This window comes from Zootoca vivipara, chromosome 16, assembly GCF_963506605.1.
Source record: "Zootoca vivipara chromosome 16, rZooViv1.1, whole genome shotgun sequence".
Classification (NCBI taxonomy): domain Eukaryota; kingdom Metazoa; phylum Chordata; class Lepidosauria; order Squamata; family Lacertidae; genus Zootoca; species Zootoca vivipara.
Genome location: NC_083291.1, coordinates 36,410,132 through 36,531,743, shown reverse-complemented (window position 1 = coordinate 36,531,743; position 121,612 = coordinate 36,410,132). Strand labels below are relative to the sequence as shown.

Sequence of the window (121,612 nt, the reverse complement as noted above, 5' to 3'; positions counted from 1 at the left end):
CCTTCGCTTAACGAAATTTCCGCTTAACGAAAGGTTTTTTCTAGCAGAGGTTGCCTCGCTAGACAAATTCGTTTTATGAAAAATTTGTCTAGCGAATCGCGGTTTCCCATAGGAATGCATTGAAATTCAATTAATGCGTTCCTATGGGCAAAAAAAAAAATTAAAAAAATTCAATGCATTCCTATGGGATTCGCTAGATGAATTTTTCATTATAAGAAAAGACCCATGGAACGAATTAAATTCGTCTAGCGAGGCACCACTGTATTTCTTTTATTTTTAAATATTTCTGCACTGCTTTTCTAGGCGAATGCCCATCCAAAGTGGTTTACCTCAGTCAAAACTGCAATTATGATGATGATGATGATGTGTGTACACCCACCATTACAGAACACGTATGGAATAAGACCTACCTAGCCTCTATTTAGCAAAAGGAACAAAAATGACTCAGGGGAAGGCCAACTGAAACAAGTCTTTTAACGCCTTCTGACCCTGAAGTGTAGCCCTCAGCCACAGTTCTACTGAGTTCCAAGTCTGTGGGGCCACCATGGAGAAGACCCCCCCCCCAATGGTCACCCAGCTCCTGGATCTAAGGGGATGGCCATTCCAAGAGGACAGCATGGTACAGGTGCAAATGCAGGTGGGCACATAAATAGCTCAAACGATTGAGGGCTTCAGAGGTTAAGACCAGCAATTTAAATAGAACGGTGCAGGGGTGGGGCATCTCAGGTGCTCAGGGATCAAAAGTGCCCCTTGAGACTCTTCCCAGGCCACATCCTTGATAAGCCTGGCTTCTTTTGATCCTTGAGTGTTTCTCCCTGGCTGCAGATGTGGTGTCATGATTCTCAGTTGCCTGGATGAAGGTAAGGTGTGAGTGCCTCTCTTCCTACTCCTAAAAGTTTGTCCGAATGGGTGTGTGTGCGCTGTAAATGAACACAGTCTGGGACACGGCCTTCATCTTTACCAGTTGTTGTTGTTGTTGTTATTATTATTATTACCTGGCCCATCTGGCTGAGTTTCCCCAGCCACTCTGGGCAGCTCCCAATCTAGTGTTAAAAACAATACAGCATTAAATATTTAAAACTTCCCTAAACAGGGCTGACTTCAGATGTCTTTTAAAAATAGGATAGCTGCTTATTTCCTTGACATCTGATGGGAGGGTGTTCCACAGGATGGGCTCCACTACCGAGAAGGCCCTCTGTCTGGTTCCCTGTAACCTCACTTCTCGCAATGAGGGAACCGCCAGAAGGTCCTCGGAGCTGGATCTCGGTGTCTGGGTTGAACAATAGGGGTGGAGACGCTCCTTCAGGTATACAGGACCGAGGCCGTTTAGGGGTTTAAAGGTCAGCACCAACACTTTGAATTATGCTTGGAAACGTATTGGGAGCCAATGCAGATCTCTCAGGACCGGTGTTACATGGTCCCGGCGGCCACTCCCAGTCACATTCCCAGCTGCCACATTCTGGATTAATTGCAGTTTCTGGGTCACCTTCGAAGGTAGCCCCACGTAGAGCACATTGCAGTAGTCCAAGCGGGAGATAACTAGAGCATGCACCACTTCTGGTGAGACAGTCTGCGGGCAGGTAGGGTCTCAGCCTGTGTACCAGATGGAGCTGGTGGACAGCTGCCCTGGACACAGAATTAACCAGTGCCTCCATGGACAGCTGTGAGTCCAAAATGACTCCCAGACTGCGTACCTGGTCCTTCAGAGGCACAGTTACCCCATTCAGGATCAGGGAGTCCCCCCACCCCTTGTCCCCCCAAAACAGTACTTCTGTCTTGTCAGGATTCAACCTCAATCTGTTAGCCGCCATCCATCCTCCAACCGCCTCCAGGCACTCACACACGACCTTCACTGCCTTCACTGGTTCTGATTTAAGAGGGGGTAGAGAGGTAGAGCTGGATATCGTCTGCATACTGATGAACACCCAGCCCAACCCACCTGATAATCTCTCCTAGCGGCTTCATATAGATATTAAAAAGCATGGGGGAGAGGACGGAACCCTGAGGCACCCCACATGTGAGAGCCCAGGGGTCCGAACACTATGGCCCAGGAGGAAGGAGTGGAACCACTATATAGCAGTGCCCCCAGCTCCTCTAGACGGTCCAGAAGGATGTCATGGTCAATGGTATCAAAGGCCACTGAGAGATCCAGCAGAACTAGGAAACAGCTTTCACCTTTGTCGCTAGCCCGCTGGAGATCATCGACCAGCGCGACCAAGGCAGTTTCAGTCCCATGATGAGGCCTGAATCTCAATTGGAAGGGATCCAAATGGTCTGCATCCTCTAGGCGTGCCTGGAGTTGTTCAGCAACCACCCGCTCAATCACCTTGCCCAAGAATGGAAGATTTCAGACTGGGCTTGGCTTCTTTATTTGTGCCTCAATCTTGTTGGGTATCTTTGGGCAGGCCCTCTCAAGAGGTTCAAGGAGACCCAGGCCACCTCCTGCTCTTGAGGGCCATAGCCATAGTGATAATAAAAAAGGAACAGGAAAACAAGGCACTGAAAGAGAAAAAGAAGGAAATCGTTTGATTTTTTTAAATTATCATTTAGTAAACTCTTCTCTAGTCTTTTGCTGGGCCAATGCACTAATGCGCAGCTCTTGGGCGAATTCGTTTTGTCACGTTTTGCTCCGATGCACGTATCTGGGCTTCCGGGGCCCTCCTCTGACTGGCCCTGCGGCTGGGCCTTGGCAGCCAGATGGGGAACCCAGCTAAGTGTGTGTGCATGCGTGTGACCCGGTGGTTTCTGAGCTTCCTGTTGAAAAGCCCTTGCAACACGGAAGTTTGCTCTGGGTGCGATCGGAGCGCACAGAGCCCCGAGGCATCTTGACAGGGCCAGGATGAGCCGGAGGTCCAAGCCAGCAGCCCGGACACAGCAGGAGAACATGTCCTCCTCCCTCCTTGAGGACCACGAGAACCAGCAGGTCTTTGAACTGTTGGGCAGAAAGTGCACGGTAATCCTGTTATCATTTCACAGGGGCGGGAAGGGCCTTGGAAGCCGAAGCCAGAACTTCCTGAGAGTCGAGGGGAGGGGGGAGCCTGCCACAAGGATGGCAGGTGGTTGTGAACGGGGATTTAACGGCCGCATTGGGGGGGGATTCAAGTGGTACAATGCAGAGGACCCCTGAGTTTGGTTCGGAGCAGGCGGCCTGGGGCCAGTCCCTCTCAACTTGACTTCCCTGTCTGCATTGGCTTGAGCATAAATGAGAAAACGCTAGAAAATTATGACAAACAGAGAGCAGATAAGAAGTGGAGTGGTGGGTGTTAGAGGAGGGGGTACGGTAGTACCTCTGGGGGGGAGACGCCATCATCCCACGAATGCCCACTTCACAGTTTCAGTCTGTGGAACCAGCTCTGTTCCAGGTGCCACGTAATACTAATTCCGTATTTGTAAGAAATCGGTATTTTCGTGTGGCAGCACCCACACTTCGGAACTCCCTGCCTATTGATGCACACTTAAATTGGTAAGTGACTAGCATTGTTTTGGAAATAAGAAGATGCCCCAGTCGGGGTGGTTTAAAACCAGCAGGTGGCAATGCTCTAGGGTTGGGTTGCTCAACGAAAGCCTGATTTCTCTTTCACCTTCCGTGTAGAAGAAACTGGAGGTATCGCTATGAAGCAATCACTTGATTTGTCAAGTGAGAATGCTGCAGGTCGTTGTTTGCAGGCTGCCTTGTCTGCAGGAAATGGGGGAAGAAAAGCACTTCCTCCAGAGGCCCAGTGTGGTGGTTTGGGGAGTGATGACATCCAGACAGTCCCAGCATACAGTCATAAGCACTTTCAGAATTGACCCTTTCACCTGGTTCAAAAATACTGGACCAAAATGTGAAAGGGAATATCCTTAGTCACAAACAGGTATGTGGCCTGTAGTGACAAGATACCATATCACTTAATTTGAGATATACAGCATACAACACACTCCTCCTAGCCACTCCAAGCCAGGGGGGGAGAGGCGTGATTTCTGCTGCTCCCTGGGCCAGCACCCTTGGCAGAGAACAACCTTCAAGGTACTGTATGTCCCTGGATGGTGTCTGTCCGTGATAAACGGTGGAGCTTGGAAAAAAATCCCAGTTTGGAAAAAGAATGCAAGGATTTATGGGGAAGCTGGACAGAAAAATCCTCACAGAAACACAGGCTTTGTGGCAAATCTCGCTTGAAAACTTTTCAGAGGCTGTTGGAAAAGATCTGGACTACGTTGGACTAAAAGGATTGGAACTTTGATTAGAATGGCAGCAATTATCGATATTCAGAACCCTCAGAATTTGAAGCATGAGGAAGCAAAAATTTTATAATTTGGCATAATATTTGGTTTCATAGATATATATTTGTATAATTTGGAATAATTGGTTTGATATGATTGATTTGTAAGTGAAAATCTAATCAAAATTGATTTAAAAAACAACAACAAGGTATGTCCCTGGATGAGGCTGATGGGAAGTGGAGTCCCAATGAAAGGTTCACGGGCGTGGGCAGGTGGGGGCAGCTGTCCCCCCCTGAATCCTAAAAAATCTTTGAAAATCATTAAAAATACTCAATTAACTGAGGTTCTGCCCCCCCCCAACGCCTGCCCCCTGTAACATCCTCTTTGGGGGGAGGGATTTCTACCCATAATCTCACCCCAAAAAAGCTCAGCAGTGTTTGCCGTCCCAAAAAAAATCCTGCCTCTGCCTCTGTTAACAGGCTCCCATTTCATGGCTCCTCCATGGTTTGAATCCCGTTGAGACCTGCCCTTATATTGAAACAGGGGTCCTGGCCTCCTTGATTCCAAAATATAATACTTCCACAAAACACAACTTGGATCCTGGGAGAAGTTAATTTTAATAAGTTACTGGAATGACAATTGGTTACCTCCTTCTCCCACTCCTTCTCAAAGACCTATAACTGCACCGTGCCCTAAATCTTCTCCTGATTCCCCCCCCCCCGGCCTATGCTTCTCCATCTTTGGGTAGGAAATTATAAGATAAGATAAGATATCTTTATTGTCATTGTCCCCTTGCGGGAACAACGAAATTACTCAAATTGCAGGAGGTGTGAGATTCTTACAGTGCCTGGGCATGGCATCCTTGGCACAGGTAGATCATTAACATGCATTTGTTTTTCCCCACTAGACCATGGTCACAACTGTGGCCCAACTCTTCCTGGCCTTGCCTCAAGGCAGCAGAAGCTGGTCCAAGCAAGGCTGTGGGGTCCTGTGCTTCGTGAAGGATAACCCCAGACGTTCCTACTTCATGCGCTTCTATGATTTGAAGGTACCAATTCCCTGGCTCCATTGTGACCTTGCCCTTCATCCGATCCCCCTTCCAGGTGTGGGCACCTGGACCTCATTCATGAGAATAAAATGATGTCAAGTCCGCAGAGCCTCTCCTCTTCCCGGAGGGAGAGGTGTTGTAAGCGGGAACCGCTGCCCGCGCTCGCAGGGGGCGTAACTGAGTCCTGTGCCCGCATCATGCCCACCAGTCAGCCGATATGGCTGGGTAGGGGCATGGTTTAGCCGTATGTGAATAACTGCGGGCACACAGACTCTCCCTTCTTGTTCCTGGCTTCCTCGGCTCACCTGCCCTCCCTCCTTTTAGGTTTTTGCTTCATTTCTTGACCTTGCTATGGACTTCGGTTGGTCACCTTGGTTGTCTAAGGGGCCTGGTAGGAATTTTTTTTCCACTTGGCAGATTAGCACCAGCCACTTGGTTTTTCGCCAACCTCGTAGCAAATCGTCACAACTTCGTAGGGTTTGGTGGTTAGGCGTTGGAAAATGCATTGTGTGTCAGAGGGGAGGTTGTGGCCATCACCTACCCCTCCCCTTGAAGGGTATTCTGTTAAAGGAATCCGTCAGTCGTGGTTCCTGTCTGGTGCCAAGCTTCCAGTTTTTATTATTATTAAAGGTTTTATTGGTTTACAAATATATGTGCAATGTCTCTCATAACATTTTTACAAATCAATTTCATTTGTTGAGACATTGGGAAGAAAAGGGGAAGAGAGGTAGATGGGGGGAGGGTGGGTGGGTGGGGTCGGGTGACGATGTTTCTATTTTGATTAATATGTGTGGGGTTTTTTTGTCAGCGTCGCTTGTGTAGGTTCTCTGCTTTTCTCTTGTGTTCCTTTGATGATGAGAGATGTTGGGGTTGGCCTAGGACAGGGGTGGCCAACTCCCAAGAGACTGCGATCTACTTGCAGAGTTAAAAACTGGCAGTGATCTACCCCCTTTTTGGTTAAAGTTGTTGAGGTTTTTCTGGGAAGGAAAACCCTGTTTTGGGGGGTTCCGGGTAAAAGTTATAGAGCTTTTTTGGGGGGAAACAAAACTTATAGAGCTTCTTTGGGGGAGCCAGTGATCTACCAGTGATCTACCACAGACATCCAGTGATCTACCAGTAGATCATGATCTACCTGTTGGACACGCCTGGCCTAGGATATGGTTGTTCCTTTGTGGTTGGCTGTGGTGGTCTTTGTTTTGTGTGTGAGGGGGATGGGTGAGTGTTTTGGATCAGGTTAGCCATACTGATTTGTATGCTGTTGGTGGATTTTTGTCATTGTCTTGTTGGGCTTTGTATGTGATAAAGGGGAACCATCTTCATCTATTTATCAGTTTCAACTTATTGGTTAATTTTTCTAGTAAGGCTGTTTCCAATACTGTTTGGTACCATTGGTCCATGTTTACTTCTGACAGGTCTTTCCACTGTCTGGTTATGGTGTTTCTGGTTATGAGTGGGTTATGAGTTCTTTGTGATGCAGGTGGGCATTATTGTCTTGGGAGATGTTTAGCAAGGCCAATTCTCCCATGTTTGCTGGGTTATTTTACATATTTCTCTTATGGTTGTTGATTTGCATCAACAAGCCACCTTCTCTTTGGTATTGTCAAGTTCTGTTTAAAAAGACTCCCCCTACAGGTTGTTAAGGAAGGGACCCAGGTGACACTGTGGGTTAAACCACTGAGCCTAGGGCTTGCTGATCAGAAGGTCGGCGGTTCGAATCCCTGCGACGGGGTGAGCTCCCGTTGCTCGGTCCCAGCTCCTGCCAACCTAGCAGTTCGAAAGCACACCAAAAAGTGCAAGTAGATAAATAGGAACCGCTACAGCGGGAAGGTAAACAGCGTTTTCGTGTGCTGCTCTGGTACGCCAGAAGCGGCTTAGTAATGCTGGCCACATGACCTGGAAGCTGTAGGCCGGCTCCCTCGGCCAATAATGCGAGATGAGCGCGCAACCCCAGAGTCGGTCACGACTAGACCTAATGGTCAGGGGTCCCTTTACCCGTTACCTTACAGGTTGTTAACCCTTGTGTGACTCCCTGCAGAGCAGGCAGGAGTCAAGTATAGTCTGTTCGATCCAATGCCTACCGTAAGCGAGGCATCCCCAAACTGCGGCCCTCCAGATGTTTTGGCCTACAACTCCCATGATCCCTAGCTAACAGGACCAGTGGTCAGGGATGATGGGAATTGTAGTCCAAAAAAATCTGGAGGGCCGACGTTTGGAGATGCCTGGCCTAAGCCAATACCACTCACATCCTGTAACCAATAAAGTTATGGCCTTTTTTTAAGCCCATTAACCTAAAATACTTGTGTCCATGTGTCTTATTTTATCTCCAAGTGGAGGCAGGGCCTTGACTCACAACAAATGCTACTGAGGAAAGGTTTAGCCACAAGCCCAGGTCTGAATGGTACAGGCACAGGAGTGAAAGAAGACTAGGGGAGACATTTGATTCAGTTTTTATTTAAAGGCCAACCTACTGTACCTAATTCACACCTTCTGGAACAAGACACCAAACAAACTATAGCTAGCCTTCCAAATTCACACCTTCAGGTGAAACTCGGAAAATTAGAATATTGTCCAAAAGTGCATTTATTTCAGTAATGCCACTTATTGTTTTTATTTTTATTTTTACAAATGCTTTCATTTGGAAATCCACAGTAATAAAACAAATAGTTACAATAATACAAAAATTAACAAAAATTAACATCACTATTACATTTCATTAATTACATTCCATTTATAATTGACCCGTCTAATGACAAATAATTACAATTACAAAAAATAAAGGCTTGACATATCTTGCTTTGCATGTCATGCATCTATCTCATATATTGGTTTCACCTTTTAAGTTGCGTTACTGAAATAAATGCACTTTTCGATGATATTCTAATTTTCCGAGTTTCACCTGTATTTGAATTTGTCAATGCAGTTCTCCAGCCCAGTAATGTATACAAAAATGCACATACTGGGGTAAAGGAGGCATAAAAATGTATATATTGGTGGAAATTATGTACAAAAATGCATCATATTAAGGGGAATTGCTTTCTCTGTCCCTTCTCTGCTCCTTTGTTACAGGATAGGAAGATGACCTGGGAGCAAGAATTGTGCAGCCAGCTGGTCTACTTGGCTCCCACCTCTTATTTCCACACCTTTTCAGGAGATGTGAGTATTGACTCATAGAATCATAGAATTGCAGAGTTGGAAGGGACCCTGAGGGTCATCCAGTCCAACCCCCTGGCAAGGCAGGACTCTCAACTAGATCATATATGACAGGTGGCCATCCAATCTCTGTTTAAAAGCCTCCAAGGAAGGAGAAGACCACCACCTTCTCATGGGAGTCTGTTCCACCATCCAACTGCTCTTACTGCCAGAAAGTTCCTCCTGATGTTTAGTCAGAATCTCCTTTCTTGTAATTTGAGGCCATTGGCTCAGGTCCTAACCTCTGGAGCAGGAGAAAGCAAGCTTGCTCCATGTGGCATCTCTTTAGATAATTGAAAATGTGGGTATGTGAAGATGTGCATATACAGTATGTGTAGGCAGTGTTTTTTTTCTTAAAAAAATGTTTAGGGGTACTCTCATTTTGACTCAAGAAAATAACCATTTTATAGTTCAAATCGGGGGAAATAAATACAGTAAATGGACAAAAGTACAAAGAGTCACAAAATGTTTAGGGGGATGTGTACCCCTGCGTACCCCCATAAAAAGCACTGTGTGTAGGATTCGTAAAATGTCCTGTGACTCTGCTGGAGGGAAAGGCCAGAGGCTGCAGAGAAGAAGCACAAGCACATCAGAAAAAATAAAGCAGTCATTTTTATTCACACATTCTACTGTGTTGTGTGCAAGAAAATCTAGCATGTGGAGATGAAAGCGTTTCCCGCTTTGTTGCTTTTCATTAAAGTCACAATACAATTTCAAATGTACATCTCTTGTTGTTGTTTTTTAACTAAGCCTTCGAAATATAAAAGTTATTCAATTATATTTTAACAGATAAATAAATGTAAACTTGGGGAAACTCCAGCTCCCTTTTTCGGATGTGTGACAGTTTTGTTGAAGGAGCTGGAGTCATATAGAGTTGTTCCCATGGGAATGGCCATGGTCCCATACCCCAGAGGTTTTGACTTGGGATTGCTTTCAGGAGTGCAACGTGGGGCTCAACTTTGCCGATGAGAATGAGGCATACAACTTTCAACAAATGGTGGAAGAGAAGATTCAGAAGAGGAACCAGAGAATGGGTAGGTGCCATGCCTCTTTCAAAATGGCGGCTGTAAGAAAATATTCCTGCAGGGTTTGCAACTCGGGGGCAAATCATACACTACAAACAAATGGAGAAAAAGTGGCTGCTTTTTCTGATGCAAAGCGGTTTGGGGAGGGGCGCTTCTTTGAGCAACAAGTGGTGGCTTAGCCCTTTCCCTGCCAGCCATTTTCCCATGCTAAATTGACACCTCACCCCCCATAAAATTACATGTAAAACAGCAATAAACATTCAGATAAATGTTTCTGAATATGTTAACAAAGTTGTGTCAGTGTGTATATACCAAGAGGGATGCCAACTTTTTATAGGATTTGGTAGCAGGAGCAGCAGGGACAAGGGTGAAGAAGAGAGAATGTAGGCTGGTGTACGACTGAGGTAAACAGGTGGGGGACGTGAATAAGAGACATGCTGGCATGCAGCGTTTAGGTGTTTCATCCCCTGAACTCTAGTCTAGACATGGCATGCAAACTTGTTGCCCCAACCATGAGGGCTAGGAATAGAAACTCAGTGAATTTCTCAATAATTCAACATTTTCACAAACTACCAAATTCCACCCACGTGGAGCTGAAGAGTGGGCATCCCTCTCTCTCTATATATATACACAGTGGTACCTCAGTTTACGAACTTAATCTGTTCCGGAAGTTCGTTCTTAAACTGAAACCGTTCTTAAACCGAGGCGCGCTTTCCCTAATGAGTCCTCCCGCCACCGGTGCCCTTCCACTGTTCGGATTCTGTTCGTAGACCGAGGTAAAGTTCTCAAACCGGGACACTATTTCCGGTTTTGCGGAGTTTGCAAACTGAATCGTTCTTAAACTGGACTGTTCTTAAACCGAGGTACCCCCCCTCTGCGCGCGCGCACACACACACACACACACACACATGAGTGAGAGGCTCCTTCAGCACAATGAACCCCTCTGCTGATTCCATCTAGGAGGGGCCAGATTCTTCCAGGTACCCCTGAAGCATGGCAGAACCCTTTGTCTCCTCTTTATAAACCTCTTCCTGTTTTATAGATAGACAGCCGCCGCCACCGCCACCTCCAGTCAATGAAGGTATGTATCTGCCCTGCCCACATAGGTAAAGGTAAAGGGACCCCTGACCATTAGGTCCAGTCGTGACCGACTCTGAGGTTGCGGCACTCATCTCGCATTATTGGCCGAGGGAGCCGGCATACAGCTTCCAGGTCATGTGGCCAGCATGACAAAGCCGCTTCTGGCGAACCAGAGCAGCACACGGAAACGCCGTTTACCTTCCCGCTGTAGCGGTTCCTATTTATCTACTTGCATTTTGACGTGCTTTCGAACTGCTAGGTTGGCAGGAGCTGGGACCGAGCAACGGGAGCTCACCCCGTCACAGGGATTCGAACCGCCGACCTTCTGATCAGCAAGCCCTAGGCTCAGTGGTTTAACCCACAGCGCCACCTGGGTCCCGCCCTGCCCACATATCCCTATAGAGTGGTACCTCTACTTACGAATTTAATGCGTTCCAAACGCACATTTGTAAGTAGAAAAAATTTGTAAGTCGAATCCCATAGTAATGCATTGGGAGAAAAAATTCGTAAGTAGAAAAAATCCTATCTAAAAATTCGTAAGTAGAAAAAATCCTATCTAAACCGCATCCAAGATGGCGGATGGAGCTCCATTTGTAAGTAGAAACATTCGTACGTAGAGTTATTCGTAAGTAGAGGTACCACTGTACTATTTTGTGTATGGTCGGAGCAGGGGCAATGGTGCTTTTTCTGTAAAGGACTACATTCCTTTCAGAATAATCTGTCAGTGGGTGCATGCCAGCTGTGGGTGGGGGTCCAAAACCAGAGCCAGAAGCAGACACATCCACCTCCTTTCTCATTCTCTATCTCTTTCTACCGCACACTTTTCTCCCTCTCTTTATCATACCTCCTTTTCTCTCCCCGCTATTTCCCCCCCCCTGCCCTGTAGGTTGCCAGAGGAGGGGGTAGATTTCTCTTACCAGAAGCCTCACTTATCACTTACAGGGAGCTTTTAAAATAAGACTGGGGGCCACAAGTTACTCGCACCTGAGGTGAACTATTAATGCAGGGGAAGAGCCCTTGATAATCATAATTTGTCAGTAAACTGTGCTGGTTGAGGGCTCCCCCTAGTTGCCAGAGAGGAGTGGGAAAGTATTGCTGTAAAGTAGTGGTGGCGAACCTATGACACGCATGCCAGACGTGACACGCAGAGCCCTCACTGCTGGCACGCGCCCCCATCGGCCCATTCGCGCTGTTGTTGTTGTTGTTGTTTGCCCCATTTGTTCTCCTCATGCTACAGCTTGTCCTGTCCCCATTGTGTCCACTGTTAAAACCCGGATCTTTTTTTTTTGTTTTTTGTTGCTGGTAGCCAGAGATTGGTTTTTAAACCCTTTCTGTGCTGTTTTTTTCTGGCACTTTGGCAGACAATGATTGGGTGTAACAACATTAATTTTTTAACCCGTTCTGTGCTGGGGTTTTTGGCACTTTGGCAGACTATGTCGGTGCTGCGTGTTAGTTCCAGCGAAGGTATTATTCGTCATTTATTTCTGTTCTCTTCCCCCCCCCCCAAAAAGCACAGCAGCTTTGGGGCACCCCCCCAAAAAAAAGCAAAGCAACTTTTGCACACACCCCAAAAAACCTCCAAAACTTTGGTCAGCAGCTCCCCCCCAAAAGCTCAACAACTCTGAGCACTTTGTGATAAATAAGGGGCTTTTGGTTTGGTTAAATAATTAGTTTTTGGTTTATTAAATACAGTTATATATTACAATTATACATTTTTGTTATTTAAACTATAAATATCGCAAAATTATGGGTTTTTTCTCGAAGTGACACGCCACCCGAGTAATGCTCGGTTTTTTGGCGAATTTTGACACACCAAGATCAAAAGGTTGCCCATCACTGCTGTAAATACAACTGAATCCTGAATTATTGCTTTAGAGTTGCGTTGCCATATTTCAAAAAGCGAAAATCTGGACAGAATAGCTTTGCATCTAGACATTTGCATTTTGGCTTGGACATTGTTACCGACTGCCGTATTCCAGCTATGGCATTCCGGACGTGTGGCAACCCTACTTTAGAGCCTGTGGAGAGCAGTGCTGTCTTCAAGAAGTTATCAGCAGCTCCTGCAGGGAATTCTCCTGGGGCTGTCGATGGTGAGCTATCAGATTGGAAACACAAGCGGGAGTGAAAAATTGCCAAAATCCACATGCTTGTCTGAGGTGAGGAAAGGAAATCTACAAATGCTGCCTAAATAATGACAGTATTTTTCTGCATTGTTTTGGTGTTTCCTTTTCATTGAAATAATCAGGTAATTCTATACAGTAATTCCATCAGTTTTGTCCATAGCCAAGAGCAAGACCAACAATGTAGGTTTTATCACAAGCTGAACTGCAGCAGAATAGAAACGGTGCTGATTGTGACAAACACAGGACAGGATGGAAATTGCAGCCTCTTTACATCCTGATCACTAATCTTTTTGCATCTGTTAGACAGAAGACCAACTCTCCCCCAGCCGCCATCTCCTGGGATTGACTCAAATGGTAAGCAGCTTGCAGAAACTCTGTTTGCGTGCTATTTGTTCATTTATTTAATGTGTACAGTGGTACCTCTACTTATGAATAACTCTACTTACTAATGTTTCTACTTACGAACAGAGCTCCGTCCGCCATCTTGGATGCGGTTTAGATAGGATTTTTTCTACTTGCGAATTTTTAGATAGGGTTGCTTCTACTTACGATTTTTTTCTCCCAATGCATTCCTATGGGATTCGACTTACAATTTTTTTTGACTTACAAATGTGTGTTCGGAACGCATTTAATTCGTAAGTAGAGGTACCACTGTACTCACATTACACATCCACTCACATCCACAACTTCAAGTTTGCAGGTCAGCTAACAAATGCAGCATGAAAACAGAGAATACAGAAATAAAATCTGAAACTTTCAGTAACAGAAACATCCCAAATGAACCATGGCAAAAGAGCTCTCAGTACAAGAGCCATAAAAAACAATTTACCGGAACTCCTTTTTTAAAAACTTCCAAAAGATATATAAGATGCTCTTTTATAATAGAGGCAACATCCTCTGCTGGGCCACTGTGAAGTTTCACTACTCTCTGCAACCATGAAATAAACAACTATTTGACTTTTAGAAGACATCTGAAGGCAGCCCTGTGTTGGGAAATTTTAAAATGTCTGAAGTTTTACCATTTTTTATATATGCTGTCAGCTGCCCAGAGTAGCTGGGGAAACCCAGCTGGATAAGCGGGGTATAAATAATAAAACTATTACAGGTATTATTATTACCCTGTTTCTCTTAAAATAAGACATACCCATAAAAGAAGCCGTAGCAGGATTTCTAAGCATTTGTGCAATATTAGCCACACCCCAAAAATAAGACATAGTGATAGGCGCAGTTCTGGAGGCCCCCAAGGAAGAGGCTAGGCTGGACATGTAATTAAAAAATAAGACATCCCCTGAAAATAAGCCACCGTGGTTGTTTTTTTTTTTGAGGAAAAATAAAAATAAGACGGTGTCTTATTTTTGGAGAGACACGGTATTATTATTAACCAGTTGTTGGTTTGCAGGTGGCAGTAGTGCATTGGATTTAAAACTAAAATGTCACCAATCATTGCTAAAGCAGTATTACTTCAATGGAAGTAATAGTACCACTGTATTCTGCTCTGGTCAGACCTCACCTGGAGTACTGTGTCCAGTTCTGGGCACCACAGTTCAAGAAGGATACTGACAAGCTGGAACGTGTCCAGAAGAGGGCAACCAAAATGGTCAAAGGCTTGGAAACAATGCCTTATGAGGAACGGCTTAGGGAGCTGGGTATGTTTAGCCTGGAGAAGAGAAGGTTAAGGGGTGATATGATGTTGTTGTTGTTTAGTCGTTTAGTCATGTCCGACTCTTCGCGACCCCATGGACCATAGCACGCCAGGCACTCCTGTCTTCCACTGCCTCCCGCAGTTTGGTCAAACTCATGTTCGTAGCTTCGAGAACACTGTCCAACCATCTCATCCTCTGTCGTCCCCTTCTCCTTGTGCCCTCAATCTTTCCCAACATCAGGGTCTTTTCCAGGGAGTCTTCTCTTCTCATGAGGTGGCCAAAGTATTGGAGCCTCAGCCTCACGATCTGTCCTTCCAGTGAGCACTCAGGGCTGATTTCCTTCAGAATGGAGAGGTTTGATCTTCTTGCAGTCCATGGGACTCTCAAGAGTCTTCTCCAGCACCATAATTCAAAAGCATCAATTCTTTGGCGATCAGCCTTCTTTATGATCCAGCTCTCACTTCCATACATCACTACTGGGAAAACCATAGCTTTAACTATACGGACCTTTGTTGGCAAGGTGATGTCTCTGCTTTTTAAGACGCTGTCTAGGTTTGTCATTGCTTTTCTCCCAAGAAGCAGGCGTCTTTTAATTTTGTGACTGCTGTCACCATCTGCAGTGATCAAGGAGCCCAAGAAAGTAAAATCTCTCACTGCCTCCATTTCTTCCCCTTCTATTTGGGACCAGTGGTCATGATCTTGGTTTTTTTGATGTTGAGCTTCAGACCATATTTTGCGCTCTCCTCTTTCACCCTCATTAAAAGGTTCTTTAATTCCTCCGCACTTTCTGCCATCAAGGTTGTGTCATCTGCATATCTGAGGTTGTTGATATTTCTTCGGCTTCGGATTCCTCTAATCCAGCCTTTCGCATGATGGATTCTGCATATAAGTTAAATAAGCAGGGAGACAATATACAACCTTGTTGTATTCCTTTCCCAATTTTGAACCAATCAGTTGTTCCATATCCAGTTCTAACTGTAGCTTTTTGTCCCACATAAATATTTCTCAGGAGACAGATGAGGTGATCAGGCACTCCCATTTCTTTAAGAACTTGCCATAGTTTACTGTGGTCAACACAGTCAAATGCTTTTGCGTAGTCAATGAAGCAGAAGTAGACGTTTTTCTGGAACTCTCTAGCTTTCTCCATAATCCAGCATATGTTTGCTATTTGGTCTCTGGTTCCTCTGCCCCTTCGAAATCCAGCTTGCACTTCCGGGAGTTCTCAGTCCACATACTGGTGATATGATAGCCATGTTCAAATATATAAAAGGATGTCATATATAAAAGGATGTCATATAGAGGAGGGTGAAAGGTTGTTTTCTGCTGCTCCAGAGAAGCGGACACGGAGCAATGGATTCAAACTACAAGAAAGAAGATTCCACCTAAACATTAGGAAGAACTTCCTGGCAGTAAGAGCTGTTCGACAGTGGAATTTCCTGCCAAGAAGTGTGGTGGAGTCTCCTTCTTTGGAGGTCTTTAAGTGGAGGCTTGACAGCCATCTGTCAGGAATGCTTTGATGGTGTTTCCTGCTTGGCAGGGGGTTGGACTGGATGGCCCTTGTGGTCTCTTCCAACTCTATGATTCTATGATCCTTACCGGACACCCCTGTCCATGGTGCTGTACCACTTGCTGAAGAGTAGTAGCTCTCCATCACATCCTTGGGCTTATGGGAGCCCACCCACTATGCTTTTTTAGGTGACCAAGATAAAATAAGGCAGAATTTTCTTCTTTAGCTGCTTGTTCCAATACCAGCAGCTCCATATACTGTCATTATGTTGGTCTAGGGAGGAGAGGATGGTCTTGGTCAGACCTTTTGTGTATGCCCCCCTTTTGATTGCAGAGAGCAGTCTTCAGCACTCACAGCAGGGCAATATTTATCCAGCTCATTAGCTGAAAATGTTCCCAGTGACTTAGGTAAAATAAGCACACACATACAGTCAAACAATGCTAGAGAATAAAGAGATGAAACATAGAAAGGAAAACTGTGTATGAGATGGCAGGCAACACAGGAAGTGTTCTAGAGGGAGGTCTGATTGACAGGTGTTTGCTTTCTCACCCCATCTTATGTTCCCCAAAGGACGTGGCATGCAGCCAAACTCTCCTCCAGCATCTCTGCCTCTGGCAACTGTTGACATCCAGAATCCAGACATCACATTTTCCCGCTACCGTGGACTTCCTGTTCCTACAGCAGTGGAGAAAAAGAAGGGGAAGAAGAAGATTTCTAAGGCTGACATAGGTGCTCCAAGCGGGTTCAAGTGAGTGCTTGCAGAAGTTATGCAGACCTCTCAAAGACTGGGATCTGGGGAGAGTAAGGACATCTTCAGATTTCAAACAGCATAACAGAAAGGATTCCTTGACTTCAGTTTCTTTTTCTGAAGTTTTTGTATCAGCCTTTCTTTGTTTTGCCCTTGGTGTAGCTTGAAACTCTTGTTTCTTTACTTGTATATGGGAATTTTCTGTGAAACACAGCTAGAGAACCACGTCCGTAGCATAGTGTGTGTAACCCTAACCCACAGCAGAGGACTGCCATGCTGTGCTTCTCAAATACGCAGGTGCTGCCTCATATGGAAACGTGGTGGAAACATAACTAGGATGCAAGCTAGTCACAATAGGCTGCCGATAGAAGGAGGAGACGGGGAGGCAGGTGAAGAGGTTCAGAAGCCTTCATGTGGACTCATTGCGATGCAAGGCCTTCTCTCATTGAATGTCTTCTGTGATTCCTTTCCAGGCATATCCAGCACATTGGATGGGATCCCAACAGTGGATTTGACGTACGTAGCCACGGTGATTCATCAATAAATAGACTTGAAAGAGAGAGTCTCAGTGGGGGGGGGGGAATTATCCTGAAGTCACACATGCATGTGAGATGAGACTTTTGAGTTACTGAAGTCCAGCAAACTCTGTGTTTATACATAGAATAATCGAATTGTAGAGTTGGAAGGGACCCTGCAATGCATGAACTGCTTGTTTACATCATACCTGACTGAAAACATGAGGCCCTTTCTCTCAAGGTTTGCTTGTATATTCTAGTTATAAGGTGTTGTCAGACCTAGTTGCTGTGCCAAAAAGTTTAGACGGAAGCCAAGAGGAAGCAATGATGTTATTTAGTTTAGGAAGAGCAGGAGATCTCCTAGTTACTCTTTCCATTGAACAGCTTTGTATGGCTAGTCTTCTTCCTACATTTGGCTGGAGTTGGGTGATAAGGCACAACCTAAATAGCTACAGGAAGGTTAGGGGACCCTCCAGTTGTTGCTGGAGTCTAACTCCCTTCAGCCCTAGCCAGCAGGGCCAGTGGTCAGAAGTACAGTGGTACCTTGAGTTACAAACGCCTCAGGTTACAAACGCTTCAGGTTACAAACCCTGCTAACCTGGAAGAGTTACCTCGAGTTGATAACTTTGCCCCAGGATGAGAATGGAAATCATGTGCCGGCGGCGCAGCAGCAGCAAGAGGCCCCATTAGCAAAAGCATGCCTCTAGTTAAGAACAAGGGGACCCAGGTGGCGCTGTGGTTAAACCACTTAGCCTAGGGCTTGCTGATCAGAAGGTCGGCGGTTTGAATCCCTGTGACGGGGTGAGCTCCCGTTGCTTGGTCCCAGCTCCTGCCAACCTAGCAGTTCGAAAGCACGTCAAAATGCAATTAGATAAATAGGAACCGCTACAGCGGGAAGGTAGACGGCGTTTCCATGTGCTGCTCTGGTTTGCCAGAAGCGGCTTTGTCATGCTGGCCACATGACTTGGAAGCTATACGCCGGCCAATAATGTGAGATGAGCGCGCAACCCCAGAGTCGGTCACGACTGGACCTAATGGTCAGGGGTCCTTTACCTAGTTAAGAACAGTTTAAGGTTAAGAACGGACCTCTGGAACGAATTAAGTTCGTAACTAGAGGTACCACTGTAATGCTTAAAGATAGTTGAAGTCTTAAGATTGATTTGACTATGAAGAAGGTTTAAGGTGATGGTAATCTGATCCCCCAGTGGAGGTTAGGACTGTATAATCGTTTTAACTGCACCAGTTACCTCATTCTATGCCAGAAGCCAGGTTGTAACCCGATGACCATCATGACATGAGCATGAGTTATCCCTGTTCATTTGCATTGGCTCAAGAAGATGGGCACTGAACAGACTTGGCAACACATCCCCCCCTCTCTCTCTTCTCTCTCTCTCTCACACACACGTTTGTCTGTGTTTTTATTTCAGGTGAATAATTTAGATCCCGATTTGAAGACATTCTTCTCCCAGGCGGGAATCAGTGAGGCTCAACTGACCGATGTTGAGACTTCAAAGATTATCTATGACTTCATTGAAGGCCAAGGGGGGCTGGAGGCTGTGAAGGAAGAGCTGAGACGACAGGGTGAGCTGCTGGAATGGGAGGGTCTCCAACCTCAGGTATCATTGGCCGCCTCTCTGAGACTGGACCAGTGAATGGCTCCAGATCCTGGTCTCTAACTTAATACTACACCGACTATTAGAAGGCCTATCCATGCTGAACGTTTGGTTTGAGCTTGGATGTACTGTACTGAGTAATAATTTCTGGAGCGGTAGCCATGTTAGTCTGTTGCAGTAAGAACAACAAAGATCCTTGTGTCACCTTGGGTTACCGATTTATGGTGGCATAAATGTTTGTGGAGTAGTAGAGTCCACTTATGAGATGTGTGAATTGCAGTCCACAATTGGCATTGGCATGCAGGGGTGTGTCTATGTGTATACATTTACCTTTCACCATTGAGTGGTGGAATTTTGGACTGTGTGTTCATCGGTATGCTGATGACCTTCTCCTCTATCTCTCCTTTTCATCTTCAGCAGGTGTGGGGGGTGCATGTTCTGAATCAGTGTCTGGGTGCAATTATGGACTGAATGAAGGCCAATAATGGGAAACTCAATCCAGACAAGACGGAGCTATTGTTAGTGGGTGGCTCTTCTGACTGGATGACTGCATGTTCTTGATGGGGCTGCAGTCTCTCTGAATGAAGACGTCTGTAGTTTTGTGATTAGTTTTGTGATTTGGATCTTTTTCTGCCATGTGAGGCACAGGGGGCCACAGTTGCCTGGAGTGCTTTCTACCAGTATACCACTATCTGCCAGGGGTAACCTAGCTTTCGTAAGCTATGCTCTAGAGCAGGCATGCCCAAACTTCGGCCCTCCAGATGTTTTGGACTACAATTCCCATCATCCCTGACCACTGGTCCTGTTAGCTAGGGATCATGGGAGTTGTAGGCCTAAACATCTGGAGGGCCGCAGGTTGGGCATGCCTGCTCTAGAGCTATGCTCTGGTAACCTCCCAGCAAATGGTATTCAGAGAGAGGCAATAATCTTTCTTGTTCTTACTGACCGAAATGTGATCTCCACAATAAGCCATCTATCAAAATATTTTGGCTAGTTCTAAAATGCATGGATAGTTCTCTACTAAAGCTGTCCAGTGGGATTTTAGGGTTGACATTTGTCTCATTTCAGGTCCAAGTCACCCTCCACCCCCACCCCCAAATCGTTCTGGCCCTGGACATAGCCGAAGTGGTCCTCTACCACCCATCCCTCCTGTACCAAACAGGGGAGCTGTCCCTTCACCTCCACAGCCCTCTCGAGGACAGCCCAGCCCTCAGTGGGGACCTCCTCCGCCAGTCTCTCGGCCTGGAGCAGCTCGTCCCCCACCACCCCCAGCTGGGTCAGCCCCACCGCCACCCCCGCCACCCCCGCCACCCCCGCCACCCCCTCCTTCATTCCAAAGTCCTTCCCCATGTCCCCCTCCCCCTCTTCCCTCTGGAGGGCTTAGCTCACCTGCTGTTGCTTCCCCGGGACGTGGTGCATTACTGGATCAGATACGCCAAGGAATACAACTCAATAAGGTAAGACACGGTGGAGAGCATCAGAGGATGGTTTGTGCTTAGTGTGTTAAGTAGGATTTCTCATATATGATTTCCTTGGTTGGCTTGGCTAGAGAATTACTAAAGAACCAGATGTGGCAGGAGGATAGCAAAGTTATGGCAATGTGTGATAATGGAGGAAAGAAATACGATATCAGACTTACTGTTCTCATTAGATTAAGGCCTAGTTCTCCAGTTCTCTACCACTTCAGACTGCAGGTGGGGAATCACATGATGGAATACTCTCCAATGGGGTGGGGGACACAACTTCTCCTATATATTGGAGAGGGTTCCAACTTGTTGGTACATATGTACACATGTGGTGGGAATGCCTCTGTGCATCAACATTCTGGGTGGGGTGATGTTTAAGGAAATTAACTCTATCATTGAACAATGGGCTCAACCTGCCTTGCAGTCATCACTGTTAAACCTATATATAGGTTTAGATTTAGAATTGAAACACAAAGGATTGTTGGGTCATTTACTGGAAGCAGCAAGGACCATCATAGCTTGCAACTAAGGATTTTCATGGAGTGATATTTGACAGGTGGTATTAGAGAGTATAGCAGACTGCTGCTTTAGAAAAATTTAGAAGTTTAGAGAAAGAAAACTTTAGAAAAGTTTAGGGTTGCCCCTGGCCAGAAATAGAAGGCCCCTTTTGAAACAATTAACTTTGCTAGTGCAGTAGAACACGGTTGCCAACTGCCATCAGCAAATGTTTCCTTTTGGACATTATATTTTTTGCTACGTTTTGATATTTTTATGCACCTAAAAGGAAGGAAAAGAGAAATGGACTAATATACATATTTTTAAGAAGTGCTGCTGTGCTAAATTCTGAGACAACGTGTTTTCATTTTGCTAGGCACCTATTTTTCACTTTTTTGCCTTAATTGTTTTTATGCTTATGTACACATATATGTACATAAGGGACACGGGTGGCGCTGTGGGTTAAACCACAGAGCCTAGGGCTTGTCGGCGGTTTGAATCCCCGCGACGGGGTGAGCTCCTGTTGCTCAGTCCCAGCTCCTGCCAACCTAGCAGTTTGAAAGCACATCAAAGTAGGTACCGCTACAGCGGGAAGGTAAATGGCGTTTCCGTGTGCTGCTCTGGTTTGCCAGAAGTGGCTTTGTCATGCTGGGCACATGACCTGGAAGCTGTACGCCGGCTCCCTCGGCCAATAATGCGAGATGAGCGCCGCCACCCCAGAGTTGGTCACGACTGGACCTAATGGTCAGGGGTCCCTTTACCCTTTACCTTACACATATATGTAATATTGTGATGGCATTATACTCTCTATCTCTTTGTTTTTGCTTTGTTTTACCCTTTTAAACATCTCAGTAGAAAATTTCAGGCAGATAAAACTAAAAATAAATATTTCCTACTAGCATGACAGGGAGAAAACTAGGCCAGAACCCTTCTCTCTATTACCTAGAATTTTATGTGGAAGGAAGCGTTCTCTCTGGAAGAACACTCAGTGATGTAAGCCCCCCTGTATTTAAAGTGGTATAGCCCAGACATGCTTGATTGCATTTGTGCGAACTAGTCTTAAATATTTGCCTGTTATCACTGTCCACTGCATTGTGACAGTTGTATCTGTTTTGAGGAGGAGCAGAGTGAACAAAGACAGCTTTGTGTGGTTGAAAGTTTCATGCGGGTTCTAAGGGCTGTCAACATTAGAAGGCCTAATGACACCACTTGCAATCCTTTTACCTTTTAGACACCTGATGTGCCGGAACCGCCATCACCCGCACAAAACTCTGAAGGCCTGGTAGGAGCTCTTATGCATGTGATGCAGAAGAGAAGTAAGGTCATTCATTCCTCAGGTGAATTTTGTTGCATCTGATACATCTCATCTTTGAACGGTGTCCTTACAAACAAAAACTTATCAAGCTGTCTCAAGTTTTGTGCTTTACTGGAAAGGACAAAGCTAAGATCGGAGACAGAGCCAGTGGCATTTTGCAAGGGGTGAAATCTTGATTCCTGCACTGGCATTGTATCTAGTGTTGAACAGGTAAATGCAAAGGGTTCTGTCCAATGCCACTGCTACTCAGAGGAGAACCATTGAAATCAATAGAGATTACTAACTTTAGTCCACTCATTTATTATTATTTTTTAAAATGGGTCTACTCTGAGTAGGACTAGCACTGAATACAACTCCAAGAGAGAAGGGTAGGCTCAAATAACTTGTAAGTATGGGGTGGTGGTTTGGGTGACATGGGATGACCATTCATTCCTGTATGGAAAAAGAGGTGTAGCTACACTTTAGAAGTGCCATTCGGGAATGCCTCCTCTCACATTGTTGCTTTGTTCTATTGTACCCACAGATGACGATGAAGACAATGGTGATGATGAAGACGATGATGAGTGGGATGACTGAGTCCAGAAGGATGCCTGGCACAAAGCCCGGTCCTTCTGACAATCTGTTGTGGTCTGAATTGCTGTGGGCGTTTAATCAGACTGCTACTCTGTTATGGTCCCCCTCACAATCTGTGCAGAAATCCAGCTCTGCTTTAGCCTCTGCGTGACAGGTCATTATTTTCCCATTCCTCCACTCCAGCATCACTTAGGCTAAAGAATAATTCCCACTTTCTTCCCTCACCTGTGCACCTGCATGCCTTTGACAGTCTTAGAAAGTTAGGCTGTAATCCTCCCTCTTTCAAACCTTCGGTCTTGACAATACCACTTCTAATCTCCTCTAGCTTTCTAAGAGCCATATTATCTTTCATCCAGCCCCTTCATCATCCTTTCTTTCTCCTAGATGTATAATCTAGTGTGTCTTTAAGAAGTGGTTCCCCCTTTGAGGCCAATGTGCAGGTATGAAGATTATAGGAATGTAAGCAAAACCTCTGTCTTATAAAATAACCAGTGCATTCTTAACATACATAAAAACCCTAGTTGTCTGAATTATTTGCATGCCTTTTGGAGGAATGTTTTCCCTTGCTTTAGCCTTACCTTTGGGTAGGGGTGGTCAGGATGCAGTCTCCAAACTTTAAGACAAGTATACTGTACCTATTTACTTTCAAATTTGGTTGTTTTGATCATAGCTGTCAAGTTCTCCCTTTTTAAAGGGAAATTCCCTTATGCTGAATAGGCTTCTTCGCGAGAAAAGGGAACACTTGACAGCTATGGTTTTGATTGCAGTGCGATAGAGGGGACACAAATCCAGATTTGACTTCAATGAATCCTTATTCTTTTATTTACAGTATTATAGATATATATACTGGAAACTAAAGTATTTTCAGTGGCTTAGATCCTAATTTGCTATTCTCTCCGCACAAGGGGGAGTGATTTCTGCCAAATGGTCTGCAATGCCCCACATCATATCTTATATCATTCTCAGTGCTCCCCCACTGGGATGGACACAGAAGGTTGTGAAAGAAAGGGGAGCTAGGACAGTCCAGTTCCATGAACTCCGTTCTATTATGGGGAAGGAAAATTGGCTTGGATCTTAATGTGCTTGTTGAACAGAACAAAACGAAAACAAAAAATGTCTGGAAGACCACAAATAAATAGCTTATGCCACTTACCTTTGAATGGAATTAATATTGTAGTAACTAGAGACTTTTCAAGTGAGTAGCTCTACACAGGAAATCCTAGCTTTACCTTTGGTATTTTGACATTGTGCAGAAGAAACTGGGCAGCTTGGAGAACAGACACAGGATCCTTTTCTTTGAGGGTGCCTTCCGGAGGCCACGGATTCAAGCACATACCAGAACTTTTAAGTTTGCATAATTAAAGTGGATTAAACAGCTCTGTCACCCTAGTCCAACAAATCCACTTGGGGGAAAAAATCAGTCTTTTTGTGGTTCAGAAAGTGATAGTGAAATGCATAGAAACGTGTGGGATGAACATATGACTAATGGACAGACGTAAAAACATTCTGTAAACAAATCCAGAGCACAATGTTTAATGGCAGAATGGTTCACTGCCAGGCATTTGCATGCAGGCCCTGGGCAATCATGAGACCAAGATGGGAGAAGTCAGATTTTTAGAAATGCCCGAAGAGATGGGAAAGAATTGGGAAATCAAACTGCAATGTTTCGCAAGCCTGTTGTGCTTGCAAGACAAGGCATAAACAGTCATTGAACACAGTGGCACTTAGATGTGAGGAAACCTGCATGGGATTGCATTGCAGATGGTTGAGCAACTGTGGCTTCTTCCCACACCCCAAATGGCCAAGGACTGGATTCTCTAGATTCTTAGGTGTGATGTACCTACTAGATCCTGCCAACATCTCCTGACCTGAAGCTGCCGAAGGGATCAATAACCATGGTTTCTATAAATCCTCTTTTTAGGTAGAATAGTGTTCTCTATAGGAAATGGCTTCATCCTTCATTTGTGACGAGGCAGTAGTATTCCAGCAGAAAGCCAGTGATGTGTATTAAGTAAGTAAATAGGAGCATTGCTGTATTACTTAGGAGCATGGCCATTGCCTGGACTCGGCACCCTATGACCCGGATTCATTTATATATATATAAATATATGTATTGGGAGTGTGGATTAAAATGCACAAGTTGCTAGGTGGCAAAAAATAAGTAATGCTGCCCTTTCCCACTTTCTGCCCCAACCAGAGAAAACCTTGTGTCTGGCTGATAGGCAAGGGCAGAAATGAGGCACATTTTACCCTCTGTATTTTACCTATGGTGAAGATGCAGGAATTCCATAGAAGTCAGTTTGATTGGGAAGTTGCAGAACCTTTTTTTTTAAAAAAATGTTTATATAAAATAAGCCCTTAGTTAGATGAGCAGGTGTGTGTGGTGTGTGTTGCTGTGCTCTGTTCAGGGAGGTAAGGAGGAAGAACATGGCACTAATTCCTAAGTGGTCATTCTGTCTTCTTCTTCCTCCTCTTTCGCGATCACTTATAGCAGAGTACAGTAAGATTGTCTTCCATAAACACGGTTTTAACAATGAGTCCATAAGTGACTGTGGAGGCCAGTTCTGGATCCACACGTCCTTCCACAGTGGGGACATACCGTAGGTTTCTGGGAGGGAGTTGATCACGGTGTGGATTTGCCAAACGTGCCTTCCTCTTAGCACGTTTCTCCCTTTCATCCTGAGTTCGAGTGTCTTCCAAGCCCATGACACCTTTGGCAAAGGCTGTTCTCCAACTGGAGCGCTCGCAGGCCAGTGTTTCCCAGCTGTCGGTGTTTATACTACTTTTTTTTTAGATGTGCCTTGAGACAGTCTTTAAACCTCTTTTGTTGACCACCAGCATTACGCTTTCCATTTTAAAGTTTGGAATAGAGTACTTGCTTTGGAAGACGATAATCAGGCACAACATGACCAGTCCAATGAAGTGGAAGTTGAACAATCATTGCTTCAACATTGGTGATCTTTGCTTCTTCCATTAGTTTGCCTGCATTGATGCAGTGTTAAGAAACACCTGTATTGATGAGTCTTCAGACCCCAATTGGGATCTGATCTTTGTCAGAAACTCAGGTGGTCTTCTTAACCAAGCCACTCTCTCACCTCTTCACTGCTCCTCTGGCTGGTTCTAAAGACACAACTGAGAACGCTTGTAGCACTGAGAGTGTGTGTTTCAAGCCATTTGGATGAAAGCAAGGCTGGAAAAGAAAGGAATGAAGGCTGTAAGATGCCCTCCACCCCCAAAACATCTGTGCACCTAGAAGATGCTGTTCCCTTTTCATACTTGTTTAGGACTGTACAGAATAGAGAAATGCCAGGGTCTCTGTCCAGTGGGCTCTTAGTAGGGATTGGCAACCTTTGGACTGGGGGCGACTCCTTGCATCAATGAGACCTGGCTCTCTTGTGCTTGCTAGCAGTCACTTAGGCATTGACCTGCCCTGTTCTTGGAGAACTGCCTGCCCTCTATGTGCAGGGGGGATTGCTTATTTCAAGGGAATGCCCCCCCCCCCTTTTTGGAAGGAGGTTGTATTTCCGTCCCCATTGACTGTCTTGATTAACTCGGAATAGAGGAGTTGCTTTGGAAGACGATCCGAACAACATGACCAGTCCAACAAAGTTGATGTTGCAGAATCATTGCTTCAACACTGGTGATCTTTGCTTCTTCCAGTACACGGGCATTAGTTCGCCTGTCTTCCCAAGTGACGGTACCTATTGACTGGCTCAAGGCGGCCAGTAACTCCGAGTCCGACCGAGGCTGCCGGGGAGGCGAGCGGCCATTCGTCGCGGGCGGCTGCTGGGCGGGACCTGCAGAGAGGAGCGGGACTCGCCATTGGGCCGCGCGTGGAAGGCTCCGAGGAGCCGTCAGCAACTCTCTGGCGCCGCCTCCGCCGCTCCGAAACCTCTCGCGCTCCCCGCGAGAGGCGAAAAAAAAAGTTTCCGGCGGCCTCAGTGGCTGGAGCGGAAAAAAGCGCAAGATGGCGGAAAATTTAAAAGGTGAGAGAGGGAAAACGGGCGAGAGAGAGATGAGGAGACGCGCCTCTTCGGGCTGGCCGCGTGAGGCGGCGTCGGCGATGGAGAGAACCGCGCGGGCAGAAGCGGCGCTTGGCAGCCGGGCGTTCGGTCGCGGAGGTGGGGGGCGAGGGGGCGTCGCGAGGACGGAAGCCCCTGGCACACACCCCCTCCCTCCCACCCACCCACCCCGCAGCGTTCCGAGGCGGCCGCGCCCGGGCGACCGTTACGGGGGAAGGGAGCGCGCGAGAGAGGCGGCGTAAGCGGCTCGGGGGCCGTAGGGCGGCTGCCTCGCGCTGAAGGCGGGAAAGAAGAAGGTGGCGGCCCGGCGCGTGTGAGGGGGGGGGGAGGGAGAGAGAGAAAGAACGGGAGCCGTGAGGGGAATGTGGGGGGTCTCGTTTGCTGAGAGGCAGAAGCGCCCCTCTTCCCGCCCCCCCCCCAGTACCAAAACGCCGGCCTGCCTTTCCGAGTTCTCTTTCGTGGGCAAAGGAGCTTTGCCCCCGTTGTGGTCCCGTCCCCCCCCCCCGTCACTTGTTTTTGCCAACCGTCCCCTCCCTGTGTGTCGGTGTGTGTGTGTGTGTCGGTGTCCCGCTCCCCGCCTTGTGTTTTCGCCATGTGCTTCCTTCTGCCGTCCCTGACATTTAGGCCTCTCGGTTTTGGGTTTGCTTTTTTGGTGGCGGGGGCAGTAAATGCCACAAGGTTGGGCTCCTGACAAAGGCTGCCTTGCTTTCGGACCCTTGGCCTGTCAGACTCCTGAGAGAGACAGCCAACTCAGCCCCTTATACGAACTTTGTGTGCGGAAGTAGAGAGGTTGGCAACAGGTGGAGACGGGGAAACAGTTGTGAAACCCCTGGGCTAAGAGGGACCGGCCCTGTTTCGGGGGAGATGGCCCTGGGCGCGCAGTTTTGAAGCCCCCCCCCCCAATCCCGATGCCTTCCTGTCATGGAGCAGGAGGAGGCAGTGGGCTTGATACCTGGTGGAGAAACTTCAGAGAGTTTACATGGGCCAGAAGCCAGGGAAAGGGCATTGGTTACTCTACTTTTCTTAAAAATTGCAGCAATGATTATATACTCCCACATGTTGGTGGAAAAGTAAAAACCCACTTAGATTAAAATGCTCACAAGAACTTTAGTTCTCTAAGTAGGTCTTCCTCATAAATTTAAGATGACCCTAAAATTCTGATTTGGCAATCCCTGCAATCTATTTCTGCAAAACTGTACAGTACATGTGTTCTTAGTATAGTGCACTCTTGCATATTTTTTTAAGTTGTTCAGAAAATATCTTCATATTGCTTCCACTTCAGTAAAGGGTAAAGGGACCCCTGACCATTAGGTCCAGTCATGACTGACTCTGGGGTTGTGGCGCTCATCTCACGTTATTGGCCGAGGGAGCTGGCGTACAGTTTCCAGGTCATGTGGCCAGCATGACAAAGCCGCTTTTGGCGAACCAGAGCAGCACATGGAAACGCCGTTTACCTTCCCGCTGTAGCAGTACCTATTTATCTACTTGCACTTTGACATGCTTTCGAACTGCTAGGTTGGCAGGAGCTGGGACCGAGCAACGGGAGCTCACCCCGTTGTGGGGATTCGAACCGCCGACCTGCTGATCGGCAAGCCCAGGGGTCAGCAAACTTTTTCAGCAGGGGGCCGGTCCCCTGTCCCTCAGACCTTGTGGGAGGTCGGACTATATTTTTTTAAAAAATGAACGAATTCCTATGCCCGACAAATAACCCAGAGATGCATTTTAAATAAAAGCACACATTCTAAAAACACCAGGCAGGCCCCAGAAATAACCCAGAGATGCATTTTAAATAAAAGGGCACATCCTACTCATGTAAAAACACGCTGACCATCCGTGGGCCACATTTAGAAGGCCCCCGGGCCTTAGTTTGGGGACCCCTAGGCTTTGTGGTTTAACCCACAGTGCCACCTGCGTATGTATGCTTATGTTACTTTTGCCTTCTGAGTAGAGTAGGGAAGCGGGGGTTATTGTTTTGCTGTTTTGTTTTAATTATTTACTTGTTTTTATCCTGTATTTTATCCTGTGAACCGCTCTAAAATTGTATGATGGGCGCTATATAAATCAAATAAATAAATGGATTTTACGACACAAGTTTATGATAACCTCCACCTACCAATTAACTCTTCAAAATGCAACTGTGATTGTCCTTGCAATCTATTTTTGTTACATCATATTTTATAGTTTGTCTGATGCCAAAGGTTTGAGGCTGATGACAGTGTGCTAATCACAAAACTCCGGATCTTTGACCCACTTGGTGTTCACCTTGCATCTAGTGCTGTCAGCTTTATAGGCTTGAAAAGAACAAGGATCCTGCAGGTGAAAGGCAAGCTGTTTGAACAAACTAGTTTCCTAGAGACTTTACAAAGTATCTTAATTTCTGTCCACATAGGATTTTGTTGCTCAAAGCCCCAGAATGGGGAAATTATACTCAAATGCCCCCAAGAAAATGCACTGAAATGATTGTGTGAACATACAAAGATGGCTTGTGAGTTCAACCACTGGTTACCCTAACTTAGTGTTATTGACAGTAGCTCTTCAGAGTCTCAGAGAGCTTGTTCAGCTGTACAGTGGTGCCTTGCTAGATGAATTTAATTCGTTCTGTGAGTCAATTCGTTTTGCGAAAAATTCGTCTAGCGAATCCCATAGGAATGCATTGATTATTTTTTTTGCCCATAGGAACACATTAATTGAATTTCAATGCATTCCTATGGGAAACCGCGATTCGCTAGACGAATTTTTCACAAAACGAATTCGCCTTGCGAGGCAACCTCCGCTCAAAAAATCTCTTCTTTAAGCAAAAAATTTGTCTTACAGGGCATTCGTCTAGTGAGGCACCACTGTACCTGGAAATGCCAGGCAAGGACTGAATATGGAATCTTCTGCATGTAAAGCTGGTGCTGTGCCATTGAGCTATGGTGCCTTCCAGGAGTTTGTTAACATATTTTGAACAGAAGGGAGAATTTGCTTATTTATGTTAAAGATAAAGGTAAAGGGACCCCTGACCATTAGGTCCAGTCGTGACCGACTCTGGGGTTGCGCGCTCATCTCGCATTATTGGCCGAGGGAGCCGGCGTACAGCTTCCAGATCATGTGGCCAGCATGACAAAGCCGCTTCTGGCAAACCAGAGCAGCACATGGAAACGCCGTTTACCTTCCCGCTGTAGCGGTTCCTATTTATCTACTTGCATTTTGATGTGCTTTCGAACTGCTAGGTTGGCAGGAGCTGGGACCAAGCGACGGGAGCTCACCCCGTCACAGGGATTCGAACCGCCGACCTTCTGATCAGCAAGCCCTAGGCTCAGTGGTTTAACCACAGCGCCACCTGGGTCCCATGTTAAAGATACCTTGGGTCTAATAAAAGGAGAGAAGCAATGAGGACTTGAGGGAAGGGCTGTAGTTTAATGGTAGAGCATCTATTCTGGATGGAAAAGGTTCTTCTTGAACTCTTCCATCAGCTAGACATGGGAAAGTGGGTTGAAAACACTCATTTCATAGAATCATAGAGTTGGAAGAGACCACAAGGGCCATCCAGTCCAACCCCCTGCCAAGCAGGAAACACCATCAAAGCATTCCTGACATTTGTTTTAGTTATTTACTTGTTTTACTTGTATGTACTAGTTATTTACTTACTTATCTACATTTGCATGTTTTAATACCTATTCACCTTTGCTGGATTCTCCTTTCAGAGTCAGTGTGGTGTAATGGCTAAAGTGTCGGACTAGGACTCTGGGAGACCAGGGTTTGAATCCTCACTCGGCCCTGAAGCTCACTGGGTGACCCTGGGCCAGTCACTCTCAGCTTAACCTAATTCACAGGGTTGTAGGGATTAAATGAGGAAGGGGAGGAGAATCATGTATGCCACTGTTCATTAGAAAAAAAATAATTCCCCCACCCCCAGTGTGTCAAGTCTATTTGTAGATTGTAAGTCTGAAGGCAATATAATAATAATAAATAAATTTTTATTTATACCCCGCCCTTCCCAGTTTAAAAACCGGGCTCAGGGCAGCTAACAGCAAATATAAAACATTGATTAAAGGGCTGTGTTATTTCTAATTTCTGTACAGCACCTAGCAATTTTGGTGCTTTATAAATTATAATAATAATGACAGCAAATGGACCATCAAAAAATAGAAGCTGGAGATCAGAAGAAGGTTTTTAACTCTTAGAACAGTGAAGTATTTTAGTAATTTCCCTAGAAAAGCTGTATGTTTAGTCCTCTGTGTAAAATGGGGAAGTAATCCTACTCTTTGGGACCTGAACTGGTTAGAAATGCTGCCAAACAGAAAATGTTTTGCTTGGGACATAACATTTGACATAGTTTTATGTAAGTATGTTTGCTTAGATATCTAAGGATAAGCAACTAGGACACAGGTCTGTTCAGGGGTTGTTATAAGATAGGGATGAGAGCAAGAATTATGACAGCTATCACAAAAATGTATGAGGGTTTGCATCACAAGTCCTGTGCTACATTGCCACGTTTTGCTGTGGGTTGGTATTCAGAGCATTTAGTTGAATTAATACATTGAGTAGTCATATGCTGTGATAACTTTGGACCTGTTTTAAGATTCACCACTATTGTTAGCATAAATCCTCTGCATGGCACAGATGCTGCATGTGGCTGAATGTTTACTTTATATGATTGCTGTAACTTTCCCACACAGGAGCTCAAGCTGTAACCTGATCTCCTGTCATGTGATGTTCTTTGTTCTGTTTCTACTTTCACTTTCTTCTGAACGGAGAGTGATGGCGAACACACTTAAACCACACTCTCTGAATAAACGTAGATTAGCACCTACGATTGTTTGCTGTCTTCTTTACCGAAGCCAGTGGCAATAGTAAGAATATTGGTGATTTACATCCCAATATTCTAACAGTGGTAGCAGAGTTCTGGCAGATAGTTCTGCAAATAGGTTTGCAAAAGAACAAGCAAACTTCAGATGTGAAAGTGAAACACAGGCAAGGAATTATGGTTGGGATGTATGTATGTTGAATTCTGGAATGGGAACAGAGGTGGGAAATTAAATCTGTTCCTTCCAGGATGCGTTGCACAAATTTTAGAGTTCTTGCTCTCTGTGGCAGCAAACATCAGAAATGTGTGTAAGACTTAACATTCTGAGATTTCCCTTTTCCTTATGATCCTAAAAACAATGATAGAGCTAGCCAGAAAAGTATATTACAACTTTTTGTTAAAGGAAAATATACAATTATTCTAACGTATATCTGCCTTAACTCCCATAGCCTGCACTGTTTGTTGCAAATCAACCTGGTCCCACCTCCAGGATCTCTGCCGTTTGCAGAAAGTTTGCTGCCCTGGCTTGGGTATTACCAGAAAAAACCTCTGTGATTTTGAAGTAGAGTATCTGTGTGACTACAAGAAAGCTCGGGTGAGTTACTTGGGCCCTCCTGCAACTTTACCAACACCTTTTATACAACCTTGCATCTGTTTTCCCTAGCTCTCAGTTAAGTGTTTGTACATTGTGATTTGGTGTTAGTTGGCACTCCTTCACCCCTCTTTCTGCTCTTCATACTTTTAGCCAGGCATTACTGATCCAGATAATCTCCCTTTCCTTTGATTGGTGGCCCATAGTTTACAGGACTGAAGCTGTTAAGAGAGAATGTTGCAGAGTTGCTTAATTTTGCATGAGATACCTGGGTTTTGTCCTTTACTTTGGGTTTTAGTAGGTTAGGAGAAGGGGTTATTGGGAGAGCTTATTTTCTGGGGTTTGTTTTCAATTCTGGGAAGAGAATGGTCATGTTTTAAGCTGACACTGTGCATGGTTACCTTTTACTCAGGATGAGGAATACTACCTGGTGAAGTGGCGGGGCTACCCTGAGTCGCAGAACACTTGGGAGCCCAGAAAGAACCTGCGCTGTATCAGTATACTCAAACAGTTCCACCGGGACCTAGAGCAGGCATTGATTCGACGAGGAAGCAAGTTAAGAAAGAATACACGCTTGCTTGACCAAGGCATCTCCAACTACCTAGTGCAGAAGGCCAAACAGCGGCGGGCTTTGCAGCATTGGGAATATGAACTCAATGCCAAGCGCAACCACAAGGGATGCATTGTGGTAGAGAATGAGGTGGACTTGGAAGGGCCTCCCCGGGACTTTGTCTACATTAATGAGTACAAGGTTGGGGAGGGCATCACTCTCAACCAGGTGGCTGTGGGTTGTGAGTGCTCAGACTGTCTGTCAGAAGCAGCAGGAGGTTGTTGTCCTGGTGCTTCACACCATAAATTTGCGTATAATGAGTTTGGCCAAGTGAAGATCAAGGCTGGCATGCCCATCTATGAGTGCAATTCTCGCTGCAGCTGTGGGATTGACTGCTCTAACCGTGTGGTGCAGAAAGGCATTCGTTACGATCTTTGCATTTTCCGGACAGATAATGGACGTGGCTGGGGTGTGCGCACACTGGAGAGGATCCGCAAGAACAGCTTTGTCATGGAATATGTAGGAGAGGTAGGATGAGCAGGCATGGACCAGAAGTTTAGTTGTGATCCAGGGTACAGGAGGAAAGAAAAATTGAAGCTGGGTTGGCCTGTTCCATTCTATAAGATGTGAAGCAGTAACGCCATGTTTGTACGTGACATGCTCCAGCAGTGAGCTTCAGGTAGAAATATTTACTTCAGACTCATCAAAGAGGCAGAGACATTTAGGTTTCAATCATATCCACTTACCTAGGAGTAAACCCCATTAAACTCAGTCGGATTTACTAGTGTATAATAATAATAATAATAATAATAATAATAATAATAATAATAATAATAAGAAGTTAATACATTAAAAGCAATACACATAAAACACAACAGTATATTGGGAATAAATAACAAATATTTCATTTTATCAACCTATAATCCATATCACTTGTTGCTAATACTAAACAAAAAACCCTGAAACTATAAAGAATGGAAATGTCTCTTATGTTCTCTCTCTTTCTCTTTCTGCTCTGGTGTCACTTATTTTAACTGCCTGTAATGTTTTCTGATTTCCTGAAATGCTCCAGTCAGTCAGAAGCAACTCCTCACCAAAATTCTAAAAGGGCTAGGTATTATGCATATTTACACATGACATAGATAGGAACTTGAAATATTCCAGTCAAACTGGGCATAATTAAATAGCCGGCTATACTGCATGGGCTCCAGTCTAAGATGGAGGGGTTATATTTGCACTTACTTTCCAAAGTTATGTAATTGATCTTTATATGGTCAGTTGACAAAATTTGCTTTGATCAGTGAACAGGGGGATATCAGTTACATTACGAGGATAAGCAGGCTCTTTGTGACTGATCCATCTGAGGCATGGGTAGGCAAACTAAGGCCCAGGGACTGGATCCGGCCCAATTGCCTTCTAAATCTGGCCCACGGACGGTCCAGGAATCAGCGTCTTGTTACATGAGTAGAATGTGCCCTTTTATTTAAAATGCATCTCTGGGTTGTTTGTGGGGCCTGCCTGGTGTTTTTGTGCTTTTATTTAAAATGCATCCCTGGGTTATTTGTGGGACATAGGAATTCGTTCATCCCCCCCCCCCCAAAAAAATATAGTCTGGCCCACCACAAAGTCTGAGGGACAGTGGTCTGGCCCCCTGCTGACAAAGATTGCTGACCCCTGAATTCTGAGGGGTTCTGAAACATGAAAGTTGTGGAGTTTAAATGCAGTAGGCCCAAAACTTACACAGGAGTTACATTGCAGAGGTCCACTCACAAAGGCAACATTGCACGAAATCAGGAAAATCCCTGGAACAACCCCCCTCCCCCATATGACCATCCCTATCTTACTGGGCTCTGGGAAAGTTGTGCAATGTCCATCCCTACATTACTGGCCTCTGGAAGGCTGTGGGTGGCTTCTGTGGGTCTTGCTAATTCAAGTGGGACGAGTAGATGGACAAATTCAGGAAGAAAGGAACATTTACTGTATAGATATTGTGGTTACTGGTAGTTTTGGGGAATGGTGCCAAAAGCTAAGAACATCAAAATTATTTTGCTCAGTAAATCATCCTACGGTATGACATATTTACACCACAGATTTAGTGATTCATCAACCAGGGGACTACAGGCTGCTAGATTGGGTTTGTGAATATGTATGTCTGTATATCATTGCAATTGCATATAAGTCCCCTTAAGGTTTATTTGATCAAATTGGGAAATAGAAATTTTATAAATAAACACTGGGCAGAATCTAATATTGTGTGACCAGACTTCCATGGTCTTCTCTGCCCTGCATGCCCCCAAATCTGCTCCAGAGGATTGAGGAACTCTCAGGAGCAGATTTTGAGGGCCATGAGGCCAGTGGAAGTCCTGTTGCATGAGTGGAAGTCTATTCTACTTGCACACAAACAGCACTGAATGCAACTGATTAGCAAGAAGGCCATAATTGTATGATTCCTACCTGATACTCTTAAACACGTGGGTAGTAGAACCTGCTCTGTACAATGAGAGTTTTGCTGCAGAAATGAAGCATTTTGGAGCCACCTATTGGATACCTGTGTCACAGAGAGGCTTAGATGGGTGAAGATACCATAAAACCAAAAGTGAGTCTAAGCATGTGTAGAAAGGTTACTCAGCAGAGAGATAGCAGAAATTGTGGAACAAATGAGATCTGGATGAACATTTTCAATAGATTACTAAGAAAGATGCAATAGCCCCATTTTTGCAGTGCTTACTGTTTTTTTGCATCTCTCCCAGATAATCACATCAGAGGAGGCTGAACGACGGGGTCAGATCTATGATCGACAGGGTGCCACCTACCTCTTTGACCTTGATTACGTAGAAGATGTATACACAGTGGATGCCGCATACTACGGCAACATTTCACATTTTGTCAACCACAGTGTGAGTGGGGTAGATCACAGTGGGGAGGGAGCCATATCTTCAACATAACTTTTAATGTAGAGCTTGTCTTACTTCCCTCTTACTCCCGTTTTCTGCTTCCAGTGTAACCCTAACCTACAGGTTTACAATGTCTTCATTGAAAATTTGGATGAGCGGCTGCCACGCATTGCCTTCTTTGCTACTCGACCTATCCGTGCTGGTGAGGAACTCACCTTTGACTACAACATGCAAGGTAAGAAGGGGAGTGCTTGAGAAATTTAGGTGGGCGTTGAGACCTGTTCATTTTGGGAGGTAGGGATTAAGAATGAAGATCATGTTTTGAACCATTAAAAAATTATGGTTAGATTTCCTCCTTGAATTGCAAATAAAGCACAGCAACAGTATTCTAAGATAATTCTGATATCTTTTCTTTTTAAGAGTGTGATAGGTAGGAGCTTAAAGGAACAGGGAACTTTTATGAGTTTAGCTTTTTGGCCAGTATGTAGCCTTGTTGTGGATAGGGTGCATTTGCTAGATAAAATTCAGTGACAGGTCTGCTATGATGGAAGATATTCTGGTTCCAGTGCTGATTTCCCACCTTCCCTATCTCTCCCACAGTGGACCCAGTAAATGCAGAAAGCACAAGGATGGACTCTAATTTTGGCCTAGTTGGAGGCCTGGCTGGCTCTCCAAAGAAGCGGATGCGCATTGAGTGTAAATGTGGCACAGAGTCTTGCCGGAAATACCTCTTCTAGTTCCTTGCCAGTTTTGCTTTAAAGTTGTCTGGTTAGACTTGGACTGGAATTCAGTACAGAAGTGGCAGTTGCTGAAAGTTTGAAGGCAGAGGGTAAGAGTCAGGAACTTACCTGCTTAAAACAAAAAACACCTAGTACTTTGAATTGCAAAGAGAGCAATGACTGACATTTCTTATGCTACCCAGCCTTGACTGGCTGCTTCTTACTGCCAGACTGAAATATTCTTGCAGCAGCTGAGAGATTCTTCAGCTGGCAGGAGATTGGTTCGACTTGTCAAACTTGCTGTTGATGTCCTGGTTGGAAAAACACAGCATAGTATCTCATAAGTCTATGGATGTCTTATTAGAACCTCAATTACAGCTTTTTACTATTTTTGAAGGCTTGATTGTGAGTGCAGTGTGGCAGAGAACACTGACTAGTTTCTTATATTCAGTGTGGTTTTCTAAGGGATACAAGTCTTGGTTTTACAGCAGAACTGCTTTCTAGCCTCATTTATGAGTAAGTGGTAAAACACAAGCCATTTAAAAAATGGATTTATCTGCACAAAGACTCTCTGTATTACCTCAGTGTGCCGTATGACTGTTCCCCACCTTTTACACATCCATAGAACTTGTTTTCATTGAGGATGGGAGAGGCCCATGTAATTTGTACTTGAAGTTGCACTTAATACCCATCGTAAAGCCCTGTGCAAAGTGAAAAGCCACAATGTTGCCTCTTGTAACTAATGAATTTGTTTTGAAAAGAATATGTTTTTAAATATACAGTATATATATTGGAAATGGGTTGGGGCAAAGAATCTAGCTTCTGGAAACCACTGTATTTTGGAAGCTGTGATGAAGCTTGTTAATTATGACTGATGAAATTAGATGGCTGGGTTCCTTATTTTGCTTGTGACATATCTTGTATTTCATTCTTTGAAGCAAAAACTCAGATAACTTCAGTGTGTGCGGCGAGTGGGAACTAGAAACCAGTGTTAGCCTAACATATTCCAGAAAGTCATTCCAGTTCTTCAGATCATTCACTTGTTTTGTGCTACCTTCATCAGCCCTAAGAACTACAAAAAGGGGTATACACTAAGGTTTGGAATACAGAAGTGAGGCTTTACTAATTTCAGGTAATTTTATTTAGCATCCATTTTCCATGTACCCATCATTCACACAAGTAATCAGCTGTATAAATCTGTGGTAGGGAACCTCGAGTCTAGGGGCCAGGCCTCTCTATCCTACTTCTGTAGATAATTAAATGGGGCATATCTAGGTGCAGCCCCTCTAAACTGAGAGTTCATGAAGAATAAGGATATTAGGTTTGGATGCCATGTTGAATGAAAAAGAAACTAGCATGTCATGTGTGGAGAGGAAGTTAAGTGTTTCTGCATTTTCATTCAATGTAATCCTGCTTTGCTCTGTCCATTTCAGGATATAGTCCCTGGCCCTACATCCTTGTAAATCTCTGTAAGAAATATCAGAAGTCTATTCACACACACTTGTTCATCATTGCTTAAAACTGAAAAAAGCTTTTAGCGCCATCAATCCTGCTTTCATTTTAGTGAAATGCAACGTATTTGACTTTCACAGTGTGGAAACTCAAGAAGCTGCTTAGTATGATGCCTGGTAATGAGGCTGTGCTTTTTTGCTGACTGAGGTTATCTGTTTTTAATAGTTGCATGCCAGGCAAATATGTAATAGGTGATCTTTTCCCCATCGTTTTCATTTCCATGAGCTGAATTTCTGCATGTCATGCAACTATTACAGTGTGGTGTGGAAAAGCAGTCCTCTTCCACCTCTTTCAAAAAGGAGAATGCCGGCAGCATCCAAGCTCAGGTGCCATGCAATTCTTGCCAGAAGGGCACTCCATCATTGGCCCATGGCAAAGGAAACAGGCCTGTGCACATATTTAAGATGAATAGTCTTCTTCATTTATTCCTAATGTACCGTGAGCTGTAACTGACGTTTGTTATTGGTTTTCCACTGGTAGTTTCTTTGGCGAAGACAAATGGTGAGCTCTGGATAGTCTGAAAACAGCAAGGCCAGGGGAGGAGCAAAGCTTGCTCCTTCTCACTAAAGCATAGTGAGACCAAACTGGGCCATTGTTTAGTTTATTGCATTGTTGTCCAGGTTGCCAGTGTGTTATATTTTTTGTATTGCCATTCATGTGCCCAAGAGATTCCAATGCCTTTATAAACATGTAGTGTAGTGACTACACTTGGGAGTACTGTGTACAGTGCTGGTTGCCACATCTCAGAAAGGTTATATAGTTCGAGAGGATGCAGAAAGGCTGAACTAAATAAACTGAGGTTTAGAATACTTCTTATAATAAGGAAAAGACTGCGGTGCTTGGGGCTTTTAAGTTAGGGTGTGAAAGCAAGTATGAGTGTGTGACAGAAACTTATAAAATTGTATAGTGTGGAAAAAGTGGGTAGAAATACAATTTTTCATCCTCATTACACTGGAACCCAGAGTCATTCAATAAAGTTGTTTCGCAGGATATTTTGGAATGACAAAAGTAGGTTCTTCAAACAGCACATTTTCTTTAAAAGTTTGCTACCACAAGATGTAATGATGGTCACAAGCTTAAATGTATTTGAAAGGGGGTTTGCCAGATTCATAGAGGACAAGGCTATAGGGCTACTAGTTTTGAAGGGTCTATTTCCTCAAGATTGGATGAAGTATTCCTCTGAATCTACTATTGAGCTTTAGCAACAAGGCTATTATTCTCATATCTTGCTTGTGGGTTTTCCAAAGGCGTTTGGCAGGTCAAAAATTGAATGCTATTCTAGGCTGCATCAACAGAAGTATAGTGTTCAGATCAAGGGAAGTTACACTACTGCTCTATACTGTCTTAGTCAAATCACACCTGGAATGCTGTGTCCAGTTCTGAGTGTCATGATTCTCTCAACCCTGCAATAGGCTGTGCAATCTGTTTGATGCAAAGATGTGGCTGACTTGCCACCCCATGTATAGGGTCCCCTTAGCTCAATTCATGTTCTTCATAAGGTGACCAATGTGGCACCTATGAGGAAATTTGAAGCACCATCCCATCAGCTCTTACCTTCCACGTACCTGCCTGAAAATCCTACCACTTTTTTTTTCAAGTAAAAGTGAATTTAGAAATATTTTCTCCTAGTCCACAGAAAGAACAAATCTGAGGAAAAAGCAACTATCACAGCCACAATACAGAAGAGTTTCAATACAACTAACCCCCTTCCCTGTTACAATGCCACACATGCTGTGGAAGATAAGTGGCAAAAAGCAACAGCATTAAGTAGCTGCAAAGTTCAATTTAGCAGACTCTACTCCACCACTTGCTTTTGAATACAGTTGTCAGGAATGTTCCAGATTGAGTTTCTTGATATTCCAAACACATTCCTAGTAATATTTCAAGCAAGCTGTGTTGGTGTGCAAGCAAATCTATTCAGCACCTGCAGTTTCCTCTCCCTGTAATAGGAAGACATTTCATCACTGGTAGCTGCTTCTGAAAAACATGCCAGAATTAAGAGCCCAATGTAGACATGAGCTGCAAGATTTTTCATGTTGGAGGGGAATCTGTCCACAAAGTTGTAGCTGCAGAAGTTCACATGTCCAACAGGCACACTAATAAAGCAGGCTGATCCTTCCAAGTTGATGGCTCAGTCTGGCACTTGAAGGAGGCAAAGAGAAGATGTCGCTTTCTGGAGTTTGATGTCCTTGGTATTTCCAGGAAGGAATGGACCATTGCAACAGCAAAGTACAGTAGTTATGCAGCAGCAAGGAGCAAGCTACTACTAAATGGGAGCTAGGGCCACTAAATTCCATGCTCATGAGGCAAATAACCCATGTAGTCCCAAATCCTATGCTGCCAGTTGGCAGAGAGGCTCTGCAGCATTGTTTACCACCTTCACTTTTGGCATACATTGTGTCCTGTTGATTACAGCTGACAGCAACTTGGACATCTAACACATAAACCACAATAGAAGTAAGCCAAACGTCTCACAGGATAACCTGCATCCTTTGTCTGGTATACAAAATCCCACTAATTGAAAACCTGGGAATAAATGGATGCTGGTTCACTGTAAATATGTTCTCAGTATGTTCATAGCTGTAGAAGATATAAATAAAACGACCAGCAAGAGGAGGACAAAGGGTCTTTAGGGTTCCTGACTTTCACCCAAGCTGTCTCCTTCAGCAATGTTGACTAACTGTACTTCTTTCCACTCATCAGGGGAGAAATGCTACTTCTGTTCTCTTTTCCAGACAATAACCATGCCTTTGGCATCACTGGATGCCAAGAGGCTTTCGTCACAGTTAAAGCTGACATCCAACACAGCAGCACTATGACCTTGTAGTTTGTTGACTATAGCCTTGGTAGCTCGCTCCACGTCAAAGAAGTAGACACACATATCCTCACTGCCGGTCACTGAAATGCACAAAGAGAAGTTATTAGAGGGGGAAAAGCTTCCCTGTGTTTTTTGGGGGCGGGGGGGGGGGGAATAAGCTCTGCAGTAATTATGTGTCATACAGATTAGCTGCATGCAGTAGCAGAGTTGCGAGCAAGGAAGTGGCAACCTGCAAGAAATTCCAAGTGAGAATGTCTTGTCCTGCATCCCCTTTACAATGAGAATGAACTCTCATGGGCATCATACCAATGCATGCTCCCTGGCGGAAGGACATGAGGGGACAGAAGATGCTGCGGACAGGATGTGAGCTCTGCTGTATCTGGAAACTTCTCTTAAGCTGGAGTGTCCCTTCGTTGTCCACTACCCTGTCAGGAAAAAGTAGCCAAGAACAGACAATGGATAAATAGCTTAATCATCGCAAACTGCTTCTCGGTGCCTGCATTACACTAACGTATCACATATTCTGTCCTCTAATATGGGGCTCATTGGCACTCTGAACATATGAGTAGAGCAAGTTTCTGTCTTCTAGCATGGCAATGCCATGGGAAGCCCCTCACCTATATAGCAGCAGCTTGTTAATACATGCATTGATGAGGAGGGAGGGGTCCCGTGCTTCTCTGCTGATCCAAGAGCGGGCCGAGATACTGGTGATAGAACTGCCCTCGTTAACTATCAGCCGTTTTGCCTTGGTCAGTTTTCCTGTAGGGGGGAAGAAGGAAGCAGAGGGCTTGAAGCCAAGCCGCACCTGTGCTAATCCTTGTCCTTACTATGCTCCCCATCCCACTCCACTCACCTGTTGCCATGTCAAAGAGGAAAGAAAATATGCTGCCTTTGTCATCTCCTGCCCAGAGGATACGGCCAGGGGAATCAAAGGAGAGAGACAGCACTCGGCCAGTTAGCTTGCTCGAGCCACCCTTCACTTTTTTCCCTGTTGAGATGTTCACCACATGGAGGTTGTGCTTTCCATTCCCCACCTTATGGACAAATAAAGATGTCAGTTTCAAACTATTCTACAGAGCAGAAGAATGAACAACAGGCACACACTCTTCCTCTCCTCTTACCCCCCAAGAGAATCTCCCCTCACCACCATCTTGGTTAATTAGGGACCTGAAACACCTAGAGGAGAAAGTTTTTGTTTTTATCTATGCCAAGCCCCTTTGACTTGTGACCAGACTGCCTTTGCTTCACTCCCAGCAGTACTGATTCCAGTTCCCATTTCTTTTGATTCAGCCCACTTATTCCGTACCTACATCATTTGGGGGGTGGGGAGAAAGGAGGAAACCTCAACTGTATGCAAGCACATGTCCCTTGGAGGGGAAAGGCCCAGTGCTTTGTTTATTAGCTCAGGCGGCAGTGGGCAGGGGCACTATACCCTAGGCCAGTGATGGCAAACCTATGACACGCGTGTCAGACGTGACACGCAGAGCCCTCACTGCTGGCACACGCCCCATCGGCCCATTCACGTTGTTGTTGCCCCCCCCCATTTGTTCTCCCGCTCCTCCTCAAACTACAGCTTGTCTCCGGTCCTTTGTTGTTGTTGTTGTTGCTGCTGGTAGCCAGAGATTGTTTTTTAACCCTTTCTGTGCTGTTTTTTCTGACGCTTTGGCAGACGATGATTGGGTGTAACAGTGTTCATTTTTTAACCCGTTCTGTGCTGGTTTTTTTGGCGCTTTGGCAGACTATGTCGGTGCTGCGTGTTAGTTCCAGCAAATGTATTATTCGTCATTTATTTCTGTTCTCTCCCCCCCCCAAAAAGTGCAGCAGCTTTGGGGCAGCCTCCCCAAAAAAGCAAAGCAACTTTTGCACCCCCTAAAAAAAACCTCCAAAACTTTGGTCAGCAGCCCCCCCCCCCAAAAAAAAGCCCAACAACTCTGGGCACTTTGTGATAAATAAGGGGTTTTTGGTTTGGTTTGGTTAAATAATTAGTTTTTGGGTTATTAAATACAGTTATATATTACAATTATACATTTTTGTTATTTAAACTATAAATATCATGAAATTATGGTTTTTTTTCTTGAAGTGACACACCACCCGAGTTATGCTCGGTTTTTTTTTTTGGCAAATTTTGACACACCAAGCTCAAAAGGTAGCCCATCACTGCCCTAGGCCTTCACTCACCACCGTGAGATTATTGTTCATGGGCTGGAAAGTGCAGCAGAGCAGCTCAGAAGCATCTGGATCTGGAATTTCCCGGATGCACTTGCCATCCTCTGTAGCCCATATGCGCATAGTGGCGTCAAGTGAAGTGGAAACAATGACGTCATTGGAGAGGGACCAGGCAAAGTCCGACACGCCACGGCTATGTCCCTTCAGCACCCGCAGCACCACAGGGGGAGTTGGCACTAGCTGGCACACAGAAATGGTACCATCCAGAGAACAGCAGGCTAATAGGTGTTTGTCATCATTGGCAAACTGAACCTTGGGCACTGGGAAAGAAAAGGGGAAATGCTGTTAGCCAGATGTTGACAGCAAAGGCAAGAGCAGCACCAGCACCCACCCTCTAAGAGGCTAACAGTTTTAAGGGATTCTTAATTCTTTCCATGCACTTCAGCTACAAATATATCTCTGCCAGATACCACTCAGAACATTTTTGCATCAATACAATTACAGAGCTCTCTAAGGAGCATTTGAGGAAGGCTGTGGGGGAAGGGAGGCTTTGTGTTAGGCTACTTAATAGTTAACAGCTGCACTTAAGCATGCTTATCAGCAAAAGATGCAACACCAGCCTGTAAAGGCTTTTCCAACCCTCCACTTTCCCTTGCTCGCTTCCACCTCAAGAAGGCAGGAATAATAACCTCAGTACTTGTCTTGGAGTCGTCTGTTTTGTTTTTTGCAGGGGTGGGGGTGGGGTGTCACTTCTTCTACATAGTTCTCTCCAAAACGCAATCTTCATTGTCACCTTGGTTCATATGACCAATGTGACATCAAAAGACAATTAGTAGCTATCCCATGACACCTTAGCTACTGCTCTACTCACCAGCCTCATCCACGTGCTGGTCAAATATATGGTACATGCCAGCAAAAGCGTAGTTCTCACTTAGGGTGGTATCCCCAGCCATTGCACGGCTGGCCTCTGCCACCGAAGTGGGGACAACACTGCCAGGGGGTCTAAAGGAAGACACAAGACATTGTTATGAAATAAGCACACACCTCGAACTTTGTTTCCAATGGAATGGGTGTTGGAGGGCGGGGAAACCAGTATGGGAGCAGAGAGCTTTTGTCCTGGCTGCTTTACTTGTACTGGAGTCAGAACAGTATCCAGGGTTCTGACAAAAACTTGGAAGTCAAAGAATTGGCATGCACCAAATGAGCAGATGAATGCCATGCCCACTTTTAGCCCCAGATTAGATCTGTCGGCCTTGTACCTCTCATCGTAGACAGCTCGGTTCATTTGCGCCTGCAACTGGTAGGACCCTCGGCTGACAGAGCGGCGGTGGCCTCGGGCACCCAGTGCCCTTGGGTCGTCATCAAAATCCTATGGCACAATGCATAAAATAGCTACATTGGAAGATAGCAAGGAGCTAGATGACATACTATGCTGGGTGCTATGCTGAAGGAAGCAGAGACATATACCTGCAAAGTCAGGGATTACAGAGAGGAAGCAATGAGAAGATGAGGAAACGGCAGCCAACACTTAAGTTGCAGAGTGCCTTTATAAAAGACTCAGATTTCTAACCTGTGCTTCTGTTCTCTCTGTTTTGTTTGTCTATTTTCTAATCCTGATGACTAAAAATGTGTCGGGAGGCTCTTAATGAAGGCTCTGGAACCTTTGCGGGGGGAGGAATACCTCTTTAACTGTGCCCTTACCTTGTTCTGCTCTCTACATTCCCATTTTTCTTGTCTGTTTTCCCAAATTGCCAAATTTTCCAATTTTCTGAAAATCTGAATATTGGGATTGGAATTATGTGAGCGGCTCTATGCAAATAAACTTACTCTGCGTATGTCTATTGCTCATGCCATGGGCGTAGCCAAGATTTTTGTTAGCGGGAGCAGAACCGATGTGGTTGGTCAGTTAGTTAAGTATTTCTATTGTTTTACTTGATCTGGAGGAGGGAGCTGCCCCTCCCTGCCCCCCTGGCTATGCCCATGACACATGCATAGTTTAGCTTTGGCTTCCCTGGGGTTACACACAGCCCTGATCCTACTGGACAAGAATACTGTGCTGCATGGAGTGGGAGCTCAAATGCTCCTGTGTTGCAAGGAATCATTCTCTCCTCTGAGCAAGTGCTGACCTCGGCAAAACACCTACGGCCCTCTTCCCACCAATGGAATAAGCTTCATTTAAATACATGATGTCCCGGGCCAAATGCACAGGGCTGGTGTTACTCTCATCCCCGTCCCCCCCCCTGGTTGCCCTTGGTTACCTCCATGCGGTCAAGTGTGGTACGACTGCTTCGGACAATGCTGTTGCTGTAGGCACGGAAGCTGCTCTGCTCTGAGAGGGGGCCGTAGCGCTGGGCCAGGAGCTGGCCGCGCAGCCGCAGGTACTGCTTACGGAGCGAGGGGTCGTAGCCGGCTTTAGCGTTGTCCCGCAGCAGCTGGCTGCGCCGGCGGATGTACTGTGTGCGGAATTGCGGGAAGGTTGGGGTGCGGTATGCGTTGTACCTGCAATAGGGGTTGGTGCATCAGCTGCTGGAAGCCTGAGCCTACTGCATTCTCATTAAGCTCACCCTGCTCTCTTTTGCTCTTCAGCATCGTGCTGGGGTTAGCACCAACTGAACATAGAGAATCTCCTTCAAGATTCCCCTGCAGCACAGTATCTTGCATTGCCATGCTGTGGTCAGTACTCCAGCTGACGACACTATAATGGTGTGACACAATATATTTGAGGCCACCAAATGAAAAACACTCAACAATTGGAAACAAAATCCCTCTGGTACAAAGTAAGATTTGAGGAACCCACCCACCATCTACCTCTAAAACGTTGATATTTTGCTTCTAAAACTTAGTTGTCCAAAGACACAAGACACTGACCCTTTCTCAGGACATGTTTTTAGTGGAGGTTTGACCATGTTGGTCTGGATACAAGGCTCCCTCAATGTAGGAAGCACCCCTAAAATAAGATTTTTTTAAATCACATCTTTTCTACCTATAAGAGCATGGTTTATACAGGCCTGGTTTGGGGAAGAGCGGAATGCAGCCTATATTCAGACCAATATGGTAATTCCTGCACTAATTGAAAGTACGGCATCAAAAAATGATTGACTCATCTGGAGAAACCACCAAGGGTAATTGTGAAGGCATATTCATAACTATGTGTCTCTATTGTTGATGTTCCCACCAAACATGGGTCTAGAATTCTCACACAAGACACCCATCTCCTTGAACAATTAGACAAGAGTGATTTGCCTTCTTCCCATAATAACATGGGGAGCCCTGCGGGATCAGACCAAAGGCCCATCTAGTCCAACATCCTTTTCTTACAACAGCCAACCAGATGCTTGTGGGAAGCCCACTAGCAGGACCTGAGAGCAACAGTACTCTCCTCATTTGTGATTCCCAGCAATTGATCTGCAGAAGCATACTACTTCCACCAGCACAGGTAGACCCCAGCAGCACAAAACACCGCCCAAGTCCCCTGTGGGCCCTGCTCCTTTACACTTACCGTGCATCTACAGCCAACACTTGCTGCCAAACTGCTGCCATGCCCCACACTGCCACTGGCCGCTCAGGGGAGCCTGTAAGTGGGCGTCTGCAATTGAGAGGTTGCAAAGAAATCAGCTTCAGAGATGGATGCTGAGAGGGATTAAAGGCTTGCGCAACATGATGGCCCATCCATTAGCATGAAACTTCCAGGCCAAGAGGGGCACAGATGGCTAGACAAAAGAAGCCTTAGCTGTGAAACTGGCCATAGGCAACGGACAGGGAAAGCACACTCCCCTTCCCACAGGAAAAAAACAAAGCTCCGTGACAGTGCTTCAGACAAGCTAAGGAAGAACCAATTGAAGCAGATGATGGGACTCGGACAGCAATGGGTGTGGTGGTAGTATTTTGTTTCCTGCAGCATAAGGGAGAGCATGAATTCTGCGTCCCTCATACTGGAGCCACTGTGTAGTCTGCTGACTTGTTTTACTGGGAGGGAAGAAAGGTTTGGACTTGACACTGATGTTCCCTCCACATAACAGACAGCACTAATACAGGGAATGGATATGGGCCACAGGATCGTAAAAGGTACTAGAGCAGGGATTGCAAACCGTCCAGTCAGGAGACCTACAGCATGACTTATCTGCCCCCTCCGCACATTATTACCTTAGTAATTCTTGGCAGTTCTTCCCAGGAAGGAGTGCCCTTCCCCTACAGTGGCTTTGCAAAAGGGGCCCAGTCCCCATAGCTTAAGAAATTGGTCATGCCTGCATTAGAGCATCCATAGGAGATAGATAAGAGTGAACCCTAAGCCAAATCCAGCCATCTGGTCTCTAATATCCTACTACACGCTCCCCTGAAAAGAGGAAGATCAGAGGGGGATCTGCACCAGCAGCATCTGCGACAACTGGACTTTGCAGTGGGCAATTTTTGCTGGGTCTTTCCTTAAAAGGGACCTAATTTCTGATTTGGGGGAGGGGGTGTTGAGAAAAAGGAGCTCAGGATGTGGTATGGTATTACTGGGATGATAAGCAATGACAGCCCCATTTGCTGGAGGAGCGGAATAATCCCGTAAGCATTTTTGATGGGAGGAGAATTAATTTCCTATTACATGGGGGGTGGGGAGAGACGCGAAGGGAGGTGCGACGTTTCGGAGGTGATGGCACGGGCTCGTTACCATGGCGATGAGAAGAGAGGGGCGGGGATGAAGGAAGGCAAGGGAGAGAGGGATGTGGATGCGCTGAGAAAGGGCCTGTGTCCGCGGGATGTCCCGAAGGCAGGGAGGAGACCGCGGGGTCTCCATGGCGACCACCTCGCCGGGAAAGGCAGCTGAGGCCAACCTTGCAAAGGGGGGCGGGGGCGGCGGGGCGGGCTCGTTTCCACGGCAACCGGACCCGGGGAAGGGGGGGGCGCCTCATCCTCCGAGGGCAGCCGGCCGGAGGGTCGGGGTCCCGCGGGTGGGTAGAAGGGGCGCTGTGGACGCGGGCGGTACCTGCAGCAGCGGCTCCCGGGTCCTCAGCCGCGGCGATGGCCGGCAGCGGCAGCAGCAAGAGCAGCGGAAGAAAAAGGCGGAGACGACGAGGAAGGCGGGAGGAGGAGCCCCGGCGGCTCCAGCCCACAAGGAAGGCGCATGCGGGCCCGGCGGCGCCCAGCCCTTCCGAGGCGGAGGTGGCGACGCGAGTGGCAGGCCGCTGTCAGCCGCCCAGAGGTTGCTCGCCGCCGCTGGCCTCGCTGCTCAGCTGCTGCGGTGCGCGTGCTCCAGAGCACGTGCAGAGTGCAATCTCCCCATGGGGGATGAGGAGCGGCGGGGGCGGGTAGCGGCCAACTGGTGAGGTTTTCAAAGCGGACGTGAACCCCAGAATCTTTGTCCGCGTTTGTAAAACAATTATCACAGAACTCCTTCTCTCCTCTCCCCCGCCCCGCGCCGCTTCTTCTTTCTGCACTGTTCCCCTCGCCTTTGCTCCTTGCGGGCGGTTCACCAAAAGGGGCTCGACGTCGAAGCCACACTTACTGTTCCGCAGTCATAGGAGCCAACTCCTAGGGACCGAGGTCCCTCCCCCCACTTCTATTAAAATATTTGAGACAGACGCCCCCCAAGTTGATGGGGATTGCCATTCAGATAGTGTGCGTGTGATCGATTTTGTGGGGCGGGGCTCACCTGCCCCATCCCCAATATTTTATTCAAGCTCGCACCCCTGCCCATAGTAATCACAAAAGTCCCAATGTGTGTTTTGAGGGGAGGTGCATTTTGTTGTTTTGCATATACTTGGGGAAGTTTTTGCTGAAACCGCGTTGCACAAAAGTGACTCCTAGAACTGAACGGAGGAGGGGTAGCTGGAGGTCTGAGACCTCGCTTTATTAACCCTTAAACTCCAGGCTCCAATATAGTTAATAATAATAATAGCAACAGTAACAGTAATAGTAATAATATACCCCGCCCACCTGGGCAGCTTACAGCACGTATAAAAACATAGTACAATAAGTTGCATAATAATATTAACTATATAGCACTGCTAAGCTGCAGAGTACCCTTGTATTTCACCCTAAGAGGTTCGTGCCTAGAAGGGCTTGCAGTCTTCATCCTGACACCTAGGGAGTGGGGAGGAAGAGACCAGAAGGTTGCAAAGGCAACCGAGAAATACCAGTCTCCATTTCTAGAGAACAGGATGGAAGGAATTTGGGCGATGCCAAACCCTTGTATAGCAAGTTGCGCCTGTTAACCCTGCCTGCCTCTGTGCTCGTCATTTTACAAACTACTTTTGTGCCATTCTACTGAAGAGCTCTGCGCCCTTGCAGAGTCTCTTGTTTAAGGTACCAAAGCGATCCAGAGCAAGGAGAGCAAAAAAACGATGGACCAGAAACCAGGATCGTTTTGTAGTTAAAGAGCAAGGAAAGAAGCTGGGGGGGTTCAAGCAGGGAGACAACATGCCAGCAAGCATTTCCTGTATAATGTCTGTTCAAAGTTTTGCAAGCCACCCACCCAGCCAGAGGCCACACCAGGAAGCTCAAGGAAAAAGAAAGCAAGGAAACTTACTGGAATCTCATCCAGATCGAGTTGCCCCAGCTGCTGCTACTCACGGAGCTTCTTTTCTTCCTCTCCGGATTCCACTCCATGGTTTTCCCGGGGAAGCCAGATGCACCTGCTAGGCTGCAATCTGGGCCTTTGTAGAGAGGGTGGGGCTGCTTGGGAAAGGAACTGGTGATAAGGAAGGCCAGTTCTATCCGTGTGTGTGTGTGTGTGTAAAAGTAAGTTCAAATTCCTGGAGAGCCTGGTATAAACCTAGGTGCCTCAGAGAGGCATCTATAGGCCACCTAGAGTGGACTATGAGATGAGCTTTATGTTCATTTCCTCACAAGTACAGCCCTGTTGCTTCCAGTGAGATCCTCCACTATGCGCTTACAAGAACTGCAGCTTTCATACAAAGCTACAGCTAAGTTTACAATGTATTTATAGCCCAAAACATAATTTATTTACTAGAGAAGTAAGGCAAGAACAGAAGGTGTTTTAACTCTAGCCCGACTCACAGAAGTAAGGCAAGATGATTTTCCTAACATGGAGAAAAGTGGGAATAAGAAGCTTAACTATGGGAAAAGTTAGAAGAAAAAGTGGCAGTCTTAAAAGGCAGGCCCCCCCCCCACGCAATCTTACATGGAAGTAGCACTCCCTAAGCTCTGTGGTACTTCTTTCTGACTAAACATCCATGGGAGCTGTAAGTTGAATATAAACCAGAAGTTCGCAGGACCAGAATAAAATGCAGGAAAGAACTAGGCTCATTCATAAAGAAGCTGAAAGAAAAACATCCCACAATTTTGCATATGCACAAATGAACCACAATCCTGGATTTTATCCTAAGCTCTTAATGAGGAATACTAGGTGAGAGGCACAGAAGGAAAAATCTGCCAAATTTTTCAGTTTCTTGCTACAGCTTCATTGTGACTATACCAGCGGTAGGCAACCTAAGGCTCGGGGGCCAGATGCGGCCCAATCGCCTTCTTAATCCGGCCTGCGGATGACCCGGCAATCAGCATATTTTTACATGAGTAGGATGTGCCCTTTTATTTAAAATGCATCTCTGGGTTATTTCTGGGGCCTGCCTGGTGTTTTTTAGAATGTGTGCTTTTATTTAAAATGCATCTCTGGGTTATTTGTGGGGCATAAGAATTCGTTCATTCCCCCCCCCCAAAAAAATAGTCCGGCCCACCCACATGGTCTGAGGGACGGTGGAACGGCCCGTGGCTGAAAAAGGTTGCTGACCCCTGGACTATACCATCCAGAGTAACTTAAAAATATACATAATGCGACAATCTGATGCACATTCACCTGGGAACAGGCCTTTTGTCAACTCTGTGAAACTTACTTTTGAATAAACATGCCTAGGCTCATGCTGTACAAATGCCTGTCAGTATTGCTGTTAATTTCTTTCCAATTATTGACACCAAAACATCTCCCAAAGTTACTTTAAGTTAAAACAAACAAACAAACAAACACTTCACTAAAGCTGGTGTGCTTAGATGTTCCTTGATGATGGCCTGCGCCAGGAGGACCCTCTGGGAGAAGTGGTATTCCATATCACACCATCATCTCTTGTGAACTGCCCTGAGACCTCCAGGTATAGGGCAGTGTATAAGTTGGAAGGAGGAGGAGGAGGAGGAGGAGGAGAGGGAGGAGGAGGAGGAGGTGCATGATTTGTGGTGGCCCAAAGCATACTTTTGGAAGCCTTATAATAAGCTGTTGCAGGGGCAATGGAGTAGTGGGCATATTGGGCATATTCCCTATGGGTGGTATCCTGCTGTCATTGACATCCAGGGAAGGGACTGTGAGCAACACCAGGGAAAGTAGGGTGTTTCTAGGACTAAGGTGAAACTGTGAAGCTCTCTTGTGATTTTTGTTGTTGGGCGCTGCAGTTGTTTAAGACAGTAATCTTGTTATAATACTGAAATGTCATTTTTTGGTACGTTATTATATTTCATATTGTTTTGATATGTTATCATGAAATTGTTTAAAATGCATTATTGTTTCCTTTGTTGTAAGCTGCTTTGAACATGATTTTTTGGGGGGTGGGAAAACGGCATGCAAATAAAAGGAATGGATGGAGGGATGGAGTAGACCAGGGGTCAGCAAACTTTTTCAGACCTTGTGGGGGGCCGGAATATATTTTGGAAAAAAAATATGAACAAATTCCTAAGGCCCACAAATAACCCAGAGATGCATTTTAAATAAAAGGACACATTCTACTCATGTAAAAACACCAGGCAGGCCTCACAAATAACCCAGAGATGCATTTTAAATAAAAGGACACATTCTACTCATGTAAAAACATGCTGATTCCCGGACCGTCCGCGGGCCGGATTTAGAAGGTGATTGGGCAGCATCCGGCCCCTGGGCCTTAGTTTGGAGACCCCTGGAGTAGACACACACATTACCTATTTTTTTGTATGTACCTATTTTTTGTGCCATGCAGCCAAAGGAAGCTCTGGACCAGTCAGAATGCATCGACATCTTGTGAAGTGCACTGCCCATTTGCTTGAGTGTCGGCCCGAAGCACATCTTGGCGGGGGGGACGGACCCCAATTAATTATTTCTAAATATTTTGGCTATTTTTGGTGTTCATGGATGTCCTTGACCATTCCATACACCCGTGGGAAGCTGAGGGCCAGGCAGGATACACCACAGGTTGCAGAGGATCCCCTCCCCATTACCCATTTATTATGTTTATGGGGCCCATCATGCATTTAGGAACATTTTACAAGCATTCTACTTTGGACTGAATAACCTTATTGCTGTGCTTGAGGAGGGGAGTCCCATGACCACGAGAATTCATAGCATGAGTTAACCCAAGCTTTATTTCTGGGGCTCAGGGCCATATAAACTTTGCTTTTCATGTTGAGGGACCAGTGTACTTTCGAAATCTCGAACAAATAAGCAACTGGGAACCAACTTCAGCAACGTGTTCAAACGCAGAAGAGGAAGTGGGGCTGGGTGTGTGTGAAACCTGCCCATATTCTATTTAATCTCATTCTTTTGAGATGGGCCCCTCCCCCAGCCTCGGAAACGGCCAATATGCCTCTTTTAGGCACTGAGCCTCTGTTGTTTTTGTTATTGTGGTTGTTGTGGCGCCCCGGCGCCCTCCAGCCCCTCAGCTCCGCTTTCCTCCTTCCCACAATCCCCAGTCCGGGGACGCCTTTCTCAAAATGGAGGCGAAGGTTCATTTCGGTCGCCGCCCATCTTCCCGCCTCCGCGCTGCTTCCGTCCAATGGCGCTGCGGGATCCTGCGGTCCATTGCTTGGTCTCCGAGCAGCGCTTGGTGCGCTTGGCGGGCGGAAGTGGGGCGATGTGGACTGAAATGAAAAGGCGCGAGGAGCGCAGCGACATTGAGCGGCTATGGCGGCCTCGGAGGCGGCGAAGTGAGTGCTGTTTATTTGCCACTTATTCCCAAGAAATAGGGATAATTTTTTTTTAAAAAAAAATAGTAATATATACATGCTTTGGTTTCTCTTCAGCTGGTATAAATCTTAGGGTATTTTTAATCTTGTTTTACTGTATTGCACGCGTAACGCACTAAATTTTAAAAGTCCATATAATCTCGAGAAGGTTAACAGCTAGGGACCGGTTTACCTACGAGGTCGCCTAAAACCACCATTTATACATCAAAGCAGACTCGTTTAGGAGAGCGGCGGTGTCCCCCCCCCCTTTGCACATAACTGTTTCGTTGGGCATTGAAGGAAGAATGGTTTTCATTTGTATACAGTACTATATATATATATATATATATATATATATATATATATATATATATGTGGCACATGTACGTATCTTTGGACCAGCTTGCTTGCGAGGTCGGCAGGCCCTCCCTGTGCCCACTCAACCGCTCTGAATTGGGGCTACTGGCACTACAGCAGGTGCCACATAATACTCATTTTATGCACTTGAACTCGATCCTTTAGTTTGGCAGTGCCTACACTTCGAAACTCCCTGCCTATTGAGATCAAGCAGGTGCCTTCACTGTTTACTTTTCAGTACCTGCTAAAAACATTATTCTGTATTTCCGTAGTTTCTACTGCTGCATTTGCTTGAAAACATTCTAATTGCAGGGGGTTAGACTAGGTCAGGCACCCCCAAACTTGCGGCCCTCCAGATGTTTTGGACTACAATTTCCATCATCCCCGACCACTGGTCCTGTTCGCTAGGGATCATGGGAGTTGTAGGCCAAAACATCTGGAGGGCCGCAGTTTGGGGATGCCTGGACTAGGTGATCTGCAGGTCCTTTCCAACTCTGCAATTCTATGAATTTTCCACAGGCACTTGGGTGTTCCTTGAAAGTTCAGGGGATTGTTTGCTTATAAAAGTACATGCCTCCATCTCATAAAACAGCTCAACAATACGTATAACAAGTGAAATGTAAAACGCCATTTAAAAACCAGTACAAAATAATCATTAATCAAGAACATCTTAAACAGCAGCATAGGCTTGACAGGTTCCTCAGTGAGGCAGTGAAACAGCAGGCGAGTTTCCCTGTATAGAACAACTTTCTCGTCACTTCTGACCACCTGAACAGCTGTACTTATTTATTTTATTGCATTTATATCCCGCATTTTTTCTGCAAGGACCTTGGTGTATATGGTTCTCCATCCCATTTAATCCCCATAGCAACCCTTTGAGGTGGGTCGGGTTTCATGATTGTGGGGATTTGAACCCTTGTCTCCCAGATCCTACCCAGTCCAACACTTTAACTATTATACCACACTGGTGTTAGGTGTGTTCAAGGTGTTGTTCCCTGTTTGCATAGAGCAACTCTGAACGCTGGTTAGCCTGGCAAATATCCCAGCTGAGCTGGATGTATGCCCTTGGCGTGGGCATCTTGTGACCTCCAGCTGTTGAACTACAACTCCCATTAGCCTCAGTCAGTGTAGCCAGTGGTCAGGAATGATGGGAGTTTGTCATCCAACAACATCTGCAGGGCCCACATTTGCCCACCCTGGACTAGGTAAGAATATGACCTTCCTTGAGTCTTTCACCAGTATGGAGGGTCGTCACGCAGCTGAAATGCTTCCTGGGACATAATAAAGTTTTGAAAGGTGCTCTTTTAGTTTCTTGATATTATGGTTTCTTCATGTCCTCCTTAGGCTTCTTGCTTGGGTGAAGGACGCAATCGCCTTTGAGAGCCAAGCCCAATATGGGTTGGAGGATGACCTACCACCTCAGGTTTTGCTTGAGCATGCTGTGGTGAGTAGTAGTCCTTTTTTCCTTTTGAGGGGATGCTGGCTTTAGTCCTGGCTGGCTCAACGGGCGGAGAGCTCCCAGGGTGCTGACTTGAACCCTGCTTTTGGTGCGTGTTTTCCAGAGCACCAGGCACGCCCATAAGTTTATGGTGATGCAGCTGCAAGTGTTGAAGTTCTTTCTGGATTTCCTTGATTCTGGGCTTTGCGTTGAGAACGCCTCCGAATCTTCTGTTCGTGAGTATGCATTCTGCACAAGTCACAGTTTTCTATGTGTCCAAACTAATGAGGGTGTAGCGTGAATCAAAGTATCTCTAGTTTGCCCATACCTAATAGGTATGGTCAAACAAGAAGTGAAAAAAAAGGATTAGAAGATATTTTTGTATTCAGTAGCGGCAGCAAGAATTTTAATCGCTAAATTATGGAAAACCCAGGAAGTCCCTACGATTAGAGATTGGCAAGAGAAATTAATTACTTATATTGATCTGGCCAAATTGACAAATTCGATAAGGGGTGGTTCAAATAAAAAGTTTAATAACAATTGGGAAAAATTCGGAATATATCTGAAAGAACTTGGGTTTAAAATGAATATTTTGTAGAATTCCCAGAAGGAAAGTAAATGGATGCAGTGGGAAAGTTAAAAACTTTGAAGCCAGGGAGGAAGAGAAGGGGAAGTCAATCGGGATAAGATGATATGAATTTGGATATTGAAATGAAGATATAGAAGCTAGACCGATAAATATGGTAGAAGATAGGAAAGTTTTATTTGAATGTTTATGATTGTTTATTTGTATATTTTTTGGCTGTTGTGTATTTTCTGTTGGAATTTTAGTTGACTGTTTTGTTTTATAATTATTTTAAATTCAATAAAGGTCATTTTAAATAATAATAATAATAATAATAATAATAATAATAATAAAAAACAAAGTATCTCTAGTTTGCATATTAATTTTAAAAAATAGCCTTGCATTGTGGATTGCTTAGTGTAGTTAAACCTGTTTTTGTATTGACTCCCATGGAATTGTGCCATAGCGTTGCACCACTGCTTTTTCTCCTTGCCATATACAACCTTAAACTGTTTCCAGGGCCAAAATAGGGGGGCAACTTACCTGTGACCCTCCAGATGTTGCTGGACTACAACTCCCATCATCATCCATGCTGGCAGGTGCTGATGGGAGTTGTAGTCCAAAGCATCCAGAGCGTGCCACGTTGGCCACCCCTGGATTAGGAAATGGGGTTTTTATTTTTTCATTTATTAATTTAAATTTTTAAATTTAATTTTTAAAAATCTTTATATTTTTATAAACTGTCTTGCATTTAATTTTCCACAAAATAAAATAAAAATAAATGCAAAGGAGGAAATGGCTTTTATAAACTCCCCAGAAAACATTCTGTGCTTTCAGTCCAAGAGTCCAAGCTGAGCAGTGCTGAAGTGTGCTCTGTGGAGCTACATTTCTTCAGCTGGTGTCTGGTGGGTGTATTGGGCAAGCTGGTTTAATGAACATCAGCCCTTGTTCCCTGGAGAGTTTATTTTTTTTTATTGTGGCTGGTCATAGTGTGGGTTGGAAACTTCTACTTCTGGTATTTTGAGAAACTCGGTGAAACGACTGGGGCACATGTACCACCTCTACTGTCTCCGAGGCTGATCTTGGGCTCCCCACCTCCCCGGCCCCTTCTCTTGCAGGAGAGGAGGTGGCCGAAGCGAAGCAGGAGTGGAAGAAGCTCAAAGCTGAGTACCAACAACAAGTGGAGAGCATCAAGAAGGATGTGCCACAATTGCTGCTCAAGCTGGAGCAGGCGCGGAACCGAGCTCAGCTCTTGGAAGAAGCTCTGCAGCGCTACCAAGACAAGGTGCTTTGCTGATTTGCGGGTGGTGATGGGGAGCCTGGGATGGAGTTGTCCCCCTGTTTTCTGATTATAGCAAGAGTGGCGAGCCTGTGGCTCTTGAGATGTTTCCAGACGTCAGCTCCCATGGCTCAGGAATGGTGGGAGCTCTAACACAACCAGACCTAGAGGCCCAGAGATTTCCTGGCCTTGGATTAAAGCAAGCTGCCCGTAGACAAGATGCTAAAGCCAGGGTGGCCTAGACATCTCACCCTCCAGAATTTTGGAGGTCGAAGGAGGGGAGGGCAAAAACCCTTACAAAGATTCAGGCAGCACATTTGGTGGAGGGAAGCTTAAAAAGTAATTATTAGCATTAGTATTATTAAATTTGTATACACCCTTCGTAGATCTCAGGGTGGTTCACAACATAAAATTACAATATAACGCCCCCAAAAGTGCATAACATAAATGAGAACAAAAATAAACCAATAATCCCCGCTTCCACGTTTGGAAAATGCCCTGGGGTGCCCCTGCAGCCCCCGAACTCCGAGCATCCTCTGGTATGCGCACCTCTGGAAAAGGCATTTCCCTTCTCCAGTGCGCTTCAGCGACATATATCAAATGATATATGCACACTAATCTTCTAGCATAACACAGCAAGAAGACATTGTAGAGCTAATCTACATATTTATTTACACACTATGTACAGACAAAGGATTCATGGCGTCCTCTCCCTGCAGCTCCGAGAGACGAACAGGTCACAAGTAAAAGCAAAGTACAGTACAAATAGTACACACAACGGAAGAGATAAGACTGTCTTCCGTTCCCACACTCTTCTCAGACAGGCATGTGATTGACAGCAATCTCATCTGCAATATCGGAGGCGTGAAATACTAACACCCACATAGGATTCTTATCTCATTATGCATGATCAAGCTTTCTTTAGCGCCTCAGGCCTTGCTTCCCCCCCCCCCCCCCCGCAGGACCAATTGCAGTCATCAGCAGTCGTTAACAGCCATCAACAGGTTTACCACTCCCATCAGCCCATCACCCATTCCCACCCACCCCTACCACCCTCTGTATATACATAAGGGTCGGACTCTTCTGTTTCAAGTGTATCTGAAGAAGTGTGCATGCACACGAAAGCTCATACCAAAATAAAAACTTAGTTGGTCTTTAAGGTGCTACTGAAGGAATTTTTTTTATTTTGCTTCGACTCAGACCAACACGGCTACCTACCTGTAACACCCACAACACATTTAAAAGGGCATCAGATTTATCTCTTACAAGGTGGCGAGGTTAGTGGAGAAAACATAGAAGCAAAGGGGGCACCTGACAGAGATCTTAGCAGTTCTGCTGCTGCCTGCTTTTGAAATGTGTGCCCAGAATGTTTCTGGAACCGATGCTGTGTTTTGGAATGGTTGGCTTTACTTTGCTTTGAACTTTCACACTAAATAATGGAAAATAAAAGAAATCACTCCCCCCGCCCTGCATTATCAGCCAAAAGACAAAGGCTTTCACATTTCCACATCTTTGCTAAGGAATAAGGCTGTGTAAACACCTTACGTTTAAAAGACATTACTCCTCTCAAAAAACTAGGAGCTGTAGTTTGCTGATGGTGCTAGAAATTGTAGCCCTGCGAGGAATCAACTACAGTTCCCAGGATTTTTGGGGGGAAGTCACATGCTTTGTGTGGTGTGTCCACAGTCTAAATGACCTTTGCAGGACCTATTAGCTGAAAGATACTGGTCATGGCAACATTGAACTGTGATTATGCTTAAATGTTTTAAGGTGCTTTAAAATGTTTTGAAAAGCTTTTAGATTTTTTTTTTAATGTTCCAAAATATTATATACACAATTGTTTCAATTTTTTGATATTTTGTGCCTTTGGGGAGGAGGAGGGGCAAGATAGAAATTTTATAAAGTAACATTAAATCATAGAATTGAAGAGTTGGACGGGACCCCATGGGTCCTCTAGTCTAGGGGTTGGCAAGGTTTACCTTGCCTGGGCTGGCTCACTCCAGCAGAGATCCCTTCGTGGGCCGCATTGTGTGCGCGCCCACGATTGATTTCCGGCGCTGCAGAAGGGAGTGGTTTAGCGCAGCGCTGGGACTCGCCGAGCGGGTGGCTCGGTTCGGGGGCGGCTCGGGGGCTGTGGCCCATGGGCCTTAGGTTGCCTACCCCTGCTCTAGTCCAACCACCTGCAATGCAGGAATCTCAATGATAGATGGCCATCCAGTCTCTCCTTAAAAGCCTCCAAGGAAGGAGAGTCCACAACCTCCCGAGGTTCCGCTGTCGAACAGCTCTTACTGTCAGAAAGTTCTTCCTTATGTTTAGTTGGGATTTCCTTTCTTGCAACCTGAAAAATTAAATAACATGGTCTTCATGGCCATTCCCCATTGATAGCCTTTATCCTCCATGAGTTTGTCTGGTCCTCCTTTAAAGCCATCCACGTTGACAACACCTGGTAGCAAATTCTGTAGTTTAACCATATGCTGTGTTCATTGGGTTAAAATTCAAGGAGCCCCTTAGTAGCCAAAGTATCATAATGGGGAGTGGGATGGAGTACACCTTCCCTTTGTTTATATGTCCCACCAGGGGTAATGCGTGTCTGTAAGCCCAACCAACAGTGTACATTGATAAGGTGTAGGTTGTGACCCAGCCATTTGGGATTCCTGCACTTACTTCCATTTTGTGTTTCCCTTGTAGAAACTGGAGATGGAGGAGAAGGCGAGGAGCGCTCAGATCAGGCGGCAGAAGGAGCAGGTGGGGCTGACGGGGCAAGTGAACTAGATCTGAACTGGTCCAGAGTGGGGATAGGAGCCGGTTGAGTCCCTTGGCTTGATCCTGGTTGCTTCTCCCCCGGCAGGACGCCTTGTGTGAGCAGCAGCAGCGGCTGGACGAGCGCATGGTGGAGCTGCGAGGCAGTCTGCAGGTGCAGTGCGAGGAGCTGCAGCACCTGCGGAGGGAGCTAGAGGAAGAAGAGCGCCAGGCCTGCGCTTGGCAGGAGGAGGTCCAGAGGTGAGAGCGCTGGTTCCGACTGCGGGGAACGGAATCTGAAATGTGCCCAAGATTGCACTTGTGACTTGGAATAACGGCCACCCCCTGATTCCATATCTGCAGTTGGGGCAGGATATGCACAGCTACCCCACCACTGAAACTTAACGTTCTGCTTATGCGGGGAAAGATGCATGCTTGCAAGTGTGTGGGCCTTGCCCCTTTTCAGCTGGGCAGCCAGAGGGGTGGCTGAGAAATTCTGGGGTGTCCTTTGTAGGTGTGTGCAGCTCCCTGTAACTAATGGTGGTTGATTCAAACTATACACAATAAGGGAATCGTGCTAATTTCTATAATCCACAAGAGACTGCAGGTTACCTGGTGCAGAGTTCAGATTTTGTCTGTCTGGAGTACTCATTGCCTTATTTTATAAAGGTAAAGGGACCCCTGACCATTAGGTCCAGTCGTGACCGACTCTGGGGTTGTGCGCTAATCTCGCATTATTGGCTGAGGGAGCCGGCGTATAGCTTCCAGGTCATGTGGCCAGCATGACAAAGCCGCTTCTGGAAAACCAGAGCAGCACATGGAAACGCCGTTTACCTTCCCGCTGTAGCGGTTCCTATTTATCTACTTGCATTTTGACGTGCTTTTGAACTGCTAGGTTGGCAGGAGCTGGGACCAAGCAATGGGAGCTCACCCCGTCACAGGGATTCGAACCGCCGACCTTCTGATCAGCAAGCCCTAGGCTCTGGTTTAACCACAGCACCACCTGGGTCTGCCTTATTTTATAGTATGGGTTAAAATCTTCAGTCTTAAGGCTGCCTTTAAAGGGTTGGGGTGGGAGGAAGGAGAGGAATCCAGCCCTTCACTACTCCAGCCACCACCCAGACTGCTCCACCATGAGTGTTGTTGGAGATGTGCCTTCAGGTTTCCTCCTTTTCGTTGCCCTGCCCTGGGCTTGTTCATTGTCTGCAGGATCTCTGACTTCCGGTCCCTTTTGGAGACTTTGCAAGGGGTCAGATTGCTTTCTGAATCAAAAAGTGACCTGGAGTTTGAGCTGATCTGCCCGGCCCAGCCGGGGGCTGCCACTCCCCACGCCCTGAAGCTGCGCTTGCACTGGAGGGATAATGGCAGTGTCACGCTGCAGGTGAGTCAGAGCAAGAATCGAGTTCTGGTCTGGATCGGAGTGCTCAGACCGCTGATCGGATCTCCTTTACCCGTGCAGAGCCACAGCCCTTTCTTCTCTCCCTCTTTGGTGCTTCCCGAAGGCACTTGTGGCAACATCAAAGCCATCATCCTGGAGTTGCAGAATGGTTACTTCCAGCAAGCACAACTTCTGGCTGAGATCGAGTTGCTGCACAGCAGGTGAGCTTCCTTGCTTTTGTATAGCTTTTGTAGAGCCGTTTGGGGCCTCGAGTTCAGAGTTGAGTTGAAGTTTTTCTGTCTTTACACAGAGAGGAAGTTGCAGGGGCAGGTGTAGCTCAGCACCAGAGACCTTGCTTTGATTTATTTCCTGGCTTCTCCAGTTTGGAGCATGCAGGGGGGCGGTGCAGAGACCCATTGCCAAATGAAGTGGGGTTGGATTGGCCAGTGTTCGTGAGATGCATTGCCTTCACAGGGGCTCCGAAACTGCCTTGGCAAGCCTGCTAATTTATCTGTTCAAATTGATTTCATTTATTTATTTATAAATTTATGCCCTCATATTTTGTCAAGAATAAACGCAAAGCAGTTTATAAAAAATATAGATAATACATATCAAACACAAGAAAAGCAGCTCACGTCACTAAAATCAATTTTGCGTGTTGAATTCAAAAGCATAACCAAATACGGTAGCTTTCAATACTAGGACTGAGTTTCCGAATGTATGAGGAAGAACTATTAAGATGATAACTAGGAATAGTGATGTTTATCTTTCTGTGTCTTTATCGAGGATTTTATAATGTGGAGTGAGGAACTGATTGTTTTGCAATCAGAGATGTATGCTTTATTGTTGGCAGTACATCTTTGGGTGTACTGAACTGTGTAAAATTTATATATGATAATAATACTGGCTTGTGTCCAATATTGGTTTCTACTCAGAGTTGGTCCATTGAAAGGAATGGACATGGCTAATTTCAGCAGCTCTGCTCTGAGTAGAAATTTAGTTGGGTGCAACTGAGCTGTATTAATTTGTGAAATTGCTTTGAGATACTCATACTTCAGTGGAAGCAGTTCATAAATAAGTAAAACTGACATACTCAAAATAGCAGGATAATATAATTCAATATAAAAGCAGGGGGTGTAACTTTTCACCCACACTGCAAGGTTTTAATAGCCTGCCTGAAGCTTGAGAGAGAGGGGCTGGTTTAACCTTTTCCAGGAGGGGAGCTAACAGCATGAGTGCTGCAGAGAGAAAGGTTGGCGTTGTTAAGGCTAAAGTGCACATTGCTCTGTTTCTTGGCCAGCTTCTTGTGAATACGTCCCTTCACAGTGATGTGAAATCAACACTCCTCTGATCATTTGATTGCTTCTTCTTTCTTCGGCGATCACTCGTAGCCGAGTAAAATTGTCTTCCATGAACACGGTTTTAACAACGAGTCTGTAAGTGACTGTGGAGGCCAATTCTGGATCCACACGTCCTTCCACAGTGGGGAAATACCATAGGTTTCTGGGAGGGAGTTGATCATGGTGTGGATTTGCCAAACGTGCCTTCCTCATAGCACGTTTCTCCCTTTCATCCTGAGTTCGAGCGTCTTCCAAGCCCATGACGCCTTTGGTCTCCAGTTGGAGAGCTCGCAGGCCAGTGTTTCCCAGCTGTCGGTGTTTATTTTTAAAGATTTGCCCTGAGAGAGTCTTTAAACCTCTTTTGTTGACCACCAGCATTACGCTTTCCATTTTAAAGTTTGGAATAGAGTAGTTGCTTTGGAAGACGATAATCAGGCATCCGCACAACATGTCCAGTCCAATGAAGTGGATGTTGAACAATCATTGCTTCAACACTGGTGATCTTTGCTTCTTCCATTAGTATGTCTGCATTGATGTGGCTGTTAAGAAACACCTGTATTGATGAGTCTTCAGACCCCAATTGGGATCTTATCTTTGTCAGAAACTCAGGTGGTCTTCTTAACCAAGCCACTCTCTCACCTCTTCACTGCTCCTCTGGCTGGTTCTAAAGACAACTGAGAACGCTTGGAGCACTGAGAGTGTGTGTTTGGATGAAAGCAAAGCTGGAAAAGAAAGGAACGAAAGCTGTAAGATGCCCTCCACCCCCAAAACATCTGAGCACCTAGAAGATGCTGTTCCCTTTAATCCCTTTTCATACTTGTTTAGGACTATACAGAATAGAGACATGCCAGGGTCTCTGTCCAGTGGGCTCTTAGTAGGGATTGGCAACCTTGGGACTTGGGGTGACCCCTTGCATCAATGAGACCTGGCTCTCTTGTGCTTGCTAGCAGTCACTTAGGCATTGACCTGCCCTGTTCTTGGAGAACTGCCTGGCCTCTATGTGCAGGGGGGATTGCTGCTTTCAGGGGAATGCTCCCCCCCCCCATTTTGGAAGGAGGTTGTATTTCCGTCTCCCTGCCAGCCATTGCTGATGCCTTAACCTCTGCTCCTCCCTCTGCAGTTTTGCTGTTGATTGGCAGCAAGAGAAAAGGATTCTGAGTTACCTGAAGCCCAGCTCCACTTGTAACCTCTATGTGGAGCCAGGATACCCAGCCAGCGGTGGCATCTCCCTCTGCTCAGTGAAGGGTCAACATGGCACAGTTGACGCAACTTCCTATAAGGTTAGTGCTGGGTGGGTGGTGATCTAGAATGGGGGTAAATGAAACAGCAAGAATTAAGACTGAGGAGAGGCGGCTGTTAAACTCTTCGATCCTCTCGTGCCCAGCTGTCCCACTTTTTTCTGTTCTACTGCCTTCTGGCTAGAGATCTATTTGGGGTAGCAAAGTGGGCACCAAACATTGGGGATGTGCATGGAGGTGCACCTGTAAAGAGAAACTGTGGGTCAGTGCTTCTGCCCATGCTCATTCTTGACCCTTTGCTTCCAGCCCTATTAAGCATAGATGCACTTGCTCCCTAGGTTGTTAGGCATTCAAATAGAAATGAGGGTGGGATTTGTAAAATGGCTGCTGATGTCCCAAAGGAATGGAGTGCTCCTAGGCAGGCCCGTCTTAACCACATCGAGCGCCGTGGCGCAAAGGTCCCTCCGCCGCCCCCCAATTCACCGCGGACGCAGAGGAGGGACATGGCATGGGCTGAGGGTGGGCCGGGCTCAGGGGCGCCGCAGCGGGTGGGCCGGGCTGCTTGGTTGTCCTCCGGGGCGCCGGCGCCGCCCCTCCTCCTGCGCGGAGGCCTCTGCTGGGGTGTGTGTGCCGCGCAGCACCCGGCCTCTTGTTCTCCCCATGCCCCCGACCCGACCCGCCAGGCTGAGGCTGGGACTCGAACCCATGGCGGATGGGCGGGCGGGAGGCAAGGAGCAGGGTGAGCGGGAGGGTGGCCAGGTTGTCTGGCGGGCGCAGCGTGGTGCCCCCTGGTGGCCTGGCGCATTGCGCCACCCAGCCTTGCCTTAGGGCCGGACCTGCTCCTAGGCAATTCCTAGGGGGAGCAAGTGTTTTGGGGGAGAGGGGCCTCTTTCTGGGTGAAAGGCTAAAGGTCCCTCATCTATAGGCTTTTGCTTTCTTCCTTCCTTCTCTGTTTTCTGGCTGTAACCCTCCATCTCATGTTAAAAGTGACTCAAAAGGACACTGCAGTGGGGTCTCAGAGGCATGAGATGCTTTTATGCAATTGGCAGTGCCCTTATCTTTGATTTAAGTTGTGGCATAAAATTCTCAGTAGCCTGCCCTGCACCAGTTGGACAAGATGCTCAGATTCCTGGGCATCCATTTCCTAGGAGCTCCTTGTGGTTTCCTGAGCCCTGGCCACGATGCACTAAACTTCTTTCTTTCTGGCAGCCCCCTCAGGAGAGACCTTCGCTGCGGGACTGGCTGGAATATCTCAGTGCCGTGGACTTCAACGCTCCTTTCCTTGCCTGAGCATCTGCTGGTCCCTCTGCCTATGCAGGGTGAAGAATGGTTTGGGACTAGAACCTTGCTCAGGAGCTGTTCTCCTTGCCTATATCCCGGGGAAGGAGAAGAGACTTAACCAGGGACAGCTGCATTCTCCTTTCTTGTGCTGGCCCGTTTCAGTCTCTCCCTCCTCAACCCCTGGTCAGTTTTGATTTCTTTGTCTTGAGTGGATCTTCCTCTTCTACATTTCAAGCCCCCTCTCATCCTTACATGTGTTTGTGTCTGACTTTACTTCTAAACATTCTGAAACTTTGCTATTTTCTGTTCAATAAAACCCTGCATCAAATTAAAAATTGAGGAATCCTATATACATAATAATGCATCACAGTACTCAGAAGCCTTATTACGAGACACTTTGAAGGCTGACATACAAGATTCAGTGCAAATACCGTATGTTCCGGCATATAAGACAACTGGGCGTATAAGACGACCCCCAGCTTTTCCAGTTAAAATATAGAGTTTCGTATATACTCGCTGTATAAGACTACCCCTCTTCCTACGATTGTCCGTGGGCCGGTCATGCCCGCGCTGCCCATATCCAAAAAATCCGCAGCCCCAGAAATTGCTTCTGCACATATCCGGAAGCTGAAAATCACGACTGGACATGCGCAGAAGCGATTTCTGGCGCCACGCTGCCCATTTCCAAAATGTCCACAGTGCCAGAAATTGCTTCTGCACATGTCCGGAAGCTGAAAATCATGTCTGGACATGCACAGAAGCGATTTTCGGCGCCGCGCTACCCATTTCTAAAATGCCCGCAGCGCCAGAAATTGCTTCTGCAATTGTGTATAAGACGACCTGGCATATGACGATCCCTGAATCTTGAGAAGATATTCCCGGGTTAAAAAGTCGTCTTATACGCCGGAAAATACGGTAATCATTTTTAAAAGGAAAGAAGTGGAATGAAGGATTCACCATTGGAGATATAACTAAATTAGAACAAGAACACAAACGGACTGCAGGTAATAAGAGCTAAAGTAAATGGAAACAGGAAAAAAAGCAGAACTTGAACATTAGAGGTGTGTGTGGGGGAAATATGTAGCCATGCATTACGTGAACCAAAAATACTATTAATTTGGTGATAAGAACTCAATGTGTGCAGATGAGCTGTAGCTCCGTGGCAGAGCAGCTGCTTTGCATCCAGCCCTGGGCATCTCTAGGTCGGGCTGGAAGAGAATCGTGTCTGGAATCCCGGAGAGCTGCCACCAGTCAGTGTGGACAGTACTAAGCCAGGTGGACCGATGCTGTGACCCAGCAACTTCCTATGTGCTTAAAGCAGGCACCTGTCGGTCGGAGGAGTTCTGCATCTTGCCACTTGGTGCCGCTGTTTCACCACGCTTCTTGCGAAGAGAGATGCAACTCTAGAGGGCGATCTTTTGGACCCTCCTTCACCCGGATTACTTCCCCCCCTGCTTGTTTTTGATTCTAGGCCAGTGTATACACTCCAGGTTTTCCCCCCTCTCATAGAAATTGTATCTGAGTCACACACAAGGTTTCTACCCTTCCACCATGAATGCTGAATTTGAAGTGGAGCATTGGGTACCAGCCTAATGGCCACCACTTCCTTTTTGGAGCTCTGCAAGCAAGGGTAGAACTCTTAGACCAATCCCCTCCCTCCCTATATGTGCACACAGGTGTGCTCTTTTACATTTGCTGAGGGTGAAACCGTGTATGATGCCAAGAATTGAGGCATCTGCCTTTGCTTGCTGCCTCCTTTTGTGTTGCAGCTCTTAAATGCTCCTCCTTCCCTCCTTTGCCTCCCTAAAATATTGGGGGTGGGGGAGATGTTGCTGCAGATCAGCTTGGCTTAGGTTAAGAGGGTCTGGGTTTCCAAGGAGGCCAGAGTCGCAGGGAGGGGGCTGAGGGTTTTGCTTGCCGCATAAGGGATAAATGTAGCTGCCTGGCGCTTTCTGAGAGGATCAAGGCATAATGCATGACGTAAATAGAGGGAGCCATGAGGGGCTGTCTCTGTCTGGTTTCAGGCCCCTGATCCTGGAGGCGGAAAGCCAAACTGCCAGGAGGTAATGGGAGCCAGTGCAATGTTCTTGGCTGGCTGATTTAGGGACAGCAATGTGATTTATTTAGGGACAAAACAGGGGGGGGGCAGCTTTTGGGCCTGACCATATTTTAAAGCCCTGATCTTTAAATTCTCTGTGTATCCCCTTCCACTTCCTGCCTGTCATCTTGCTTGTTTACAGTGCAATTCCATCCGTATCTCTGTTAGGTTTTTCTTTAAGATTGACATGGTCAATGGTGCTACTCGGAGATGTGTGTTTGTAGCCCTGATCTGAATGATAGCACACCTGTGAGCTTTTGATAATTTGAGTAATTGGAGGCGGAGTTTCCTTGCCCTGAATGTGGCAAAGTGATTGGGTAATTGATTATTTTGAAAATTGTATTTTAAGTTACCCAAATGTTTCATGAGTTTGTGTAGTGTGAGGTATAGAGGAATGGTGCTAAGAGGGGTGTATTGTATTGTATTGTATTGTATTGTATTGTATTGTATTATGTATATATTCACAAATAAAAAGAGAGCAAAGATATTGTGGACAAGTTTGTTCTTTCGTCGACCCTGCTGCTGCTGCCACTCAGTTGGTGCGAATGCCCAACAATCTCCTCAGAAGTAAGTTCCACTGAGTTCGATGGGACTTCTTCCTAGGTAAAGGTAAAGGGACCCCTGACCATTAGGTCCAGTCGTGACCGACTCTGGGGTTGCACGCTCATCTCGCATTATTGGCCGAGGGAGTTGGCGTATAGCTTCCAGGTCATGTGGCCAGCATGACAAAGCCGCTTCTGGCAAACCAGAGCAGCACATGGAAACACCGTTTACCTTCCCGCTGTAGCGGTCCCTATTTATCTACTTGCATTTTTATGTGCTTTCGAACTGCTAGGTTGGCAGGAGCTGGGACCAAGCAACGGGAGCTCACCCCGTCATAGGGATTCGAACCGCCTACCTGATCAGCAAGCCCTAGGCTCAGTGGTTTAACCACAGCGCCACCTGGGTCCCTAGGTAAGTGCATAAAATTGCAGCCCCAGTGTGTGAGATTGTTTTAATCCTTTTTTGTCAGCCTGCTGCTACTTACCGAAGTTCATGGGATAAGATGCATTAGGACTTGGTTTAGGGAGCTTTTCTACTAGTCAGAGGTGGGAATGGAAAAGTGTGTCTTGAGAAACAGGAGCCCCTTTTAGTGGTCTACCTTCCCCACCATTTATTTTCTTTTTTCATTATTATTAAGAGTGGAGAATTGAAACCTGCAGCTCTTCCGCATGCTTTGGCAGGCCCTGGGTCATCAACCTGTTGCTCAAGATGGAAGCTGCCCCTGTATCTGGCCTGCCCACCAACCTCGACTTTCTGCCCTTGGATGCAAAGCAGGCCGGGGTTGGTGAGGCTGCTACCCATGAAATATTTACCCATCTGAAGTGGGAGTCGGGAAAAGCCTTAAGTGAGCGTTTTCTGCTTGGTCTTGCACAATGAAATATTTAAACAGTGTGAGAACTGGGCAGTGTTCGTTCCGGAAAAGTGGCGCTTGGATAAGGTTGACTGGGTAGAGGTTGGCAGCGTCGGGGCCATGGGGCAGAATGGGGCGCGCAATGTCTGCTTTTTTCTTGGGAAAAAGCCATGTGCAACAGCCTAGATGGGAGAGAGAGATACCCATGAACACCAGGGAGCAGAGGACACCTGTTCTCATGCTGTGTTTTGATCTCCCTCCACCCTCCTTTCCAAACTTTCTTTGTTTGAGTGGCGGCCCTAACCCTGAGCCCTCTGCCTGGGCTGTGCATGGTTGCTGGCTTCTGCTGGGGAAGTGCCAGTGAGGCCAGGCTGGGGAAGTGCCAGTGAGGCCAGGCTGGGGTCTGGGGCCCAGACACCCCCAGCGCCAGCCAGGCAGAAAAGGACAGGAAAACACCAAGATGGGCCGCGGTGGCAAGCCCCTGATGGACTACTCTGCCGCCTTGGCCAAGGCGGAGCAGGGATCCCTGTGGAAGCCAGTGTCTGCATGGTTGTGCCCCCTCAGAATTTTGATCCCCCCGCCGTCTCATGCCATGCCACTGTTTGGAGGAGCAGAGTGAATCAAAAGCGGGATGGGGAAGGCAACAAAAAAATGGGTCAAGGCGAAGGAAATAAAACATTGTGTGAGTAGAGAGTTCAGGCAGAGGTGGGAAGGGAGGGGTGTTCTGGAGAAAAGGATGCTCAGAAGGGGAACTTGGCTGAAGCGAAGTGGTCCGAGTCTGGTCCATTTCTGGATGGGAGGCCACTGGCGAACTTTCCTGTATGTCACTTGGAGTTCCATGATGGAAGAAAGGCGGGATATGAAAGTGCTTAATATACAGGGTGAACCTGCATGATTTGCGTGAATGAATTCTGAAACATGCCCCCGCCCCATTCTTGATGCAGAATGGCCATTTTTATGATCTTTCATTTAAGCGAGGGTATGGTATACGCAAAGGGACCCAGGTGGCGCTGTGGTTAAACCACTGAGCCTAGGGCTTGCTGATCAGAAGGTCAGCGGTTCGAATCCCTGTGACGGGGTGAGCTCCCGTTGCTTGGTCCCAGCTCCTGCCAACCTAGCAGTTCGAAAGCACGTCAAAGTGCAAGTAGATAAATAGGAACCGCTACAGCGGGAAGGTAAACGGCGTTTCCATGTGCTGCTCTGGTTTGGCAGAAGTGGCTTTGTCATGCTGGCCACATGACCTGGAAGCTATACGCCGGCTCCCTCGGCCAATAATGCGAGATGAGCGCGCAACCCCAGAGTCGGTCACGACTGGACCTAATGGTCAGGGGTCCCTTTACCTTTACCTATGGTATACGCAAGGCCTGGTTCTCAAGCAGGTGAGAAATCTCATGGACTTTAAATAACCAGCTGAACCTGTTGACTGTAAGGTCACTCATCAAATCCATTCCTTGATAAAGGAATTGCCAACCCAGCGCCCACAGGAACCATGGCACCTGCAAAAGCCTCCACTGGTGCCCCTGGGCCAAGTGCCTTAGAAAAACTCTGAGCTTTCATATTTAAAAAAAGACCTCTGGTGCTCCTAGAAAGTAAAGGGCTCTTAACCGATTTCTCTGAAATACAATTGTTATCAATACCTTTTATATTTTCCCCGGTACTGAGGAATGCTGTTTATATGTGTGTGTGTGAGAGAGATTTCTAAAACAGAACCAGCAAACCATAGCTTACTTCATACAGTAAAAATAAATTGGTGGGGGTGGTTGTCCCTCTAATTTTGTGTTGGGCCACGCTCCCCATGGCAGCCATTTTGCATTATGCCATGCCCCAACCATGGCAGCCATTTTGTGACTGTCGCCCCCAGCGCTCTCAAAATTTGAAATGTGCCCACAAGCTTGGTGACACCTGCTGCAAGAATTCCTGTCTGGACAGAGGCAGTTCACTTTTTGCCAGAGTAACTCTGATATTTTTTTTTAACACTTTCCTCAGCGCAGAAGGGGCTTAAATGCAGCCTCTGTATACTAACTCTTTCTTTAAGACTCTGTTAACTGCCTTCTGGAACATGCTCAGGACATCAATTTTTGAGCCTTTTCTCTAGGCTTACATGCCATGTCCTTGGGGTTTCTACATCCTATTCTTTAAACCATTCTTCTGTACTTGTTCAACAAGGCAATGCGCTCTGTTGGAACATCCTAGTCCATTTGAGAGCTAATTTTAGCACATTTTAAAGGGGGGCGGGTGGGTGGTGTATACAATACCTTTTGTAACAGTCAACATAGATTACATTTCTGCTCTGTTGCATGTTCTGAATATGAACTGTTTAAAAAATAAAAATATTCAGCTGAAGGAGTTGTATATCATATCCCTAAACACGGAAAGCCTGTATTGCTGGGCGTTTTTTATTTAATGGCAGTATTAAAAGCTAACCTCCATGGATGGGGGCAGTATACCTTGAATACCAGCTGGGGGGAAAGCACCAAGGCAAGACCACCAGCTTCATGACAGGCTTGTCAAGTACCCAGAGCAGCGGTAGTCAACACTGGTGGGAGTCGGCATGGATTAGCCCAGGCATGTCAAACCTGCGGCCCTCCAGATGTTTTGGACTACAATTCCCATCTTCCCCAACCACTGGTCCTGCTAGCTAGGGATCATGGGAGTTGTAGGCCAAAACATCTGGAGGGCCTCAGGTTTGACATGCCTGGATTAGCCTATAGATAGGGTATTTGTGGCACCCCGATATGCCATTAGACTTCAGCTCCCATCAGTGCCAAGCAGCAGTGCCATTGGTCAGGGATGTTGGGAGTTGGAGTACCCCAACATCTGGAAGAAACCCAACTTCCCTATCTGATGTAAGGAGTGGAACCTGGATTGACCCAAAAGCATGGCAAGTTTTCCACAGGAGGTGGCAAGACGTACTGCCAAAACACACCACACTCCTCCTTCCCCCCATAGAAGGCAATGGTTCCTATTGACTTCTGAAGGACATGCCAGCTGCTTCAGGTAGAGTCTAAATGGTTATAGGAAGCTGCCTTATTCAGAGTGTTTTGTGTCGTCCACCTACGCTGAGTGGAAGTGGCTCTCCAGGGCTTTGAGAGCCAGTGTGGTGTAGTAGTTAAGAGCGGTAGACTCATAATCTGGGGAACTGGGTTTGCGTCTCCACTCCTCCACATGCAGCTGCTGGGTGACCTTGGGCTTGTCACACTTCTCTGAAGTCTCTCAGCCCCACCTACCTCACAGAGTGTCTGTTGTGGGGGAGGAAGGGAAAGGGGATTGTTAGCCGCTTTGAGACTCCTTCGGGTAGTGATAAAGCGGGATATCAAATCCAAACTCTTCTTCTTCTTCCTGGACAGGACAGTCCCAGCACTAAGTGGAGACGTCAGGACTAGAACCTGGGACCTTCTGCATGCAAAGCAGATGCTCTGCCCCACAGCCCCACCCTGCCCTCTGCTCTTGTTCTCTGCTGCTGGAGCGGACAGTACCACTCCATTGGAGCTCTACACTTCTTCTGTGTGCCCTTTTACTCCTCCCTTTCCCACCCACCCCAAGGCAACAGGGAGAAAACACCAAGCAGGCAGTTGCAGGCTCGCCAGCTTCTCAAACAGCTGTACTGTAGTTGTGCAGTGTGATCTGCAAGACATTGGGACGTGATCTGCAATTTACTTCTGCTGGTGGGGGCAGAAGAGAGGAGACCAGCTATTGGCTTCTGCTGCTAAAGTTGTTGCTAAAAAGCACAAAACAGGCTAGTCTTTTTCTGGTCATCTGGCAACCCAAAGAAGTTGGCTAGTCAGCGGTGGGCAGGAGGGAGAATCCAGCTTCCAGTTCAGAGATGAGGAAGAGCCTGGGACCCTCCATTACCCGTGTTTGCATTCATGGGATTGTTGTCTATCACATGACTGTGTATGTTTTGACTCCACACAGTGGGAAGTGACGAAGACAGGATGTTTGGGTTACTGTGTTTCCTGAAGTGGGACTATTGTCCTTTGTTCTTTCTCTTTGCTGCCTGATGCTAGAGAGAGAGGGAGCCATGTTGCAGTACTCCGTGTGTGTTTATATGTAAATAAATGAAGATTAGCCAAATGCTGAGTTGCTGAGATCTGTTACGCAATTGCACAAACTGTGGATCCGTAAGTTGGCATCAGTCGCTGTGATGTTTGGGATGAAGAATGCTTTTGAAGCTCCCAAACGTTCGACCAGGAGGGAGGGAACATGCCAGCCGGGCATGTGTCTCTGCCAGGGTCCTACTTGTGAGTAAGAGATCCTAACAGGATAGGCAACCTAAGGCCCGGGGGCCGGATGCGGCCCAATCGCCTTCTAAATCCAGCCCACGGACGGTCCGGGATTCAGCGTGCTTTTACATGAGTAGAATGTGTGCTTTTATTTAAAATGCATCTCTGGGCTATTTGTGGGGCATTGGAATTAGTTCATTTTTTTCTTCTAAATATAGTCTGGCCCATGACATGGTCTGAGGGATGGTTGCCTGACCCACGGCTGAAAAAGATTCTAAGGTTCTTTGACAAGATGGTGCTCCACCCCAATTTCATGTACAGTGGTACCTCTACTTACGAATAACTCTACTTACGAATGTTTCTACTTACGAATGGAGCTCCGTCCGCCATCTTGGATGCGGTTTAGATAGGATTTTTTCTACGTACAAATTTTTATATAGGGTTGCTTCTACTTACGAATTTTTTGTCCCAATGCATTCCTATGGGATTCGACTTACAATTTTTTTCGACTTACAAATGTGCATTCGGAACGCATTAAATTCGTAAGTAGAGGTACCACTGTAAAAGCAACCAGACTTCATTTCAGCACTGGGACAGCACCCTCCACCACAGTCGAAGACAGCAAGCATTCAGGTCTCTCCTAATACTTTGCCAGTGCCCCCCCCCCATCTGCCATGATATGCTGCCTGAGGGCAGGGCTGTCTCTGTGTATAACCACCCATGCTGTAGCACTGAGCAGCAGCCTCTCCAATGAACAACCACATCCCATCGTTTCCCTCCACAAACACACTTCTTTGGCTCCTCCCTTTTGGCTCCGCACTTGCTTTTGATACAGGGCAGACATCCAGTTTGGCTGCCCACACTGCTTCCTTTGGCACCATCCCCTGGGAGGGGAAGCAAGCGCAGAAGCTGCTTTGGCAACAGCCCTATCCCATAGGCTTCCAAGCGCCGCCATGGCAGAGCTGCCAAGAGCGGAGGCACATCCGCTGCCTGGAGCTTCGTTTCCCCCCCACCCACCCATCCTGACTACTTTGACAGCCACCTCTCTGCCTAAGCTGTTGGCCAGCAAGAACAGGAAGCATGAACTGGAAGCACGCTTGGTCACCCAAAGCCCAGCACCATCTCTCCTCTCATGTTAAATCTCTCTCTCACACCACCACACAAAAAAACCCCACAGGGAACTGACAAAACTGGGCAGGGATCAAGAACAGATGGCTCTGAATTGGGGCACAATTGGGGCGCCTGAATGGAAGAAGAAGAGGGGTGGGAGGCAGAGGTGCATAACCCTCTTTATTTTGTTGGATTCCCATCAACCAGTGTGGCCAACGGTCAAGGGCAGGGGTCAGCAACCTTTTTCAGCCGTGGGTTGGTCCACCATCCTTAGGTTGCCTACCTCTGCCTTAGAGGGATCATAAGCGTTGCCTAGTCCAACCCTCTGCAGTGCAGGAATCTCAACTAGATCATACAGGACAGGTTGTCACCCAACCCCTGCTTAAAAACCTCCAAGGAAGGAGAGTCCGTTCCACTGCTGAACAGCTCTTACTGCCAGAAAGTTCTTCCAGATGTTTAGTCAGAATCTCCTTTCTTGCAAATTGAATTCATTGGTTCAGCTCCAGAGCAGGAGAAAAGCTTGCTCCATCCTCCACGTCATAGCCCTGTAGATATCCTCCTTAAAGGTAAAGGGACCCCTGACCATTGGGTCCAGTCATGACCGACTCTGGGGTTGCGGCACTCATCTTGTGTTATTGGCCGAGGGAGCCGGCGTACAGCTTCCAGGTCATGTGGCCAGCATGACTAAGACGCTTCTAGCAAACCAGAGCAGCACATGGAAATGCCGTTTACCTTCCCACCTATTTATCTACTTGCACTTTGACGTGCTTTCGAACTGCTAGGTTGGCAGGAGCTGGGCCCGAGCAACCGGAGCTCACCCCGTTGCAGGGATTCGAACCGCTGACCTTCTGATCGGCAAGCCCTAGGCTCTTTGGTTTAACCCACAGCGCCACCCGCATCCAGGGGCGTAGGAAGGGAGGGGCGATGGGGGTACTCCGCCCCGGGCAGTGCGATCCCAAGGGCGCCATGGCGGCTCCCCGCCCCGCTCCCAGAACGCGCACCAGTCCCGCCCTCGGTGCCGGAGCATGAAGCTCCACCAGTGCCCGCGTCAATGGGCAGGGCTGATGGGAGTTGTGTCCCAGTAAACATCTGTAATGCCACAGGTTCTCTACCCCTGTTGCGCTCGTGCCTCGGTTTGGGCCCTCTCTCTGAATGCCCTTAGGTTGCAGCTAGGGGAAAAAAGCAAAGCGGTGTTGTAAAAATACAGGTTTATTCCCCAACACATGCCCACCCCAGCCCCTTCTGTTGAGCTTCACCCCGCAAAAAAACCCTCCCCCCTCCCATTCCCCGCAATGGTTGTGCCCATCCTTTTCTTCGGTCATGTGGGCCCCATGGTCAGTTCTGTGTAGCTGATGTACATCACCTTAGGGAGACCTGCAAAGGACACAAAATAGGGAGTTGTTAGAGAGGGGTGAGTGTGGGGAGGGATGGGTCACGCTGGGACCCTGAATGGGAAAACCTGCCTACAAGGGGGGGCTGTTCAGTTTCTGGAGGAAGGACTTTAGGACAAGAACCTGGTTCATAACCTGGGGGCTTTCACAGGCGAACGTGAAAAGCTCTCAACAGACTTGCAGCCCAGCTGTTTATATCAGAAATGGAAACACTTCAGTCTCCCAAGTGTTGGATTTCCTCTGTCATCATCCCTGACCATTGGCTGTGCTTCCTGGGGCCGATGGGAAGTGGAGTCCCAACAAGATCTGAAGGGCCAATAGTTTCTCCTACCTACGCCAACCCTGGCTCTAGACGAATGGGTCCTTGCCCATATACACTCTGCTGCCACCATGCTTTCTGTGGGATTTGATCCATGAGAGGCAGTCAAGTAGAACATTCCTAGTAATGCTAGAGAAGACATGCGAGGGAATGTTTGGCCCAGCCAGTCCAAACTTCCTGTTCCTCCTGGTTGGAGCATCCTTCCTTTTGCATGTGATAGAAGGTGGGTGTGACGTAACCTGTCCAGGTAACAAAAAGACGAGTCACGCAGCACACCTTCCTCTTTTTGACTTCCTTTTTCGTTTGGCCTGCTTCTAGCTAGGACTGCTCTGCTAGCTCTCAGCTAGCAGAAGCACTGGGATTATTCCCCCATATGGAATAGATCCACATGTACAGTACATATTTGTAATTAAGTCTGCCTTCATGAATCCAACTGTGAACTGATGTGAGTAAACTTATTTTATTGAATAAGATTTTTGTGTCTTTATTCTTTTAAGAGGGATTCAAGGGAACTTACCAGGAATCTGAGAGAGATAGAATTGTATAATAGTGAGAGGCTCACACGAGCCTGCAACCAGCTATCTGCTTTGCATATAAAAGGGGGAATGTAAGTCTGCTACCGGTACATAAAGGAACTTGCTAGCACAAGTTAGGAAGGATATCAACAAACAATGTTCCCACTCCTGCCACCTTGAACATTCCCACACTTTCAACCTGCTGTGATAACTCAAAATAAGTTGTGGGGACCCTTTGGCTCACCAGATGTTGCTGAACTACAACTCCCACAATCCCTGGCATTTGGCCATGCTTGCTAGGGCAGATGGGAGTTGTGGTTTAGCCACATCTTGATGTTGGGGGGGCAGAACTTCCCCACTCCTGATCTAAAACACAGCAGAAGAGGTGAGATTCTTGGGCAGTGGAATGGGTGAAAGCTCGGCTTGCTTTTCAAAAAAAGCCATTAGGTAAGCCATTACTACACATTTCTCAAGCTCACAACTAAACAGACCCTCCATGTTCAAATGCCGTACTGTAGCATACCCCTGAATGGCAGGCAGTGGGAACTAACTCCGGGGGAAAGGGGGGTCCTGTATGTCTTGCTCTGCTCATGGGCAGCTAAGCACTTGGGGCTGGCTGCATTTGGAAGCAGAGTCTGGATTAAATTTCCCTTGGTCTAAATCAGCAAGGGAATCCCCATGTTCTTACAGTTGGGCCAGGTATATATATATATCAATGAATATTAAATTGGGATGGCAGAAAGTTGGATTCCTGCCCCTCTTTCAATGCATGCAGTGGGGATTTGAATCCCCACTGGCTTGAGCAGAGGCAAAATTGGGGACGGCTTTTCTTTCATGTTCATTAAGCTATTGTTTCGTTGATTTGTTGTTGCTTTAAGTAAAGGATGTGATCTTGAGAATGTGGGCGAAGTGGCATCTCCGGGGACAGAGCGAGAGGGCAGAGGCAGCATGAACAGGCAAGGTTCCTGTGTCTCGCCTTGTTTCTGTGCATTGCTTGGTCAGGCGTGCGCTCTTGGCTGTGAGCGCTTGCCATCTGCTCTGGGACATCCTCACCCAGAGGGTGGCTATTAATATTCCAGAGCCACCCCCGCCCAGTTTTCCCCTCGAAGGCCAGTGTGCAAAGGGGCTCCAGGCCTGCTTGCAGCTATAGGAAAACGCAACAGGAGTGAATCTGCTGTCTTCTCTGCTCGCGCTCGGGAACGCCACACAGGAGCCCTTGGGGAAGCTTCCAGGCCTCCGTGAGGTCCTGTTCATCTTCGGTGCCTGAACTTCTGAACACAGGGGTGGGAAGCCTTGAGCCCATGGGCCAAATGGGGACCTCAAAGGCTTTCTGTTGGGCTCCGGGGTCCTGGCCCTAGCCCACACACCCACTATTCCTGCTTCACACTCTTCTTTGGAGTTTTTGCCTGGCTGGAATTTGCCCTTGAACTCTGATCGTGCCTCTTGCTTGTCTGGATGGGCGACCCAGAGGGGTGCATGTATGCTGGGATGTATGTGTGGGCAGGCTGAAGCCCTGCCCATCTCCTATTAAAGTGGGGGTGGGTAACGTTTCCAGCCCAATGGCCAGTTTTCCCTTCTGGGGAAACATATGTCAGTGGTGGGCTAAGCCAAAGGCAGACGTGGGCAGAGCAGCAAATAAAGATGACTAGTTTCCACCTGTCGTGCTGTTCCAGATGCCTGCTCAAGATAAATTCCATTGCAGCAGGCCTGCCCTGGCACGTAAAGAAATTGTGTGTACAGCAGGACCTCGGTTTAAGAACAGTCCTGTTTACGAACGATCCGGTTTACAAACTCTGCAAAACCGGAAGTCGTGTCCTGGTTTGTGAACCTTATCTAAGAACGGAATCCGAACAGTGGAAGGGCACTGGCGGCAGGAGGCCTCATTAGGGAAAGTGTGCCTCGGTTTAAGAACGGTTTCAGTTTAAGAATGGACGTCCGGAACAGATTAAGTTTGTAAACCAAGGCACCCCTGTACTCGTATTTAATTTATGCTGATTTTTACTTGTATGTTGATAATTGTTTTAAGTTCTACTTGCTTTGCATTTTACGTGTACTGCATAGGGTTCACATTTGATTAAGCAGTGAATAAATGATTCTAAATAAAAGGGATTCCAACTCCTGTCAGTTTATCAGCCAACACAGCCAAAGGCCAGGGGTAGTGGGAAAATTTGAAGGAACGCAACTTCCTTGTTTTCCCTGGTCTTTGAAAAGGACAAGGGGGCATGTCTATTCCAGGCTTGCAAGGAATGATGGCAATAACTCCAGGGTGGGGGGTAGCACTACCAACTCAAGCACGTTGAAGTCACATTATGTTTGGGCTTCAACAGGCTTACTGTAAACGTCTTGAGGAAGTTTGAGATCCCCACAAACTATCAGGAAGACAGTGAGGTTCAGCTTGCTTGAGAGAGCGAGCATGGGACTCTCAAAGCCCGCCCCCGTCCTTCCTTGTCCCCTATTTCTACTGCAAATTCCCAAACTAGCAAGTAGCCCTGACTACCTATCAACTAACTATTGTACCATGCCTTTCCAACAGGAGAAACCAAGGGCGATTAGATGAAGGCCCTGAAACTCTCCTCAGCTCTTCAGGATTTCCTGTTAGGTCTAAAAACCTAAACTGATGGATCAATCAAGGAAAATGTCAGTTGATTAATTGGTAAGGCCCATTTTTACTGATGGAAATTTTTTAACCAGTGGGGCTGAAGTTTAAGAGCACACTTCCTTTCACGTCAAGGCTATTTTGGTTATTTTAGTGTTAACTGCAATGAGGGACGAGAGAAAGAAAAAGATCAACATTGGCCTTTCTTCCAAACAACCGGGGGGGGGGCAGAAAGACCCCGTTTCTGTCAGGCCCAAAGGCACAGCAGTGGTGGTAATGGGAGGAGTGGGAACACCTTGGGGGTGGCAGAAGGGAGGCGGGTGGTACTTACAGGGCAGGCGGAGGTCAGTTGAGGGACACCAGGAAAGGGCCACCGAAAGAGAAAATAAGACAGCGATACCTACTTTCTGGCTACTTACTGTCCGGCTTCTCGTCTTTGCTCTCGCCGTTCTGTGCCCCTTTCTGCGAGAGCCTCGTGGAGGCGTTGACGGCCGTGGCCGCTGCCTTGAAGCTGCGCTTCCGCTTCTGCACGTTCTGCTCCGGGTGGAAGATGATCACGTAGACTTTGGGCACGTAGAGCATGCCCAGCGATACGTAGGCGCTCAGGCTCATCGAGATGGTCAGCGTCGTCGTCTGAATGTAGATCTGGCAGGGAGAAGAACAGGAGGCTGGCCAAGAAAGAAGGAGGGCTATCTTCTCCCTCTACCGGATCGGGGCCGCTTTGTTCAGCCTGGACACTGAGGTCCAGCTCCGAGGGCCGTCTGGCAGTTCCCTCACTGTGAGAGGTGAGGTAACAGGGAACCAGCCAGAGGGCCTTCTTGGTAGTGGTGGAATGCCCTCCCATCAGATGTCAAGGAAAGAAACACCTATCTGACTTTTAGAAGACATCTGAAGGCAGCCCTGTTTAGGGAAGTTTAAAATGTTTGATGTTTTGTTGTGTTTTTAATATTATGTTGGAAGCCGCCCAGAGTGGCTGGGGAGGTCCGGCCAGATGGGTGGGGTATTGTTATTGTTATCATCATACAATTGTGGGGGGGGGGCAAACCTCATCCCAGCCTGAATCATTTCAGGTTTTGAGTGCTTCCTGGAGTTTCCAAAAGCTCTGCCTGCAGAAAACTAGCACAGCAAGGTTCAACCCAGCCTTCTCTCCTGATCTGTTATTTGTTGAGAACCAGGGAGGTTTTTCAAACCTGCAGCCCAGAATGATGCAGCCCAAGGAGAGCTTCACTCCCTGATTCTGTCGATTGTCCAACTGGAGCACAGACAACCTGCGACAGAGAGGTGGACCGTGATGGGTTTTTAACATGCCCTGCATGCATTTAATTGATGTTTGCATGCCTAAGACTGTTGATGTCAGCGGACTTAAGGCCCTTCCAGAATGGTGCTTTATTGTGGGCCCATTCTGCAACACCTTCTTGATGCAATAATAGTGTATTAGTGGCAGACCAGGGACCCAGGTGGCGCTGTGGTTAAACCATTGAGCCTAGGGCTTGCTGATCAGAAGGTCGGCGGTTCGAATCCCTGTGACGGGGTGAGCTCCCGTTGCTCAGTCCCAGCTCCTGCCAACCTAGCAGTTCAAAAGCACGTCAAAATGCAAGTAGATAAATAGGAACCGCTACAGCGGGAAGGTAAACGGCGTTTCCATGTGCTGCTCTGGTTTGCCAGAAGCGGTTTTGTCATGCTGGCCACATGACCTGGAAGCTGTACACCGGCTCCCTCGGCCAATAATGCAAGATGAGCGTGCAACCCCAGAGTCGGTCACGACTGGACCTAATGGTCAGGGGTCCCTTTACCTAGTGGCAGATTTAATCCGCTTAACTAGCTGTTCTGTGATGCTTTCTCAATGCTAACACATTATTGCTATCCGGAGGGGCTCTAGCAGGAGCTCCCCCCAACCCCCGGCCTCAAACATTCATGGTTTGAAAAGTTGCAGGATTTTAGCAGGAAGTGACCGGATATGCACAAATAGGAAATGAAGCCGTGTAACAACCCCAAAACTTTTGCAGGCAGGCATGGCATTTAAAGCAGGATTGTGTCTGACTGCTCAAATCATCCCTGATATGGAAGTGGAGAGGCCAGCTTCTCCAAATGATTGAGGGGGCCTGACATAATGTCCTGACACTGTGCACGGAGCTCTCTGAATATGGAGGGGGGCAGCCTCCTAAAAAAAGATTGGGGGCCCATAGTGCCTTAGCCCCCAGAAGCTGGCACCCTTGCCTGGAAGGGGCCCTAAGAGACAACCAGCTCAGCACTGGATCAGGCTGTCTTGGGTGTGCCATGTCAGCTCATAGGAGTCTGCCTGAACTACTGAAGTCCCTCGCACCCCAACCTTTCGAGAGCTAAACCTTGTCCCCCCACCTCTGCCCTGGATTGAAATCAGAGGCATGCCTCACCTTTATACCAGAGAAGGTTCACTTCGGAAGTGGGGCAGAGTCAGGATTGACCCACCTGGAGAGAAGTCTGCCTCGCTCACTACATGAGTTGCCGAACTGGGTGGGAGGCAGAAAGGCTAGAGGACCGGCTGGTGCAGAGATGCGCCAGGCAGGCGCATTGCGCTCCTAGGCAACCATTAATTACTGAATGAATGTAATTTATCATGGCACCCCTCGCAGCTCTCTCGCTGCACACCCTCTGAGAGTGACAGACTCGAAAGTTCAGGAAATGTTGTGACATTTAAATCCCAGGAGCACAGAACCGGAGGAAGGCTTGTGGGTGGGCCATCGGTCTACGTTCCCGCCCTGCTTGCTTTATCGCATTGGTATTCCTCCCTCCAGACAGATCAGGGCAGCAGATGTGGAGTTATCCCACCTCTTTCCTCACAACAACCCTGTAAGGTTGGCTAGGCTAAGAAATAGTGACCAGTTCAGGGTTAACTCAACAAGGGACAAACCAGTAGGTATTACATATGCAAATGTGGGTAATAAAGTCTTGACTAGAAATTGGTCACTCTGTCAATTTTGGTTTCTCTTCGTTTTAAGTCCTCGTGAAAATTCACCAGCACGTTAAGTGTGCATTTATCCTAATATGAACAGTTTTGTATGCAATTTTCTCTAATATACAGATTTTTTACAAAGCAATTTTGCCTAATAGAATGCATTTCTGTGAGTTGTCTCCACTAACGCGCACTTTTATGTGCACTTTCCCCTAATTATATGCATTTTGGTAACCATTATTCGGCTAGATAACTGCATTGCAAAATTCGGAGAAATGCAAATTTTGAAAGGTTCTTTGTGTTTCAGTTCTCATATTGTTTCAGAAAGTGCCCACCCCACTACCCACCTGCAGTCTGAATTGGTACAGCCCAACAAGAAACGTTTCATAGAGAGCCTCTGCCTGCCTGTTTGAGCTCCTCGGGCCAAACCATACAATATATAGCAGATGCATGAACAGTCTCCCGAAATTGGGCGTTCTGGGTTTGTTGTTTAACTGAAAAGACAGAGGGTTCCTGCATCCTTTCCCTGAGGAGGGAAAGGCAGCCTGGAGAGGGAAATTTTTGACTGGACAAAAGGCAGAAGGGGAAAGCATCCCTTCCCTTTCTGCTGCTGTTTTCAATAACTTCTCACATGTTATCCTCTAGCCAGTGTGGTGTCATGGTTAGAGTGTTGGACTATGATGTTGGGAGAGCAGGGTTCAAATCCCCACTCAGCCATGAAGCTCACTGGGTGACCATGGGCCAGTCACCATCTCCTAGCTAACCTACCTCACGGGGTTGTTGTGAGAATCAAATGGGGAGGAGAACGATGTACCATACCTGCCAAGTTCCTGTGGGAGAAATAAGGGACCTGACCGGAAGTAGAAGACCGGAAGTAGCGCTGCCGCCATTTTGGAACTGGGCGGAGCATGCTCAGAAGCGGCTTTTGATGCTGCTTTGCCCAGTTCCAAAATGGCCGCCTCGCCAGAAGTCGCACTGCAGCCATTTTGGAACTGGGCAGAGCTGCATCAAAAGTCGCTTCTGAGCATGCTCCGCCCAGTTCCAAAATGGCCACCGCGCCAGAATAAACCGGGGAAAAACAAAAAAATCCGTTTTTTCAGCTGGGGACAGCTAGAAAAATGGGGGTTTCCCGGGGAATACGGGAGACTTGGCAGCTATGACTATGTACACCACCTTGAGATCGTTGGAAGACAAAGGTGGCCTCTAGATGTAATAAATAAGTAAATAAATAGCTTGGTCCTTGTGCACTGCTTAACCCGACCCCTGCCACCCCTGATCAGGTTCCCTTTCCTCTACATCCCACTTCTTGGCGTGGCTGTTCCCACCTTCTCTGCTGACTGTGCTGTGCCAAAGAAGATGGGCACAAAGGCTAGCCAGACGATGCAGGTCGTGTACATGGTGAAGCCAATGGGCTTGGCCTCATTGAAGTTCTCTGGCACACCGCGGGCCTTGATGGCATAGACTGTGCAGGTGACCATCAAGATGATACTGTAGCTGAGGCAGGAGATGATGGACAAGTCTGACATGTCACATTTGAGCACCCCCTGGGCAAACTCTGGGTTGGGTGTGCGCTGCTCTTCAAAGTCAATGATGCTGTGGGGAGGGGCGACCCCCAGCCAGATGACCACAGCCACGACCTGGATTGAAATGAGGCTGAAGGTGATGACCAGCTGGGAGGTGGGACTGATGAATTTGGGTGGCGTCACTGACTTCTTGCCTTGCTCAAAGATGCGGTAGATGCGGTTGGTTTTGGTCAACAGAGCAGAGTAGCTAATGGACATGCCCAAGCCCAGGAAGAGGCGCCGTAAGGCACAGACGCCAATGCCAGGCTCCGCAATCATCAGGAAAGTGATGGTGTAGATGAGAAAGATCCCCGTGAGCAGCACGTAGCTCAGCTCGCGGCCAGAGGCTCGGACGATGGGCGTGTCGTTGAAGCGGATGAAGGTGATGATGATGAAGAGGGTGCCAAGGATGCCCAGCATGGCCAAGAAGATGGGCAGGACGGCCCAGGGGGAGCTCCACTCCAGCTTGACGATGGGGGTCGGGCGGCAGGCTGTGCGGTTCAGGTTGGGCCTCATGTCGAAGGGGCACATCTCGCAGTTGAACTCGTCCAGCTGGTACTGGTAGCCATCGCAGAGTTCGCAGTGCCAGCAGCAGGGCACGCCCTTCACCATCTTCTTCCTCTCGCCGGGATTGCAGGGAAGGCTGCACACGGAGGACGGGATCTCCTTCTGGCCGCCTGACCACTGCATGTCATCAATCTATAGAGGGAGGTACATAAACAAGATGGGAGCCACAGAGGAGTGGTTTCCAAACTGTCCCAAGGAACCCGAGCATTTCCAGGAAGCGTATCAGGGATTAATCTCTCCAGATGTTGGCTCTCCAGATGTTGGACTCCAGCTCCCATCAACCCCAGCCAGCTCAGCCAGTGACTAGGGATTATGGAAAGTCCAGCAACTTCTCTGGGCGGTCAAAGGTTCCCCGTCCCTGGATGAACCAGTGAGAGGACCAGTATTTGGGGACAAGCTTCCCTGACAGAGTTTACTGGGCATCTTCTGCAACGTCATCCAGGCCAAAGAGGCCCAACCTGTGGAGGCCTTCCTGTGAACCGAGTGTATCGCAGAGCATGCCCCAGAATGCTTTGTAACAAACAGGGGGGTCCATAGTAGACTCTCAGGGCTTCCTGAGCACCTAAAGGTCATCGTGGAAAGTATTTCTTAAAAGCAGAACACTTTTAAAACACCTCTGCAGAGAAGGGGATTTCAGAATCCTGAAAACCGTGCAGTTCTATTGATAACAGCTTGATTTTATTTATCACATTTGAATCTCCCTATTCCTACTGTGAGTTCAGGGATGTGTTCTTTGGTACAACTCCATTACATTTTGTTCTAACCTGCCTTGGGACCTCAGGGTGAAGAATGAGTACCCGTATATTCCGGCGTATAAGACGACCCCCAACTTTTCCAGTTAAAATATAGTGTTTGGGATATACTTGCTGTAAGAGAGAGGGCTTGCAGAGAGCAGCCTACTCTGCTTACTTCTATCAGCTGGGAGAGCAGTGGCGAGAGCAGCAAGTCTGGGAGGGAAAACCAGGAACAGGAAGTGGTAAAGAAGGGTCCAGGGCTCTGTAGAATCCTGGAGGCTCAGCTCCAGGCTGGGAGCAGGGAAGCAGGGGCTGGAAAGGAGGGGGTAGGTAGAACAGCACCTCAGGAGCCTGGTTTGGGACCACGGAGGACCCGTAGAGCAAGGAGGAGGGGCGTTTGGATGCCCAGTCTTAAAAGGGGGGTCAGAGCCCACGAGACGCCATTGTGGGCTTCTGCCCCATGTAGAGCAGACATGATTTGAGACATCTCACCACTGTATATAGCATGCACAATAAAACTCTGGAATCCAGAGGATCTGTGGAGTGTTTACTCGGGAGTAGCCAACACCCGTCTATGACACTCGCCATATAAGAAATACGACCCGGCGTATAAGACGACCCCCGACTTTTGAGAAGATTTTCCTGGGTTAAAAAGTAGTCTTATATGCAGGAGTATACAGTAATTTATTGCATAGTCAATGAAGCAGAAGTAGACGTTTTTCTGGAACTCTCTAGCTTTCTCCATAATCCAGCACATGTTTGCTATTTGGTCTCTGGTTCCTCTGCCCTTTCGAAATCCAGCTTGCACTTCTGGGAGTTCTCGGTCCACACAGTAATTTAATAATAATATATTAATAATTATTCATGTGGCTGTGAGTCCTGGGAAACCTGCTGGCTTGTTCCCACCTGGCCTGAGAGGGCAGGGCCCTCACTGGCTCCAGCTACAAAAGCTGAGGGTGCTGAACAGCATAGGGGGTATTGCTTGGGGGGGGGGTTGTTGGCTGGGGGTTGTTGCTGTATTTTTTATTTGTATCTTTATTATGTTTTATGTGGAAACACCTCTTCTACTAAAATGTTTATTCAATGACCATGAGACACAGGTGCACCACCTGCAAAGAATGCCAGCCTGACAGAGGAAATTGCCATGAACACGCTGCCCAAATGTACAACAAATTGGAAACATGCTTATGGGCTTTCCAGGTATATGGCTCTTCGCAAACCGTGGCTGTCATGGACCGCATATAACAGTGCTGAACCAATGTGGTGCAATAATAATAATAATAATAATAATAATAATAATAATAATAATAATAAGTGGCTATAGGACTGCCAGTTCGGGTGGATTCAGTTCGGGTGAATTCAGTTCGGGTGACTATCATATCTACTACTGTGGGCAAGAATCCCGTAGTAGAAATGGAGTGGCCCTCATAGTCAACAAAAGAGTGGCAAAAGCTGTAATGGGATGCAATCTCAAAAATGACAGAATGATCTCGATACGAATCCAAGGCAGACCTTTTAACATCACAGTAATCCAAGTTTATGCACCAACTACCGGAGCTGAAGAAAGTGAAATTGACCAATTCTATGAAGACCTACAACACCTTCTAGAAATGACACCAAAGAAGGATGTTCTTCTCATTACAGGGGATTGGAATGCTAAAGTAGGGAATCAAGAGATAAAAGGAACAACTGGCAAGTTTGGCCTTGGAGTTCAAAATGAAGCAGGGCAAAGGCTAATAGAGTTCTGTCAAGAGAACAAGCTGGTCATCACAAACACTCTCTTCCAACAACACAAGAGACGACTCTACACATGGATATCACCAAATGGGCAGCATCGAAATCAGATTGATTATATTCTCTGCAGCCAAAGATGGAGAAGCTCTATACAATCAGCAAAAACAAGACCTGGAGCTGACTGTAACTCAGATCATCAGCTTCTTATAGCAAAATTCCAGCTTAAACTGAAGAAAGTAGGAAAAACCACTGGGCCAGTAAGATACAATCTGAATCAAATCCCTTATGAATACACAGTGGAAGTGAGGAACAGGTTTAAGGATTTAGATTTGGTGGACAGAGTGCCTGAAGAACTATGGATGGAGGCTCGTAACATTATACAGGAGGCAGCAACGAAAACCATCCCAAGGAAAAGGAAATGCAAGAAAGCAAAATGGCTGTCCAACGAGGCCTTACAAATAGCGGAGGAGAGGAGGCAAGCAAAATGCAACGGAGATAGGGAAAGATACAGGAAACTGAATGCAGATTTCCAAAAAACAGCAAGGAGAGACAAGAGGGTCTTCTTAAATGAGCAATGCAAAGAAATAGAGGAAAACAATAGAATGGGGAAAACCAGAGATCTGTTCAAGAAAATTGGAGATATGAAAGGAACATTTCGTACAAAGATTACCATAATCAAGGACAAAAGTGGTAAGGACCTAACAGAAGCAGAAGACATCAAGAAGAGGTGGCAAGAATACACAGAGGAATTATACCAGAAAGACATGGAGGTTTCGTACACCTCAGGTAGTGTGGTTGCTGACCTTGAGCCAGACATCTTGGAGAGTGAAGTCAAATGGGCCTTAGAAAGCACTGCTAATAACAAGGCCAGTGGAAGTGATGATATTCCAGCTGAACTATTTAAAATTTTAAAAGATGATGCTGTTAAGGTGCTACACCCAATATGCCAGCAAGTTTGGAAAACTCAGCAATGGCCAAAGGATTGGAGAAGATCAGTCTACATCCCAATTCCAAAGAAGGGCAGTGCCAAAGAATGCTCCAACTACCGCACAATTGCGCTCATTTCACACGCCAGCAAGGTTATGCTTAAAATTCTACAAGGCAGGCTTAGGCAGTATGTGGACCGAGAACTCCCAGAAGTGCAAGCTGGATTTCGAAAGGGCAGAGGAACCAGAGACCAAATAGCAAACATGCGCTGGATTATGGAGAAAGCTAGAGAGTTCCAGAAAAACGTCTACTTCTGCTTCATTGACTATGCAAAAGCCTTTGACTGTGTCGACCACAGCAAACTTTGGCAAGTTCTTAAAGAAATGGGAGTGCCTGATCACCTCATCTGTCTCCTGAGAAATCTCTATGTGGGACAAGAAGCTACAGTTAGAACTGGATATGGAACAACTGATTGGTTCAAAATTGGGAAAGGAGTACGACAAGGTTGTATATTGTCTCCCTGCTTATTTAACTTATATGCAGAATTCATCATGCGAAAGGCTGGACTAGATGAATCCCAAGCCGGAATTAAGATTGCCGGAAGAAATATCAACAACCTCAGATATGCAGATGACACAACCTTGATGGCAGAAAGCGAGGAGGAATTAAAGAACCTTTTAATGAGGGTGAAAGAGGAGAGCGCAAAATATGGTCTGAAGCTCAACATCAAAAAAACCAAGATCATGGCCACTGGTCCCATCACCTCCTGGCAAATAGAAGGGGAAGAAATGGAGGCAGTGAGAGATTTTACCTTCTTGGGCTCCTTGATCACTGCAGATGGTGACAGCAGTCACGAAATTAAAAGACGCCTGCTTCTTGGGAGAAAAGCAATGACAAACCTAGACAGCATCTTAAAAAGCAGAGACATCACCTTGCCGACAAAGGTCCGTATAGTTAAAGCTATGGTTTTCCCAGTAGTGATGTATGGAAGTGAGAGCTGGACCATAAAGAAGGCTGATCGCCGAAGAATTGATGCTTTTGAATTATGGTGCTGGAGGAGACTCTTGAGAGTCCCATGGACTGCAAGAAGATCAAACCTATCCATTCTGAAGGAAATCAGCCCTGAGTGCTCCCTGGAAGGACAGATCGTGAAGCTGAGGCTCCAATACTTTGGCCACCTCATGAGAAGAGAAGAATCCTTGGAAAAGACCCTGATGTTGGGAAAGATTGAGGGCACTAGGAGAAGGGGACGTCAGAGGACAAGGTGGTTGGACAGTGTTCTCGAAGCTACGAACATGAGTTTGACCAAACTGCGGGAGGCAGTGCAAGACAGGAGTGCCTGGCGTGCTATGGTCCATGGGGTCACGAAGAGTCGGACACGACTAAACGACTAAACAACAACAAAAATAGGACTGCCAACCTAGCAGTTCGAAAGCACGTCAAAATGCAAGTAGATAAATAGGAACCGCTACAGCGGGAAGGTAAACGGCGTTTCCATGTGCTGCTCTGGTTTGCCAGAAGCGGCGTTGTCATGCTGGCCACATGACCTGGAAGCTATACGCCGGCTCCCTCGGCCTGGTAATGCGAGATGAGCGCGCAACCCCAGAGTCGGTCACGACTGGACCTAATGGTCAGGGGTCCCTTTACCTTTACCTTTATAGGACTTGTGCAGCCTTCAAGCACAAGCTTGAAGGACACTTCCATGGAGAACAACGTGATGGGTTCTGGGCTGGAAGGTGAGTTGTGGGCCTGGGCTTTGAATGGGAACTTAGCAGAAAAGAGTATGGGTCCTTCTCATTCATAAAAGAGGAGTGGGGATGGGCAGGTGAGAAGGCAGAGTCAGGCCACCGACTGAATGACCTGTGAGGCAACCAATGATAGGCAAATAGATCTAGGCACCATAGAGATATAGAGGGCAGAGTGGTTTGTCCTAGAGACCATGCTGTGTTCCCAGGGCCATCTTAAACATTTCGGGCGCCTGGGCGCCGTGGTGCGGAGATCGCTCCGGCGCTCCCACCCCGCCCCGTTTCTTGCCGCGGCTGGTAGGCAGCCGCATGGTGCCCCCCTGCTGGCCCGGTACCCCGCGCCACCCAGCCTACTCCTAGAGCCGGCCTTGTGTGTTCCTGTCCTGCATATGCAGGGCTGTGTTGCACTCTAGCCTTTTTCTGCACCTCAAATATCCTGGTCTGATGGTGTCAGGATGCAACATGATGTGGCTGCCAACGAGAACACAGATTCTTGGTCAAATCCCCACTGTGTTCCAGGCCCCACAGCAACCTCTAGTGCTGTGCTTGGGTCACTCACGTTCAGACGTAGGTATTCTGTCCACTGCCCAATCGCCCTGTACCCGGGGGCCGAGGTGTTTGTCAGCTGGTACTGGAAGATGTCATAGCGGCCGGGCGCATCTCCGTTCTCGTTGAACATCACAGGTGTCCCAGCGCTGCCTGTAGGAAGGGGAGGGTTACTGCAAGCGGGATGCTCACTGCCTCTCTTGAATGAGATGGCTCTCAAAGGGGGTTAGACAAATTCAAGGAGGACGGGGCTATCAACACGATGGCTTATGATACCTTCAAGGGCAACACGGCAACACAGTTCTAAATTACCAGTTGCTGGGGAAGAGCACTGAGAGACTTCATTGTGGTGCCTGACTGTCCACTATGAGTTACTGGGTCCTGAGTTAGGTGGGATGGATGCCAACAAGGCTCTTCAGACTGTTATGGTATTGGGGATTGGAATGGATGAGGCCTGCAGGTCCCAACTAAGCCTGTATCTAGTATCTGTAAGATGGGGGTTTGCCGTAGAAGAGATCTACTGAATTGGCCCAACCAGCCTCTGTTGTTAGCTCAATGCTAGGGTCTCCAGACCACTAGATCTGACCTGAAGGCTTCAGGTTTCCTTGCCCATCACCCTGTTTGCAGATGGTGGCCTTGAGTCTCCAGGTGGGTGAGAATGTCTTTGACTTGGGCTGCTCCTGTGACATCACTGGGGGCTGTCCCCAGATCTCAAGCTTTGGCCCTGAAATCTTAGGGTCCGGGATGCTCCTAACCTGGTACACCTGCCTCACTTAGGTTCCTCCATTTCATTTTTTTTAAAAGTAAAATAACCTTTATTGAATTTAAAATAATTATAAAACAAAACAGTCAACTAAAATTCCAACAAAAAATACACAACAACAAAAAATATGCAAATAAACAATCATAAACATTGAAATAAAACTTATCCTATCTTCTGCCATATTTATTGGTCTAGCTTCTACATCTTCATTTCAATATCCATATTCATATCATCTTATCCCGACTTACTTTCCCTTCTCTTCCTCCCAAAACTTCAAAGTTTTCAAAGGTTCCTCCATTTCAGTTGACCTACTCTTGAGTTGGCCTAGCACTGGAGACAACCCTCAGTCTTAAATGCATGCAAATCTTTAAAAGGGCCCTTTGTGTTCGAGGCCAGGCAAAGCAACCTGACACTACCGCGGTCAAAGGGACCCTGCCCATCTCACCATTGAAGTTGACGGCGAGGATGTAGCGCAGCAGAGTCTGGCCCTGGATGGGGTCCATCTTTTCACACACCCCAATGTGGCCTGGGCAGAGGTCCAGGTGCATGTTGTGCAAGGCGTGAGCCATGGCATAGACGGCATCAATGACAAACTGCACCTTCCCCTCCTGTTCGTACGTTGCGTCTCTTCCAATCCGCTCGTCGCCTGTGGCAGGGAAGGGTAAAATGTGGGTCAGAACGAAGCACAGAGGGGTGAGAGTCAATGATGAGTCTACTTAAGAGGATGACAATGCTGGGTGTCATCCAGAGGGGAAGGGAAGCTGTGGCTCTGGACTCCCAGCTCCCATCAGCAACAGCCGAGGAAGAGGGTGGGAGCTGGAGTGCAACTGCAAATACGGTAGGTGTGTGTTACTCTGAAACTTTTGCTATGATCTGAAACTATTGCCATGATCCTGTAGAGGAGAGCGCAAAATATGGTCTGAAGCTCAACATCAAAAAAACACACCAAGATCATGGCCACTGGTCCCATCACCTCCTGGCAAATAGAAGGGGAAGAAATGGAGGCAGTGAGAGATTTTACTTTCTTGGGCTCCTTGATCACTGCAGATGGTGACAGCGGTCACGAAATTAAAAGACGCCTGCTTCTTGGGAGAAAAGCAATGACAAATCTAGACAACATCTTAAAAAGCAGAGACATCACCTTGCCAACAAAGGTCCGTATAGTTAAAGCTATGGTTTTCCCAGTAGTGATGTATGGAAGTGAGAGCTGGACCATAAAGAAGGCTGATCGCCGAAGAATGGATGCTTTTGAATTGGTGCTGGAGGAGACTCTTGAGAGTCCCATGGACTGCAAGAAGATCAAACCTATCAATTCTGAAGGAAATCAGCCCTGAGTGCTCACTGGAAGGACAGATCGTGAAGCTGAGGCTCCAATACTTTGGCCACCTCATGAGAAGAGAAGACTCCCTGGAAAAGACCCTGATGTTGGGAAAGATTGAGGGCACAAGGAGAAGGGGACGACAGAGGAGGAGATGGTTGGACAGTGTTCTCGAAGCTACGAACATGAGTTTGACCAAACTGCAGGAGGCAGTGCAAGACAGGAGTGCCTGGCGTGCTATGGTCCATGGGGTCATGAAGAGTCGGACACGACTAAACAACAACAACAAAGATCATGGCATGGGGAAATGCTGGCATAACTTAATATGACAGAGATCTCCGTTATGATCTTTCTTGACCTTGGAACCAGTCTGTATCCTGGAAGTTATCCTGAGCTCCTAATATTTTGTGTAAAGATCAGCACATGTAATCTGGTTACTACCGTGTTTCTCCTAAAATAAGACGTGCCTCTAAAATAAGCCATGGCACGATCTTTTAAAGGCAAAAAAAAAAAGACATCCCCCCAAAATAAGACGTGTTGGGGGTACCAGTACCTACCCGACCCAGCGGGAGCCGGCAAACACAGCAGCGTGCGCCGAGCCCCAGCCCAGCGGGAGCCCCAGCCCAGCGACGCGCGGAGCTCCGACTGAACGGGCCCCAGGACCCGGCAGCGGGTGGCGCGCAAAGCCGCAGGACCCGGCAGGAGCCGGCAGCAGCTGCACCGCACCGCACTGCGTGAAGCCCAGGGACCCAGCAGCGGGTCCTGCGGCTTCGCGCGCCGCCCGCTGAGCCCACTGGGTCCTGGGGCTTCGTGCGGCGCGGCTGAGGCTGCTGCTGCTGCTGCTGGCTCCTGCCGGGTCCTGCGGCTTCGCGCGCGAACCGCTGCTGGGTCCCTGGGCTTCATGCGGCGCGGCGCGGTGCGCAAAGCCGCAGGACCCAGCAGGAGCCGGCAGCAGCCCCAGCCGCGCCGCACCGCACTGCACCGCGTGAAGCCCAGGGACCCGGTAGGAGCAGCCTCAGTTGCGCGAAGCCCCAGGACCCGGCAGCGGGCTCAGCGGGCGGCGCGCGAAGCCGCAGGAGCCGGCAGCAGCCTCAGCCGCGCCGCGCTGCGTGAAGCCCCAGGACCCAGCAGCGGGCGGCGCGCGAAGCTGCAGGACCCGGCAGGAGCCGGCAGCAGCCTCAGCCATGCCGCGTGAAGCCCTGGGACCCAGCAGCAGGCTCAGCGGGCGGCGCAAGAAAGCCCCGTACCATACTTAACAATGCTGTACCATGCTTAATAAAAAAATAAGACATCCCCCGAAAATAAGCCGCGATGTATTTTTTTAGAGGAAAAATAAATATAAGACGTGTCTTATTTTAGGAGAAACACGTAGTAAAATCTAACCAACACCTCCTGTGTAACAAATAGTAAGATTAACTTTAAGGCAGGAAACAAACCAGGATAACCACTTTAGTCATTGCTCCCTAGGATTATTTTAATTAAGCTGAATAAGCAAGATGGGGAAAAGGCAGGAGACTCTTGTTTGCCTCTTGTGGATATGAATTGCCTCCAGGTGGGCAAAGAAGGAAGCTTTAGAAAGAGTTCCTCATTTTAGGCCACAGGTAGCCAACTTACGTATATTGTGGGCAAGTGGGCCAGTCATAATTTTTTGTTGGCTGCAGACTTTTGCCGGATTTATTTCCAAGGCCTGTCATAATGCAGACATCTCATTATTTTACGATGCACATCCTTGGATCAAAGAATTCAGCACCATACTGATAATTTCAGCTACAGCTGGATGTCAGTTTTGTCAGGCAACATGTAGCGATTTAGGTCCAGGCAGAAGCTCAGGAGAGAATGTGAGAAGAATTGGGAACCTTTGTGATAATGGCAAGAACAGAACCCTCAGGGGGGAAAAAACCAGATTCAACCCAGGGAGGCTGGATTTGGGGGCTCCAGGCAGGGAAAAGCAGTACTTTGAGAAGGCGGCAACTCATTCTGTGGAGGGGATGGGGTTGGAATGACACCACTTGGAAATCTAATCCCCTCCATTCCCTGCAGAGCGGTGAAATAAACCCAGGCCCTGCAGCTCCCCGATAATATTCCCTTTCTAACACTGCTGCCTCTCAAAAATTAGGGATTAGTGCACAGCCAGGCTGGGAGGAAATAATTGTGAACCAGGTGAGTGAGGAGCACTTGGGAACAGCTGTTCTACCTTATGTATCTTCTAAGGAACTGGTGGATGGATCTCAGTTTCTCCTTTTTCTAACCCTTTTTTCTAACCCTTTTTCTAAGTTCTTCTCCCAATAAGCACAATTTTGCCTACCATGCACATTTTGCAAAGCAAATTTTCCTAATATAATGCATGTTTGTATGTTGTTTTCACAACTACATACATTTTTAAGCACACTGTTGCCTAGCATATGCATTTTGTACATATTACTTGACTGAATAGCTGCACTGCAAACTTTGAAGGATGCCTGTGTTTTGGTTCACGTACGGTTTCTGAAAGTGCAAAATTGGAAACCAAACCACATGAGGAATGGTTGAAGGAGCTGGGCATGTTTAGCCTGAAAAGGCGGTGACTGAGAAGAGATGTGATAGCCATCATCAACTATCTCAAGGACTGTCACATGGAATAATAGAATCATAGAATCATAGAGTTGGAAGAGACCACAAGGGCCATCCAGTCCAACCCCCTGCCAAGCAGGAAACACCATCAAAGCATTCTTGACATATGGCTGTCAAGCCTCTGCTTAAAGACCTCCAAAGAAGGAGACTCCACCCCACTTCTTGGCAGCAAATTCCACTGCCGAACAGCTCTTACTGTCAGGAAGTTCTTCCTAATGTTTAGGTGGAATCTTCTTTCTTGTAGTTTGAATCCATTGCTCCGTGTCCGCTTCTCTGGCGCAGCAGAAAACAACCTTTCACCCTCCTCTATATGACATCCTTTTATATATTTGAACATGGCTATCAGAAGGAACAAGTTTGTTTTTTACTGCTCTGGAGGGTAGGATTCAAACCAGTGACATCAAGTTACAAGAAAGGTGATTCCAACTAAACATCAGGAAGAACTTTGTGACAGGAAGAGCTGTTTGAGGGTGGAATGGACTCTCCTTCATTGGAGATTTTTAAGCAGAGGCTGGATGGCCATCTGTTGTGGATGCTTTAGCTGGGATTCCTTCATTGCAGGGGGTTGGACTAGATGACCCTTGGGATCCCTTCCAACTCTACAATTCTGTGATTCGATGGTAGGTTCATCTTCAAATGAGAACTTACTTGAATTCCTCCCCATCCCTGGTACCACCCCACCTTGTTTTAAGCTCTCTCCCAAAGCCTCCGTACCAGTACATTTCCGTGCCCCTTCATCAGGCTGCAACCCTGGACGAGTCAGTTTGCATCGGAAATCTTCCTCCCAGTACTCAGCAAACCAGATGTTGCGCCGATTGTTCTCTAAGGAGCGTGTGGTGAAGTACTGGTCAAAACCTTGGGAGAGACAACAGGGAGGTCATGGCCTTTGTAGGTATCCTTCTGCTGCATTGCCAACTTTTCCACCAGCCTCTGTAGCTGCAGCTGTAATAGGAGCTTGACCTCGGTAGACATTAGCAGCTGATAATATTCTCTCCATCCTTGCAAGCAAAGTTTCACCTACTGATTTCAGCAGATCAATCTTTCAGCAACCCAATATTTCCAGTACAGTACTTTATTTCTAAAATGCTGTGTGATCCTGTAGGGGGTGAAGGTTGCCAGGAAATCAGGCCCTCTGTGTTATAAGTCCTTCTATCTTATCTAAGGCAGGGATGGGAAATCTCTCTCTCTCTCTCTCTCTCTCTCTCTCTCTCTCTCTCTCTCTCTCTCTCTCTCTCTCTCTGTGTGTGTGTGTGTGTGTGTGTAGTGTCCCTGTGGTTGCTGACCTCTGGATCCAATCAGCCCTAGATATAATGGCCAACGATCAGGAATCATGGGAGTTGTAGACCAACAACATCTGGAGGACTACAGTTTCCCCAGTCCAGAACAGGCAGAAATCAATCAGCTTTGCTCAGCCTAGAGCTGCTGCGATAGGGAAGAGTTGCACCTGTTGATTTCTGCCTGCATCATAGGCTGCTGTCAAGTGAATAAAAATGGCAGCCCAGGTCACAAGATCCTATTTCTACAGAAATAGTCAGTCTACCCTCCAAGCAAATATTGGTTCAGGCTCCTTGATCTTTCAATTCCTCTATTTTGGTCCTAGAGGACTAAATTCAGAATAACTGCCAGTCATGGTCCTGTACTCAAAGTCACTCGCAGATTAAAAACCCTCGAGCATGCAGCAAAAGTGAATAGAGAGTCTTTCCTCGTAGCTATGAATGGCTGGTTTGCAAGTGTGTTCAGTCACAGGCCCAGGATCCCCTTAAAATGGATTAGCTACCACTTAATGTCCTTTAGCGCCTTCTCAACCAGGGCAATTATGGTGCGGTGCTTAAGAGCAGATTAAATTTAGAAAGCAAGCGTGTTCGGGGGAGAAATAAAGCAATGGGAAGAATGAGGGTCGGCTGAGGTCCCATTTCCCAAAACATCCTGTCCAAAAAGGTGTGGGGTTTACATCTACCTGTCGTACTCTCTCCCACTAGGATTGGCCCCAGTGCCGCCTTGTTGCCTACCTTCCACAGAAGCTCGCTTGGGGAGGATGGTGACGGCTCCTTCAGCCACCTCTTCTTGCTTCAGAATAGGAGAGATCTTGGAGCCCCAGCTGTCAGATCCGACCCACAGGAACTGGCCGGTCAGGTTGGCCCGGCGTGCAGCCTCCAGCACTCGCCTGCAGGGGGCGCATGGGGGGAAAGTGAGAGTTACCGTATTTTTCCGTGTATTAGACGCCCACATGTATAAGACACTCCCTATTTTTTTAGGACTCCAATTGAAAAAAATAGGGGGGAGATTGCCCCGTGTATAAGACAACCCACAGTTTCCCACAAAATTTTTAAGTAAAAAAAACCTAGTCTTGTACATGGAAAAGTACGGTAATACCTCACCCAACGCTCCCCCTGGAGGACGCGTTGTGCATTGCCGCTAACGGCACACTCACTTGATGTCGTCCTCGTTGGCGAAGATGATGATGCCACGAGCATTGGGGGTCTCCATCAGCCTCTTGATCATTTTGTCAAACTCTCCTGGCTTGGGTTCTCGTGGGATCTTGATGGATTGGGCGATACAGACTCCACCTGACAGGTGCAAGAAAGCCTCAGGAAGTGATTGGGAGGAGCCCAGCAGACCCCATATGACAGAGCCTTGCTTGGACTCCTAGGCAGCTACCACTGCTCTGAGCAGGCAAGGACCTCCAGAAATTGCTGGACTACAACTCCCATCACCACTGGGCATGTTTGCTAGGCCTTATGGGAGTTTATTATTCATTTAATTTAATTTCTACCCCACCTTTTCTCCAAAGAGCTCAATGTACATGCATCCCCTCTCTCCATTGTTATTCTCACAACAACCCTGTGAGGTAGGTTGGGCTGAGAGACCGGCCCAAGGCTGAGAGGGCATTTGAACCCTGGTCTCCCAGGTCCTAGTCAAGCGCTTTAACCTCTGCAGCTGGAGAGCCACTGGTTAGAGACACAAACCTGCAAATAATAATAATAATAATAATAATAATAATAATAATAATAATAATAATAATTTTTTATTTATACCCCACCCATCTGGCCGGGTTCCCCCAGCCACTCTGGGCGGCTTCCAACAAAACATTAAAATACAGAAATCCATCTTACATTAAAAGCTTCCCTAAACAGGGCTGCCTTAAGATGCCTTCTAAAGGTCTGGTAATTGTTATTCTCTTTGACCTCTGGTGGGAGGGCATTCCACAGGGTGGGTGCCACTACCGAGAAGGCCCTCTGCCTGGTTCCCTGTAACTTGGCTTCTCGTAGCGAGGGAACCGCCAGAAGGCCCTCGGCGCTGGACCTCAGTGTCCGGGCAGAACGATGGGGGTGGAGACGCTCCTTCAGGTATATTGGACCGAGGCCGTTTAGGGCTTTAAAGGTCAACACCAACACTTTGAATTGTGCTCGGAAAGCGGAACTGTGGGAGGAAAGGACTTGTGAGCCTTTCCCTTCAGCACATTTTCCTATTTAAAATGTCCCCCTTCCCAGTGCTTTTTTCTTATCGGAGTGAGGTTGCTGGGGAGCTGCCCTGCCTGGCCCATCTTGGTGGCTCCCCTGTGGCTGCTAGCCTAGGCACCTTGCCCCCTTTTGCAGACTCACCTGCCTCTGCTGCACACTGTTCTGTCCCTAAGCTGCAGTTGGGCACAAACAGCAGCATGAGGACATCTCTTCTTGGATAAATATTCTCTAACTATATAAAGACAGGTAGGTGTGGGGAACTAGAGTCCTGCTTTTATGGCCATGACTGGCATTTGTCTTCTCTCCCTCCTCACAAACACCCCAGTGTGGTGTAATGGTTAAGAGCGGTAGACTCCTAATCTGGGGAACCGGGTTCGCGTCTCCGCTCCTCCACATGCAGCTGCTGGGTGACCTTGGGCTAGTCACACTTCTCTGAAGTCTCTCAGCCCCACTCACCTCACAGAGTGTTTGTTGAGGGGGAGGAAGGGAAAGGAGAATGTTAGCCGCTTTGAGACTCCTTTGGGTAGTGATAAAGCGGGATATCAAATCCAAACTCTTCCAGGTCAGGCATAATTATTGCACCCAAGGGTGTTTGGCCATGGGCCTGTCAAGACTTCTGCTCAGTGCTTTTTTTGTGACAGTACACGCTGGGATGCCACATTGCCCACCTCTTCCCCATCATCACCATCCTGTTGCCACCGCCACTGCCTCCCCACCCACCTTCCCCCCTCCCACTCTGTCCTCCTCTGCCACGGCCACTTCCTGGACCGTTTTACGATCATCAGACACCTTCCTTGAACATGCTGTTTCTGCTTGCCCCTTCTGCTTGCCCTGTGCTTTCTGAGCAGTTTTGCCTTTGCCCCACTGCTTCCCCCTTGGAAAACCCTCTCTTTGGTGCTCAATCGGAACAGACGGCAAGCTGCAGAAAACCCGATTGCCGTTTGTTCTGTTTCAGCGCTAAACTGCAGTTTCTCCCGGAGGAAAGTGGTGGGCCGAGTGGAAAGGTCTCTCTGGGTACCGTTCAGCTCCTCCTGGCTCTGCTGCCCCCCCTCCACCTCACCCGTCAGGTATCCTCTGGCTCACCAGCCTCACGGGAGATTTGCATGAAGGCATCGACGCCGCTCTCTCCGTAGTTGCCCTCGGAGGCCAGCGTGGAGACGTAATTCCAGCCCATTGCTTTGACAATGTCTAGCATGGCCTGGGCCTGGTAGGAGTCCGGAGGCACCACACGGGAGAAATAATCGTAGCGGTTGCTGTCACTGAGCTCAGGCGCCGTGGAGGCGTAGCTGATCTGGGGGATCTGGAGGGGTGGAGAGAAGAAGATGGGAATCGCTAGGTGCTGGTATATTGCCCTATCCTAATTATGCTGCAAACCTGCTCCCAGGCCTTCCCTCCATAGCCTTCCCTTCTCCATTAGAATCATAGAATTAGAGTTGGAAGGGATCTCCAAGAGTCATCTAGTCTGACCCCCTGCAATATGGGAATCTCAACTAAAGCACCCAGGACAGGGGGCCATCCAACCTCTGCTTAAAAACCTCCAAGGAAGGAGGGTCCACAAACTCCCAATATTCTGCTGTCAAACAGCTCTTACTGTCAGAAGGTTCTTCCTGATGTTTAGTCGGAATCTCCCTTCTTGTAACTTAAATCCATTGGTTCGTGTCCTACCTCCCCCCTCTTCCACGTGACAGCCCTTGAGATATTTGAAGACGGCTGTCATCTCTCCTCTCGGTCTTCTCTTTCCCAGACTAAAACATACCCAACTCCTTCAACCGTTCCTCACAAGGCTTGGTTTCCAGACCCTTGATCACATTAAGTCACCCTCCTCTCCACATGTTCCAGCTTGTGAACATCCTTCTTAAACTGTGGCACCCAGAGCTGGACACAGTATTCCAGATGTGGTCATATTGTTATGGGTTTGTGGGCGCCAGACCCATTCTAAGCCCTGGATCCAGCAGGTGTTAAAATATAAGCCAGACTAGCTTCATGTGTGATGAGCCACTGAGAGAGCAATGGAGAGGGAGCCTGTGCCAGATGACAAATGGGTGGGGCCCCTCTCCAGCTCTTAGATAGTGAGAAGGACAAAGTCTGAGTTTGAGAGCAGAGCTTGTTGCGATGCGACCCAGAGGGAAAAACCTGCAGGCTGGGAAAGAAGACAGAGAACCTAGACTGATTTCTGCTGGCATCCAAGGTTGCAGCTATGGGAGAAGAAGCGAGACCCTTTTAGGGTGTTGCCGCTGTGAACCCTTCCATCGTAGGCTCAGGTTGCATATATGTGTAAATAAACCATATATCATAAAGACACCACAGTCTCTGCTGTGCCTCGTTTCCTAAAGGAAACACGTAGCTTGGATCCCCTGAAATCTTGCACCACTCAGAGATCGAGGGGGTGGGCTCTTTCAACCCTTCTGCTACACCGGTTTCTTTAGCAAGGGCCTTTCTGGGCTAGCAGAGACCTGTATCTGAAGGCCTCACCTCTTCACCAAATTTCCCCTCCCTCTTTACCTTTGTTTGAGCCCTATTGCGTTCAGATGGTAATGTCCTCAGAGCAGGGCTGGGTGACTTCCATGCATTTTTTGGGTATACTTTAGCATCTCCTAGAATAGGTGTAGTAAACCTTTAGCCCTCCAGATATTGCTGAACTACAGTTCCCACCATCCCTGGCCATTTGCCATGCTTGCTGGGACTGATGGGAGTTAGAGTTCAGCAACATCTGGAGGGCCCAAAGGTTCACCACACCTATCCTAGAGCATCTGCTGGCAAGAATAAGATCGCTGTTTAATTAACAACGCTCAGTAGCCAGGGGGTGCTCATTTACAATTGGGGGGGGGACTGAAGATGGGATGGATGGCATGAAATGGCTGGGACCTGAATAAGGAGCACTGTAACATTTTGTTGCAGGCCCCATTATTTGTTTATGTGCGGTATAAAATGTTCCATATTTTATATACAGTGGTGCCTCGCTTAACGAATGCCCTGCTTAACGAATTTTCCGCTTAACGAAAGGATTTTTCGAGCGGAGGTTACCTCGCTAGACGAATGCGTTTTACGAAAAATTCATCTAGCGAATCGCAGTTTCCCATAGAATGCATTGAAATTCAATTAATGCGTTCCTATGGGCAAAAAAAAATTCAAAAAAATTTCAATGCATTCCTATGGGATTCGCTAGACGAATTTTTCGCTATAAGAAAAGACCCGTGGAACGAATTAATTTCGTCTAGCGAGGCACCACTGTATAATAAACCATAATGTACTGCATGCAGTGCTTCTTTCTGGGGGTATGCAGGGGTACACATACGCCTAAACATTTTGAGAATCTTTGTACTTTTGTCCATTTACTGTATTTCTTTATCCCGATTTGAACTATAAAATGGTGATTTTCTTGAGTCAAAATGAGAGTACCCCAAAACATTTTTTAACAAAAAAAGCACTGAGTGCATGTAACATAAACCTAAAAATATATAAAAACATGTAGATTATTACATATGAATTGACCCTTATACATAATGGGCTGCTGTACTTTCCAGTGGCTGAACGCAGCATTTCACAAATATGCTAACCAAAGGTTAGCAAATCAGCATTTTAATTCTGTTTTTTTTTAAAGCTTGCTACTCACCCTGGGACCTCATTGTGAAGGGTGGATAAGAAACCTATATAATAATAATAATTCTATGGGGTACTATCATTGCACAGCCATGCCAAATTCCAGAGCAGATTGAAGCCTCTATATGTCACGTGGCAAACACAGTGTTTCTGGTCTGGCCCCAGTGTGCGCACTTAATACCCAAGCTTTGTTATCATAGAATGGAAAAGGATGATTCACTTGAAACAGGAAACCAAGTATCAGCCTATGAATATGTATTGTCAAAACAATTCCAGACGAGGGGGTGAAACCATTCAAACCCAAAGATGCTGTAACAGGGCAATGAGGTATGTGAGGCTCAGTTCTAGGTTCTGGAATATGCATTCCTTTTCATATGCATTGCATTCCCTAGCAGCTGCTAGCAGATGAGATCAGGAAAGCTTCCAGATTAGCCCCTTTCTTTCATATTGCCTCCCCCCCCCCCAAGAATGAAGATTACATCATGATCCCCCTCTTCCAATCCAGTGTTTTCTGCATCCCCCCCCCACTTTGAAGGGGTTTTCAGGGGCAGGTTGCAATAAAACATAATTACAGCACCTGCCTGCCAACTGTAGACCGTCAAAATGCCATCGAGGTTTTTGACTACTGTACTTCTGATTAAAAGCTTCCTCTTTGGAGGTTCTGCACTTTTTATCACTTCCTGTTCCGTGCTGCCAGGTGGTTAGAGATCAATTGCTCCTTAAGAGACCCTGAATTAGGAAGCTTCTGTTTCCTGCCTAGTGGTGGTGCAGTTAGTAAACCAGTTTCGTTTCTTTTAAAGAAAAATAGTTATTTTGCTATAAAAGAACAACAATAAGGAAAGGAAGCCTGTAATTAAAGCTCTCCCTGCACAATAGTGAAAAGAACCTGACTTATTGAGGGGCAGTGCATCACGAAACTTCCAGCTGTGTAGAACAGGAAGGAATAAAAGGGGCAGAACCTGAAAACAAGAAGCTACCAATTAACATTGCAGGGGACATTGGTGGCTATCACTCAATTGCAAGTAAACGTTTGAGAAAGATTTTGACCATGGGGAAGGATATTGCCATTTAACATAGTGCCACGTGGACAGAGGGCGCAATCCCTCTTCCAGCTGATTGCAGAAAAGCCAGTGCCTCAGCAGTGTTAAAGGGCTGTAGCATGGAAGCAACCCGAGAGGCTGTGCGCCAGGCCAGGCAGTGGAAAAATAGCTGCCGGAGCCGCCCTGACAGAAGAGGACTGAGTGTTGGGTTTAGATGCAGTACAAAACCCAGATCCATGATGAAGCTCAATGGGCAATGGTCAGCGATGCTGGGAGATGTAGCCCAAACCATTTGGAGAGCACCAGGCTGGGGACAGCTGGCATATATCATAGTGCTGTTGTGCTTGTCTGTGGATAATTATTACAGAAATGCTAAATGGGAAATGGAAGGCAGAGATTAGAGTGGTGTTTTATACCAGATTTTGGGGGCAGTGTGAGGAAACTGAGGGCAGAGGGCATCCAACAGAACTGAGCTGATCATCCTGCCTCTTTCCCAATTCCAACCCACGTCTCCTGGATCCTTTCCCAATCTTTGAGGCAGATGGATCCCGAGACCCCAGGTTCCCTTCACCAAAATCCAGTTTCCCCGTGAGAATGCTGGCTTCCATTATCTTGCCCCCCCTCCCACCCCCACCCTCCTCTCCTAGCAGCACCAAATTGTCCCATTTCCCTTTCCGCAGCATGTCTCTGCTTCCCGCCCTCGCTGGGTCTGTGAGAAGCCCCATTAAAGCGATTAGTGATGGGGATTAGAGGGGTTTTAGCAAAATGAGCAGCAGCAGCTCCAGCCAGGGACAGCTGAGGCTGGGGAAGGAGGGAGGGAGCCTGCGAGGTTGCGGCTGCTCAGCAGGACCCATGTGCGAGGCAGCAGATTTCCCTAGATCTGCATTCCATCTCAGGCTCTTTCCCCTGTGAGCATCCTTCAGCACTTTCTTGTGCTCATGATTATAATTTTTTTTTGGGGGGGGTGTCTTGTGAAGTCACATCGAGGGAGCACAGGTCCCTATAGCCCCTGGGCCCCCTTTTGTGGTTCTCAAACTCAAGAACACTTGATACAAATTGGTTGTTCCTTGGGGATGGTACTAGTTATCACTTATTAGCTCTAACCATCTAACTATCTACAGGTAGGTAGCCGTGTTGGTCTGAGTTCCTAACAATACTATACTAGCCACTATGGATGTGGAATCTCTGTACACCAACATCCCACACAATGATGGTTTACAAGCCATAAGGAACACCATTTCAGATAAAACCACAGTGAACTTTGCTACCAAACTCTGCCACTTTGTCCTTACCCACAACCACTTCAAATTTGGTGATGACCTGTTCCTCCAGATCAGCGGCACAGCCATGGGCACCCGCATGGCCCCACAGTATGCCAACATCTTTATGGCAGATTTAGAACAACGTTTCCTAGACTCCTACCCACTCAAACCTCTCTTGTACCTACGGTACATTGACGATATTCTTATTATCTGGACACATGGACAACAGACCCTGGAAACCTTCCACCAGACATTCAGTGACTTTCACCCCACCATCAACCTAACAATGAACCAATCTATGCAAGAAATACATTTTTTGGACACTACTATAAAAATACAGGATGGGCGTATAGACATCATCTAACTATCTGTTGCCTAGCCAACTCTTTCCCTGGCATGCGGCCCCTAGAAGGTTGCTTCTGGGGGAGTGTGGCCCCCAGGCTGGAAAAGGTTCCCCACCCCCGCTTCTAGGCATTTTGCTGCTTGAGGGGACCGACAAAATGGCACCCATCACCTCCCATTTCAGCAGACGTTGTAGGCACTGGGTAGACTGGCATGTATGGCTCTACTTCCCCTCCCTCCCATCTGCCACTTAAGGAATCTACCTAATGGTAGGGCTGGCCCTGATGAATCAGCTGTTTCTAGAAAGGTTTGGGGTGTGTGTGTTTTGGGGGGATGTTGGCTAATAGTAAAAAAAGGTTGCTTAACCATTAACCATTGAAACTTCATTCTCTGTGTCTGCCTCCATTTCTCTGTGTCCATTGAAGGATCAAACGAGATATGGTGTTAATGGCATGGAGGCAATGAATGTGCATATTTTTAAAAAACCCCAAACCCAAAAGTAAGTACAAGGATGAGGCAAGCACTGTCTCTCCCCACCTCCTGCAGCCCCAATGCTGTTGGTGTGGGGTGTGGGCAAGGGCCCCCATGGATAAACATGCATGTCTGTTGCATTGCGTTCATGCGTCTGGCTACGAGCCCCATGATCCCAAAGTTGCAATAGGGCAGCACCTTCCTTGGACACTGTGCAAAATGTCACAAAATAATGAGCAAGCTTTCAGGTTCCGCAGAATGCTTCATTGTGCTGGAGGTTAAGGGAAACACTCACTTATCTGCCTATTGCCCCTAGGGTTGCCAGACTCAATAGAGGGCAGGACTTCTGTGCCTTTAATTGCCCTGCTCTCTTTTGAGTCTGGAAACCTTAAAGAGAAACCAGCAGACCCTTGTCTGCTGGTTTCTCTTTAAGGTTTCCAGAGTCAAAAGAGAGCAGGGCAATTAAAGGCACAGAAGTCCTGTCCTCTATTGAGTCTGGCGACCCTAATTGCCCCCCCTTTCACCCAAGCCCACCTCCCTTGCCCCTTTTACCAGCCCTGCCAGTTCTAGCTTCCTTCCCTAGGCAGCTGCTAAGCACCTCTGCCAAATCTGGCATGTCAGGGAAAAGCCATCTGTCCTACAGCTCAAACTGACCCTGCTACCCCCACCCCACCCCCACCCCAGAGACTCCCAGCTGAGTATAGTTAAAAGGTCAGGCGTGTGTTTGTGTGACTGGGCTACTCATCCATGATCAAGTGCTCAGGGAGGCTTGCTTCAATTTCTCTCTGCTTTCAGGGCTCCTGCTGTGCCTTTAAGTGCAGCGTGACAGGCAGAAATTCAACAGGTGAATCTCTCCAATCATCACATTTCATGCCAGGAAGTATAGAGGAGGGAGAAATGTTGTTTTCTGCTGCTCCAGAGAAGCGGACACAGAGCAATGGATTCAAACTACAAGAAAGGAGATTCCACCTAAAGATTAGGAAGAACTTCCTGACAGTAAGAGCTGTTCGGCAGTGGAATTTGCTGCCAAGGAGTGTGGTGGAGTCTCCTTCTTTGGACAGCTATATGTCAGGAATGCTTCGATGGTGTTTCCTGCTTGGCAGGGGGTTGGACTGGATGGCCCTTGTGGGATCTTCCAACTCTATGATTCTATGATTCTACTTTGCCTGCTGGTTTTCTGCCCCATTGGTTAAAGGCACAGGAGTCCGGTTAAAAAGGGATGGCTGTCTTTAAGGTCTAGTATCAAATGCTCGGTACCATTTCTTTTCTCCCCATCTTTGCTGGAGAAAATGAACGTTCAGTCCCCAACCTATGCAAACTCTCCTCTCTGATGTATTTGCAAATATAAAAATTCTGTACTTTTAAACCTCTTTAGCTACCATAATTATGTGGCTACGAAGTGCAGAATATTACTGTATGAGAGGAGCAGTAATGGTATAAAGGAGGAAGTCATGAGAAAGGGAGAAATTCCCAACTAAATTTAGAAGTTTCAGTCCTGTGTTATTCAAACACATCTCCACAAACATGAGGACTAGGAACTTTTTAAAAATATGAATGCCAAAATTCTCCGGCACCCACATTTCAGGCAGCATTGGACATGTGTACACAAGACATCAGTTTTTAGCCCTCCCTCCCTCCCTCCCTCCCTCCCTCCCTCCCTCCCTCCCTCCCTCCCTCCCTCCCTCTTCCATTCAGAAGTGCTCTCTCACCCTTGTTCTAGATGTTGTTGAACTTCCACTTCCACTATCCATGACCATTGGCCATGCTGGCTGGAGCTAAAGGGAGTTGGTGCCCAACAACATCTGAAAGGCCACAGATTCCCCATTCCTGGTCTAGTAGCAGTTGATTCTCCTTCATGGATCACTTCATTGACTATGCAAAAGCATTTGACTGTGTCGACCACAGCAAACTATGGCAAGTTCTTAAGGAAATGGGATTGCCTGAACATCACATCTGTCTCCTGAGAAATCTCAATGTGGGACAAGAAGCTACAGTTAGAACTGGATATGGAACAACTGATTGGTTCAAAATTGGGAAAGGAGTAGGAGGAGGCTGTATATTGTCTTCCTGCTTATTTAACTTATATGCAGAATTCATCATGCGAAAGGCTGGACTTAATTCCCAAACCGGAATTAAGATTGCCGGAAGAAATACATCGTATCAACAACCTCAGATATGCTGATGACACAACCTTGATGGCAGAAAGTGAGGAGGAATTAAAGAACCTTTTAACGAGGGTGAAAGAGGAGAGCGTAAAATGTGGTCTGAAGCTCAACATCAAAAAAACCAAGATCATGGCCACTGGTCCCATCACCTCCTGGCAAATAGAAGGGGAAGAAATGGAGGCAGTGAGAGATTTTACTTTCTTGGGTTCCATGATCACTGCAGATGGTGACAGCAGTCACAAAATTAAAAGATGCTTGCTTCTTGGGAGAAAAGCAATGACAAACCTAGACAGCACCTTAAAAAGCAGAGACATCACCTTGCCAACAAAGGTCCGTATAGTTAAAGCTATGGTTTTCCCAGCAGTGATGTATGGAAGTGAGAGCTGGACCATAAAGAAGGCTGATCGCCGAATAATTGATGCTTTTGAATTATGGTGCTGGAGGAGACTCTTGAGAGTCCCATGGACGGCAAGAAGATCAAACCTATCAATTCTGAAGTAAATCAGCCCTGAGTGCTCACTGGAAGGACAGATCCTGAAGCTGAGGCTCCAATACTTTGGCCACCTCATGAGAAAAGAAGACTCCCTGGAAAAGACCCTGATGTTGGGAAAGATGGAGGACACAAGGAGAAGGGGATGACAGAGGACGAGATGGTTGGACAGTGTTCTCGAAGCTACAAACATGAGTTTGACCAAACTGCGGGATTCAGTGGAAGACAGGAGTGCCTGGCGTGCTATGGTCCATGGGGCCACGAAGAGTCGGACACGACTAAATGACTAAACAATAACAACAACAACAGCAGCAGTTGATTGTCACTTTGATAGAGATGTTTCTCCCTTCTGGTTTCTTAACCTGAGTGTTATGACTTCTGAACAGTTGGAATGTTTCTGAACACCCAGTAACACGCATCAGCTAACAGACCCTCCAAGTGTCCCTATTTTACAGGGATGTCCTGGTTTCTGATTTGATCCTGCTTTTCCTTAGAATGTCCCTATTTTCATTAGAGAAATGCTGGAGGGTATGGAGTTATCCGACCCCCCGAGCCATCTGAAGGCAATCCTGTATAGGGAAGGGTTTTTTATGTTTAATGTTTTATTTTGTTTTATATATGTTGGAAGCTGCCCAGAGTGCATAGCTGCCAAGTTTTCGCTTTTCTTGCGAGGAAGCCTATTCAGCATAAGGGAAAATCCCTGTAAAAAAGGGATAACTTGGCAGCTATGCCAGAGTGGCTGGGGCAACCCAGTAAGATGTGTTGAGTATAAACAGTAGAATTATCAGTATGGAATGGGACGTCCCTATTTTCATTGGATAAATGTTGGAGGGTATGAGCTAAGCCAATGGCTAAGAAGAGCTCATTTCAATATACTGAACTATTACAACCATTCAAAGGTTGTAGGTTGTGTTGACAATTAGGTGCTTTCTTCTTTTGGTTCGCATATTGCAGGCATCCCCAAACTGCGGCCCTCCAGATGTTTTGGCCTACAACTCCCATGATCCCTAGCTAACAGGACCAGTGGTCAGGGATGATGGGAATTGTAATCCAAAACATCTGGAGGGCCGAAGTTTGGGGATGCCTGGCATATTGCTTCAGAAGCTGTGAATGACATGAGTTTGGCTCCACGTTGACCAAAAGATTCCTATACTGCAGGGGGTTGGACTAATGACCATTGTGATCCATCCCAACTCTTCAATTCTATGATTTTCCACCATTCCTACCCTGCCCCCCCACCCCCAATAGCTGTTCGGCCTTTTCTGGGGAAATGCCATTTTTAAGTCCCGCCCCTCTACTCACGGCAAAGAGGCGAAGCACATTGGCCACCATGATAGAGACGGAGCTGGCAGAGGCCCCAATGACAGCCACCACACGCTCGGGCTTGGCGATGATGGGTGGCTCCCCGTTGGAGCAGCGCACGCCAGAAGTGTCCTTCTGGATCAGAGCCTGGACAAACGTCAGCGACTGCTCCAAGGCGTAGGTGTCCCGGGAGCAGGTGTCCAGGATGCGAGCGCCCAGCGTCATGTTGGGAAGCAGGTCGGGGTCACTGTTAATCTGGTCCAGGGCGTACAGCATGGCCTCCATCCGATGGATCCCCTTCTCTTTCTTCACATCCCCACACGGTACTCCAGCGGGGCCACGGGAGTGGACGGGGAACAGCCCTCCGAGCGTGATGTCCCCTTCTATCTTGATCGAGTCGGCTTGTGTAGCTGCTTGGCTGCATCCCAAGGTCCACAGTGACCATAGACAGAGGAGCAGGAAGCCGGCTGGGTCCATGTTGGGTTGTCTTGCTGGGACGTTTGGGTGGATTACGGCCTGGGATCGGAAGAAAGAAGAGTTAGGAGAGGGAGCAGGGTAGAGGGTAGTCCACCGGAGTGCACTTTTGGCCATAGAACCCTCAGACTTGAAGCCAGCACTGGGAAGGTGCCATTTGAATGTTTTTAAAAAATCCCTTGGGTGAGTTCACATTTCGCCTTCACTGCAGTAACACAGGGGTGGGGAAGTTCATCCCCAAGGGCCACATGTGACCCTCTAGGCCTTTCCTTCTCTCTGACCCTCAAGATTATTCCCAGGCTCGCCTCCTCCTCAGCCACAGCCCTTCTCCTCAGGCATTTCATCACCAGCCCCACTCTGGTGGGACACAAGCTTGGGGGTGGGGGGAGAATTGTTGAGCTTTTTTCTTTTTTTCTGAACCAAAGTTGTTGGGCTTTGCCCCCAAAGAATGTTCTAGAGCTATTTTTTTTTAAGGGAATAAATCTACTCTTACGACATGGGTGGGTTGCCATATTCCAGCAATTTCTTCCAGGACACTGCTTCCGACAGCCAAATTGCGGCTATGTCTGGTAAACTACAGACATATTGCAACCCTACACTCTGCACCCTCCTGGAGTGTTTTTTGCCTCGCTATACAGTTGAACCTTGGTTTATGAACACCCCGGTTTACGAATTTTCGGTTTACGAACGCCGCAGACCCATCTGGAACCGATTAATTCACTTTCCATTATTTTCAATGGGAAAGTTCGCTTCAGTTTATGAACGCTTCAGTTTATGAACAGACTTCCGGAACCAATTGTGTTCATAAACTGAGGTACCACTGTAATGTGTTTGTGAACTCCGAGAATGCTTTTTCACTTGTCGGGGTGGAGGCTGGAGTGTGTGTGTTTTTGTGTGTGTGTTTAGAAACTAGCCTGCACTACAAAGGCAAAAGTTTCTATTCCTTGCTCTGCGCACTTCGTCTTGTCCCACTTGCCACCACTGTTTTGTGGCCCCTGGAAGGCTGCTTGGAAGGCAATGTGGGCCCCCAGCCTGAAAGAGTTGTCCCCACCCCTCCTAGGATGCGTTTTCCTTCCGGAGCCAGGTCTCTTCCCCACCCCACTTGAGCCCAAAGCTAAGAAAACTAGTGAGGGAGGAAGGCGCTTATAAGGGAGGGGAGGGAAAGGAGGGAGTGAGGGAAAGGCGGAGAGGGAAAGCTGCAAGGAACAGCTCTCTAAAAGCTTTTCCTAGTACCTGACCCAAGACACACAAGGACACTCTTTCTCAGATGCTTCAGCTCTGAAACAAGAGATACAGCTCTGCTTTGGGATGAAATGAGGCCACTGGGGAGGGAGGCAAGGATGGGCTCTCTGTTTTCTAGCAATCCCACACAGATCTGTCTCTGTTTGCCTACCCATCTCCCACCCACCCCTCTTCCTGTGACAGGCAGGGCTGGCCCTACCCGGCTCAGGTGCTGGGGGTGCAGGATGAGCGGCAGTGAGGGGTTGGTGGGGTTGTGTGGGCCTTGCAGGGGTTGACCTCGGCCTGTGTCCCTTAAGCTTACAGGGAACCAGGCAGAGGGCCTTCTCGGTAGTGGCACCCACCCTGTGGAATGCCCTCCCACCAGAGGTCAACGAGAACAACAATTACCAGACCTTTAGAAGGCATCTCAAGGCAGCCCTGTTTAGAGAAGCTTTTAATGTTTGATTTCTGTATTTTAATGTTTTGTTGGAAGCCGCCCAGAGTGGCTGGGGGAACCCGGCCAGATGGGCGGGGTATAAATAATAAATTATTATTATTATTATTATTATTATTAAGCTAGTTTGCTGCCCTATGGTGGGGTGGCACAGCGTTCTTGGAAACCTCCCTCCCGCATTGATTGCACACACAGCATACATTTTAATAATAAATGAATGAATGAATGAATAAATAAAACATTTTTATTTATACCCCGCCCTTCCCGGTTTAAAAACTGGGCTCAGGGCAGCTAACAGCAGATATAAAACATTGATTAAAATGAGACTTTAAAACAGCATAAAATACAACATAAATGCAGCATCAATGTCAATAAAATTCAGGGGACATTTTTTTTTTAGGGGTGGGGGGTGGGAAACATGATCCCAGTCAGTAAACATCAAATGATCACCAGGGCTAACTGGCCAGCAAGGAGACCAGGGAAGAGTTTAAATGTGGGGTCCCAGAAAGGTTTCTTCATAGAAAAGGAAAGGGGAAAGGGAATAGAGGATCAGGCTAATTCAAACTGAAGGCCCGGTGGAAAAGCTCTATCTTACAGGCCCTATGGAAGGAGATCAAGTCCTGCAGGGCCCTAGTTTCATGGGACAGAGCATTCCACCAGGTCGGAGCCATCACTGAAAAGGCCCTGGCCCTGGTGGAGGATAGTCTGGCTTCTTTAGGGCCCGGGACCTTTAAGCTGTTATTATTCATGGACGGCTTCCCCCCTGAAGAAACATAGGAACTATAGCTTGCCTCTCACAGAGCTACAATTCCCAGCACCCTTAAACTACAGTTCCAAATGTTCTTTTTTTGGGGTGTGTGTGCTTTAAATGTATGGTGTGTACACAACCATTGTTGGACAACAACTCCCATCTCTGACCACTGGGTGAGATGGCTAAGGAAGATGGGTGTTGTAGTCCAACAACACCTGAGGCCTCAGCGCTGAAGGAATGCCATGGTGGAAGATGCCACCCCATCGCCAGTGCTGCCCGGGACTAAATTTAGCTGCCTGGCTGGCCGGCTTCAGTCCATGGAAATTGGAGGGGTGTCGTTTGCTGCAGAGTAAGTCCCACGTAAGATTGCTGCCTGAAACGAAGAGCCCAGAGCGGCTCACAAAAGACCTCAAACAGCAAGGCAACCATTTTAAAAAAAGAATTAGACCACAGCAATAACTATAGCAAGGGATGAAGTCTGATGAAGTGCGCATGCACACGAAAGCTCATACCAAAATAAAAACTTAGTTGGTCTTTAAAGTGCTAACGAAGGAATTTTTTTATTTTGTTTCGACTCAGACCAACACGGCTACCTACCTGTAACTATAGCAAGGGAGTCCTAAAACACTACAGTACAAGGAAAATATTTATTTAAAAATGCAACCACCATCAAAAATAATATAACGGCAGCAATTAAAACCACTTTGAAAAGGAGGAACCATCTATGACCCAAAAGTGTTTCTAAAAAACACTTTCCCGAAGAAAAGGTGTCTGAAGAAGTGTGCATGCACACGAAAGCTCATACAAAAATAAAAAAACTTAGTTGGTCTTTAAGGTGCTGCTGGAAGGAATTTTTTTTTATTTTGTTTCTAAAAAGGAAGCTTTTGACCATCTTAAAGAAGGCCATTAGAGACACTTACCGTATTGGCATGAATATAAGCCTCATCCCCCCCCCAAATTCCGACTGTGAAAAGTTAAAGTGCGGCATACCGGTATATTCACGACCTTACGGGATGCAGCCAGGAGCGCAGGGCAAACAGTGCCAGGAGCGCGGTAAAGAGGGGCCAGCCTCGTGCATAGTCCCCGTCCTCTCCCCCAAGGCTGGGAAGGGAGAGAGCGAGGAAGGGGAAAGGCCACTACAAACGCAATGCGACTCCCCCAGAGAACGTTGCGCGCAACCCCAGAGTCGGTTAGGACTGGACCTAATGGTCAGGAGTCCCTTTACCTTTACCTTTAGTCTCCTTTAAACTCCTGGTTTCAGCTGTTGGCTCTGCTGCTTTTATTCTACACTTTCCCTGTGGACTGTGGCTGCTTCCAGAGAACCTGTTTCATTGTGCATCCATCCTGATTTGTTGGCACAAAGCTTGCAGGGAGGTTAAATGAAGATGGCTATTTGTCGTGCATTCATTCTGATCTGCTTGCAGGGGGAATACGAAGCTTCTTTCACAAACAGCCCATTCATTGCTAGGGCAATTCCAGGGGGTTGTATCCGATGCTAGCCCTACTCAACGTACACCTGCTGAAATCAATAATCCTAACTTACTTGTGCCCATTAATTCCAATGGGTCTACTCTGAGTAGGAATAGCATTGGATACAGCCAAGTTATTTTCATAGGCGCATCCATCAGATGCTTTCGTCTTGCTGTCCCCACATCCAATCTCATTTTTAAAACAACAACATCATCATCAACAACAACATTCTTTCATTTCTGCCTTATTCTCTGAACTTTCTGCATTCCTCTCCAGTAAAACCCATGCTGATGAATACTCATTTAGCTGCTGTTATTTTTTTTGCAAAGTACTTGACAGCAACTTGATTGTTTTCACCTACCCCACAGCAAGGCTGTTGTTCCTAGTGGAAATGAAAACACCCTCTCCATCTGTTCCATATGAATGGGATGTTGCACTCTGGTGGCATTGAAAAATCACTCAGAGGAGAATCACGGCAAGGGTTAGGCCAAGACATTTGATTGCCTGGGATGGAAAATCCCAATGGGGGTTTCCACTCATTCACACAGGGCAGAATCAGTTGGGAATATGCAGAAACACCAAACATTTAAAGCACACAACTTCCCCTAGAGATTCCTGGGAAATGTAGTTTCTTAAGGGTGCTGGGAATTGTGGCTCTGTGAGGAGTAAACTACAGTTCCTTTAAATCAGGGGTGGCCAACTCCCAAGAGACTGTGATCTACTCACAGTGTTATAAAATGGCAGTGATCTACCCCCTTTTTGGGGTTTGGTCAAAGTTGTTGAGTTTTTTCAGGGATGAGGTAAAATGCTGAGCTTTTTTTAGGGGAGCCACAGTTGTTCAGCTTCTTTGGGGGGGAGTCAATGATCTACCAGTGATCTACCGCAGACGTCCAGTGATCTACCGGTAGGTCATGATCTACCTGTTGGACATGCCTGCTTTAAATATTTGGTGGAAGCCATGTGCTTTAAGTGGGCTTTGCGGTACATGTATGGGGTGTATGTCTGCTGCTCCACCTTGCTATCACTGTAAGCATCTTGGTTACAGCTTATAATTTTACCATAAATTTTGCCTTCCCCCCCCCCGGTGGTCTAGCAAGAACTTCCTTGCTTTCTCCCTCTCCCTTCTTTCCTGCCTGAGTCCAGCAACCCCAATCACACTTGGCAGCCTCCGATCTGTTTAAAAAATAAATATCTCAAATCTATTACTTGTGTGCTTAATTATATAGATTAATTGTGTATATTGTCTTATGTTAACTCTGTTGCAAACACTTTAAATTATTGCTACAGGAATTTTATTCAGCGTGTGACCCCTGTGTCAAAGTATAATTGCGGCCCACTTGGTCTGACAGGCTAGAGGTGGTTCCTACAGAAGGCATGTCTGGGGCTTGAGCATCCTTGGACACGATATGACTCTCCCTCGGCAATCTGCCTGACTCTCCGCTTGCAACTGCTCTCAGTGACAGCGGCTGGGTGAGGAATGCTTCCTCCTGCCCCAAAGAGAGATGCTGCAGTCAGTGCCAGAGAATCCAAGGCTGGAATAGAATTATAGAATCATAGAGTTGTGGAGTTGAGAAGGGACCCATAGGGTCATCTAGTCCAACCCCCCCATGCGGGATTTTTTTTTTTGCCCAATGTGGGGCTCGAACCCACAACCCTGAGTTTTAAGAGTTTCATGCTCTTACCAATTGAGCATAGAATACAAGAGGGTTGGGTCCTGGTTGCTCTGTTCCTCCCATGCTTCAAAAGAAACTTCACCATTCTGAATATAGAGCACATATTGAGCAGAACCACATACTTTAAAAACGTTTTTTATTTGTGTAGAAGACTCAGGTTTCCCAAGAATTCGGAATAGTATGAGGACTGAGAAATGGGGAAATAGGAATTGGGGAGGAGGTTCATTGTGGGGTGTGTGTGTGTGCAGGGACAGGGGAAAGGTGGAATGGCAAAAAACTGGGCAGAGTGCTGAGCCTCATTCCAAAGTCCTGCTGAACCCAGCGGCCATCAGGATCTGTCTATATAATTTTGTGATTTCTCTGAAGTCTTAAGGACTAGAAGCATTATTATTTACTACTACTACTACTACCACCGCTATGAACACCCCCCCCCCAAATGAACAAGTCAGATCAGATCTGAATCCAGAAACAAGGATCGGAATCTGTCTAAAGAGGAGAATTGGTAGAGGCTGAGAACTGAGGAGGATGGAGATGGCTTTGCATGGGAGGAAGGGCAGTGGTAGAGCTAAGGACCCTCAATATGGAATTGCAATTTCTGAGCGCTGTTTGTGTGTGTTATTTATTTACTTCCCTCTGTTACTGAAATGCAGCCGATTAAAGCTGAAAGTGGTCCCCCCCTCTCTCTCTGTCTCTGTCTCTGTCTCTGTCTCTGTCTCTCTCTCTCTCTCTCCCCGCCCCCCCCCCCCCTGGGGAAAGGGGATTGGTGCCAAAGCCTGGACGGCTGGGATAATAGCACAGCACATTAGGCAGAGAGAAGGGAATGCATCTGCGGAGATCAGGCTGGGGCCAGGGGATGAGAATGGAGGGTCTCTTCTTTCCAAATAGGATTAAAAAGGAAAGAGGACGAGTGGCCAGGCAAGGGGTGGGTGGGGGAGAGCTGCTATGGCAGGCTTTGACCCCCCCCCCACTCCCCCAGGGCAAGCACGCTAGGGGGCAGACAGGAAGAGGGAAGCAGGATTTGAGGACCTGCTCTCATGCACAGGCACCTCCCCAAAAACCTTTTCCCTTGCCTTTTGTGCTGGATCAATTATCTCCTCCAACCCCAACCTCCCACACTCGGAGCCTGGGCAAGAGCAACGTTCTGCCTATAGCCATGGCTACTTTGGGATACGGGAAGCAGGCCTCATGCCATCCAAGTTGGATCATCAAGCTCTGTATGGTCCACATTGACAGTGTGTGCTCCCAACTCTTCCTTGGCAGCTGCAGCTTGAAGTTACAGTTACCGAACGTCATATGATGTTAGGCGATAGGCGGGTGGTTTTCCTCGCCCAGCTGGAAAGTGGAGCCACCGTGGATCTGCCTGGATCCAGCTTCCCCTCTCCTGGTCTACAGTGATGGGCAGTGACTCTCGCAGGGTTTGGACAAGAGTCTTTCTGACTGAGTCCTGCCTGTGGATGCCAAGGGCTGAACCGTTTGCAAGCCAAGCCTGGGCTCTTCCACTGAACCTCTCCTTTCTGGGCCCTTTCTATTGGACTGATCTAGAGCAACAACTGATTTGCACTGGCCCAAGGCCTGCCCCGTTTGAATCATAGAATCATAGAATCATAGAGTTGGAAGAGACCACAAGGGCCATCCAGTCCAACCCCCTGCCAAGCAGGAAACACCATCAAAGCATACTTGACATATGCCTGTCAAGCCTCTGCTTAAAGACCTCCAAAGAAGGAGACTCCACCACACTCCTTGGTAGCAAATTCCACTGCCGAACAGCTCTTACTGTCAGGAAGTTCTTCCTAATGTTTAGGTGGAATCTTCTTTCTTGAAGTTTGAATCCATTGCTCCGTGTCCGCTTCTCTGGAGCAGCAGAAAACAATCTTTCTCCCTCTTCCATAAGACATCCTTTCATATATTTGAACATGGCTATCATATCACCCCTCAACCTTCTCTTCTCCAGGCTAAACATACCCAGCTCCCTAAGCCGTTCCTCATAAGGCATCGTTTCCAGAGAGATCACCTGGATTGATTGCAACTGCCGCCTTGCATGGCATTGCATGGATATTGTCCAGGACTGAGGCTGGGGCAGCAAGACGGGTGGGAGGCCAGAAGACTTACTGTTCAGCCAGTGCAGGCAGATCTTTGAGGCAGCCTGTAACATGGGGGTGGGAAACCTCTGCCTCATGGGTCAATCTGGTTCTGCCAGAGGGGTCCAGCTTGGCCATGTCCCCCAAACCACACCCACCTGTCAATCAACTGATGTCACTGGATGGCTTCAGCTGATGGGCTTGCAGGACTGGGGTTCAATTCTGCTGGGTGCTGCTTCCCCAGTGGGGAGCACGCTGGCAAAGCAGACACCCCCCCAACTCCCCCCCTGCAGGTCAACTTTGACAGGTGGGCAGGACCTTTGACAGGTGGGCAGAAGCTTGATTTTCCTTCTTCCCCTACAGGTCCTGGGAAGCCTAAAGCTTCAGAGAACCATTGCGGTGCGGTGGTTCAAGTGACAGACTAAGGCCTGGGAGAGCTGGGTTCAAATCTCCACTCCAGCCATGAAACTCACCAGGCAATCCTAAAACCCCAGAACTGTAGAGTTGGAAGGGACCCCGAGGGTCATCCTTGGCCAGTCACTCAACCCTACCTTACAGGATTGTTGTGAAGATAAAAATGGGCGGTGGGAGAACCCTGTGTGTGCCACCTTGAGCTCTTTGGAGGAAAGGCGGAATGTAAGTATACTGGCCTGAGAACTAGGCCCTTGTGTCGGAAGGAAGAGATCCAGTCCAAAGCAAGGACCAGCTGCTTTAGGGCAGAGCTGGGGAGCATGTGGCCCTCCAGAGCTCCCACCCTCCCTGACCATTGGCTCTGCTGACTGAGCCTGATGGAAATTGGAGCCCAACACTATCTGGAGGGCTACAGGTCCCCACCCCTGCTTTAAAAGCATTGCATCGCAGGGGGTTGGACTAGATGCCCCATGGGGTCCCTCCCAACTCTACAGTTCTATGATTCGATGTCTCTGATGGTCAAGAGATGGTGCCGCTACCCAAACATGCCCTTCTATCTATACTTCCAAAGAGCCTGCATCTTGGAATATCCAAAATGGCACTTCCTTGTGCAGAAATAATCTTTGGGCTCAGGCAGCCCACTGGGAAGTTCTCCTGCACAAAATTATTTGACATGAACAAGAGCTGCCCAAGAGCACTACCATGTACAGTAGATTGTCTCCCGTGGAACAGATCTGTCCTTCTCCCCCCCTGTGCTCCAGTGGTGTGCAGTTAGTGGACTAGGGGGACTAGGCTAGTCTCCTAAATGTTCCTGGTAAATTAGAGTATGAAAGTATTACAGCCTGGTGCCTCCTTCCCAAAGCCCGGGAAGCTTCTGCCCAGCTTAAGGGAGGGAGGCACGATGCTCACGCGCATCTCTGGCCCTAACTGTTCCCCTATGAAAAATTGCACCGCATGCCACTGCTGTGGTCTTTAATGCTTTCCCCCAATCCTCTCCTCGTCCTTTGGAACAGCCACTTCTGCCCTGACCTGTTATGTCCAAGAATAAAAATCCTGCCGGTATTGTTGTCTAAGTTAGCAAAAGCAAAGACCCATTTCCCTGCCATCTTTGCAGGTGGTCAGAGGCAATTAATTGTAATTAATTGTAAAACGGGCTTGCAGTTAGTTGAAGGGAGGGTGGGTTTGGTTTTTTTTGGGGGGTCTGTTTCATATATTCTATGTTCATAGAAGTACAGAATCACAGAATTGTAGAGTTGGAAGGGGCCCTCAATGGTCATCTAGTCCAACCCCCTGCAATGCAGGAATCTCAGCTAAAGCTTCCATGACAAATGGCCATCCCACCTGTCAAGCACCTCTTACGGTCAGAAAGTTTTTTCCTGATGTTTAGTCAGAATCTCATTTTTTGTAATTTGTTACCCTAAGAAAAACAGTTGTCTAGATTGAAGAAGGAACTCCCAACAGCCAGGGCAGCTTCTTCTCCCCACCACCCCTGGCAAGCTGTTTCTATAACCCCTCACACCAAACAAACCTCACCTCTCATTACTGGTAGGTAGCCGTGTTGGTCTGAGTCGAAACAAAATAAAAAAATTCCTTCAGTAGCACCTTAAACACCAACTAAGTTTTTATTTTGGTATGAGCTTTCGTGTGCATGCACACTTCATCAGATACCATGAGCTTTCGTGTGCATGCACACTGAAGTGTGCATGCACACGAAAGCTCATACCAAAATAAAAACTTAGTTGGTCTTTAAGGTGCTACTGAAGGAATTTTTTTATTTTGTCTCACCTCTCATTGCAATTGTTTAAGGAAGGGAGCCTTGCCCTGGAGGGCGGGCGGCGTTGACTTGTTCCGAGGGCTCAGCCTCAGCTCAGCGTCCGGTTTAGAAAATTAAACAAACGAAAGTGCCTCTGAGCAGGTACAGAGTGCATTTCCTTCATTTCCTGAGTGATTCCACGGAGGGTTTCAGATCCGAGGGGGCAGCAATTCCAAACGCATCTGAACCCGCCGCACCTCTTTGTCGTGTAGAAATTAAACATGCTTGGAGTCCTCTTTTGCATTTGATGGGAACCGGCTTTACATTATTATTAGGACTGCATATATACCATTAAGTTGCGCTGAGAGTAGACCCAACATTAACACCAACCTGAGGGAGTCACGTCCCTTGAATCTTGATCGCAACGGGTCCATTCTGATCTGGGCTAACATTGGATGCAGCCCGCAGAAGGCAGCGGCGAGAGGATAGCCGTCTGCACATGCTCAGAGGCACTGCCTTTCTATTGATCGCGCCCCCTCTTTTGCACTTGGGATCCACGGAGCTGAAGCGCCCCCCTCCCGCTCCTCTGCGCCCCCGCCGCCCTCTTCCTACCTGACCCCGGGGTCCCCCGTCGGTGGCGCCTGCCCTCGGGGTCCCTGGCTCTCGCCGCCGTCTCCGCCCGGCATCTCGGGCTCCCCCGGGCTAGCCTGCGCGTCCCCAGGCGGCGGCGGGTGGCGGCTTGACGCCCTGTCTGCCCAGCCGCTGGGCGCCCGCTGGAATTAGAGATGGCAGCGAAGCGGCGGGCAGGGAAATCCGCTCGGAAAATCCTCGCGCTTTAATGCACCCGGCTTTGGAGAGGATTGGAGTGCAAATGGGAGGGGGGAACCCAGCACGGCGAATTCCGCCTCCCCTACCCCCCCCCCGCGCGCTCCCCATGCATTAAGTATGAGAGGGAGAGGGAGAGATCGGCTCTGTTCCTTCCATTCTAGCCTTTCCGAGTCCCCACCCCTCTCTTTCTCATCGCACACCCCTTTCCTGGTGTCTTTCTGCCTTTCTGCATCGTCTCCCCCACTTTTTCTGCCTTCTTTTTTTTGCTGCGCATGGGGTGCTCAGGTGGGCAGGAGTGCGGGAGACAGGTGCGCCAGCGCGCATCCCCTGCTCTTCCCCAAGAAATTTGGGGCATGCCCCCACACCTTCCAGGAATCGCTCCAGTCTAGCAAAGCTTAACCCTGCACCCTCCCAAGCCAGCCAGCCGGAAGGGCCAGGGCATGGAAATTAGTATCGAAGTCACACAATATATAAGAAACAGTTATTTAAACAGTGCTTAATTGAGTAATGTTGCCCCCCACCCCACCCCGTCAACTGCCCCACAATACAGAATAAGGAAGCTTAATTTCAAGATGCTTGATGGGAATCTAGACAATAGCTGCTGGGAGGCTCAGTGTGGGCAGCAGGTCAGGCAGAGCAACGCCCTTTGCATTGGTCTTGTGCCTTGCAGCCTTACACAGCAGAGTACATTCGGCTACTGGTTACGGCTGGCAGGACCTAGGTGAAAACCAGAGAGGGAGGGAATGGGAAAAGATGTTAGAAAAAAATTAATAGAAATAAGGATACTATTGATATAAGATTGGAGAATTTGGAAAATAGAATGGGGAATATGATAAGAAAAATGCTAAAAAGGTGTCAAAGATGAAAATCAGAAAAAGGGGGAGGTAGGGGAAGCCCATAATACAATGATTTTAAAGAAAAGAAAGGAATAATTATTAATTGTTTTTTGTTCTTTTTTCTCTTTTTTCTTTTTAATTATTTTTGTTTCTTTTTCTTTTTTTGTGTGTCTTTCATTTTTGGGGGGGATTTTTGATAAAGTTTAGATAAATAGTTGGGTGGACACCCACTTGTTCTCTTCTTATTATACTAGGACCCCTCGGTGGCAGGGGGGGGGGAGGTTTCTGGGGAGAGGAGAGGGGGTGGGGACAAGCCCAATTATAAAATGCACCACCTTCGACTGCTCACTGTCCATGGGAATACCTTGTGGCAGGAGGGATCTCATGGAGGGTTGGTTAGAAGAAGGAGGAAAATATGTTACCTATTGTATATGTGTTTTTGTTCTGCTAATATGCAAAATTAATAAAAATTATTTGAAAAAAAAACCCAGAGAAGAGCGTGCTGGACAGCAGCTGCCAACATGGGTTTTGCATGACAGTTTTGAAGCAGGAGCATTTTTCCAAGCAGTGGTCAACCAGAGCTGCCTCTAGGAAATCTGCAAGCAGGACATGGAGGCAGTAGTCCTCTTCTGCTGCCCCCCCCCATCCCATGAGTGGACTTTTTAGAGCCACCTAAGGGCACTTCAAGGCAACTTGCATATTGAGCGTTTGTCCTGATTGGTTACATACAGTTTGTTGGGGAGGTTAGACAGCAACAGCTGTATACTGAGCGTTCCTTCCGATTTGTTGGCAGCCAGGTTATACCACAGTGCATCGAGCAAGCGTTGTCCCATGTTATCTGACACATTTTCCCATCCCCTTTCCTTGTCTGCTTTTGGGGGAGGGAAGTGGGTAAGTTGCGCAGCAGTGCCAAAATAACGTTCAATTGCCTGAAATCTGGATCTTCCAGGGTGCCATGGAATCCCACCGCAAAATAACAATAGTCTAGAAATGTCCTAAGTTGACGGCTATCTTCACCACATCATGTGGAAGCAAATTCCACAATGTGTGGTTGTGACACATCGTGTCACTTCTATTTTCTGTCCTGAATCTTCCACCATTCGGCTTCATAGAATCATAGAGTTGGAAGAGACCACAAGGGCCATCCAGTCCAACCCCCTGCCAAGCAGGAAACACCATCAAAGCAATCTTGACATATGGCTGTCAAGCCTCCGCTTAAATACCTCCAAAGAAGGAGACTCCACCACACTTCTTGGCAGCAAATTCCACTGTCGAACAGCTCTTACTGTCAGGAAGTTCTTCCTAATGTTTAGGTGGAATCTTCTTTCTTGTAGTTTGAATCCATTGCTCTGTATCTGCTTCTCTGGAGCAGCAGAAAACAACCTTTCACCCTCCTCTATATGACATCCTTTTATATATTTGAACATGGCTATCATATCACCCCTTAACCTTCTCTTCTCCAGGCTAAACATACCCAGCTCCCTAAACCGTTCCTCATAAGGCATTGTTTCCAGGCCTTTGACCATTTTGGTTGCCCTCCTCTGAACACGTTCCAGCTTGTCAGTATCCTTCTTGAACTGTGGTGCCCAGAACTGCACCAGGTGAGGTCTGACCAGTCCAGAGCAGAATACAGTGGTACTACCGGTATTACTTCCCTTGATAGTACCACTTCATTGGATGACTCTGAGTTCTAGCATTATGAAGTTGGAGGGCAAAAAAGCTCCCTATCCACTTTATCCACCTGGCACTATTTTATTAACCTCTGACCTGTCCCCCCTATTTTTGAAACCATTTTCTTGAAACTAGGAAACCTCAACTGTTATGAAGGCATTACAATATTGGCAGTACCAATTTCCAGCTCCTTTCCTAATCATCCCTGGAATTTTTTCAAACTTGCTGTGCCCTGGGTCAACATCTTCATCAAGTTCTCCATCATGACCCCAAGATCTCTTTCCTGGTCTCTCAACACCAGCTCAGACCCAGTCAATTTGTTTCGGAACATTAGGCAGAAAATCCCACAAGCGCCTCTCCTTTGGAGCAAAATTTCAATAATTGTAAATGAAATAAAAAGCCATTTGGCTATCCTTTCATGACACCCCAAAATCAAGTGCCTGAGGCTGTCAGGTCATTCTGCCTTATGTTAGTTCTGGCGCTGCAGCATACCAAATTCGGGAGAACTAGGATGTGGTTGAACCAAGATCTAAATCTGCCCACGAATCCCTCTTGTCTACTTTGTCTCTTCCCTCTCTCATCTCTGCCATGTTCTGAAGCTATTTTTACCGCTACTGAAGTCAGGCATAGCATTCGATCTCCTGCTGGGCTCCTGGAAA

At 47.2% G+C, this 121,612-nt stretch overlaps 5 protein-coding genes across 8 annotated transcripts; 3 read left to right on the top strand and 2 right to left on the bottom strand.

Moving 5' to 3' along the window:
• Nucleotides 1-2,644: 2,644 nt before the first annotated feature.
• Nucleotides 2,645-23,488, top strand: WAS (WASP actin nucleation promoting factor). Its single transcript, XM_035140824.2, has 12 exons — nucleotides 2,645-2,953; nucleotides 5,108-5,248; nucleotides 8,315-8,401; nucleotides 9,375-9,471; nucleotides 10,505-10,543; nucleotides 12,969-13,019; nucleotides 16,386-16,563; nucleotides 17,037-17,079; nucleotides 18,506-18,659; nucleotides 19,760-20,148; nucleotides 21,884-21,989; nucleotides 22,491-23,488. Exons 1-12 carry the CDS (start codon nucleotides 2,840-2,842, stop codon nucleotides 22,541-22,543), a joined length of 1,452 nt encoding a protein of 483 aa, XP_034996715.2. The 5' UTR covers nucleotides 2,645-2,839; the 3' UTR covers nucleotides 22,544-23,488.
• A 2,931-nt stretch (nucleotides 23,489-26,419) lies between these two features.
• Nucleotides 26,420-37,901, top strand: SUV39H1 (SUV39H1 histone lysine methyltransferase). The gene is made up of 6 exons (XM_035140823.2): nucleotides 26,420-26,526; nucleotides 31,801-31,946; nucleotides 32,356-33,021; nucleotides 35,244-35,390; nucleotides 35,493-35,622; nucleotides 35,988-37,901. Exons 1-6 carry the CDS (start codon nucleotides 26,508-26,510, stop codon nucleotides 36,122-36,124), a joined length of 1,245 nt encoding a protein of 414 aa, XP_034996714.1. The 5' UTR covers nucleotides 26,420-26,507; the 3' UTR covers nucleotides 36,125-37,901.
• Nucleotides 37,902-39,559: 1,658 nt separating this feature from the next.
• Nucleotides 39,560-49,232, bottom strand: WDR13 (WD repeat domain 13). 2 transcript variants are annotated; one of them, XM_035140821.2, is made up of 10 exons: nucleotides 49,114-49,232; nucleotides 46,102-46,188; nucleotides 44,861-45,101; nucleotides 43,862-43,971; nucleotides 43,474-43,604; nucleotides 42,615-42,922; nucleotides 41,290-41,470; nucleotides 41,054-41,195; nucleotides 40,743-40,861; nucleotides 39,560-40,516 (listed from the first exon to the last, which is right to left on the bottom strand). In XM_035140821.2, the coding sequence occupies exons 1-10, from the start codon at nucleotides 49,191-49,193 to the stop codon at nucleotides 40,332-40,334; spliced, it is 1,584 nt and encodes a 527-aa protein (XP_034996712.1). In that variant the 5' UTR covers nucleotides 49,194-49,232; the 3' UTR covers nucleotides 39,560-40,331. The 2 variants fall into 2 exon arrangements, with proteins under 2 accessions (XP_034996712.1, XP_034996713.1); XM_035140822.2 differs by lacking the exon at nucleotides 49,114-49,232 and adding an exon at nucleotides 47,572-47,674.
• Nucleotides 49,233-52,398: 3,166 nt separating this feature from the next.
• On the top strand, nucleotides 52,399-66,924 carry LOC118097684 (ZW10 interactor). 3 transcript variants are annotated; one of them, XR_009556832.1, is made up of 10 exons: nucleotides 52,399-52,484; nucleotides 54,204-54,303; nucleotides 54,422-54,533; nucleotides 55,981-56,147; nucleotides 58,830-58,886; nucleotides 58,990-59,141; nucleotides 60,090-60,261; nucleotides 60,340-60,479; nucleotides 61,559-61,694; nucleotides 62,719-62,858. XR_009556832.1 is itself a non-coding variant. In XM_035140819.2 (10 exons), the coding sequence occupies exons 1-10, from the start codon at nucleotides 52,462-52,464 to the stop codon at nucleotides 64,124-64,126; spliced, it is 1,164 nt and encodes a 387-aa protein (XP_034996710.2). In that variant the 5' UTR covers nucleotides 52,399-52,461; the 3' UTR covers nucleotides 64,127-66,924. The 3 variants fall into 3 exon arrangements, 2 of the variants coding, with proteins under 2 accessions (XP_034996710.2, XP_060124733.1); XM_035140819.2 differs by lacking the exon at nucleotides 61,559-61,694 and adding an exon at nucleotides 64,046-66,924 and having other exon boundaries at nucleotides 62,719-62,878; XM_060268750.1 differs by lacking the exon at nucleotides 62,719-62,858 and having other exon boundaries at nucleotides 61,559-62,703.
• A 7,335-nt stretch (nucleotides 66,925-74,259) lies between these two features.
• On the bottom strand, nucleotides 74,260-107,810 carry LOC118097743 (metabotropic glutamate receptor 6-like). Its single transcript, XM_035140933.2, has 10 exons — nucleotides 107,334-107,810; nucleotides 97,745-97,961; nucleotides 95,632-95,767; nucleotides 95,210-95,364; nucleotides 93,915-94,055; nucleotides 89,718-89,918; nucleotides 88,523-88,662; nucleotides 82,020-82,955; nucleotides 78,182-78,407; nucleotides 74,260-74,315 (listed from the first exon to the last, which is right to left on the bottom strand). Exons 1-10 carry the CDS (start codon nucleotides 107,808-107,810, stop codon nucleotides 74,260-74,262), a joined length of 2,685 nt encoding a protein of 894 aa, XP_034996824.1.
• Between the last annotated feature and the right edge of the window lie 13,802 nt (nucleotides 107,811-121,612).

Coding starts and splice junctions, on each gene's coding strand:
- LOC118097743 (XM_035140933.2), bottom strand. CDS start 107,810: ATGGACCCAGCCGGCTTCCTGCTCCTCTGTCTATGGTCACTGTGGACC. Junction 89,919..93,914: donor AGGGGCACGGAAATGTACTG/GTACGGAGGCTT, acceptor TCCCTGCCACAG/GCGACGAGCGGATTGGAAGA. Junction 78,408..82,019: donor CAGCACAGTCAGCAGAGAAG/GTGGGAACAGCC, acceptor TCTCCCTGCCAG/ATCTACATTCAGACGACGAC.
- SUV39H1 (XM_035140823.2), top strand. Junction 33,022..35,243: donor TCATGGAATATGTAGGAGAG/GTAGGATGAGCA, acceptor CATCTCTCCCAG/ATAATCACATCAGAGGAGGC. Junction 35,391..35,492: donor CACATTTTGTCAACCACAGT/GTGAGTGGGGTA, acceptor TTCTGCTTCCAG/TGTAACCCTAACCTACAGGT.
- LOC118097684 (XM_035140819.2), top strand. CDS start 52,462: ATGGCGGCCTCGGAGGCGGCGAA. Junction 54,534..55,980: donor CGCCTCCGAATCTTCTGTTC/GTGAGTATGCAT, acceptor CTTCTCTTGCAG/GAGAGGAGGTGGCCGAAGCG. Junction 59,142..60,089: donor TGGCAGGAGGAGGTCCAGAG/GTGAGAGCGCTG, acceptor CATTGTCTGCAG/GATCTCTGACTTCCGGTCCC.
- WAS (XM_035140824.2), top strand. CDS start 2,840: ATGAGCCGGAGGTCCAAGCCAGCAGCCCGGACACAGCAGGAGAACATG. Junction 5,249..8,314: donor TGCGCTTCTATGATTTGAAG/GTACCAATTCCC, acceptor CCTTTGTTACAG/GATAGGAAGATGACCTGGGA. Junction 8,402..9,374: donor TCCACACCTTTTCAGGAGAT/GTGAGTATTGAC, acceptor GATTGCTTTCAG/GAGTGCAACGTGGGGCTCAA.
- WDR13 (XM_035140821.2), bottom strand. CDS start 49,193: ATGGAGTGGAATCCGGAGAGGAAGAAAAGAAGCTCCGTGAGTAGCAGC. Junction 41,196..41,289: donor CCTCTTTGACATGGCAACAG/GTGAGTGGAGTG, acceptor TCCCCCCTACAG/GAAAACTGACCAAGGCAAAA. Junction 40,862..41,053: donor AACAAGCTGCTGCTATATAG/GTGAGGGGCTTC, acceptor TTTTCCTGACAG/GGTAGTGGACAACGAAGGGA.